Consider the following 123,310-nt stretch of genomic DNA (forward strand, 5'->3'; position numbering starts at 1 on the left):
TTAATGGGGGAAAGAAAACAACCACCCACACATTTTGAACAATCTCTATATACTGGTGAGGGGAAAATGGGCTTCAGCTTGGTTTTCGTGGGGGAGTTCTGCCCTTTGCAGCAAAGCCAATGCCCATCCAGCAGACAGTGCACAGGGATACTGCTGTCTTCCAAGCTACAATGCACAGGAAGGAATATTTTTCTTGGCTAACTCTGAGCAGTTTTCCCTGAAGGTCAACACACAGCACGCTCTCTTGACCCCATGGCAGCCCTGACAATGTTCAAAGTGCCTCTGCAAACAATGGGGGAATGAGAACTTTTCATCAAAAGAGCACTTGGACAAAGGGAGTCATTAGGCAACCTTCACAGGTAGCTGCTCCTTTCTTATTAATGGATTGCCTTTTCCAAGTGATAGCTGAATCTGTGTACTTTTCAATTGCCTCCCATGCTTTACAGTGTCATTGAGTTTTCTTCTCGCCTCCGGCTTTCCAACAGTTCCTGGTTGCTGTCCCGTTGGGCAAACCCTCCTTGACATCTTCTTTACCACACAGTTTTCAGTTCCTGGTGCTATATTCTGCTTTCTGCAGTCTTCTAGCCATCTCTATGCTACATTTCACCTGCATTTCAAGACTGCACAGATAAAGGCCCACCAGTGCTTTTACATATGCAGACAAGTAGCATTTTTTCTTCGAGAAAACACAGTGCTTGTGCACTATAAAAGTCTGACCCTGAGATTTTAATTCAGAGACCTTGCTTTCCTAATATGTCCTTTCTACGGTTGTTTTTGCATTCTTAAGACTTATCCTTGTTAGCTTGTGGCCAGTTGCAGCGCTCCTGCATATTCAAATATTTTAAATTATTCCTATAAACATCTTTGCAGTTGTCTAAATCATTAAACTTATGGCTGAGGCAAGTTAGGACTAGGTAGGAACTCTCCTGGAGACTTTCTCCCCATGTAACTGTTATTTCATGAAACAAGATGTAACTGATTTAGGAAACTACAGTGTTGGTGACTAAGCAACACATTACTGAGAAACTGGTCAATCTATCAAGTAATCAATATACTGATTATCAAACAAACACACCACTAGCGCTAATCTGTAATTATACAATTTTCTACCCTATAACACTCAGTTATAAAGCTGTTAATCTAACACTCTTGGGTTTTATGAATCATACACATCTGCTATTCCCTTACAAATCCACCACCTTTCCCTCCCTACATGACCTACCACCAGGGTGGAAACCTATCCCACTGCAGCCCACCCTCTTACACTGAGTTTTGCAGACACAGACCTGATAGAAAGCCCCACAGGGAATCCCACCAGCTCATGTTTGCAAGTGAGCATCACTGTCATCTGTAAGCACTTGCGCTCCTCCTTCCAGAATATTCCCCCATCCTCTGTTCTTTACCTGATTTTCTACCGTATTCATTGTTGTTTCTATTTCTGGAACAACGTTTTTGCTACCCTTGTACCTCCCTTTCTCTGCCCAAGCGCCTCCCTAAGACATGTCCCTTGTTACTTTTTCCTTCCTGGCCCAATTCAGCAAGCTCTGTACCAAAGTCTGGTGCTTCCAAAGTTGTTACTGGGGCAATCTCAGCCTTATACACTACTACTGATACACCCTGCCTGGGTACAGGGGGCCAAAACCTCCCCACAAATGTCCAGTTCATAATAGCAACACATTACCTTACACATTCTCTGAGGCAAATCAGTCTACTTAGCCTTGATTCCTCCACCTCTCCCCAGCTAAGCTCCTTGTCTTTGCATCTTGTTGTCAAGAGCAGAAAAAACAAAGACCCACATCATCTGTGTACCTGATCCACCCAAAAACTAGCTGTGGAATGGAACCAGAAGAGATGTCCTAAAATGAACATGACCATGACAGCAAACCTGGCATGGTGTAGTAGTTTGTGTTCTCTAGGGCGGCCCTTTTTCTGGGAGAAATGGCTAGTATAGCAGTTGGCATAGTTTCTTCTGAGAAACATCAGTTTAGCACCAAACATGGAAAGAGTTGGAACATGCAATGGCATGACAGACAAAACCTGGGTCATCATTATATCATTCCCCTTCAAACTCCACCTTAAAAGCTACTGGGTATTTTTTGCCCTTTCCTTGCTGTTTAAGAGGCTGCTGTAGTACATCGGTGCTCTGCTGGGTAAGAACTTTCTTTCCATTTCTAATCTAGAGATACCCATAACAATTTCAGACCAAGTTGTGCTTTACTTTTGGGCTAAGCCACTCTCTCATGCTACATTATTTATAAATAGCCAAAGAGATGTGTTGCTTCCGTGACTGAGGAGGTTTCACCTGCATACACAAGCTAGCCCTTTCAGGCTCCCTTGATAATTGTATTCTGTACTTGGAAACTTGAACTGAAAATGGACAATGAAGAGAATATAAATGCATCTGTCTTTCACTTTTCACCTGTTCTGTCATTCTGTTCTAGTTTAATACATTGTGAGCAACGTGACACAACTGATGATTTTAGGCAGAAAGGGATCACCAGAAAATGCTCAGCATTGACTTTGTCAGCTAGGAAGACAAAATAGGAAAAGATGTGGTGAGTGGCACTGATGTGAACATTCAGACGCAGTTAAAACATTCATTTGGCTTAGAGGCATTCAATACATCTTTCTAAAATACTCCCACAGGTCCTCACCACTACTTTGTTTAGTCTTTTCATAAAAGACATACTAATCCAGGACCATGCATTGGAACAAAAAACCCTGAGTGCTTTGAAGTAACCAGGATGGAACAGCAATGGAAAAATCTGACATCCCATGGCACAGTGTGAAAATAAAAAAAGTGTATAACTATCTCAAGTGCTGGAAATCTTGCCATTCATCTAAAGGCAACATGCAGAGTCTCTAGGAGGAAAAAAATACAAAGAAACAATCATCTCAATATGGTCAAACATTCACAGATATCTTGATATGAAAAAACACATCTCCAAATACAAGCTCCCATCTCTGTTGTAAAGCTACTCCCTGCCCCACCACGTATTGGACATGTCCTCATTTGCCCTGTTACTCACTCTCCACAGTGTCCTATCTTCCCACGTCAAGCCATGTCCAACCCAAGAACTGCAAGCACAAGGCTGTTTGCTTTCTGTGTGTTGTATAGCTTGTTTCCTCTCATTCTGGATAGCCCACTCCCACCCCTGTCTTTCTCCACTCCCCTTTTTTTAATGTCCAACTTTTCTGCCTCTCATGGGTCCTTGCTTCCCATCCACCAGGCCAACAGCAATTCCCAACCTTGACAGTGCCCTCAAACAAAATACCTCATACAAATTTGAGGTCAACTCCCAATCTTTTCTGAACAGCTGTTTGCTGTAGCCTCCCTCTTCCAACCCATGTGCTGGCAAACACATTTTTAATCAGTTAATTCTCTTCTTGGCATCTCTTCACAGCTAAGTGGTGGTAACTCTGCAGGCTACACACCCTGTCTCAGCCAGAGGAGAAGCCACCTCTTGCAGATGTGCAAAAGGAAGACAGACATGCTCCAGCTGCCCTCACACAGGACTAGTGTGCATGCAGTACCACTGGCTCCATTGGTCACCCCAATCACACAGCTCCTCCTGCTTCCTTCAGTAAGGAGCTTTTGCTATATATTTGTGTGGGACCGCACTGACCTGTGCCCTGGCAGAGGTATTCAGGTCCAGACTGTGTTTCTGTAAGGCAGACAGTACATGCACCCTCCAGCTCAGGAAACCTTGAAACTGCAGACTGCCAGAAGTCAGAAGGGCTGGGTTCACTGGGGAAAGGGCTGCACCAGCTAATCTGTATCTTCCCTGAGCAGGACAGCCAGATGCTGCTGTATGAGCTGGTAAAGCCACCTGCATGTTCTTACTCATAGGAAGCAATGGTAAGGTCTCAAATAAAAAACATTCAACTGCAGAAGATGAAATACATTTGGTTTATTTCTTTCTAAAGTTTGTACATATACATATATCATTATACATATGTGAGATCCTTCACTAGGGTTGCTCGATTTCAATAACATAAAAATTATTGGGAAGCTTGCAGGCTTTCTGTTGCCCGTAAGCAACATATAGTCCAACTTATAAAAACACAGAGGAACAGAGTTATAGTCAGGAACATGGACACAAGAGAGGAGTCTACTTTATATCTCACAGTTTCAATACATCAAAGGCAAATTATTTGTCTGTATACCGTAGGCTTACTTTATCAGCAATGATAAAATAGAGGAAAATATTTATATACAGTCACCTCAAGTGAAAAATAAAGCAATGTAAACTTAAATTCCAAAATATTATTTTAAATGATATAACAATATCCCCAAAAGTCCTTCTTCCAAGGGGAAGAGGACTGATTAAGTGCCTTCATTTATCAGGAAATGATCATTCTAGTACCAGTTACATGAAGCAGAATAAGGGAGGGCATCCTGTGGTACCTGTAGAAAAGAGTGACAAATCTGCTTCAGGAAAGCATCTCTATGTAAGCAAGTATATGTTTGAGTCCATATGGACATCAGCAGCACGTGGAAACACCTCCCATGGTCCAGGACTTGACTTAAGCCTGCACAGTTCTGACTCTGACCTCTGAGGGGTATGCTGTTCTGGCCATGCATGCTCCCAGGGACAAAACAGGGTGCCCTAGTGGTAGGACAGCCTCAAACCTGAGACAATGACCGCCCCAAGAGTCAGAGCAGCAAATTTCACGCTGCTGGAAAAGATTTAGTGATTACCTCAATGCTGCTTCGCAGCAGACTAGGAAGTTACCACAAAGCAGTGAGACCAGGACTGTGTCTCTATTGTGTTGCATGAAAAACACTTCAACGATTCGATGATGAGAAGAAACTGAGCTCAAAGTTATCAGAAAGAAGGTTCCTACACTTGGCAAAACGGATAGGAGGCCACCCAGAGGAAAGGTCTTGCAAGGACTGCTGTCACGCTCTGTAAGATTAAGTCTGCACACAAGAGATGCACAGGGCGTGCATACATGCATGTGCAAAATGTTTTTCTGCACTGCCACTACTAAGAGTTACTCTTCCCATATAGGTACCACACAACGATAACTTAAAATTCAGACCCCTTTCTCAGCCTAAGGGAAAACTCCTCTGCAACAGCTCAGGTGGAGGGCAAATGACGCTTCCTAACTGTGACTCTCAGTGCAACAGTGCTTACCCTCATCTTCCCACTACATCACCATGGGAGGCAGGTAACCCAGCAGAGAAGCTTAGCGCCTGGAAAAGGATTACAGCTCACCCAAAGCAAGGTGATGGGGATGTCCCTCTTCATTTCATCCTGATCCACAGTCTACTCTCATCTCAGTCCTGCAAGACATGATAAACTCTGGCCATGGTCCAGTGAAGCACAAAGGCATGGCTTCACTGAGGTTGCTCAAGTGCTTCCAGGTAACTGCATGATAAGAGTTTTATGACTCCAGGTAAGAATCCCACCCTCAGGCTTTGCTCCCCCTTTCCAGGGATAATGCAGATAATGCTAGTGTTGCCCTGACTAGAGTGCAATAGGAAAACCCACGGGGTTTCCATATGTCTTTTTTACTTAGACCAGCAACTTGTTAAAAGTTTGTTTAAACCTCCCAAGGGAAACCTCTGGGAGGCATATGAGATGCCCGAGAGAGAGATTTCAGCCCTGCTGCTTTTCTTTTCCCTGCTGATGAGCCAGACATTCTTCTGGAAATCTGTACAGTTGCAGAAAGAAACCCTCACTACTGCTGCACGGCTGTATCTACAGAAGACATCACAGGCACCTGTCCTGCTTGGACACTTTTGGACATGATGTCCCCTTGCTGAATTTTCACAGAGCGAGGTCAACATTTTCAGAAGTAAAGCTGTGTATTAGATCCCCAGAGTGTGATTTTCAGAAGTCAGCATGGATGCTCCCAGTTCAGGCATCGACTGACATCAACAGAGACTTAGCCCACTGTTGAGCTAGCAGAAAATCCCACTCAGTAATCCTTGCTTAGACTCTCAAATATGTATGCCTTTGCTTTCAACATGCAGAACAACAGACAGCCACTGGTGGACAAACACATGGAGATCAAGGCAGCTCAAGGGATACCCTAAATCTGCGAAAGCCCTGATGACTGTTTAATCTAATTTGAGAACAACTAGAACAACAAGCATCCTAACAAAGTTTGCAGCTGCTTAAGTGCTTTGACCAAAATAAGCCTCAGAAAAGAACAGCAGGCTTTGGAGTGCTGAGCCACAGAAGCCATACTATACCTATGAAATACATACACACATCTAAAGGCATCACTTAAACACGTTCACCAAGTAATGTAAGCCTCAGATTGTACCTCAGGCAAAGAGTAGTGATTTTGAAGTTTTCAAACTGCCAAAAAACTCTGTTTTTTTAGTCAAGTTATAATCCCAGCCTCAAGTAAGAGGACATAGTTGTCATGAATATGTACAAATTAAAAAAACCCACACAACCCACCCCTGTTCTCATCCTACAGTCTTTCAGAATTTGACAGCACTGAGCATGAGGTTTTCATAAGCGTGTAAGTGATTTAAGACTTATATCACTGATCGAGTTTGCCCTGTGCAGTGACACAGACTGGATATCATCAATATCCCTTCTTCTGTCAAGAGGCGCAGGGGAGTCAGAGGATTTTGCATCAAACAAGTCTCCACGGCAGCTTGGCTAGCTGCTCTGTCATTACACCAGGATATTCACTTGGCCCAAGGCAAAGCTGAAACCTTGCCTGCTTAGACAGAAAGTATCTTGCTGTGCTGGTCTCATTTAGGTGAGTTACATACAGGACCACTGCTAGAGAGTGGCTACTAATTATAATGGTTTATGTCAGAGGAAAATCCTGCCCTTGTACTTTGTATCACTTTCAAACCTTGCATTGCTATGTGATGTACTACTTCTCAGTCCAAATAAACCTCTGGCCTGTACCCAAGCTGACTCTTGGCACAGATTTAACAGCAGATGCCATGGGAAGTCCTTCATTGTTTAAACATTTATAATTTTATAGAGTAGTTCATTGTTCAAAGGGGAGGGCAGAGGACACTTTGGGCTGGCCTAAATTTGCTCCTTCTTACCACAGGAGCAAAGTTAGGTGAATGGTGTGGCTTTTGGGAAAGCGTTGCTTGCACTTGCTAAGGGAAGTGCTCTAATAAATAATTAAAATACAGCCTCAATGCAGCTAACAATACAGGCAAGCAAGGCACCTTCTCTCAGGCAGGGCTGAGCCTGCCTCCTTTCACTCTTCAACTGGATGTTGCCAACAGGAGGGCAGACACTCCCAGAGGGCATACCAGACACATTTCCCTGGGACCTGTCCTCTTTGCTCTTGTTTAAACCAGCCTCCTAACAACAGGACTGTGGCACCCCTGGATGAGGATGCTGCTGTCACAAGGGAGGAAAGCAGCAGGTGGTAGGGACAGTTCATCAAGCAGCACAGTGTAGGTGGAAAAGGAAGCCAGCATTTCCTCATTAGCCCCAGCTCTGAGGGTAGCACTTGAGCACACAGTCCCCAGCAGGTGACCAACCATGGAGGATGGCACTGGCTTTCTGACTGTCTTCTTACATTATTGTTGTCCTGTACACTGGTACTCGGCTTAGGTGATATCATTTCTCTGGAGGGTGACAGAGCCTCTTCTTGCTGGAGCAAGTCTTCAGGCCCCACATGGTGTAGCAGCTCACTGTACTACACCTATGCTGCTGGGAGAGCTCTAGGAGAGAGGAGGGAAGAGGCCAGACATACTGCTTCTATATGCACTAAAAATATCCTTTAAAAAGCACAAGCTGGAGTCCAGCTCTTTCAAAGAAATTTCTGAGACAGCTTCTTTGGCTCGCCCCTCTAGGCAACCCAGATATTGGATGCTGGGAAGACACACTGGGGAGCTCTGGGGAGAAATGTGGACTTCGTAACTGCCCTCTCAGAGCAGACATGATGTCCCAGAGCCTGGGAAGAGCAATACTGGGGAAAGTTTAAACAAGTAGCAAGCTGGAAGATTGCTTGAGATAAGATGCATATACTGCCTTTGCCTCTAAAAAAGCAGCTGGTGTTTCCGACAACCTGGATACCATCTCTCTGTGCTTGGCGGGGCACTGGTTGAAAATGGCTTTTTTTTTTTTTTTTTTTAAAACACAGCTCCCCAAAAAGCTGCAAAATGTATGGCCTGATTTGGAAAGTACCCAACTCCTTGCAAAACAGCATTTCAAAGTTTCCCCACAGCATGGGTTGCCTCTGCCTCCAAGACTTTTGGAAAGGAGACTAGGAATGTCACAAGTGTCTGGTCTGAGTGTGGGAGGGGGGACCTTGCGTCCCTGCAGCATAACAGTAGAGGATCATGGCAGTCTGAAACTCTGTCTCGCACCTCCCAGCTATAACTGTGGCTGGAAACATAGGCTACCAACAAGCAGAATGAAAAAGCTGTTCACAGGGTTATCCATTCAACACAGCGCTGCTTCAGAGCAGGTTTTCTCAAGGCAAGATGGGACAGTCAAATTTTCCGGATTTCTGCAAGCATGGAAGGAAGGAGACCTGTTATACAGAAGCAGCTGAGGTGCTAAGATGACAGGCAGGAGCAGCTTGACAGAAAAGGAGGAGGAGCTGTCAGACTAACTGCGATAAGGCCAAAATTGATTTAGGGATGGAGAATGCAGACATTGTAAGTGGTATGTCTTCTGCAGAGAAAAGCCTTGCCCGCTTTCAAGAACGACATTGCCATGCAATACCTCCAGAAGCCCAGTGATAACCCTGCCACCTTCGACTTTCTTCATTGCCACAATGACCTCCTCACTGAAGGGGCTGCTCAAGAGAGAACGTCATACCCCAACTGGAGAAGGTCAAAATTACTGACCATTTCAAGCCAGAGGAACAGCCTTGTTACCAGAAGGCACTAGAACTGTGAAAAGTCACCAAACAATTCTGGTCTCTGGAGGTCTGCTAGTCCAAGCTCCTGCTCAAAGCAGGGCTGCTCTGAGCACCGCTCTCCAGGAGAGCCCCCAAACATGGACAGATTGAACCCTGGGAGCAGGTGGGATCAGAGGGAAAGCACTTAAGGGATGAGCTGTTAAAAGCCCTTAGAAAGCTTCTGGTAACCATTTACAAGTGGCTGGCTATAGACGAAAAACTGTCTTGAGTCGGCGTTGCAGCTGAACAGCGTTCCCTCCCAGCAACACTGCATTAATCACTCTGCTGGCTGACTTATCTCTCTACATCAATTAAAGACACAACATAAATACTGGATTAAAAAGCTGCGGTGATGTTCACTGGTCCATGCGTGATTTATGTGCAAGACACACATAAACACACAGCCTGCCCAGAGAGTCTCTTTTGCAGCTGCTGCTGAATGAAAACCATCTCAACCAGACCTCTCCATCCTGCTGGCTTACAGAGGAGAGTATTGTTTTGGCTTTGGGAAAGTATCTCACCTGCTATGGTTGCTGAGGGAGAAGAGGGGAAGGCAATTTTGTCCTCCCTTGCCTCTCTGCTGTCAGGTGCAGATGCAGTGAGGTCCTCTCCTGCTCCTTCTCCCCAAGTTGGGGGGAGGAGATAGTCCAGCCCATGGAGGGGGAGCAACCAGCAATGCTTCAGAGCAGGATGGGTCTCTCCAGGACCTCTGTCTGCATCTTGAGAGGGGGGGATGCAAGGACCCATTGCCCCCATCCTACTTCCCGCCTTTTATCTCCCCTCTCAACACACAGGCAGAGGCTTTGGTGAGTGACGGTTGCACGCTGCAGCAGGGAGGATAACAAGGAAGGATGACACCTCCCTGCAGCACCAATGCAAAGGCTGGCTTGCACGCTCACGGGCTTGTGGTGGTCTGCCAGTAACTCCTGCTTGCACTGAGCACCCCCAGAAAGCTGCAGGCTGCTCCACTGATACCAAGGTCAGGAGCAGAGCGGGTCCCAGAGGAGGGCTGGATGCACTGCTGAGACAGCATCAGAACCTGCCCTCACCCTTTACAATAGCAGCAGGGGGAAGAAAAGCAAATTGCAGTACTGCTTAGTAGATGATCCTATTCCCAAGGGAGTCCAGGAGCTTTAAGCATTCACAACAGGATCACCTTTTTTCTTGGCCTCCGAAATGTGCATTTTCACATGGGTGTCTGGGATACCTAGAATTTGTAAAGCAACAGAGCAAAATGGTGTTAATTAAAACTTGAGCAGAACCTAACAAAGTCTCAGTAAACTAACGTGCACACCTCAGCAGTCTTACCAAGAGTGCAGCAAGCTCAACAAATGTTTAATGGGTAAAAAATGCAGTTAAAAACTGCATTTGCTAAGCCCAGATGATACTTCAAATATATACCCTAATCCGTTTACAAGTATACATGGAAATAGAGAATAAATAATGAAAAATGGGAAAAAAATCACTTTTGCAGTTCACTTTTTGACTTTCCTATTGCTTCAAATCATCTCCTGCGATGACTTTGGAGAGGAATTATCCAGTTTCTGTATCAAAGCTGGGAAATGCATTTTACAGGAATGATTTCTTTTCGAGCTTAGCAATTTAACTGCAGTCTACAGCAACCAGAATATTTTAAAAGCCAGGGGAAAAAAGTTAAATGTCACCTCTTTGCCTTTTAAAGCACTGCACTCCATAATCACAAGAGGTTTGCTGGGCATGTTCCAGAGCCTGCCTTCAAAAAACGCATCTACACAACCCCACCCTGACAGCCAAGCAAGGCCCATTTACAAATCTATACATTTTAGTTGTTTCTGCTGCATGCTTCCTAACACTTTATCTCAGACAGTACAAGTTTTCTTCTCAAATGTGCATTCGGCATTACCCGAATGAATTTATTCTTCTGTCTCTTCTGCTTGTTTGTTTTAAACCACCAGAGCATGATCAACAGCTGCAGGGATCTCCTGGTTTTGTTTCCCCTCCATGAGCTGTTGATCTACCACACTTGATCAATTCAAACAGTCCCTCCCAATGAGCACTACCATGCACCTGCCTACACCGAGTGTCCCAATACAGCATGCTGCACCACATCATTTTGACTCCAGCAGCAAAAGGCATCTCCCTTCTTGAGGAATAGGACTGAACATTTGCTCCACTCTTAAGCATGCACAACTCCTAAAGCCCCAGCACTTGGGAAGTGCTGATCGTTTCTGTTCAGGACTCTGCATTGCAGTTTTTAGCAATGTTGCCAGGGTTAGGGGCTGTCCGCCTTACTTCTAGCATGGGGCGGCCACTCTTGGTGGCAGATGCCAGATGTGTGTGTATCCCAACATCACATGTGGAAACAGTCCCATCTGGTTTTGCTGCCGGGCTGCAGCTGCAAGGATCGATTTGCTCCAACACTTCCCAGGATCGGAAAGTGCAACATCTATGTTACAGCCAACAGCGAGCACAACACCGGGAAAGCTGTTGCATGCTGGTCCTCAGTAGTGGAGGTAAGTCATGAGGTGCCTATTAAGGCCCTTCTCTCTTTGATCACTCCCTGTCCTGCCCACTGAACTGACAGTTCAACAAGCTGTATTAACTGACTTGGACCCTTCATGAAGTCTGGCAGAGCACAAATCCACTCAGGTGGTAATTTTTTTGATGTGTGGCCCTTCGACTACTTAGGCTAGAAACACCAGCTCACTTCTAAACAGTCCTTGCATTGATCTTGACATTTCTTTATGAATTAAGAATTATATCCGTCAGGAAGGCTGCCCTGTGCTAGGCACAACAAAAATAACAGCAACAAACAAATTTCAACTGGCCCTCAACATTACCTCCCAAGGTGCTCTGCGGGAAAAGCCAGTTTGGTTGTAGTACTCCGCATAGGGGAACGGCAAGGCAAAATGGGAGACGCCTGTCTGAGACACCTGGCCAGTGGGCCAGTATTAACCTCGAGATTAAAACCCAGGGTGTTAAGTAACAGGTGAGCCAGAACTATCTGCAGAGCCATGATGCCACCCAGGTGACAGGACCTGGGAAGCAGGAAAATGATTTCTATATCATCTTTCAACTCCCTGTGCCTAAAGACTGCTGGCCACCCCAGGGACCTGTGGCACAAACAGGGGCTTTCAGGTACGGAAAGCTCTACCTACGGTGGTCTCTCCCTGTCCTGCACTACCCTCTGAAAGCCTGGTGCAGGGTACACAGGAGCTGCAAGGTGGGCTGATTCCCTGAGGGTAGAGGGTAGGATCTGCCAAACCTGGAGCTGCCTTGTGCTGGCCTCCAGGCACAGAGGAGCCAGGACGGCATCAAACCCTGGCCTGCAGTGGGGACAGGTCTGTCCCTTTCTCCAGTCTGCATCAGCCTCTTCCACCTATATGGGAGCTAAAGCAGGAAAACAGAGAGCTGTGGAGAATCCCTTCCTGAAGAGAAAAGGCAAAGTGCTTTGTCACTAGCAGAGAAATTGCAAACACCTATCTGTGCACACCAACAAGGGAACTCCTGAAAGGGGGAGCATCGGGGCACAATATATCATAAGGCTTTATATAGCAGCTAAGTGAGAGCGTATAGTTAAAAACTACACAGAGGCCCTTTGTCTTTAAAATACAATGCTAATGGCTGACACCTACAGCAGCCTCCTCTGCAAATAAATTTAAAGCCCAGGTTCATTCTGACTGGGTAATCCCTAATCTCCCTGACCACAGAGACAGCACGGGTTTGGATACCCCCCAGCCTGCTAACTCAGAAGACTCTCTGCTTGGAAAGAAGCAAACAAATTATTCCAATGCTGTCATCCCAGCATTGCCAGAGGTTTCCAGGTTTCACTCCTTCGCGCTCATGGGTCCGCAAAATAACAATAAGCAGCAGTGACTATTCGCTGTAGCACCTGCTGCTAAGTACCAGTACCCACATGCTCTGCATTGTGAGGAAACCAGTGTTCCCAGCACCCTAGGCTCTAGCCAACCTTCTGCAGCTGCCCATTTGCACAGCTCTTCTCACAGCTACAGCTCACATTCACAGCACTGCAGCATTTGTCCAGTTACTTTCCCACCCACCACGTAAATAAAGTGACAAGTGACTTGAGAGATGAAAGCCACGTGCCGATGGGAGGAGATAAATGGGGAAGAGACAGAATATACGTCACAGCGCTCTACCCCTCCCCCAGCTCCTTTAGAAACAGAACAACACAAAAAAGTCCCGATGCTTCAATTGCTAAATGATAAATTAACAAAGCAAAGCAAAGCAGGAGCAAAGACATCTCCCACAATCTGCACAGAAACAGCAAAATATACAATAGAAAATGTCACTAACACCCCATTCAGGCAGATGCACTTATTTCTTGTGAATGACAGGTTATTAAATGAAAAAATTTTGACCACCGGTACTTTGCTGCATGGCTGTTCCCCTAGTTGTCATTTCCACCCTAAGTGACCTTCTGCTTAATGCTGGGTGTTTCTGGCCTGTAGTCCTTCCTCTCCGAGACATTGCGTTTCACCTTGGCACTAACTGGAGACTCCTGATTCAACGAGGGACTCGAGTGGGATTTCTTCAGTCCTGGCGCGTCGTTTTCTCCTCCACTCAGCAGCTCCTTCACCCCTTCTTTCAGGAGGCCCACGTAAATCTCATAGCGATTTTTCTGGGAAATGAAAAGAAAGCCCCGAATGAGTCTGGAAGAAATTCTGCAGAAGCACTTGAGAGACTGTCTGGGTAACTTAATGGTTTCTGCTGGCCTTGAAAGCCAGGAGCCTAATATGGATGCGAACAATGGTGCCTGATGTGGACATGAACAATGGTGGCTAATGTAAATTACACTGTACAAAAAGGATTTCAGGCAGGCTGAGCCTCGGGCTGCTGTGCAATTAGAGGCACTCAGTTCTGCAGCACACAAATCCTGGTGCTCTGCTGAAGAGTGGCTCCCAGCTAGCTGGAGTGCATGGTGATTTCCGAGTAACAACACTAAGCGAGAGCTTGCTGACCTTAGTCACGCTGAGTCACATTCTGTGCTCACACATATTGAAATGTTATGTGCCCCACGCAGGCACGGAGATAAAGTGCAGCAAACTAAGAGACAACAAAAACCCTTCTCTGGTTGGCTACAGCTCACCCCTGTGACCCTCCACTCCTGCCAGCAGGTCCTGCTTCCCTTGCCTCAGCCCAGAGGGGAGAAACAAAAGCAGGGTCCTGCTAAGCTTAGACTGTACCAGCTTGGCCACCACTGAGCCTGTGAGAGGAGCAGATGAGAAGAGGGCTATGACAGCAGCATGGCATGTTCCCCTGATAGGGCCACTCATGGTGAATGATTAAGGTTGCTCTCTGTCCAGACACTTGTATTTTTCAACTGGAAAAAGATCGCTTTACTGTGCCCCATGCCCACTTGTTCTGTTCCTTGTCTGGAGCAGAGCTTTCCCTCTCCTACAGGAAGATTTTGCTCTGTGTGCCACAACAACATCTTTTCTGCACAGAACATCTCAGCAATCAACAAAATGAGGGTACATTAACAGAAGATCCCTGCAGAGCCTCAAAAACAGAAGCTGGGGCAGGAGGCCCTGAGAGCAGAGCAACCCACCTCCCAGGATTTGTTTAATAACCTCCCCCTGACATATCCACTAAAGACTGGGTGCAGGCTTTGTAATTAAGGTCATCTCAGTGGGCTGGGGGCCAAGGAAGGAGGACATAAACACTCATACTGATTGTTAATTTAGATTTCAAAGCGGGAAAACACTTGCCAAACTATTATGTTCCTGACAGAGGAAAAAGTGTTTAAGAAATATTCTTCCAATTTATAATAAAATAATAAAGTTCAGGTAATAGCACTTATTCAAGGGCAGGAAGTCAAAAAGCTTGGTAACGGCTTTGAAGTGTGGAATATAAAGGATAAAAAAGGAGAGAACGTGACTGGGTTTCCAAAGAGTCCTTTGAATAAACAAAACCTCATAGGGGAAGATCATAAAAGAATCCACCTAAAAATTAAATAAAGAAGCATTATCATCAATTCCATATCTGAAGCTCCAGCTCCACAATGTAAGAGACAAACACATGAAGCAGGTAAGATGTGTCATTCAATAAAAAAGGAAATGGAGAAACAGCAAGCAGAACCCTGATGATGATGCACCGGGCTGATGAATGACTCATCACACAACGAACGGGACACCTCTGCAAAAGTGAAGGCAAGCCAGTGCTCTACGCCTGGGATCAGCATAATATTCATCAGGGAAGAGAGTGACTTGTCTGCCATATTGACTTCTGCTTTTTGTTGGTCCAGTAAACACCACCAGCGTCACAAGACCCACCAATCAGAATGGAAATCCGGGACCAGTTTCTGCCCTGCATGTCTGCCAATGGCCATTTTGCCCTGGACTTTGTGGGCCTGTGATTTCTACTGCAATTAAGCAACACATTTGGAAGTTTCTATTTTAATTTCAGGCGCAACAAACTTTCTCTTTTAGTGATCTGACATTTGAAGCTAGGTATTGAAGTTGGTAGAAATTTTTCCTTAAAAGAAATTAGCCTGGAAAATTCTGTCAAGAAAGCAAAACCACAAAAGTTAAAAACCATTCAAAAGCTTCTGCAACAATATTATCTCTGAAGACTGAATGCATATAATAAACAGGAGATGAGGTAGCCATCCTCTCACCTGACAGCACTCAAAAGACCTCTCTCAAACCATAAATTTGCTGCAATGAGCAACGATCACCTGGAGCAGTACTTCCTCAGACAGCAAGCAAAGAGGAAACATTACTTCCTTGGTGCCCACAAGCAAAAACACCAGCAAGAAGAAATGCTCCTGGCTGCATTCCTGAACAAGGACCAGGCACCTCCTGGTTCACCTCCCCTCACATGGAAACATCATCTCACTTGTCTTTCATCAGGAACAAGAATGAAGGGAACGCCTGTGGGTAAACAAAAAGGAATTACAAGGGCCTATGTAAAAGGAATCTGGTTTCTTCCTTCATAATGGGACTATGCTGCTTCCTTTGGGACCCGCAGGCCCTTTTGGTGTGCTTCTGGAGATGTGTCAGCATGGCCCTTTATACACAGATGCAAGGTCTGGTCTGCAGTCTCACCGTGAAAGAGCCAAGTACAAAATGCAGCCTCACCTGCCTCTTGCCCTTTTGCTTTGACCCCACGCAGCAAGGTCTGTCACCAGCTCTTGCCTGATTGCCTGACCCTGACAGGACTTTCTTCTGAAGGGAAGGTGAGGAAACCCCAAAACTGGGAGAAAGTTTCTGTTCAGGATTTTCATACAGCACACTATTTTTTTTTTTAGTACCTATTGATAGTTCAACACAACCTGCAAAATCTGTGCCAAGTGGGAATTGTGCTCAGCAGCACCTTGAATCACCATCTCTCACACACAACTGAAGTTGGTGCCACCACTTGTCTGCCTCGGCAAGCATTCTTGCAGTGCTGATCACATATCTGAAATGCACAGTTCAATTGCTGTTCAAGGGTCTCACTAGGGAAGAAGACATCTTTTGTTTCCTGGTTCTGCTTTGTACTGAGATACCTGAGGAATATTCCTCTAAAGACTGCCATGATGAAATTGACAGAAAATAGAAAAAACACAGTACAATCTCCCTCTCCATCAATCTTTCTAAAATCATCTAACACTCCAGCCTACATTTCATCCTAACTTATCATGCTTCTGAAGTGATAGAAAATAAACTTTGTATCAAGGACCCAAAGCCAAGAAACTCAGCTCTCCCAAGTTGCACAAGACCCCTTACAGAGTGAAGAATGTGGCTTGCTCTGTACTTCCAGGTGTGGTATTGAAAACTAACTAGTACCATTCACCAGAACCCTTTGATCTCGATTGTTCAGCCAGCTTCCAAACCACCTTACTGTCGATTTCCTAGTCCACACTTTATCAGCTTGTCTACGACGATGTTAGAGGAGACAATGTCACAATCCTTGTTAAAGTCAAGAACAAACAACATCCACAGCTCTCCCCTCATCCATCACGCCAGAATCTCATTGTAAAACGCTATCACATTAGTCATGACGATTACTCAAAATCACCTTCTTGTCTTTAATGTGTTTGGAAGTGATTTCCAGGAGAATTTGCTCCATCACCTTCCCATGGATGAAGAACCTGCTGACCAGCCTGTAGTTCCCTGGACCTTCCTCCTTGCCTTTCTTGAAGACAGGAATGACATTTGCTTTCCTCCAGTCCTCAGGAATCTCCCCTGATCACCATGACCTTTCAAAGTTAATGAAGAGTGGCCTTGCAGTGACATCATCCAGCTCCCTCAGCACTCATGGGTGCATCCTATCAGATCCCACGGACTTGTGTATGTCCAGTTTAAATATTCCCTAACTTTATCATCCTTCACTAAGCATAAGTGTTCCTTGCTCCAGATTTTCCCACTGGGCTCATGTACTTGTGACTGCTGAAGGCTTGTCTTACCAGTGGAGACCCAGACAAAGAAGACATTGAGTACCCTGGCCTTTCCCTCTTCTTTGTGACCAGGTCTCCTGCCCCACTAAGGCCCCCAGCTAGGGTCCATATTTTCCCCACCTGTCCTGTTAACATACCTGTAGCAACCCTTCATCTTGCCTTTCCCATCTTCTGCCAGATTGAACTCCACATGGGCTTTGGCTTTCCCAAATGCAATCCTACATGCTTGGACTGTGTCTCTATTCCTCCTGCCACTGCTTCTACCTCCTGCACACTTCCTTTTTATGTTGGAGTTTTGCCAGGAGCAATGTGTTCATCCATGAAGGCCTTCAGCCATCTTTGCCTAGTTTCCTGTTTGTCAGGGTGAGCCACTCTTGAGCTTAAAGGAGGTGATCCTTGAAAAGTGACCAGCTCTCCCAAAGCTCTCTTCCGCCCAAGTCCATATCTAATGCAATTCTTCCAAGCTGTGCCCTGAACAGGCCAAAGTCAGCTCTCCTGAAGTCCAGGGTTGTGATTGTACTTCTTACTTTGACCTCTTCTTTCAGGATCATGAAGTCCAATATCTCGTGATCACTGCTGCCATGGTTGCCCCTGACCTTCGTGTCCCCAACCAGTTCTTCCTAGTTTATAAGTTAGAGGTACAGCAAAACGCCTCTCCTTGGTCACCTGTGTTAGTAAATTGTTGTCAATGCACTCCAGAATTGCTTGTGCCCTGCTGTATTGCCCCTCCAGCAGATATAGGGGTGGTTGAAGTTCCCCATGAGGACCAGGGCCTGTAAACACAAGGTTTGTTCCAGTTTTTTTTGAAAAAGGCCAAGCAGACAGCCATCACAACATCACCCATCTTGGTATGCCCACTAATCCTGACCCACAAGGTCTCAGCTGGCTCATCACCCTTCCTTAGGCAAAGTTTGATTTGTGCCTGCTACTCACTCACATAGAGGCTGACTTCCTCCCTCCTTGTCATCCCTGTCTGTTCTTTCCTAAAAGCCTGTATCCATTCATGGCAGCACTCCAGTCATGTGAGCTATCCCATCATCTCACTTCAGCCCTGCTATTGATTATGCAGTCTGTCCTGTTCACATCACTGTGTACCCTTTACTTGCCAGCTCTGTCCACCACTTTCTTATTCGTCTGTTGGTCAGATCATTTCAGGTATGTGGGATGTGGAAGAACAAACTGGCCAACTGTGTTCCCTACACAAAACAGTAGCAAAACATCTATGCAAAACATCTCAAGATGACTGTATGCAATGCAGCCCAGAACTACAGCAAAGTCAAACCCAACACAGCTGTTACAACCTTCTGCAGAAGCAAAAGTGCACAACCAGTCAAGCACAGGAGTAAAAAGAGGTCCTCCAAAAGAAACTCTTATAATACATGGCAGGAGGCTTACTTCAGTTCTAGAGGCATGTGTTGCCTCCAGCATCTCCTCTGGTGGTCTCTCTGACTTTTGTGTTATCTGCTTTTTCTCTTCTTCAGACTATGGATCTTCCTTGCCAGGTAGCGCCTATCTAGAGTAGGATCCTTTCAGACCCAAGGCAACATTGACTCACAGTTCTGGGGGGAAAAAACTCAAAGGTGAAAAATACCAGGCATCTGCTGGTTTGCCGACCACCTCCCACATAGCCCTACAATGTGGCAGACACCATGATGGATGAAAGCTGCTGTCAGATACTCAGAACAATCTCCTCATGCAGCTGCCTAAGTTGCATCACTCAATCCTGTGATCTTTAATTCTGCCTTTTTCCTGCTCGTCCTGACGTCCAGCTCACTGATACACAACACAGATGGCTCTGATGAGGCATGCCTATCACAGTAATTTTAGAAGAGCAGTTCCTTCTGAACACACCACTGGAAGACAATTATCATGAACACATTACTGTAGAATGCAGTCATTCCATAAAGATTGAGATGCCAACACACTAGGCAACACATAGTCTTACATCACAAGAGAGTTCCTGCCTGAAGACTTTATCATCTCTTCAAACAGATACATCAGGCAAGGACAGACTGTCACATTTTCATCCTCCATTTTATAGATGAGGAGCGAAATTCATGGCTAAGGTCGCAGGAAGTCCTTATCAGAAAGAAGAGTCACATCACTGCTTCTGGGATTACTGTGACATGTCTGTCTAATGAAAACATACTCCTTTGTGAAGGAAGGTAAAAAATGCAGAACTTTAGGACTGTATCCAAGTATAAAAATAGCTACCCCATCCACACCCAAAAAGTAAAAATAATAATGTTTCCCATACATACCTCAAACTCCAGATAGTGGTCCTTCAGTTTGTAATCATCTACTTCCTTGCCTTTGAGCTTCTTGTCAGGAGGATAGGAGCGATGTTCAGCAAGCTCAGTGGAGATCTGCTTCAGCTTAGCTTCATGCGACTTCAGCTGCTCATCCTTCAGAAACACATTAGGCACTTAAGTGACAGAATCTAAAACATTCCGTAAGCAAAGGAAAATAGAGAGACCCCTGTACAATAATACCAAATAATTACTTTTTCTCTTTCTTTCTCTCCTTCTTTCCTTTAACTAATTTTAATCAGATTGATAAGGTCTGTTATTCCAGAGCTCTGTCCTCAACAGCTCTATTAAAGGCACCCAAGCAAAGTGGCCAAGTTTGCAGAAAAACTCATCAGCTAGCAGATGCCACTGGGAAGGATAGCAAACCTGTCATCCCTTGTCTTGCTGAGAGCAACGGAAGCAGCTTGCTGCAGAGCATTACTGACAACATGACACTTCTGCTCTAATACATTTTTTGGCAAATTAATTAAGGCTGTTGTGTATGTAGTCAGACAAAGGGCAGAATGAGAGAGGTGGAGACCCTGCCTCAGGTCTTTGCGATGTAAAAGTAGTTCCTTCCAGGACAAAAAGGACATGGAATCAGGGCCCATCCTTCCTTTTCTGCACTACAAAACGCTTGCTGGTCTGTGGATTTCATTTGTTCAGAACAATACAATGCATCCAGGAGAGGAAGGGCTGTCCAGTCCCCAAAAGGTATCTCGTTTTGCTAAGCTGCTACCAGCTTTTATCCCACTGTGCAGTTGGAGAAAGTGATTGAGCTGCTACTCCTCCTTTCTAGGCAATTTCCTTTATCATAATCCCAGGCCTGCTCACTTCCTCCAGTCCATCTGTCAGCTAACCTTCCCTTGACTCAGAAGGTTTCCAGCTCCTGCAGCATGGCCTTCTGGCCATTTCTAGGCTTGGATCTGAAATTCTGTTTGAATTAGGTAAGTCCAAAATATAGACATGATCACGCAGATCTCAGTGACTTAGCCAGATCCAGTAACAGCAGGTGGTACCCAGCTCAGCTCCTGCGCATGTAGCTAGCCTCAGAGGAGGGGATATCTGCCAGTAGCTGTCCTCCAGTGGTGTGGGTGCACAGCTTGAAGCTTCAAGCCTAGCTTGGACATACCTGCACTGAAATGTGGGTCACACCAGAGGCTGAGCCTCTCAGCTCCCTGAGCTGGAGCTGTGGAAAAGAGCAGAAAGGGAGAAAACTTCTACAGAGGATGATAGTTAAGCCCCAGCTAATCTTGTGTTTCAACTCTTTTGCAAGAGAACTGAAGAAAGAAACGTGGGATAATTTGCCTCGCCTAAACATGGTAGGGCTCAAACCACTTGCTATTGGCTGCCGAAAATTCTTGTTGCTGTTAACTAACTACCCTGGATCTGCTTGCTCTCTCTATTAGTGCCCAATCACTCTTTAGGATTTTCTGAATCTCTGGTCCCAGTGACAGCTTGTTGCAGTGAGTTCTACAGCCTGGTGACAGGAGGTCTTGAAGCAGCCATTAATTTGGCACTTGTAATTTCCAGGGCAGCAGTCCTTTGGAGCTTTTCTGTGTGCATGCACATTCTCAGAAAAAAGGAAAAAAAAAAACCCTAGTAGATCTTTTCTAGACAGGTTGTTCCTTTATATATAGCTTTGTCACATCCCTCTTTGGTTGGACTAACCTAGATCAGACACTGATCTGCTTTTGAAAGCAAACTTGGTACGATGATCTTGCACAACCTGTCATGTGCAACCTCCGTCCCTCACTCACGTTAGGTTCTCACCGCATCCTAACTTCTGCCTGACCAGGAACAGGCTCTTTGAAGAAGTACTGTCCATCATGATTCAGCCCACGACATCCTGAACAGCAACCATAGAGATTTGACAATTCATATTTTTTTGTCTGCCAAATGAGAAGCAGCCTGCTGGCAGCTTTTCCACACTGACAGATAAAAGCAGACATGTTTCTGCTTGCCTTTGAATTTATCTGCTTTGAACATTTAACATTCTTCTGCCTTTAGCTAAAACAGCTTATTCCACTTTTCATGTCTCCCCTTCTTCAAGACACAAACCATGGGCTGTGTTCTTTTTTTTTTTTCCTTTCCAGATTAAGCAGAAACAATGAAACTAGGAAACAACATGCTAAATGGAACAATCACATGGAACAACGATGAGTAAAAAAAGCTTTTTTTTTGGTGACTGGGCGTAAATTATTGAAGCTCCACACAGTATTTTATAAAAGGTATGCATGAGTGAAAGGTAGAGTCACAAGGATGAGACAAGTTAGTATTAACCTGTACAAGACATGTTTTAAATTTTAACCTAGAATAGAAGATAGAAATTCGGTCACCACATTGTAAGAAGAAATGCTACTGCCATGGAGAGGGAAAAAGCAGGGGCGATATAAAAAACCCACCCCCTTAGAGAAATGCAGATTATGAGATAGTGGTTTCTAAGGAGTGTTGCTAAGCTATGAAGATGGCAAAAAATGCATTTAAGAAGCAATCCAGCATGGGCAGAGAACTTTAAAAGCTACAGGAGGTTACTCATAAAGTACACAGCTAGGATTGGGATCTGTCACCTCTGCCACTCTGTCAACCTGATCAACGCTATCAATATCATGTTCCTGCAAGTGCAGGAGGAATTGCAGGCATGCATCACAGCTCCCAAAGTACAAAGAGCTATGGGCACAAGCATCAGACACAGAGTAGTAGAGCTGTGAAACTCCCTGCCACAGGATGTTGTAGAGGTAAAATCTTGTGTGATCACAAGGGGAGACAGAAGACATTAATGTAAGAGACAGTTTATAAATATACATTAAACAGGAAATCCCTGAGCTGAGAAGGGTTGGAGTCTGGAAAAGTACTGTGGGAGAAATATAACTGAAGCTTGCCTGATGCATCAGCTATCACCTTTTATCACCCCAATAAGCCAAAGACTAGGAATATGTCAATTTCTTCTGAAATGAGTGGCAATAAACACTCAAATTCAAAAAAACACCAGTCAGACATTATTTGAAATGTCCTCTGCAGAGCCATAACCACGGGATGAAAATTCTGTATCTGGTACTAGGAACTCTGGTGTTTGTTTCTTTTCTGCAAAAATATAAAACAATTATATTCAAGTCTGCTCCTTCTCTCCCTGCACTTCACATCTTGCATCAGGAAATGAGCAGAGATTTATCATGCAAGCCTCCTTCTCCTAGGAATGCTAGTGGTGACAGCCACCAAACAAAGCCAAGGACCAACGTCCAGTCTCCAGCCAACCAGAGTAATCTCCATCACCTACCCTCTATATAAGAGCAGCTCACCTGAGATAGCTTTGTAGTGGTGGCTGGCAGGAGTGGGCGACTGAACTTCTTCTGGGAGCCAATTGCTGCTGGAAATGGCGGTGCAGAGAAGACGGCAGCCACACAGTTAATCTTGTTGATCCAGGTCTGCATTTCTTCTTGGCTCCTGGGGAAAAAAACCACATATTAAGCACCTGTTGACTCAGCTTCCTCTACCTCTTTCCCACCCCTTCAATGGCATTTTAAAAATCAAAACAACCAGAACTAGGCAAGTCTTAGACTTGTTCAGTTTTCTGGTCTGTCATTGGAAGTGGTTAGTGTCAGGTATCTCAGTCACAGGCTGGCTCATGATTAGGTCCCTAACTCATCCTAGCATGCACCTTTTCCTAATCCAATCCAGATGACACAGGTGACAGAGCATCCAATGCCCTGATTCAGACATATGTTCTAAGGTCTCAGCTGTGCTGGACACTACAGATCTCTAGGAGGTTTCACATGGATCTCAGTAGAAAAGGGCCCATGCATAAGACTTCTGCACAGGTTTTTAATGTCAGAAGCAAAAGGCAGGTCATCTGTTCTGTCTGGATATCACAGCCTGAAGAACTTAATCAAATTATTCTTGTATTAAGTAGTAACTTTGTTTCTGACCAAAGCGTATCTTCTAGAAATACATCCAGCTAGGACCTGATGACATCAGGAGACAGACAATCCAAGACTGCCTTTGGTCATTTGCTTCAATGATTAATCACCCTGACTGTTAAAAGTTTGTGCCTTGTTTCCAAATTGAATTTCCTGAGGCTTCAGCTTCTAGCTGCTGTATCTTGTTACGCCTTTCTCAGCTAGATTAAAAAGCCTCTTAAAACCTGATGTTTCTTTCTCATGAACTACTTGTGTACTCTAATCAAATCACTACTTAATCTTATTTCTGATCAAATAAACAGATTGAACCTCTTAAGCCTCTGCTTTAACCTGTCCAGGCATGAATTTACCCACCCTTCAGCACTGCTTTCTTTCCTCAACGACTGGGACAAATCAGAAGAAAGCACTTACTGGGCTTGGAAAAGCAGGACCCTCCAATCTGCTGTTTTAAGCTTGAGGACATTGGGTTTCTTCTCATAGTCTGTTGCCTTGGATGCCAGCGCATGATGCACACTAACTGCATTCTTCAGATCTTCCTCCGACAAAGCTTTTTCTGGCTTATATTCATCCTGCAGGAGTTAAGGGGGAAACTGGCATCTTATTTCTCCATGTGCTACTCCTTTTTCTCTAACCTAGGGAAAAACCTTGTTCCATAGTCATGAATAGTATTAAAGCATATGAACTGAATGCAACCTGACTTGAGCACTTGCGGTTTCCACTGCCTTTAACATCTTTTCCGTTCTCTTTCTTTCTCTTTTTTAATCTCTTTGCAAGGGAGAGAAGTAGCTCCACTATCTGCTTGGAAGGAAGAGGGGTAAACAGGAAGTACTTGACTATAATCACAGCTGTGGACTGTTTGTCTTCATTTCAGGAATCCTTCATGGCTAGCTCCCCACCTCCACTGCTCAGGTGCTGGTTCCTGCTTGGGTTCTCAATCTCCATTGCTCAATTTTTATTTTTCTCAAATAAAGTATGTACTCAGAGTATGTACTCCTAGGCAGGCCCTCACACAGTGGAGAAGCCTCCTTATCAATCTCCACAAAGCAAATATAAAAACCTCCTTTAAACCTCTGTGCTTAGGGTCTGCAAATGGCAAGCACAGCACCATCTAGGTTTTTGACACAACAACAGTATCACCAAATGACAGAAGCACAGAGTCAAACTCCTTTGTGCTGCAAGAGCGAGCCTGGGAGCCTTTGATCTCCTGAGTGACAGAAGATGGATGAGGATGCAATTGTGCTGCGGCCACAAGTTCAGTTTAAAGAACACCTACTACAAATGGCTTGGGAAAGCCAGGAGCTTTTTCAAGAAAATGTCACTTGCCAGCAATGCTGCATACGCAAAGTTTCTGAAGGAGAGGCCAAAGCAGTCTAAATTAACTCTATTTCTTCCCTTTAGTACATCATAGAAATCAGTCTCATCTGGAACACCCACCAAGGATAAGGGTGTGATGGATCCAAAACAGAGTAATAATTCCCTGCAGGCATGATAACTATTGATGCCTCCACTTGAACACAAGAGTTACGAGATGGGGTTTAGCAGGCAACAGGGTGCAGGACACAGCATGTGCAGGGTCAGCACTAGCTTAAAAACCAGAGAGGCACCCACCCCAGAGAAGAGCTGGTTAACGTGCATTAGTTGGTTTACAGGGCTTATCTTGCAGCACACAGACCAGGTGTGCAGGCACAGGCAGCTGCACCACTGCCGAAGGCATCTGTGCTCTGGGCTACGCTGGGTTTCATCAGGGGTCTCCAGGATGAGTTTCAGTGGATTGGGAGTCACCAGCTGTGGAGACTCTCCCAGAAGGGAAGACAAAGCATCCTGCTCCTCTGCCACATCTCATCCTTCCTCACAGAGGTCCAGCTAGTGCACGCCCAGAACTTGCTGCTGCTGCAGACACTACACCACAGGAGATGCAGCTAACTAGCAATACTGTCGCAGCACCACCTCTACCTGGGGCCAGACAAAGGCATAACTCACCACAGATCTGGCAGGCCTAGCAGAAAGGCAGAGAACTGCTGCACAGACGGCCAAAGGGCCATCTTCAACCTTAACATCTGTGACATAAAGGGCTTTTGATGTCTGGTAGTGAGCAAAACCAAATGTCCTTCCTCTCTCATAGCTTGAGGCCCAGCAAAGTTTAGAGGGATCTCCATACCATGATGGACTTTGCCTACTCCTGCTTAGGGCACACTTCTTCAAGGAAGATTTGGAAAAATCCCTAGCTGAAGGACAAGACCTGGAAGGGCTGTCCAATGTCTGACCCAGCCCCATCCTGAAAATGGAGGAAGCAAGACTCCAGGGTCAAGCTTCTTCCTTCACAGGTTCAAAAGGGGATTTATTTGGTGATAGTTTTGGGGGGAATGACTAGCTCCGTTATCCAGGGAGACAGGTAAAACTTCAGGGCCAAGAAATGAACTTAGGCAAGGCTCAGAAACATGATATTCTGGCTTCCCTCAAGTTACTCCTGAGAGACAGTGTCAGCTATCGCCTTGCCTGTTGCCTCCCAGCTTCCTCTGTAAGATGCATCCAATGTCCACAACCCACTCTGGTGTCTAAACCTTTTCCAGAAGAACTCTACATTTGGGCAGTCCCAGAAGCAGTCTGGGCTGAGAACCCTTCCTTACCGACAGAGAGCATTCATGATAATCCTCGCTAATCCCACTGGATCAACTGGCTGCAATCTACATTGACAGCTGGGGCTCTGCCAGCTTCTCCAAAGGCACTGATCAGCATACCGGAAATGTCCCCACATAGTTGGCCAGCCTCAGAGAAAGCTGAAAGGATGTGAATGTGCTGTCAAAATTCCTCCTCTAAGGCCTCCAACTCTTTTCAACTAGCAGGGAATGTTAGGGGAGTCGAATATCCATATCTCCTATGCCATCAAGGACAGCACATGCTCTGATGTGCTAGTTTCAGCATGGAGGTTGAGCTGAAATGGAAGGCAGCTTACTAAACTTAGACCAAGACAGTGGCAAGAAATATATGAGGAGCCAAAAAGGAACTGTGACCTCTCTGTCAACTGAAGGCTGATGTGAGTGCTGCACACAACACAATGACATGCCGAATTCATCTTTCTCAGACTTCTGGAGAATGACTTTCCCACATCCTGCTGACCTGGAGTCAGCATATTTCTAAATCCATTTTTGATAGACCAGAGAATGGCATTTGGCTTTTTATCAGCCAGTGTACCATGGGTGGATCTCTCCACTCAGTTCCACGTGACGGCTGCAAAATTCTCTTTCAGAAAGCCTCATCACAAACTCTTTACATCATTCTGGCCTTTCTCTCTTTTTTTATATTTTAAGAAAGGAAACACATTTGAGGAAAGTCATATAGAAATACCTGAAAGCCTGCAAGATTATAAAGTTCCACATCAAAGAGTGAAGACGTTGCAAACGTCACAGAAGAGTCCAAACAAAACACAAAGGTACATGTACTGCACTGCTTGCTCAGAAGCAATTTCTAGCAAGGAAGTGAGGTCAGCCTTATGTCCTCTCCTTATAAACCTCTCTTCTGTATGCACATCACATCTCATGTCAGCCTAGTGAACAGACATTCTGTCAAGCTCCTACTTTGCAATTTCCTCTTGCTATGAACAGAGGGCAGGAAATTAACCTTGGCCTGAGGATGCTCAGAGACAGGGCCAACATGCCAAGCATGTCAAACCTCTCATTTTATATAATACTGTGTGGGCATGTTTAGTTGGCTAATTGTGAACACTTCCACTAAGCCCCTCCAGTGGCCTCTGTGCTCACTACTTCAGAAACCATCTCTCTTAAATAACTCATTTAAAAATAAAACAATATGCAGCACAAGAATTAGCACTGGAAAAGTTCCAATGGAAAAAAAAACCAAAACCAACCATAAAATGTGGGCACAGAGACATGACCACCCAGATAAACTCCCCAGTAAATCTCAAGTGACCACCATTTTCAAGCCACTCTCATACATGGACTTTGATGTCATAACAAGTAGAATTGGACTGGTATGCAAACAGAATGACAACAGAATTGGGATCCCACTGCCTGCTGGGGGAATCACAGCTGCTACAAATAATATTTATATTACAGTAGTGTCTTGAGGGAACAGCTGAGTTACAGATAAACACAGAAAGCAATAGTGCAGAGGTTTGTACATGTGTTTGTGTGTATATGGCACCTAGAATGGTGAGATTTCTCTCTTCCCTCCTTGAATAACACTCAGTGCAATGAAACCATCATCACAGATGTTACCTCCACAGATATATAGATAATATACAGATAATGAGAGAGGAAAGAAAAATGTGTGTCTGCGTGCGCGTATGTGAATGCACCCTGCCCTATAGCACTCCATAACCAGGAGAGAAGGCAAACAGAGGCAAGGAAATCCTTTGCCCATGACTACTGCCAGAGCTATGCATTTCTATAAAGAAGTAAAGCAGTTCTAAAATGCTGCTGAACTTTCTGAAATTAGGTTAATTTCAGTCTCCTAGTACACTGCAAAGGGAAACAACAGCTCAGCAACTTTCACTATAACAGCTTGTTCTAGCTGTGTGTTATAAAACTCTGGCAACCTCAACTTTTGTGATACCATGTCCCTAACAGAGCAAAGTTTATTTCAGGGCTGAAGCAAAGCCCTGCTGGACCTTCTGGGACTGAAAAGAAATCAATGTTTCACAGCTGCAGCATGAGGCACTATGGCTGAGCAGGGGCCGGAGGCACCCTGGGGAGGCTCACAGCTGCCCCATCACTCTGGGAATGAGTCACTTCTCATCAGGACCCTCTGTCAACCTTTTACTGCACTAAAGTAAAAGTCTTGATTGTCATGGTGCTACAGTATGATGGCTTCAGTGCAAATGTCTTCAGGACCAAGTGGGAGAGTGCAGCTTTGCAGAGTAACCACCCTGTAATCACTGAATTCATGTGCTGTGACAAGTGCAAGAGACGCAAATAACGAACAAATAAGAACAAGAACTTCAGCAATGCATTCCATTCCTCAAAGATGCAGTCACATGTTAAATTACTCTCTTGCTTCCAAAGGGTGGAGGGTGAGAGTGGGAAGAGCAACATTGTGTAGAAAATTTGCATGCTACATCAGCAACTCTACATTTTGTCAAATAGAAAGTGTTTTAAACTAATATGCTAGTGACACTCATACACATATTTAATTAAGACTCTAAAATATACAGCGTCTCCATTTCGTCCCTTGAAAGCTTATTTATCCCTCCTCTAAGATCAAATAAGAAATTAAGTAATGTGTTATGGACAAGGAGCCTCCTTACTTCTTAGGGAACTATGCAGTCTTTTCGGATGAACACTAAAGATAACTTATTTCAGGAGTCAAAGCAGGTGACTCCATTTCAGCCAGGAAAGGGCAAGTACAAACCTGCCATGAAGGCCACTTTAGTAAAACTTGAACCTGCTGCCAGCAAAAGGACCAAAAGGAAGGCTCAGCTACAATTCAGCAGACTTGGTTCTAGTCTCTTGCACTGGCTTTGAGCACATCACATCCAACTTTCAGCCCAAATCGTCCCTCCTGACAGCAGACTGTTTTGTCTGTTTCAGGATTTCAGCCCACTCAAAAAGGTACTGCATCCAGAGTATCCACCTTGTAAACCTCATGCTGTAAGAATTTGATCCAGACCACTCAGTCTCTTCTCAGAGACTATCCAGGTTGGCTCCAGTGAAACCAACAACTTCAGAAAGCCCCAGCAGGGGAGGAGGAAACAGCAGTATGCACTTGAACCTGCACTCCTGATAGGTGCAAAACACAGTGAAAATGTAAAAGGGCTTTCAAAGGAGCATACTTATACAATACAGGGCAGTCTGGACACATACCACCTCTTCCATGAATATTTCACCTCTGATGGGGGGGCCTTAACAATCTACTCGGTTGCTACTATTTATTTGATTTTGACAGTTGTCACTCATATGTTGTGATACTGTGAAATGTTGCATTTCACATTCCAAAAGAATAGTTAACACTGTACTATAATCTCTTTAAGCTTGCACCAAAAGACTTGAAAGTTAGCTGAAACCTTTTTTTTTTTTTTTTTTTAGACTTCTTGTTGGCAGGAGCAAAGTTTGTTAGAAACAACAGCCTCATCTTGCTTTGGGGGCAGGGGGGGTGTTGGACTGGGGGCAGGGGGTGGCAGGCTGAAGTATCCCTCTATCCTTCAGTTGTGCTATGGAACAGAAGCTGCATATTCATACCAAGGCCAAGCTGCAACTGTTTTGCAGCTGGTCCTGCAGGCATCGCAGAAAATATACCATGAAAAGATGGGAAAACGAGGACAGCCTTACAGGAGGGGTGGTCATATGCATGAAATACAATGTTAAAAGTAGCCTAAACGAAGCTCTGCAAGACACAGAGATGATACTGTGTTTTCTGGTAATCTAGCTATTTTTATAGCCACGAGTGACAGCAATGGTATGAACTGGAATTGATAGGGTGCACATGTGGATGGGGACAATGGAACTGAGCTTGAAAGTGTGAAAATGGGCAGGCAGTCAATGAAAGGATTCATGCCTGAATGTGTGTGTAAACAGGGTGGGGGGCAGAAAGAGTGCAGCTACACTGTGTGTCATAGGGAAAGAGCCTGGAGGTGGGCTGTGAGAGCGGAGAGGACTCCTGCTGCTTTATCCCTCTTTAATTTTTTTCCAAAAGACCGTGATTTCTCCTACCTTCTGCAAGTACAGGACTGTTCCCTTCAGCACGGCATAAAAGGTTTTCCAGCCTCGCTTTCCCCGGGGAGCTGCAAAGAAAACAAATGAAAACCCATTTAACTCGGATCCATTTTTACACTTTGTCTAGGCAACAGGAGAGCTACATTAGTCCTGTGTTAAACCTCCTTTGTACTCTCCTTTTCAAAGGACAATGCAACTCAGCACAGTGCCTACACATACCTGCTGTGTGAGAGAGTAATAAAACAACCCTGACAACAGCCCTGGACTGGATCAGAAGAGAACAGCAGCAATGCAGAAAGCAGGCCAGAGAGATCCAATCTTTATGTTCTTGTAGGTAGGTGAACACTGCCCCTACCACAGCTAGGTCTGAGCTCTGTGCTGTGGCAAAGTTTTCAGAGGGAAACACCCTTCCTTCATGCCATAGCAGGCTGGCAGGCACTGCTCAACACCAACAGGACACTGCTTAGAAAGCAGTGCCTCTCAAGAGCATCCTTCCCCCTTGCCACTGCTGCACACCCAAGTTGGCACTGAGTAGTCATGTGGCTTCTTGGTCCCCTTCCCTCCTCCTGCAGCCACAGGGGAAGCTGAAGAAGAGAAAGCAGAGGGGAGTGAAACAAAATCCTTTAAAAAAAAAAAAATCACCTCTGAAGAGACCTAAAGTCAGAGGTTGAAGAACCTAACAGAGACAACGCAACAGCCCACAAGTTCCTAGAAATAGGGGGTGGGGAAGGGAGGGAGGATTCAGCATAAAGGCTCCAGTTTGAAATTCAGCTGCAATAGAGGGACAGAAGGCACTGGCTGTACAGTTAGAGTGCCAGAGACCAGAAGCCTGCATCTAAGCTCACTCTTCACCAAGCACACACCACTGACCAAAATCTACTTGCCTCTATACCGAAATTAATAACCCATACATGACTAAAGCATCACCCTCAGAAGGGCATTCCATTCTGATCTGAAGACAGCCAGTGATGGTGAAGAGGTTATCAGTCCCTTGCTCCAGAGGTTAATCATTCTCACCTCACATGACTGGCCTTATTACTAACCAGCATTTGTTCAGGTCATCTTCCATCCATTGGCCCCTTTTACATCCTTCTCCTCTAGACTGCCTAATTGCTTTAGCCCTCAGTACTCTTTTTCTGAGAAAATACTTATAACATGCTGGCACATCATCATTAGCAATCCCACACAAGCCGATCTCTGCCTTGCCACAACTCCATTAGGAAATGAAACATGGAAAGGTCTAAATAACTTTTAAAAAAATGAGTTTCATTTTATTTGCAACTGGAAAGTCGGAATGTAACTTTTTCAAGAGCTGCATGACAATGAGAGACAGACCTCTAAGATGTACAGAAAATTCTGAAAACATGGCCCTAATTATATTACCCATAAAAAGATTATCCTCAAAATGCCAGCATCCAATGTACTGAATAATGAGAAATTTTGATTACTTATAATTAAAGAAATAATTTAATAAAGGCAACTAGATACAATTATTTATTAAGGTTAAATAAACAGAAGTTTAATAAAGAGGAACCTATTCGAATATCCAGTCATCACAAAGAATGAGGTCAGTTTGATTTCAACATGTCTGTTTTGATTTAGTTGTCCAGCTGTCAGCCTCCAGCTCAAAAACACCAACCTCCAACTGTACCTTCTAAAATATACCAGCAAAACATGCAAACACCAAAGAGCTTAGCCCAGCTACGAGAGAGATGCAGTTACTAGAAACCCATCACAAAGTCAGACCTTGCCTTCAGGATTCAGCCCAATAGTGTGAACCATGAGTAGGTGATCATCAGCAATGATCAGGGAAAATGCAGATGCTCTGAGTAGCCTCTGGTTTTTCCAAGAACATCAACAGAAAACAAAGATGTCCAAACAACAAAACACACACACACAAGTCAGAAGCCTTCGATAATTAGTGCAACAGAAACAGAAGCAGGACAAGAAGGAAAGAGGGTAATTAAAGTAAGAGACACAGCAGGATTATTACAAAGAAGTGGCAGGGAGGAACTGCATGGCATAAATCTGGCTGTTACCTTACCAAAAGTTGCTGAACTTCACTGAGTATGTGACCCAAGGCTGGGAAAGTAGGGAGAGGAATGGTTACAGCATCTTCCAAGTAGAGCTAAAGAACAGCCTTTCTTTAAAGACAGACCCAGAAGGGAGGGGAGATTTGAAACAATCCAGTGTCACATAAGGAAAAGGAGAATTACCAAACTACTACAGAACAGCTACTGTAATTCACTTGATATTGTTCTCTGTTCTGTAAACCATGAGATTCATTTTCTTTTGGCACAAACAAGTCACATTGCTTTGCTGTATCACATTACTCATTATGCTCATGCACTAGAGCCGCTGCAAATGGGACTGAACACTGCAAATCCTGGCCTAATAGCGAGAGTGTGATAATCCAATTGCTACATTGTTTGTTATTGCTGCAATTTCCCCTAATGAAGCAGTGCTATTTGCCTTGAGAAGCACATGGGCTCATTGTAAGTGGCATTGCGCACAGATAACAAGAAAACGAGATGTTAAGAGTGAAAGATACTCACTTTTCTTTCCATCCATATCTGCATGGCTTTTCCGAGCCAGAAATCCAGTTTTATACACAGCAGCATTGGGGTCATGAGGGATTTCCAGGAATGGGTTATTTAAGTTGCCAATTCGACTGACAGCCTTCGTCTGGCTCCCATTATCCTTTTCATCTGTACCATCTGAGTGAGACTTCTTTTTCTCTTCTTCATCCCTTAAAAAGCAGTGAAAACCAAACATGAACAAGGAACTGACCAGCAAAGTATCATTTCAGTAATTCTTACACACTCCTTGTCAAAATATACCTCTCTGTTTATAGGGGACCCTATTTAGAGGGAAACATAGATATGTACCAAAATATAGAGGGATTATAGGAAAGCTTCAGTTCACCTACTTCACCAGCACAGGACATAGGAGCTGGATTTAAAAAAAAGCCCAGATTTCCCTCTTACAGTCTCAAAAGGCAGGATTTCACATATTCTGTGTCCTCCAACTTCACCTATTTTTAATTCTACTTACTTTAGTGCTAAAATGGGAAATATTTGCCTGCTGGGCTCTCCTGAAAAATCTCAAATTTCTTCATGAGTTCACATGTAGATGAAAAGAATTAGATTACTACAGATCACTGTGGCTTACCCCTTAACTTAGCATATAAAACACAGACTCTACCTCCCTTTCTTTATTTTCCTCTGCAGACTAGTATAAAAGTAGTAATTTAAAAATAAAAACTACACTAGGTGAATTATGTTATCTGTATTTTAGAAACAAAATGCTGCTCAAAATGTTGCTTATTAGGGCAATGTATTCAACACAGCTCTTGTGGACAATAATGCAACCCACTTCAGCACGTCACAAGCATTGCCTGACTAATAAATGCCTTTTTGCTCATCACAGCCACAGGCAAAAAGGACCAGGCAACCTAGAAAACAAAGGGTGTCCATCACAAGAGTAGGAGGATGGTTTTCAGAGAACAACAGGTCACTGAATCTGTGTGGATGGTGTAACTGAAGGAACCACAGCTAGTGTCAGATTACAGAGCAGCCCTGCATCCTTTGAAGTCCCCACACATTCCCCTCCAGGTGACTGGCAAAGGTGTGTCAGGGAGGATGAAGTCACTTGAAAGTCATGGTAGCAATGCATCTAAGACCAGCACCTGATTAAAAAAAGAAAAAATCATCGTCACTTGAGTGTAATAATGGCTAATGGGGGGTGGACTTCAAGCTGCAGCACCTCACTGGACCCAGATGATCACAGGCAGAGCAAGCTCAGGCAGGCCTTCCGATGACCTGCATACGTTCAAAGGCATGTATCAGATGAGGGTTGGCAAGGCATGTGTCAGTCAAAAAGCTCCTTTTGGGACACACTGCAACCATGTCTGCTTATGAGAATGACCATGCAAAGAAATGTCCTCCAAGAACTGCAGGCTAGGGCGACAATCTGCATTATCCTGATCTCTGCTGAAATGGTCCTCTGGGGAATAACTCAGTCTGAGAAGATACAAAGCTAAACTGGTTTGACAACAAGGAAACCATATCCAGAGACACAGAGGCTATATTAGTGAAGTCAGAAGCGCGAAGTAATGTTCCCAGCTATCTGACTTTGATCACCTCATATGACTTTGTGCTTGGCATAGTCTCAGCCCAGCACAATCCCAAACAATTTCCAGACACCGTTTAGGAATCAGCATAGTCAAGGACCACCCCAAAAGGCAGTATAGAGGCAAGAATCTTCTTTTAGAGAATAAGACTTTTCAACAGCACGGATATGGACACTACACATCGACATTCGACCTGACAGTCACACAAATGTGCCAGTCATTTGATTTACTTGTAGACATATAGCCAGGGTGGTGCACCATACCATCATAGTGTTGTCTTGCAAGGTCTCCTGATTAAGAGGAAAAAAGCTTTTACCTAAAGACCCAATTACTGCAAGGGAGAGCAGTCCATGCATCTTTCAGCCTATTGATACGTGTTTTCCCACTGCAGAACAGAGATCTGCAAAAAAACTTTTTGTTGGTCAAAGCAATAAGGATTTCTTCATGCATGCTTTGGTTGAAAATGTGTAGAAATTTCTGACAATTTTTGCTGACCTCACCCTTCCAGTGCCTACCACACTTACTAGCTGCTGCCAAGTCTGGACCATTGTGTGACATGTTTCTTAGATATGTGTCCAATCCAGGAGCAAATTCTCTCAACAGCAGTCTGTGGTATGTAATCCAGACTAAAATCTCTCAAAGGGCACAAGCACTCGGGCTGATTTGTCACAGAGAAGTGCCTTGTGAATTCTGGGATCTCAGCCAAGGACAGCATGGATTTCTCCTTGTCAGCAGAGACCTACTGCAGTAAATGGCTTAGCATTTTTTTTTTTTTTTTGGAATATGCTATCTCCTTTGGAGCTTTGGGAGTGAATTATCTTATACTGATCAACTGTCCTGCAGGAATGTGCCAGTGCCCTTATCGAAGCAGCCACAGGTGTTGTGATGAGCAGTCCTGAGGATCCTGGACACACTAGTGCTGGGGGCAGTGCTCTTAAACTCAGCATCTCTGGGGCAGCTATTAAACAGGAACTCTTCAAAAGAAAAATGCAGACAGGGTAGACAAGGACAAAATGGCATCTGCTGTCATGACTACTGGTAGCACTGAACAAACCTTTAATTGGTCCTTTAATCTGTCATTGAAAATGGGACATCCTTGACACTCAGAAGCCTCAGGCACTTGTGAGAGCTGAGTGCTCTGACAAGATGCATGAGGTCAAGATGCACAAGCCAGTCTAAGATGCATTGAAGGGAACCAGAGAGGCAAAGGGAACTCATTACAGAGAACAAAAAACGGATAAACAGCTGAGAAAATAGAACTAGAAGGAGCTTCTATCTCCCTTTGATCTTGAATATGAAACACCAGTGGAAATGAAACTAGGGGGTCTGGGACCCATTTCTTTAGATACTCCATGTTGTTTCAGTGGTCAAGCATAAACAAGAAAGCAGGATGACTAGATGGAGTTCCAAAGTAGCAAAACAGTTCAGGTATTAGACTTTGCTTACATACCCTCCAAAGTTGGCTGAATAGATAGGTCCTGGATAGGCTTTATCAAGGATATAACTATTTGAGCTTATTCCTCATCAGCCTTTAGGAGGAGAAGCTGCAGAAAATTCAGCTGGCCTCTGGATAGATACACCTGACAACTGATCTTTGTTTGAAACCCTAGCGCGTGGGGGGTGCGAATGCTTCCTCATCCTCAGAGGGCTCTCACAGATGATTCAAGTTCTTTTACATCCCCAGCATGAAGGCCTCCAGTGATGCAGAGGTAAAAGTCAGTGGGTGGTGTCTCTGCAGGTATGTTCAGAGTCACGGATCTAGTGTCACACAGGCAAAGCTCAGGTCCTTGTCAGGGGCAGGCTTGGTGTCTCTCCTTTTTTTGGTACAGGAAACAATACAGTCCTTGTGCGTTTGGGGAAAAAACCCCATGTTGGTTCCAACTCACGTTTCACTAGCAAAGCATCATCACTTAGGTCCACTTAGGTCTGCAGAACTCTTAAGAAGTTTTCTGTCTTTGATAAGCAGAGTGAGATCATTCCTGGCTCTGGGTTTGGAAGTGAATCCTATGGTGACTCCTCTCTGACGACTGAAAGGGGCCGATGTCCGTGAACCCTCTTGCAGGTCCCACTTTCCATCCACAGAAAGAGGGATCTACTGGAGTCTCTGCTCTGCAGGGTACTGGTGATACCAAAAGGCTGCCACCTGTAGAGGTTCTCCAAGATGCTGCTTACGGCACCTGATATTTGCAAGGTTTCCCAAAACAAGCAGCTTGAGTTCAGCCTCCCTTAGCTTGTCCCTTTGAAAGAGAACCTGCAGACAGACCAGTAACCTGGGCACTGCCTGCCCATAAGAACAAGCACACCAAAGTTAGAATCTGCTTGCCCTATCACTTGAAGACATAGCATTGAAACAGCAATGTTTTCTTTCACAAATGCATCATCACTGACAACCAGAAAGAGTCTGTCTCATATTCTTAAACATTTGAAACACATGCAAAAATGCAGGTGTTGCCATTTTGATGAAGAAATACATTTTTGCCTCTCCCCAAAAAGACCCTATACAAGAAAGTCGCATTCTTGTCTTCTGGGAGAAAACCACCATCTGGTTCTCTCAGTAACAAAAACATTTCTGTACACTCTACAGCAAGATTTGAGGCTCTGACTTGGAAAACTTCGAAGACAATAAACTGGAAAGACAGGGTCAAGCCCTTCATTTTTAAAAGTCTGCTTCATCTCTGCATTTGTTCAAATAGAAAACTTCCATGACATGGCAAAAGGTTGGGTTTGTCCATTTAAAAATTGGCATTTAAAAAAAAAATTCTGATTTGTAGCATATAATTATATTAATCTGTGGAACCGATAGCATCTGTATTAGGAAATTCATTTGAGAAACCAGTGGAGAGGAGTTTTGGCATCTTTCCCAAAGGGAGGAGAGAAGAAAGGAGAGCCAGGTGATTACCACCTGACCCCTCTCTAAAACCAATCATGAAGTTACAAACAGGAAACATCCTAGAACGTGGGAGATGAAGACTTAATTATAACAGGGAGAGATTCCTGGGTTTGACCTAGAAAAAGGTAAGCTTCGGCACAGATGTCTTTATAACAACCCTGGCTTCAGCATCACAGTTTGCCACAGGAAACAGAAAGGGTCTGGCAGCAGCTTTTTCCCACCATCACTGTCTCAAAGACTATTTCAGTTTGGGTGGAAAGAGGATTTTTCAGTGCAGTCCAGAAAAACAAAAAATAATATACTGTGTCCATGTCTAAACTTCTCTGGAAAGAAAACTGTATCATCAATTAGTCAAAACCACATGATTCTCCTGAAAACTACACTGTTCTTCTGAGAGAAAGCTTTCAGGATACAACTGGCTCAAATGCAACCATTTGTTTTTTGCAATTTTGTAAGCAGCACTTTGGCATTTCATATGTTAATTTTACATCATCTTTCAGCCTATTTTAAGATGACGATTTTATTATTCCTATCACCTTTAATAGGAATTAGACATAATATTATAAACAATGGAGAACAATAATATTCACCACCACATTTCCATGTGGACATCATACAAACAAAACATATTTAGCTCTGGTGCCTTTGAAATCAAATTAATTTTTCTTCTTCAGCTTAAGGCTGATGATGTTCAGTGCAAAAGCCAAAGGATGAGAAACATTTACAAAACCTGGGCCGTAACATTATGGACAGTGGGACTAAAGGGATGTTAAGAATAACAAAAAAAAAAAAAAACCCAAAAAATTAAAGTAACCAAAAAATTTGGGGGCTGCAGTTCCAAGTAGGAGTGTGCATTCAGGATCCCACAGTCACCAATTCAGGGTAAATTTCAGGTCAGATCTGTTTATTTTACAGATCATGGTATGTGATTTTCTTTTAACCTATTGGAAAACTTGAACCTGGAACTACTGCAGAACAAGAACTGTAATGCAATTCTCTCTTCCCGAGTGGTACTTGTGCTTCCCTGTTCATAAAGGATAAGTGAATACTCCTACTGAAAGTCTCTGGAGCACATCTGCCGATTAAGGTGCCACTCCTCTTGACTACAAAATTGGAATCAATGGTAGCCTTTCCTTTCTGTGAGCTCTGGATCAGACTGTAATTCTACTGGAAATAAGACAGCAAACTATTTAGGATGATGACACACCTAGCTCGCAACTAGTAAGATAAAAATCATGTAGCAGTCTTCCCCATCTGACATATCACCATTACCCTCCCCTGCCTATGGAATTATTGACAGTCATTAATCCACCACATAAAGTACTGCCAGAGAAGCTCTTAAAATGTTGCTTAGCTCCTAAAAGAGAGTCTTAGATCCTCAAAGGGATTCTGGATGGAGGAAAGACCTCCTTCAACTTGCCAGCATAGCAAGGGAGATTATGCTGGGTTTTGCAGTCGTATTTCCACCTTTGCCTTACCTCCCACTTCTTCCCCTGCCAACTGCATCAGGGAAGCAAAGGGGTATTCTCTGGAAATGAGAAAGGATCTTCCTCAAACCCATCACAGCAAAACTGACCATCCACATTTCCCTGCATGTCCCTTCCTATCCACATTTCTCTGTAGATCACGACAGCAGAGCAAAAGAGTGATGTGCCTCCTCCCTGTAGCTCAGGCAGTCCTGGGGCTCCTTGGGGTGATTACACCAACCACATGCCTCTGTAAAAGTGAGGAAAGACATCTTCATGCTCCCTCTTCCAGCTAGCCCTAAAGGTAAAGGTACAACCTCTTTGACTACGCCCAGAATGAGCTTATTTCACAGCACGGAAAGTAATTGTCACATCAGTCCCAGATATCTGTCTGAGTTTCAGATTGGAAAGGACCATTGACCACTTTGAGCATTCTGCTGGGAGAAGGTGGCTTTATGCCACATCCCAGCCTTATTTAAGGAGGATTCTGATTTCTCCCGTTTCCAGGCTGCTCCCATTTTCCCCCAAACAGTTCATTAGCAAGAGATAAGGACTGGACTATGTAAATGTTGAGGCAGTCACTACCTATACAGGAGCAACCTATCTCATAAATCACCTTGACTGAAGCTCATGGGAGCAGAGCCAGGCATGAGCCAGTTCCCACCTGGAGGCTGCCCAAGTGTATTAGACACAGTATGGTCTCTTGCCAAGAGCTGGATGAAAATTCTGACATCAAGAAAGTCACATAATGGATTCTGCTGGGTCGAAAGTACCTGTGAGAGTGTCTTCAAAACAGCTCTGGTGTAGTGACCTGTAAGATTCACACAGCATATTCCAGGTCCAAGACACAGTCTGGGAAAATGTCTCCCACCATGCTTCTTATGAGGCTCATCAGAGATGGCACTTCTTGGTGATTCCCCTTACCACCACACCCTCCTCACTACTCTGACATTATCTAACACACTTCTGAATAGGGGCTGCAATCCCAGTTGGGACCAGCAGCCCTTGTAAGTGAGGATGTGCACACTAACAAGAAATTCATTTGGAGGTGATTAACTTAAAACAAGCAAGATCAGAAGCCAATGGGCCTGCAAGACCTATGGCACTTGTTAGGACTTCTAGCGCAAAAGGTGCACGAGCAAGCAGCCCAGACACACATTGTTCTCACAAAGGTGAGGTTTCAGATATGAAAATGCATGCAGGTAAACACCTTGTAGTGCCAAAATAGATAAAAGACATCATTCTTTTATTTTACACCAAAATCAACTGTTCTGCAAGCAACAAAATCTAAAGCAGACTGTTCTGCTATTTGCTGGCATACCTAGACTACATAAAACCTAAGCACAGAGAAATGTCAATTTAACACAGTCAGAAATTGAAGCTCCTTCTTGTCTGCAGTATTTCCGTAGTTAACAAGTGTTAGCCTGTTGAAAGCAGCTAAGGACAAGGAATATCAGACTTTGTCCAATTTATCATCTTTCATATTAGGTTGTTGTCAAGTTATCCATAATTAATCAGGAGACAAACCAAGACAATAAACCAACAGAAGGAAACTCAATCCACGACGTGTGTTCCTATTCAGTGGTCCTGACACAATGTACCAAAAGATAACGGCAGAAGTCAACTTCTGTTTTATTTATGTAGTCATAGAACAATAGAGGATTTAATTTCTCTCTTTTCAGGCTGAAGTTTCCTACTAAATGAAACATCCTCTTTCCTTACAAATGCAGTTGGCTTCTACCATTAACAACTCCCCTTGCTGGAGAAACAGATGAGGCAGTGTTGCCAGGTCATTCATTAACAGAAAAGCAAACTCATTACATACACTGGCTATCTTCTATAGGCTTTGGAGCCCACTCAGATGGTGACACAGGATGTATAAACAGTTTATGACACAGGTACTATATTTAAACTCCTAATTTCTATGCAGTATACTTACACTGCCCATTCCAGCTTCTCATTCTTGATTGAATTGTAGAGGGCCTGCAAAGGGAGAGAAATGAGATGGGATTATTGTTTGACCCCTGCTGCACATACATTAATATGCTGAGGAAAATTACCTAACTAATACCAGCAAGCGAGCTGTCGCTGATCAAGGAAGTATCATGTCTGCTCATGGTAATGAAAAAGTCTTGAGCAGAAATCTCATTTAAGAAAAAAAAAAAACCAAAATGCAGGGTTTGACATTACAGCCATTTTCTCATGCAGGTTTTTGGGGTTTGTGGTTTGGGTTTGGTTTTTTTTTTTTTTTGTAAATAACCCTGTTAAGTTTGCAAAAGCCACACGACTACAGCCTTGAAATTCAAGGTCCAATTTAATTCCTGATAATCAGTGAGATTTTTTTTTGTCACTGACTTTAATGGGGCCAAGATTTCACAATATAGGCTTAACTGTAAAACTATGCCAGAATAGCTATTCAGAGCTACTGAGCCTCACAGACACCTGAATGCTTCACCAGTCACACACCCAAACATAAACACATTCCATTTCTAAGTGCAAAACAGAAAATTAACAGTAACCAGCTTTCATGCTTGATGATCAATGTCTTGGACTGCTGCCTGCTAAGATCATTACTCTTGCAATTCATAGGAAAGATGCCAGTATGTTTGACACCAAAGGTCACAATTCTGTTGTTGATACCAGCCTGCAAATAAAAAGGGTCTGGAGGCTGACTTAAGCCTGCGTGTATATCAGACAGTTGGGATGGATTTGTTCTGAGGAAGTAAGGTACATCACTTGGGTAAGTGTATCTGATTTCAGCCCTCCAGTAGCTGATGAATACAATGGATAAATGCCTGGTATTACTACAAGCTAATGGAGTTCTTCAAATAGGCCACTTGACTCAAGTGAAGTATTTTGGTATGGAATGTCCCTGATTCTCACACTTATAATCCACATTTGTAATTTACCTTATATACATAGCTAGATTTACTCCCACTGGCACATAACTCCTACACAGCCTCAAAATATGTTAACGTGTAGAAGAACTGTTGATGCACATGATTACCAAAAAGTAGCACGTCAAGTATGAACAAGCCTGAAAATCACATACTATAATAGCTATGACACGCTCAGCAGAAACATTAGCATTTAAATAGCCTTAACTCTGACCCAAAACAAAAATAATTTGGAAAACTGAAGAATTGAAACTAGTTTTGTGCATATGCCACAGCTGAACTTGCAACAAGAATCCCATGAGCATATCCCACTGCTCATCCTGTGATCCACTGGTTCCTTTCCAAATCTTGCACAGTCTATTTGAAGATCTTAATATTCAGCTCTGTGAAAATCTGGCTCAACTGAACCATACACAAGCAGGTCAAACATACCGGTACAAATTGCCTCACGCTGATGGTACACATGCAGCAACTTTTAGTCACAGTGTACCATAGAAGTAGGTTTCTCAGAGCAACAGAACAGATATGACCACCAGGAGAAATCATCCCACATCCTACTTACATTGAGCCACCAAACAGAGGTCCCCACCACTAACAGGTCTTTGCTGCGCTACTTATAGCAATATCATGAAATATTTCCAATGCTGGGGTTTTCACTGTCTATTGCTATTTATCCTCTCTTCTCTAAACTTGTATAAGAAGCTCTGATCCAAAGGCAAACCGCCAGACAAAGGCAAAGGAAAGGGCATTGCTGGCAGTTTGTAGGCACTTTGCTTAATTTTCAGGTGAGAGCTATCAAGAGATTTTAAGACCACCCTGCAGGAAGAAAGCAAAAGAAAGGGCTAACATTTCTCCTACCATGCAGCCAGCAGAATTAGATGCCCCTCAATTCTTCTTCACAAGCCGATGCTGACACTGATTCCCTGGGGTTACCCATTATTTTCTATTAGGAGCCACTATGTTTCTAACGATTTGGCCAAAGCCCGCCTCTTATTCTTTGTTTTGTCTTCTTCTTCCTACTATGATTAAAATTTCCTCTTACATTTGGGGCTAGAAAATTAATTCCACACATAAGGCAAAGAGACTGCATTTTTTCCCCAGTTGCCTCCCCATTTTTTCAGAAGCAGCATTTTTTTCCCAGCTGGTTGGATGAGTTTTTGAAACATAGCAAAAGCCTGGCCTGGGGTATCAGAAATGCTTTTTGCTGCCCTCTGGCCCAAATGCCTACAAGATTGGTTCACAACCTCTGAAAACAAACACCTGCCCTGTGCAGTACTGCTTTATATGCAATTTTGCTGCTATGGAAGTCTCTTGGGATCACTACAGCCAAAGAGCAGGACATACAAAAGCAGTACTCCAGATTGGTGCGGGAACAACAAATGCCCCAGGGTTTTGCCTTGTGGGGTGACATGTGTTCATCCCTATCTTTACTAATAAGCCAGACTCAATCTTCCTTCTTTAGGGAGTAACAGACAGCAAACCAGTCATATGGCATGCATCTGACGAAGGACACAGTATCCCCCACAGAGCATCAAATATAGCCTCTCAGAAAGCCTCTGCTGTTTACAAAGATGAAAGACAAAACCCTAGAGAGTATCCACAGCGCGGGCAGCTGTATACAGGGCAGGTTTGGTGTGTCTACCAGACGTGTTCAGTGAGACCTCAGTGAGCACACCTCTCAAGGGATGGAGATACACGAGTTCTCCTGCCTGCTCTGTGACCCACCTCTCTAGCAGAGGCTGCTGCCAGGCTGTGCACTCACCGCTGTACTCACCAGCCTTTTAGAGCTGCTTTACATTCCTTCTCCAAAGCAATTTACACTTTAACATTCTCCCGATGTCTACTGGGTTCTTGCATGATCTAGAGAAGAAAAATTTCCTCCTCTCATGTTTTGCAACCAGTAGCAGACATGTACAGCCCAGCACCTGCTCTATCATTTATTTCATGGCTGTTTCCCAAGGCCCTGATTCAGACAGCAGCTCTTTTCAGTAGACATTTTTCCGGAGTGTTATTAAATCAAACAAACTTGGAGACAAGCACTTAAATGCCTCACTAAATAGCAACAAAATTGATCAGAGATTATGGTAGGGACATGACTTTCACCATACTTAACTAGCTGCAGGACAGGTTTTATTAACTCATGTTTTCTCTCTGGGAAATGGAAAAAAAAAAAAAACAAACCACAAAAAAACCCTCTGATTTAAAGCACTCTTACAGTTTGACAACAATCACAGCTTCTTACCTGCTAGCCTGGGAAGTGCTTGGGAAATTTGCTATCTAAGCCAGAAAACTGGAGGCTGGACCACAGCAGGGAATGACAGAATGAGTACTGCACGGCTCTCACCTTCCAAGCTGCACCGATACCACTTGGAAAGGGGAGAGACTTTCAACCTCTTTTGGCACCCAAGGCTACCATAGGCAGGATCCATACCCCCAGCTACCAACCACTCAGCAGTATCCAACTTCACTGCTTCGGCTCTTAAGCTCTATTATCCAGACCGCAAAAACCTACTCCTTACAAGCTTTGCCTTTTCTGAGAATTGCCGATCTCTGGGTGTACCACACCTGAGGCCTGGCGCTGCTCTAAGCTCCCTGGAGAAACAAATGCAGTTTTGAAGGAAGAATAGAAGAAATTAACTGCTGCATAAAACAAGATAGAAGGCAACATCCCAGACACCTTCCTTATTTTAATTCCAATGCTCTTCCTACAGCTCCAATTTGATCCTTAGCAGGCTGCAGTATAAAAAAAATTATATATTTGTGGGATTTGTTTGTTCATAAACTGGGCAAGAAACTTACACTGTCTTTTTTAAGCGGAAGCCTGTAGCTCTGTAAGAAGCTGTTGAATTCCTTCCCCATCTTCCCTTTGGTAAGCACGTAGGTCAACTAAAAATCCAGACTTTCACAAGCTCTCACCAGTTGGTGCTTTTATTCCAATTGGAAAGCGAAGCAAAACTATGCAGCGATTGCTTCTGAAAACTCCTGTTTATTCTACAAAGCTGCCAAGAAGAAAAAGGTCATTCACCATCCTCACCTCCCTCAAAACCTTGTCACATGCACAAACCATTGGACCCATTTAAACAGGCTGCTCTCAGCACCTGCCGGCTGCCAGCTATGCTGTGACTCAGCCTCTGCATGCAGAAGCCGTGAACAAAAGAAAGGCACAACCAGGTGTGCACATGGGGAAAAAGATGTAACGGATTACCCAGATACTCATCTCAGCAAATAATCTAGGGAACAAGTAGGCACAGGGTCCCCAAAGCCCAGCCAGCAGAATGCAAAAGGAACTGGTGCACGCTGTGAGCCCTTCGCTCAAAAGGGAACGTAGCGCTGGCTCTTGAAGCAGACTACTGACTTTCTGTACACAGTAGCCTATACAGAACAGCCTGCCAAGGGGGAAAGGAATACACTGCAGGAACTTCTTATACCTGCTCCATGCACAAAAGAGAAGGAGCCAGAAATGCCTGCCATAAGCAGCTAAAAAGGCAAAACCAAAAGCAAGTTCAGAGAGCCAGAAGGGATGACCCAGACTGTCTTCACCAGTTTTTGTTTCCCAGGCTCTCTGCTCACATGCAGTTGTACCCCAGTTTCTGGAGTCATTGTTGGGGAATGACCATCTGATCACTACAGGAGATGCCGCAGGTGGCTTTTGCAGTCCCCAGGACAGGGATGCACTTGTGCTCTCTGACCCAAGCCCCTGCCACCCTCCCCTGCAACCACTGTCAGAAGAAGCCCTGCCTGGGGAAATTCCTTCTTCACCTCCAGCTGGTAGTGGCACAGTTGACCCCAGGCAGCCAAGGAAGCCCCAGTCAAAACTCTGGGCAAAGCCATACACAGGCTTTGAAGTCAGAAGTGCTCAGTCAGAAGTTCAGCATCTCCCCCAGTCACTCAGCACCGGTCCATCAGCTCTGCCCCGGGACCACAGCAGTCAGCCAGGCACCAGCCCTGGCCTGCACCAAAAATGGTTTATTGGAGGGAGGAAAAACAAAAGTACCAGAAGCCTACAAAAATAGAACAGGTTGCAGAGGCAACAGATACCAGACACCACAGGTGTCTGCACGCAGTCCTGATAGGTGTTAATGTGCCCATCCTTTGCAGCTGGGTATGCCTCTGTGTCATGGCCTTCTGCCAGGTTTGGATGAGGTGCAACCCTTTGCTATGTACCACTCCCAGTCTGCTATTTAGATGATTACCTGAAGGATTGACCCTCCCCTAGAACTGCTGCTTGCATACAGATCTACAGTACTTCTCCATCTCCTATTTGCCACCCTCCCTCAAAATCCAGATCTGGAAATTTTCGTCTCCTCACGCACAGATCTGTAACACCTGGCGAGGCGAGGATAAGGACTCTGATCACTGAGTGCCTGTAGCTCCTTGCCAGGCTCAAAGCCCACATGCCCTCGATGTCTCACGCATTTTACCCCTTCTGACGAGGATGCAGCAAGGATGCCAGAGTAGTACCCCAGGAAGCCCGTGGGTTAGTGCACAGCATGGCATGTCTGCTGATATCACTCTCAATTTCAAATTCCACTGGTTTGTACAACAAACGTTCTTCTAACAAGCCGGCATACATTATTCATAAAACAGCACAGAGCTGTTCAGCAGCATATGGAACCGATGAATGTTGTTTTGGTGTGGGTGGAGATAGGGTTGATAGGAATGTTTTAGGGGGAAGGAAAGGAGATCATTTCACCCAGGGAATTTCAAGTGCGTCACCAACTGGAGGAGAACATTTCTAAGAGAAACTCCTCTGTTGAAAATCTGGTTTGTATGGAGAAGAGGGGGGAGGGGGAGAAAGAAAAAAGGAAGGAAAGATTGTGCCAGATATATTATTACAAAACAGAAAAGGATGGTTAGCTGAGGCTTCTAAGAGCCAAGAAATTAATGCCACACAAGAAACGCATCCTCTATAAAACTGATACATGGGGATTGCTAGAAAAGATTTGTCCTGTACTTGCTGGAGTGTTTCATCAATGTTACTGGTAAAGGCAGCATACTGAATTATAGGTGAACAGAGAAAAGGCTAGAGAAGTGTTTCTTGATAGTGGAGCACCTACACAGCCTATTTCAGAAATTGTTTTATTGGCCCTGTGCATTTGCAGGCAGGACAGGCAGAGGCACTCTGCAATTCAGTCCATGGCTGCAGGAAAACAGAGTCTGTCGGAAGGAGAGACTGCTGAGCACGCTGGGTCACAGAGACAATCCTAAGGTCCTCTGACTCACCTTGCATGCAGCCTGGCTTTGAGCCTACTCTCTCAAGAACAACACTACATCAATTCACAATATCCTTTTTGCAGGTTCTCCTACTGGCCTGAGGCCATGATACCTGCCGATAATACACACCCGGAGGCATCACCTAGTGGAGCCTGTATACGTGTGTGTATATGTGTATATATGTGCGCACAGAAGCACTACTTGATGTTTTTCAGGGAGATGATGGGTCCTTGGGCTACCTAGCTTCTTTGACACTGGCAGCAGGCAGAGCTCATACGCAAGCACCATGTTGATGCCTTGTTCATACTGGCTAGAGCATAAGCATATGTAATACTCTCTAGCTCAGCAAAATAGGCTGAGTCACATAAGTGCAAAGTATCAGAGGGGTATGTTTCTGAGGCACAAATGGGTTAAATGTGTCTCCTGCCCTAAGTCAGCTGAAGCAGTCACAGAAGCAGGACTTGAGCATTGCAATTACTTTGTATGGGGAGCAGATAAAATACAGGGCAGTCCAGAGACAAAAGGGGAAACACCCACAGAAATATGGAAGAGGATAAGTCTACAAATCAAGGCCTACTCAAGACTCAGGGTATCTACACAGCACCATTGGCCAGAAAGCACAGCCTGGAACTGAAGACATTTCATGAGAGGTGATGTACAAGCACATACTCAGAGACTTACACTGATAAGAAGACCTCCTTTGCAACACTACTCATTGGCAACAACTTCCAGGTCTCTTCTTCCAACACAACAGAAGAGCTAAAGCTCAAATATAAATCAGTTCTCTAAATCAATGATATCTTAGCAGAATAGATGGGCAGACAAAGAACAGAAGGGGGAACAGACATATGGAAACAACAGAGCTGCCCAAAATCACAAGACCAATCAGTGGCAGAGCCACTTGTCATCTTGTCTATTGGGCAGGCGTCACTGATGGGCATCTAGGTATCTTCTCAGCCCTCCACAACACAGCTCTTACAGATCTTAGATGCTCCACAGACACAAATACATTTGTACGAAATAAGGACACTCTACTACAATAAAAACAAAGCTGCTGTATGCTTCCCAACTTACTGAGCTAGGAAGGAGGAGAAGTGGATATCTCTCACACAATAACCTACAGCACTCAGGAGGCAGAAATGTGAATTCCACAGAGGGACGAACATAGAGCATTCATTACTACAGTAGCTGACTGTGTCAGACACCATCCCCGGGAGAAATCTCTGCCCTGAGGACATTACACCATGCATACACAGCAGACACAAAGCCTGGGAGAGGGAACAGAGGTACAGAGATTAAGCAATTCACCCAATGACAGAAGACCCAAGTTTCTGCCATATGCAGACGCTTTTAATACATAAATCTTCCCACTGATACCATGCAATTATCCCCACGCCTCGGGTGAAAGCGATCATAAGAGCAGGGTCCCAGAGCACCTGCAAGATGCAGCTTTTACTTTGGCATTTGCTGGAGTAGCAACAGCCCAGAATGATGCCCATGCTATTTCTCTACCTCAACCTTAGAAGTACACTATTTCTTAGTTATGGTCAGTAAGACCCTCAAAACAGAGGTTCCTGAAACGGGACTGAATACAATACTTCATTTATTTCTATTTGCATTACTCTGATTAAAGCTCTGCAGCTGAGGCTCTGAAATACCATACAACCTGTAAACTGGCGGAGAGTGATCTGCTAGGAACTACTGTGCACCATTGGGATCATTTCACCATAGCAGAGGAGGTTTCTCTTAGGACACATACAAGATTTAGAAAACAGACAGGACGGGAAGATCCTTGTATGTGCCTGCTTGTTGGCATGCACGTGGACCCAAGACATGGTTAAATGTCTTTGGCTGATGCTCTGAGGTATCTCTGCCTTGTTCAACACACCTTTGCAAATGGTTATATCTTCTAATCCCAAGGCAGAATCAATTTGCAACAGGAATTAAATTAGAGGCATATTCAGTCACTGCATAAAGTTCATCCAACCCTTGGAGACACAGGGCACCTTTGGGAGGGAGACGTCTATGAAAGCTCTTGCCAGGGGTTCCCAGGTGCCCCTCCGTTATTGAGCGGGAACAGGGAATGAGGAAAGAAGTGATACTGCATGGGGTGGGGGTTGCTTGCCCACGAACAGAACAACTGGGCTGGGCGAGGAGACGCTGCACACAGCCAGTGAAGCAGCTGGGCATAGCCTGGGCTACCAACCATTACAATACACTAATGTATTCCTATAAATGCATAAGTGACACCTTCCTAATAAATACTTGATGGCAATATTTAATCATGCATGCAAGTGAGATGATATTTTTACAGCACCCACACTTACTAAACCACAGAGCTAGAGAGAAGGAACAAAAACTATTTTTCTATGGAAAATAATTGTCATTAAACAGATAATCCCAAGGACATCACTTGCCAACTCCGGCACCTTTCCTGAGAGCAGAGCTCCGATTAGCATTCTCACTAGCAAGTTTCCACTGTTTACTATTGCAGCAAGCTCAGTGACAGGGCATTCCTCTAAGACCCAATCACTATCACACACCAGACCTTTTTCACCTTCAAGTCTCTCCTCAAGCATAGACATGTTTTTTTCTGATCTGACAAAAATTCTATGATCACTGCAGATCATCCAGAGCCCTTAATTCCTGCAGAGCATAACCTTTTCAACAACACAACCTCCACTCCTAGCAAAGAGAAACACTATGAATATTTAGTTATTTACCTTGCTTTCCTTAGTAGAAAACTCAGAGGAGTTGGAGATTTTCATAGATTTTGACCGATGGGACTGCCGCCAGAGAGATTCTTCCCGGGAATATTTCACCGAACCTGTGGCTCTCACCCGGACTTTGCTGGTGCTCTGAACACTGTTAACTCCGATCATTTCCAAAAGTGAGTGTATGGGATGCGGGAGAAGAAAGCTAATGGCACTTCCCAATCCCCTACAAAGGAACTGGAAAATGATATGTCTAGAGAGCCCAGGCTCAAGCAATCAGTGTTTGCTTAAAGCGCACTAGGCTGTTTTCTCCAGCATCTTCAGGCACACTGTTTGGAGCCAGCCTGATTGTTCCAGGCATTGCTCACGTCACTGGACAGGAGAAAAAAAAAAAAAAAAAAAAAAAAAGAGGCTGACAGAAACTCCTCCCCTGCTCCACTCCCCTCTAGCATCAACTCCCCCTTCATACACACACCGACAGCAAAAGGGAGAGAGGTGGAGAGAAAGATGCTGGAACAAATGCCAGCAGATCAAGCAAGAGATTCATTTTCAGTTCACACGGCCACACTTCCCTGCCTGCAACAGTCTGCCATACTCATTACTGCCTGCAATAACAAAGGACACCGTGAAAAGAGTCTTCAATCATCTGCCAGCTACAGGCTTCTGGATGTGAGAAATACTGATGGATTCCCAAAGCACTGGCGAAAGAAGTGAAAACCCACAGCACTATAACGAAGTTCTGGCAAGCCCCAGAGAGATGCCCCAGCAAATTTCCACAACTCTAAGCATTTGCAATCATTAGCCAGATCCCTTGGGGTGGCTTCCCAGGGAGCAAGGGAGAGCAAGGCCACCTTCACGCACTAAGAGGGGTTTAGGGGAAAAGAGGTGACTTTCCCAAGGTGACCAGTGCAAACCAATGGCAGAGCTGTGAGCAAGCAGCTGGGGACCTATCTCCCTCCATCAGCATCCAGGAGAGCTGTAGCTGTACCCCTCCGTGAGGAAACCACACGCTCCAGCGGCTGACCCCACCAGCATGCTGCTCTCGAGCGGTACCCTGTTCCTCCCTAGTGGGAAACCCACACCACCCAGCAGTGGGAGGGCCACTGCCATGGCTCACGTGTGCTGGAAGCACTGCTCCAACCCACTCGAGCCAGCTCCAAGGGTCAGGCACGCTCCTGGCGCCTGGAGCCACTCTCCCCCTCGCAGAGGGCGAAGGGAGGCCGGCGCCAATGGCAGCCGGCACTCTTACCAGAGGTGGATGCTTCATATAAGGGGAGAGAGAGATGTTTACCTCAATGTTGCAAAACCACCATCATTTCTGGCTCCTGGAGACCCAGAGCACCGCAGACTGCATTGCCATGGCAACTTGTTCCGATGAGAGAGAGCTCTGCTCTGCTCAGCACCGGGTCATGGCAGCTACCGGCACATGCTGGGGCAGAAGTGGACAATGGGGACATCATCCTGAACCCTGAAGAGGCAAACAGCTTGTGCAGAGGGAGCACGAGGAGCTGGAACACTGTGTGGCACAGGGACCTCACTGCAGGCGAACACCAGGTTCAGCAACCTGCCCCATGCCGCCAGCCCACCAGGCAGGGCACGGCCAGCAGCAGCAGGGTCACAGTCTGCGAGGACAACAGAGCCTCCTGTCCCACTTGCACTGTGACGCACAGGGAACAGCAAATCTGCACATGTGGCCAGGCACGAGGGGTCGTTGCCCTGGCACACTAGCACGAACGTCCCACACTGCAACCCATCAGGCAGCCAAAGGCTGGGTGAAGGGGCTCCAGCCCCCATTCACACATGACTCCCATTCAGTGTCAGCTGAGCCATGTTAAGGCAGAGCGAGAGTTTGCTCACCCAATATCACATGTGTGACAGCACCCTGGAATAGATAAGCAGCAGATTAATTGAGTGGGCTTTTCCCCTGGTTACACCTTCCCAGCCTCTTGCGATCAGGGATTTACATCCTTAGTGGGCAAATGACTAGAGAGCCACATAATCAGTCTAGTACATTTTTACTCATCAAAGACATTGCTGCCTCCCCAGTATGCAGCAGCTCTTCAGCCAGCAGTCACCCGTCGCTAGTGTTACCCCCACGTATGCTACAGATATAAACCCTGCCCACAGATTGCAATCGTTGTGGACCATGCTGAAGTAAAAGGGTCAGCAGAACAGGGAACAAGGGACCTAAGTATCAATATAAAAACCGTTCCTGGGGTGACAAACTTCTGATTCCCCAGAGGTCCTGCCTCTGCCCTGCCTGAGGTACAGACCTCTTTCCACCTGGCAGACAAGCAAAATGCATTCTCACTTCCATGACGGTCAGGTCTAGCAAGCCCACCCCAATCTCACACATTAAGATCAAATCCCTGACATGTTCCAGCCTTTTTACACAAACCTGTCATTGCTAGGTAGTACCTGAAGGAACAGAGGACTTTTTTTCTCTGGCAACAAGAAATTGCACGCTCTAAGTTACTTGTGCCACTTCCCAGAAAAGGTTTTATGTTACTTAACCCATCTGAAATTATCCGCTGCTAGTGGAAAAGCTTTTCAAAGAAACTCTCTTCTTAGAGGAAATTTTCAATGCAATCAAACAGCTCCAGATGAGCTAAGCAGCAGGTCCCGACAGGTGCTACGTAAATGGCCACAAATCATTCCCTATCCTACCAGTCCCCTGCCTAGCAGATTATTCTTGCTCTGGATTTATAAGGCCACCTCCCCCAGCACCCTCAACACATCTGAAATAATTATATTCCCTAAATATCACACACAGACCTAGGTCAATGTGAATTACGCAGAGCAATTTCATTATTGAACACAAGCTGGACTGAATCACAGCAACATTTCTCTTCTGTTGCCCACAGCACAGCACCATCGCTGCTGCCTAAGTGCAGCAGTTCTCCACCTAGCATCCTCTGAGCTGAGGTTAGCAGATCCTCAGGCAGGACAGGAATCTTAATTCATGAGGGAACAGGTTGGGTCCAGCTGTAACCAAGCGGCAGTCCAAAACGCCAAAGGTGACAGGCTGCATCTTGTTCAATTTTTTTTCCAGTGGAGTATGGAAAACACTTCTCTCTCAGCTCACACTCTCCAAAAGAGAGAGCCTCCTGAGATCATGCCTTAAATGTCTTCAGCTCAAGGATTCAGCTCAGATTTCATCAGTGCCCCTGATTTTCATCTACAAGTGATAATACAATCTTGTGCCAGTAGCCCTGTATACACAGTAACTGTCTTCTTCTGGAGAAAGATCACTCTTCAACATTAGAGAAATCCCACCATTTTAGAAATTAGCATGCACACAGGACTGATTTCTGTCTGTAACTGAGCAACAGGGATTTCTGAGGGAGAAGTGGGTTGTTAACATAAATAGAGGGATAGAAGGGATTTTTTGAAAGAGGGGCTGATATAGCTGTGCAATATCAGAAAAATCAAAGCTGTCCACACCCAGGGGACTTTCCAGGTGTGTCAAGAAGCCATGATCTTCCCTTTGATCAGAGGCTAGCAAAGAGGTGGGGGTGAAGGGGCAGAATGCAGATATTCAGTCAGTCAGTATTTAGTCTGAGCAGTGCAGTGACACCACTGGGGTGACCAAAAGGACGGCGACCCATAAACCAGCAGGAGAATTTGAAACTTTGGGAAAACAGATGCAGGAGGAGAAAACCAGAGTCTCTACTATTCCTTCCACCTCACCTTTTTAAAGCAATCAAAAAACTTTTCACCTGTCACATGCACTAATACCAGCCACAGAGGAAACAGGCAGCCATTCCAACTTGTTGTGCAATAAGGTCCTTCTCTTCCTCCCACTGGTCGTTTCCCCACGAGGCCAAACATACTCAGTCCTTGCTTGGTCCTCCTAACATCATTCAGCAAATCAACAACAAAAGAAGAAAAGCTGTGGAATTCAAAGTGAAATCAATACTGGCTTTTAGGGACCAAACCCAAGGACCATGTTGTTGTGTTTGAAGAACTCCAATGTCCTCACACAAAGCCACAAGAATCCATTAGCGTCATTCAAGCCTGATCCTAGTGACAAAAATACCAACAACAAAAGCCAACAAAATACATAAACACCACCACCACCCCCAATTACCTGAAATATACTCTCAAGAGCCAGTAACATATTTGTGTAGCACAGAAAAGCCGCACTATTTAACGCTGGTATTAAATACTATTCGTTAAATAAACAACATTAAATGTTTCGTAAGATTGCTTTCCGTCTTCCTTCGTCCTTGTTTTTTTCTTCTCCCCAAAACAGACAAGTAGGGGAAAGTTAATTCTGCTGGATAAGCTACTCATACACGTCGGCTACAGAGCTAGAGCTCAACAACTGATCAACAGTAACATTATTGAACTGACATTCCTGTGATATTAAGATAATAATTTCTGAGGTCTGCTGACCAGGGGAAGTTGACAATCAAGATTAAATCTAAATGCCTCCAACTGCCATCCCTGTAAACAGCAGAAATACCAGAGGAACCACTTCATTTTTACATGCATAAGCAACCAGGTCAACAGGACCCTACCAGGGTAACATCAGGTATAGTGGGAGAATGATGGATATTGGCAGAAAATTTCAAAATTATTAACCAAATTTATCCACCTAGCTTTCCCCATGAGAGACTCCCATTCACCACCAACCACAATACATTATTACCAGACATTTACAGAGATGCTGGGTTTTATCCCAATCTGAATTTACCAGCAAAAAAACCACCTGTTGATGTCTTTGAGAAAGACTCTTTCATTTTCTTGTGGTTTATATTGTAGTACGTACACCTGTGCTATAGGCTCTGAAGGAATCTCTGGGGATCACTCTGATTTCCCTTACAATATGGAAAGTAATCCTTACAATGGAAAATGGTCAAATTACTACAGCCCAAAGCTATCCCATGTCAATTAGGCTATTGTAGCTGCATAAGCATGTGCTTTTATACCACCTCAACCATGAAGCAAAGCACATCAACTCATAGCACTAGGAAAACATGAGCATTGCTCCTATGACCCCACGAGGGCAACTGAAGTCTGTTTTATTTTACGTGAGAAGCAGGCTAAAAGCACATGCACAACCAGCTGGCTTGTGGTCAGACACAAATCTTCGCTACTGGCTTTTTCAGGGGATGTAAATCTGCCCCTAAAAGTGAGCAGAGTCACAAACCATATTGGCTGGTGGAAGACCAAATCAATCCTGATATCTCTGTACCTCTCTGGGATCCATGCTGCATGTTGAGCCAGAAGAACCCACTCCTAAGTGCCCTGCTGAGAATGGTGGGAGACTATAGGTTTAATGAAAACAAGCTCTTTGATAACAACAGGGATGCAAAGAAACCATGCCTCCTTTATTCTGATCAGCATTGCAAGTGCAGAGATGCCATTACCCATCTTCATTTTCTTGCACATGTTGTGTTTCCTGGCAAAGCGCTATAGTCTCCAGGGGAAAAAGTTTCTCCCCTTGCATTCCTCCTTTTGGGAACTATCATCTACTACCAACAGGGCTGACAGAAATTAATTGAGTCACATAGTAGGCACCAACTAACACAGACCACCAAGTTCCTTAAGTTAAACCTGCCAAATGTAGCTACAGAAAACGGCAGCACCTTGAACAAATCCATAAAAGCACCAAAAACCTACAATTCTGCACAGCTGTGATAGAACCCCACAGGGAGATGAACCAAGCACTGGTGCAAAGCCTACCACTCTCTCAGATCAGCTGCAAACAACCCCTGCCTCTGTCCCTTCAGTGAGCGTGCTTAGAGTCAACAGCACCAAAATAAACCCCGCATGCCACCCAGCACTCCCCCAGAGATGTGCATAAAAAAAGAAAAACAACCACCCTTCAATGCTTCCCTCTGATTCAGACACCAAACACTAACAACAACAGAAAGGAAAAAGGGAGGAAAAGGAAAAAGGAAAAAGGGAGGAAACAAAAAAAATCCAAGCTGAGAGCCACACATGTTTCTCGTGGGTGTCACCTGCAGTTGCAAGCATTGCACCAAGGAAGGAGCAGCTCCATGGGGGGAACAGGCATAACCTTTGATATCCCTTTCCTCCACAAATATAGGTACCTGTGTAGTGATGGCCAGCTGTCTTGCCCCAAAAGCAGGAGAAATCCTTCCTAACCCTCACGACTACTGCCAGAAGCTGTCTGCAGCAGGGCAGAAAATCAGTGGCTTGGATTTGCCACCTATTTGCAGTGTTTCTACCAGGATCTTACGTATACTTCATCACCCAAGGAAGCATGACCTCAGAAGGAAACTGAATGTTCCGTTTTACATCACAGGAAAGGAAGAAGAAAAAATAAATCACAATTTAAGGAGCAACGTAGCTGTCTTTCTTGAAAGAAAACACTGTAAGTGGGTCAGAGAGAGAATAGACCAATGTCATTTGAAAAGTGTGATGACAAACAGAAGGAAGGAATACCAAAGATTTATATAGCAATAATTCTAAAACTGGTAGAAGTAATGTTTTCTCCTCTTCTCTCTTTTTTTTTTTTTTTAAATATGGTATAAATTATATTCCTACTCCTCCTTCCCTCGAGTTGCAGCACAGAACTTAAATTTCAAGCAGATCAGTGGGTGGAAGATCAAAGAATGTTTTTCAGAATTTGTTTTCTACCTACATAGAGGTGGGAGTAATATGTCATAGGGACCAAAATGTATGTGTGACATTGTATTAGAGATTTCCCAGCTTGAAAAGAGCCCCAAATTCCTCTTTTAAAGTGTCAGAGTGCATCATTCCTGGAGACTACCAGTCTGACAGCACAAAAAATGGGAAGCTCTGAACAGTGACAATCATCCTCAGGAGCTGCTAAGCAAATTCCATTAAACCAGGGGACTACTGACAGCCTTGGCTATCTGACAGGCTCTAGAAGCGAAACATCAAATGATTTGCTTGCCTGATCAACCTGGACAAGACACTATGGAGATCTTGCCTCCACAGATAAAAATTAAACCCCCAAACATTCATTAGGAGCCTGGTATTGAGCCACATAATTGCAGCTAGTAGTAATGGAAATTCTTAGCTGACTCTGCTTGGGTTTCACTCCTATCTGACACAAAAGCCTGGTGGGCTAGGTGAGATCTTTTGAATAACAATCAGAAAGCAAAGAGATGAAAGGTTGGAGGAGCAAAAATAACTCGGAGAAATGCAGATCATGAAAGCAGAAACAGGCCTGTCCTGTAATGGCTGCTTCCTAGCAAGATAAGCAATCCCTACTACCACCCCTAGACCACACAGACTATTCCTGCATCACCATTACAAAATTTTATGTTTTAAGCCTTTTCTAAAGTTCTACTTTCTCTGCTTAGGGACAGAGAGTTGGTAGAGAGCATCAGGCTTTTGCTACTATCTTATGTTGCTTTTCTTGACAAAATACCTGGGCTTATTTGACTTGAGAAAAGTGCACAGATTTCAGATTTTTCCCTTTATAGGGACTGAAGCAAGTTCCTGGAACACAAAAAGAAAATGCATTTGCATTGCAACAGAGCAGGGGGATGTCAGGATTTCCGTTACTCATGGGACCCAAAGCAATGGATCTACCATCATAACCTGGTTTAATTAACAGTTCTGCATGGGCATGCTTTGTTTGGCTGGTTATTACTCTTAGACAGGACAAATGACAACACCCAAAAAATCGCAAGCCAAAGGAAACAAAGGTTATCGCAGCAGGAAGGTTCACCCTGAGGATGGAGAGGAGTGAAGACAAGCCAGGTGTTCCCTTCAGTCACTATGGCTCTGTGGCCCTTTGGAGAGCAAAAGGAAAGTATGCTTTTGCAAACAACTGTTTAAGACAAGGAATAATGGTTTTATCCTGCATTCCCTGATTTTTATACTGCCAGATTAACTCTGTTGTCTCCTAGCAGCTGAAAGGGGCCTTCAGTAACAGATCTTTCATTTTAAACAGATAAGAAATGGCTGTCCCAGAAACATTATCCCAACAGAAATATTTTTAACAGGAAAAACTTCATTTTGGGGGAGAAACAAGGAGGCAAACCCTCTTCCTGCTGAGCAAAGCTCTGGCTTCTTTAGTGGATCACAGACACTTGGTCCCCTCCACCCCCCTCCTCTGCCCGCAGCCGCAGGGTGCTCCAGCAGTCAACGCTGTCCTCCTGGGGCCCTTCTACCATGCTGCCGCATGCTCCCGTCTCCCCGAATTCATCAGGCTCCCACCTCCATTCAGCAGTACCAGGAAGGTGGGAATTTCTTGCCAAAGAGCCTCAGCCGTGAAATGGAGGAAGCGTAGATGGTGCAGATGAGAACAATGAGGGTGTACACAGCAGCGTGATTAGTGTGATTTCCTCTGTGTAAATGGGGCAGGGGGAAGTTAGCCACCTGATGCTCACTCCCTTCTCTCTGCTAAATACCTGAAATGATTCGAATGGGTGAAGCAAGGTGCCAGTAATGCTCTTTAAACAGAGTGCTTACTTTGAAGGGCTTTTAAAGAGAAAAAGACTAAAAAAAAAAGACAGGAGGTAGAAAGATAGTGGCAAAAAAAAAATATCCTTAATTAAAGTGCAGGGAACTGACAGCAAAATGAGATAAACCCTACCTTGCATCTTCTATAGGAAATGACATATCCCAGCAATCCTGATCAAGAATTCAGATCATTTAGTAAATTAAGGGGGATTGGTCCTTCAGAAGAGTTCAGCACCAGCAACTCCCACTTAATTTGGTCACTTCATTACAGTGCTTCTCCAGGACATAAGGCCTAGCCAAAAAACAGCCTTTAAGAAAACAGATCTTTTACACAGGACAGACATCTTACCTCCATCAGCAGCCCCTGCCGTCCCAGGTCCTTCATCATGATGGATAGGGTCCCCAACAGCATGATGGATCAGAAAAGAGCTACCACCTCCTACCAGAAGACACACAGCCAGCTACAAACCCCTCACATGAGCACTGTGTTCATGTCATGGGGAACACACCCACCAGTGTTAGCCCACGTCATAGGTTAGGTGATGCCCTTGAGTCCATGGATGAGGTACCTCGGACACTGCAGATACAGAGGACATTTACTTATGCAGGACAATATGGGCAGGTGGTACGTAGCACACTGCCTAACAACACAGTACCCTTCCCGAGACACTGCCTAACCAAAGCAGGGATCCATTTCCTCAGATGCCACTCCTTGAAGGCTCTGTGGGCCAGGGCAGACATTTTCTCTCCTTGAGTGAGGCAGGCCGCATCACTGCCACTTTACTTGAGTGGAGTCTTGTACACCTTGCCACAAGGTGACAAGAGGAAGACACAGTGGCCAGCACTTCATTCATGGGGACTGCACTGCCTACAGGAAATTAAGCCAGCGTGCACAGCCAAAATTAGGCTCTTTCCAAGCCATTCTCCTCCTCTTCTCATTCCAGACAATCTCATTAAGCTCAGCTTTGAAGAGAGCTATGGTCATGTAATGCAAACCCAGAGCATCATCAGTGAAGATGGTATCACTGCACCAAATTAAAGCTGGCATAAGCACAGGAAGAAGGAACCAGCCTGCAGATAAACTGCTCCTACGCTGTAGTCATGAGTTTCCTGACATTGCCCCAGACTGATTTCATTTCCCTTCCAAGCAGGGAGACCCTAGCCATGGCCTCCCTTTCTATAGGAATAAACAATGGTCTCTGGTCATGACTCTCTTAGGCTAACAACCCACAGATTGGACTTAGTTGTTTTAACTGTTTCTGATGTGTTCGGCTCTCACTCATGGTGGTGCTGCATCTCTCCTCCAGCTTCCCTCACCATCTGCAGCAGCACCTGTGGAAGCTAATCCAGGATGTCAGGCACATTCACTCTGAGGAGATGAGTGCTGCAACTGGGTCTCTTTGTCTCTTTCAGTCCTGGTAAACCTGTCACTCATCTCCACCTGTAAATGCTGGTAACTGCGTGATTCATCATCAACCTTAGGAGCAAGCACTGAGCCCATCCACAGCAGAGTACTGCTTTGCTAACTAGAACATGGGCAGTCATAACTCTTGGTATTTAGCACTCTTTCCAGGGCTTCAACTCACCAGGACAAAAGGACCTTTGCTACAGGAAAGTATAAGTTCAAAGCTGAAACTCAGATCACCTTGCCTGATCACAGCTTGACACAACACAAAATTATTTGTGTGCTTGGAGTTTGACAGCTCAAAGTCAAAGGACAGGAGTTTCAGAAAGTTTTCTTGCCTTTGAAAAATATCACTTTCATCACCATTAATCTGCCTGGATTTAACAGACCTCACTCACCTTCTACACCAGCTAGACCCACAGAGATAGATGCTCCTGATTTACACCAGCAACGAGAATCACAGCTTGGGATGCTGGTTCTCATTTACAAGGAATTTGCCCCACAAAATCACAAAATGGCAGGGGTTGGAAGGCACCTCTGGAGGTCCTCTCATCCAACCCCCCTACTTGAGCAGGTACACCCACAGCAGGAGGCACAGGAGCACGTCCAGGCTGGTTTTGAATATTTCCAGAGAAGGAGACTCCACAACCTCTCTGGGCAGCCTGTTCCACTGCTCTGTCACCCTCAAAATAAAGACGTTTTTTCTCACGTTTAGGTGGAACTTCCTGTGTTCCCATTTGTGCCCATTGCCCCTTGGCCTGTCATTGGGCACTACTGAAGAGAGTCTGGCCCCATCCTCTTGACACCCACCCTTTAGAAATTTATAAGCATTGATAAGATCCCCCTTCAGTCTTCTCTTCTCCAGGCTGAACAAACCCAGGTCTCTCAGCCTTTCCTCATAAGAGAGATGCTCCAGACCCCTGATGATCTTGGCAGCTCTCTGCTGGACTCTCTCCAGTAGTTCCCTGTCTTTCTTGAACTGGGGAGCCCAGAACTGGATGCCGTTTGAAGTATGCCCAGTTTGAAGACATACAGGAACCCTGAAGTAAACTACCACTCTCAGGTCAGCATGTACTGACAGTACATAACTGGAAATCAGGCTACTGTCTCCACATCTAGTTTTTACTAGCAGCCGATGGCAGATTAATGGGATGTGTGATAGATGGTCGAATCAGAGCTAAGATGGAATAAAAGGGAAGGTATATATATCTGCCTTCCTGGCAAAGTACTGAATATATGAATACTACATGCAGATCCCATGGGAAAACCCACGCTTTTTAGTCAGTTTGGCATTTTTGCCTTTATGGGACCCAACTTTCAAAGCAACCTCAGATTTGACAAAAGGAACAAGGAAGAAGAAAAAGAGATTAATCTTTGTGCAGATGGGTGTACAAAAGCAAAAGTCTTTTCAGCATTAATGAACAGACAGAAAGACATAAGGTGAGCAAGATCATATTAGATTTTCTCATTTAATTCTCTAGCCAGAGTAAAATCTCTGTTCTCAAAGCATTATCAGTGACACACCAATAATCACGCCCTGAAGGACTTATGGTGTTTACCAAAGGATCCTTATTGTTGGGGAAAAACTTCATAGAACAAAGAGATAGCTCCCTCATGAGAGTGGAAAGGAGCAATCAGATCTCATGTTGGAGGTCTTCTAAGGCTGATAACACAGAACACAAAACTATCCCTTCTCACATGTTGATGTTTGCCCCTTGAAGGGCTGTTTTCCCATCCAGACAAAACAAACGCTCAGGGCCACGCTCTGCGCTCAGTAGCACTAAGGGTAATGGGATTGACTGAAGGCAACATTTAATCTCTGCCTGTCTGCTGATTGCCCTGGATAGCACAAGCAGTATTTGCACCCCTGACTCTGCCAATTGGGTCCACAGTAAATGCTGCAGAGAGCTTCCCAAACCCTGGATGAACATCACCTGCTAAGGTGTAAGCACTTGCTAATATCTCCCCCCATCTTCTTTCGCCTCCAGCACCACTCAGCTTTCCTCCGGGGCTTGGCAGAGTTGCAGAGCTTTATACAGGGGGGCAGCAGAGCCACGAGGGGAAAGCAGAAAGACCGGAGAGGCAGAAGAACCCACTACCTTCCCCACGGGTCTGCGCTATTCACCAGTGGGCGCTCAGGACGTCACTCCCACAGGGGCACACTGCCACCCTGTGGAAGCGGTCCTTCCTCTCCCAGGCAGCTGGGGAAGGACGCGGGGAGATGGCTCGCAGCCTCACCGGGGCTCATTACTTACACTCCTAATGCACTGGCAAGCCGTATGCACTTTGGCGCCGTGCTGTAGGAGGGCTCTGTGAATTTAATTTATTGAGACTAATGCAAATTTAATTTCTGCTAAGTCTTTGTAATCACATATCTAGTGGCAGGGTGGCGGCTGCAGACACAGCGATGTAGCTATTGGAATGCACAGTTACTGCCACTCACTCCACTCCCCTCCACTGATAAATTAAAACAAGGGGCAGATCACCAGCAAATCTTCAGACAAGCCAGATGAGAGACTGAGGCTGGGTGCCACCTTTGTCCCCAAGACATCAGGACAGCACGCAGAAAAGGGCAGAAAGCCTCAAATGATGAAGGACATTGACACAGGTTTCTCTGTCCTGCTACATCCAAAAAATCCCAAGCCCCAGTCCTTGCTTTGGGTGGGCTGGCAAAGAGTCAGGCAGACTTAGCAGGTCAGGACTAAACACCAAGATACAGACCCAACTGTGTAATTTTGTCAGCAGGAAAATAAACAGCAGGTGAGTACCAGTGGAAGTCTCTCATCAGTACACTCAGAAGGTTATTTAAACACAGTCTGGAGACCTATTTATTCAATATGGGTTGTAATTAGCTGGCAAATTAATCTCAACACATCTCTCTATGGCAGAGTGAGAAATCAGATTCCTTGGGAAAAAAAAAAAAGGTGTCGCTGCTGTCAGATGAATACTCTTTACCCCTATTCAAAAAAATAAAGCCATTAAATCTAAAAAAAGGGGGATTTAGTTTATATTCCTAAGTCCTTAGTAAGAACTGAGGCAGGAGGGCCCAACAAAAAGCTCCTCAAAGAGGCTGGAGAATCTGAAGACACTACCAATACTAGAAGTCTGATACTTGTAACTATGCAGGCACATCCACATTTCACAATGGGCCTGCCACAAAACCCACAAAAGAGACAGTAATTCTTTTGATTTACTTTGGTAGGCTTTGGGTCAGCTCTCAGATGCAGCAACCTCTCATTTTTATTTCCATTACCAAAAAAAAATTATGAACTCTAGTGTATGCGCTTCTCTCTTCATTCAAACAGCCTGCTGTTTCATGCCAGCAATCAAACAAAAGAGAAATGAAACATTCTCATTACTATTGACAATGAAACAAGATTCATCCTGCTCAGCCTCTTTCCCCGTTCTTCAGATTTAACTCCTGGCACAAACTTAATGAACAAAATCTGAAGCAAAGCAGCCTGTGGCAGACAACCCATTCTAATCTGAAATTACATCTCCTGCTCTAATGTGAAAACCCCAAAGCACCTTTGATGAAAAAACACACACGCCTTCCAGATACACCAAGCTCAGGATTAGCTCCTACGTATTCAACAGCCAGAACCAACTGGCTGCTTCTGTCTGCTTTAACCAGGAGACAGTACTCTGGGACAGCATGACCACATGAGTTTACAAGGCACACGGCTCTGGAGCTGGCCCCCCTGGAGTTCGGTCTCGCCTCTCCATGCTGCAGAGTCTCGATCACAATCAAGTGAAGGCAAGAGGGAAAACAAAAGAATAAACACCCTATATATTATATATGTTCTGGGAGGAGAAACGTGACTGTCTCTTGCCCTGTTTGACAATTAAGATTCAGAAAATGCAAGCAGGGTTTTCTATTTTGAACCATCTCTCCCTAAAAACAAAACCCATGTTCCACAGTTCATTCCTTACCTTCAACAGCCCTTTCGGAAAGTCTTTGCCATCGTTCATCCCCTGGAGGTTAGTAATGAACTCTTGACAGCTCATCTTTTTCCCAATGTTCTGGAAGGGATAGCAGAGAAACACAGCATCATATTCATGCTGCTTTCCAAAATGATGTAAATAAGCAACATCAGCGACCTCTCCCTGCTCTCCTTTAAGCCCAAGGCAGGCAGCACTAAGAAGGCATTCCCAACATTACTCAGAGACAAGCATCCTTGTGTGAATACAGTTAGAAAAAGGAAGGTGCATTTGAACCCCAAGTCCCATACCCCGATCTGAAAAGAAAAACAGATAAACCCTAGAGGGTAATGAAGAGGGTGATAATGAAGCTTCCTGGTATCTGCACGGTGCCTTACACCCCCATGTCTCCAGAGGTTCCACCAGCCTCTGATGGAAGAGCTCTAGTTGATCCTGCTGTAGGGCATAAGGAAACAGCTGACTGGGGCCCTTTCCAGACCTTTCTCTTATGATTTCCAATGCTCCCTTCCAGCAGCAACTGCCCTGAGTTGAAGATGCCCAGGAGCAGCCATTACCTTTTCTGATTCACAGGCTGAGGCTACCTTGACATATCCATATGATTGCTCTCATTTCTTTCTCTCTGTTTAATTTTCAGAGTGGGAGTTGTTCAACTGAGCCACAAACAGGAAAGGAACAGCTATGTTCATGTAGGACCCAAACTGCTCCATTTGGAAGCTTGAGGCTGCCCTAAACTGTTTTTGGATCCCAGTCTTCAGCACACCTCAGAGAAGGTGTCTGTACTTGGTCCCCTGGGTGCTAGAAGTTCCAGGCTTGGCAGGTGGGGAGCCTTGTGAGTGGGCAGCAATGACAACACTGACTTGGTGAAAAAGGAGCCAGGAGAAATCTGAGGGAAGTGAAGCAGCCTAGGATGAGCTGTGAGACATGGTAAAGGCAGAGGGAAAACAGGGCCCTGTGATGACCAAGGTATCTTTGGGGATGCCACTGCTTCCAGGCAGAAGAAGGGAGTGAAGACAACTTTCTCCATGGCCAGGGTATGTTGTAGCTGCAGAAATACAGTGGAAAAGCTTTGTGTACAGACAGTGACTTGGGTTAGGAGCAAGAGCCCAACTTAGCAGTGGAGCCCAAAGAAGGGCACCAGTCAGTAATACAGGTCATTCAATGTTAGTTACATGACAGCTTAGGCTGCACATCCTCTACTTCCCTTCCATAAGGTATAATCAGGGAGAGATGGAACACCAGCAAACACCTTAAAAGTCTCGAGCATCACTGTCTGGGTGATGACCTCCCTGCAGAGAAGCAAGCATGCATCTCCAAGACACAGCTAGCAAAAATCATTTAGTTACAAAGAGAATGAAATGTGGCAAAACAAGGATAAGTAAAGGGATAAGTAAGAGTTTCTCTACAAGGTTAAGGGAAAGCATGAACTGAAGGCAGAGCAGCTGAACTACAGCCCTACAAGCAGTTGAGCTTATTGTGAAATAAAAGAGTCTGCACTTATAGTCAGTATGTCAGCAACAAATGGAGCTCAGTGTAGACAAGCCCTGTGACTCATTTGCTTCCTGCTCTAGCAGAACCATGCTAAGGATGGGTCAGAGCATTATCTTTGTTCGGAAACAGGCAATTAGTGTATATCTGCAAGGGGCTGCATTCCAAGTCAAAAATGCACAACTTACCACCTATGTGGAAAAATGTAAAGCAGTAAGAGGAAGACCAAAATTACAGGAAAACACAGAGAGAGGGAGAGAGAGAGAAAAGACACATGCAGGGGTCTGGCAAACATTACAGCTGCACACATATAACAACACACTAATGACTGCCAGAGTCATCCTAGCTTCAGCTGCAAACCATCAGCAGCAACGATAGGTCAGAGCCAAATCATTTACTCAAGTACCTAATGAAGACAGTAGGGCCCACTAAAGCATCACAGGGAGGGACCGGAAATGCTGTCAGGCTGACGCACAACCGTTTACTCTCCCTTCCTGGACTGCAACGCCAGGCAGGCTGGAGAGTAGGTGCCCCTGGCTGCTCATCACTCTGGGGTGTGGGATACCGACGCCAGCGGCCTCAGGTGTACTCAGGAGAAGTGGTGTATGCTAAGAGGCACACCAGGGCACATTCCTGTACCTCTACTCACCTCTCCTGCACGACTGACACTCTCCGCAGTCGGGGAAGGCTCAGCCTCCAGAGAAAAAAAAATTGTTGCCACTCCCTTCTCCCTCACACTTTTACAATTTTCAGACAAAGGTGTGCAATTAACAGGAGGTGGGTGTCAAAACCTCTGAGGAAGCACACACAAGTCTCAACTTCATTACCTGCACCCACCACAGAGATGCACCCACAGGGGCTGAGCAGCCCTTGGAGACAGGCACAGGGTGCCTCCATCCCCTGCTGCCCAATCCACCACCCTTGCTGTGTAAGCATTCCCAGCTGAGGCCATCCTAGAAAAGCCCTTGGCAGTGCAGTGGAGGGTCTCAGCCAGATAGAAGCCCCAAAGCCACCTGGCTGAAGCTACCATTCCTGCATCCTATCATGCCATGATCCCTGTGTTTTTCCCTCTCCCTCCTGACTCTAAGACAGAGGAAGCCTCCCATCAGCAAGAGAATACAATGCATAGCAAGCATATTGTACCATGGGTGCTGAAATACATGTCCTAGGGCTGCTGGCACCCTGTACCAGTGTGACTAAGATGACTCAAACTGGAATACTATTTCCTCTGGGGAAGGCAGTGGAGAGAGATATGCAGTGGGGGAACACAGTGTTCCTACTCAGGATGCCCACATCCCCAGTCCACCCTCTTGGCTCTGATCTGTCCCCTGCAAACATCACCTTCCCCTCATGACCCTTCTAGCACCTCTTCACCTCCCTTCTTTATTCTGCCTTCCCAAATAGTTTTACATACTGGAAAGGGGAAGCCAATCCCAACCACAGCTTCCCAGCCAGGGCCAGCTGCTGTAACCAGGGAAGGATGGGAAGCACACCACAAAGACAGGGGCCTGAGGACAAGGAGCATCCTCACACATGACAAAGCTAGGCACAATGCCAGGCTTACACGTGACTGATCTGGGCATGCTGGAAAGCCCTGCCCAGGACCACAGCCTGGGATTGCAGCCTTCTCACTGTTCACAGTCTGCAGGGGTGCTTTAGGAGAAGGCCACCAGCCAGGGGACACTGCTGATGGGAAGACCACTCCCTCCAAGCACAGTGTCAATGGGAGCAGTCTACACAAAGCTGTGCATACTCACATGGCCATGCAGGTCTGTGTTCAGCAGCATCATAGCACACGTGAGACAGTGAACTCCATCTGCAGAAAGAGACATAACCAGAGTCACATGCAAGCACACAACTGGACCTTTAAGAACAGCTGAAACTGAGCCTCATAGCCTAATAGAGTCTGTTCCCTTAATGAGAATCTGTTTTATCAAGAAATACACATAATTAAATAAATGAACCGTGAGGTCATCCCACAGCTGCCAAGCCAGAACAGCCTTTCTTTCATCTTTTAATGACTGTCAAAACTATCTTGCAGCACCCATGGATGAGGCAAACTAGGCAGAAAACCACACTGTCACCCTTTGCTTGCTAATACCAATACCACAGCCTGAATCAGCTCCCTCTTCTTCATTCTTCTCAGTGCAGAAAGAGAAGAATAAAATACACCCATCCTTGTGTGAATAGTAGATATAGCAAAGTATCCTGTTTTCCTCCCCCTCTGGCCCCCTCCCTCATTCAGGGCTCAATTAGACTAAATTTTGGAGAACTTCGGTCAGTTATTTATGCTGCCTTGGCTCCATATTGGGTAGAGAGAGCTCCAGAAATTACTAAAGTGATCCTGTAGCAAAGGCCTTCAACAATGAGCCAGAAGACACAGATTGTATCCCTAGCTCCATCCCCAGAGTTACTGTGGCAGACTTGGGAAGGTCAGTGTAGACTGTCATTTGCAACAGTGGACACCAATTTCATACTTCTCATTTTCCAGGCACCCCTTTCAAAACCCAAAATGTATCGGCTGCGCAGAAATCCAGACGAAGATGACAGTGCCCATGGTGCCATTCATCACCTCTGAAAATCCAGATGCCTCTAGCCAGTTTCCAAACTTTAGGAACATATTAGGAAAAACATTTTCTCCATTCTCTTGTTCATAAACACATTGTGCCACCTTCCCTTATCTCACAGGGGTGTCATAAGGACACAGTGTCATTTATGAGACATGCACACACTACAGGGGGATGTACGTAAAAATCTTTGTACCAAAGTCCAAATAATGACCATGCACAAGTCCCTCTGTGCTGTGAAAGAAGAGAAACGGGGGATGAGGATATATTTCACACTCAGTGTGACCATCACAAGCTTAAACCTGTGCAAGATTAAGCCATTACAAAGAAGATGTTCCCCAAGGTAAAGACCATGTTTTCTTACGACATTTGTACAGGCCCTAGCACCCAAGCAACGCGGCTGAACTGTAGCACAGCATGAAATGAGGCAAGAACCACTATCACTAGCAGTAGTAAGTCTGAAGCACCTTGAACCTGGGGCTGTGGTGCTCCAGTTCAGGTCTATGCATTTTTCTAGAGCAGCCTGCCCTCTCATTTCCAAACTGCAAATGCATGCAGGGGAGGGAAAAGGGAAAGGGTGAAAAAGAAAGGCAAATGCAGTCCTGGATTTGCACCGAAATGAACAACCACCAGATTTCTGCAGTGTAGCACTTGACTACTGACAGTAGAAATACAGCGTCAAAATTATGTAGAATCCTGGCCAAAGTCTGCAGGACTTTCTTTAATCTAAATGCTTACTCAGGCTTAGAAGTGGCAATGTACCTCCTGCACCCTGGACTAGAGTAAAACTGCCACATCAACGTGCAAGCCATTATTTCCGTCTGGACATCACACACCTATTCTACCTGACTGCCTGTGGTGTCTTGAAACAAGAAAAGCATTAGGAAGGGGACAGAGATAGCACGGTAGCAGATTCTGTCTTACTGCTACCTATTCCCCTCCCCAGCATGTCAGCCAGTGAAGCTGAGCAGGCTCAAAGTGGACAAACATCACCTCACTGCAGTGGGGGCAGGTCACACTGCTAGGGGTAAGGAAGTGTGGCAGTACCTCCATGTGTAGCAGTTCCTTCTCACTCAGACTTGAGACTAAAGGAACAGCTAAGCCCATGCTTGTTTTCTTTCTCAGCCTTCCTCCCTTTCTCAGCGTATGATCAGCCCATGCTGTAATCACAGGGCCACATGCCTCCACTGGCATGGCTGGCTGAATGCAGGAGCTATGCCAGCGGACAGTTCATCCTCTTCTCCATGCCAGCTTCCTCAGGTTTGATTCATGTGCTTGTTTGTTTCCCCCTTCCATTTCCAAAATAACTGAAAACATTGGCAAGGAGGCAGCACTCCAACTGATGTTAGCTAGTCAAGATGAAACCATGCCAGGGCCTGGATACAGCACCCAAAATTCACCCCCCACAGCTGGCAAGAACTGGCATGCCTGCTGCCAGTGCATGCAGGGACACTACTCTGAGTGGAGCATGGAAAGCGAACAGCTTCTCTTCCTCCTGAGAAGGGACCTGTTCTTGTCCACGTGCATGGCGCTAGAGTACAGGTACCCACACACGCTAGAAGTCAGTGAGACTAGAAACCACAGCTGAGGACACTAAAATCTGGAGATGCTACAACTGAGGATTTACACTGAGGAGGCCTAAACATCTTTCCTGACTGGGAATAAATATTGATTTTTCACCGCTTTACCACGATTACCTGTGGAGAACATGGAAGGTTCTGATGCTCACCACAGGCAGTCTCTAAAGTATCGCATGGCAACTACACACCTTCAGTTCCCAGGCACACACCATGCATACTACTGAAGGCAAGAAAGAAGGAAGAAGGAGAAAACCAAAGACCTTCACATCAGAAACAAAGTTACCTTGAGAAGAAATGGTGTTTGGGTTGCACTGGTAGTATCTGCTGGAGAAGTGGATTAAAACTCTCTCTCGTTCCTGAGTTTCTCCAATAAGTGAAAAGGCTTTAAAGAAACTCCTAAAAGAAGAGCAGAAAAGGTGAAATTAAAGTCATAAATATCTTTTTTGCCTCACAGAGTGCACAGAACAAAGCACACTTCACAGCAAGAAGTACATAAGCACATGCCAGACATTTGGTTCCAAGAAGCCTTTCTAGGAAAACGGGCTATTATCCTGTGTGCAGTTAATCCCAACGTAACAGTAAATGAAGCAGGAGTTAAATTACCACTGGCCTCAGCCACAGAATATACAAACTAAAAAGCAGTTACATCATTTGAAAGAGCTGTTCTTATTTTTAATATTTTTCTTTGGGAAGTAACTAGAGTGGGTGTTCTTTATACATGACAGACATCCAGGGTGTTCCCTGTCCTTTTCTAATTGTCTGTCACCCCTGCACCTTTTAAGTTTGCACTCACTACTTCCATCCAAATCACAGGAGCTACTCCAGGTGGTGAAGGCAAGCAGGTGCACTGAAGACTCAGAGCCCACACCAAATGTGCAGTCCTCCTTCTGGAGGACCATCTATCAGGGTGGCCAGGACCACACCAGTCAAGTCACCTTGCAGAGGGCAGCGTGACTATCTGACCTGCAGAAAACATCTGGGGAAGAGGGCAGAAGAGTCGCAAAATCTCCCAATGAGCTTCAACCGTAGGAGGAGCAACCTGGCCCTCCTGAGTTCTTGTTTATGACAGTCCAGGGCGCAGGGCTGGTGCACACCTGGGCACATTCACTACGAACAGTCAGTGAGCCTGTGCAAAGAGGTGGGACACACACACACATCTTCCACTCTTCATCTGAAACTTAACCACCCCACCTCTTAACCACGCCGCTATTCCTCCTGCTAGAAAAGCTTGCCTCACAGCCAAAGAACTTCTGCACTTCCCAAAATCCCCACATCTGGAGCCAAGAGATGACCTCAATGGTATCAGCCTACACTCACTTGTCAGGATGCTTCTAAGAAAAGCCTGAAAACAAAAACCTTCTGGGTCGGAAGCAAGACAGCATACAAAATTGAGTGCCTAATAGACAATTTTTAAATAGCCCATGAGACTGAAACTAACACCAGATCTGAGAGGCATGGAATATGTTGCTGGAACATTCACATCTATCTAGCCTGGACAAATAAAAGTTAATTTTTTCTTTTTGATTTAAGGTCAGATACAGGCTGTACTTGCAATGATCTCACACCCATACAGCGTGTGATCTGCCTGGCAATAACTTAATTTCACATGTAATGTATTGCAAATAACCCAATTCACAAGTAGATACAACTGAGCCCTCACAGGGTTTCTCTTCCCTTCCTAGCTCATGCCCCCATGGGACACTTTGACAACCAGACATCTTCCCTCCTCCAGCTCGGGCTCTTTCCTATGACACCCTCTGCCCATGCCAGGCACCACCAACCTACACCTCTCCCCCTCTCCAGCATCTTTACCGCCCTGGAAGCCAGCTTGGAGAGGCAACTGATGAAACCACATTTGGTAAATAAACAAGGCAGGTCCCTCGCTCTCAGAGCATGATGCTGTGGCCAAGGGCCATGGGGATGAGCTTCTGCCCACAAGGAGGACCAGGATGGACTCTGAGAGGGACTGGAATAGCAGTCCCACCTTCTCCCCTCCTGTGGTCTGGCAGAGGACATGAAAGATGCACTCAGGAGATGCGTGGGCAACATGGTTCCAATGTGTGGAAGCAGAGCAGGATGATGAGGGAACAACCCTCTCCATGTCCCAGAGTTGCCACTGACAGTGATGTGCACTGCACAGTGGCCTCCCATAGCCTGGGGGTAGCATTGGGTCTGGGCTGCCGCCATAGGCTCCAAAATGCTTAACAAACCACAGCTTGTCAGTGAGCCAGCAGCAACAGGGCGGTTACCTCTCGCCCTCTGCAAGCATGAGGTAGCACGCCTTGGCTCCCCCAGGCTTTGGGACAATGCTCTGACCCCAGCCTCTGCTGCACACTCAGGCGTGCAGCTGGCAGTTGCTGCGGCTACCCCTGAAACCTCAGCAAACCCCTGGCATGTCTTAAGTCCCACACAAGCCAGGGCATATTTTAGAGGTCATGACTATTAATATTAACAGAAGATCTACCGGGAGCAGAGACCTCCTAAATATGTGCCACAAAGCAATTAGGTGTTGGAGTTCACAATTCAAAAGATGGGTATATTTAGCATTGTGCTTCAGGGCTACTAAAACCTGGAACAAGCAGCAGAGCTCCCTCCACCCCGGCTGCTCCCACCCTGTGCTGAGCGAGTGCTCTGTCTGGGCTCCCATCCCCCTGCTGCAGGAGCAGGCGATCCACTCCTCCGCAGGCGCATTTCCTTTCCACCGCCTTTGGCAGGCAGAACTCTGGGCTTTTCTTGGGGTCTGCCATGGTCTCCTGGAGTCAGCAACCTGGAAATGCATTTGCAAGGGGACTGGCAAGTGCCTGTGAACCTCCTGGTTTCGCATCATTAGAAGAAAAACAATAACACACTTGAGTAACCTCAGCCAAATGATTTAAACTCACTTTAAAACCCTTTAAATACCAGAACACCAGCAACCACGCTAACAGGCCACTGCTACACAAACTTGGTGTTTTGCCTCCTCAGAAAAAAAAAATACTGAAAACAAACATTGTTGAGGCCTAATTGCAGTGTAAAAAGGAAGGAAAATTGAAGGGCTGGGTTTTCAGACACCCACGCTGGCAGTTACCAAACTCTCAACTCCATTTTCCATGTGGAAGCTTTTGCTGTTCTGCACATTTTTGGGTGCCTCAGAGGGATGCATCAAGGGGGGCTTGCCCAGCCACATCAGACCCTGACCCTGGCTTTGTGCACTGCAGTCGGGCAGAGTAAGCGCCGAAAGGCATCAGCCAAAAAGTCCGTGTGGCTCAGCTATGAGCAACACCTTCATTCCCCAGCAGCACGCGGCAGACTAAAAGTCCCCTGTTTACCAAGTGACTGGCCATTTTTCTCCATCTCCTCTGCATCAAGGACCATCTCTAAGCAGGTCCACCCAAAGACTTCTCTCTCCAGGAAATGCCACCACTCCAATAACACTCTGGACTACAGCAGCACACCAAGCCAAACAGAACAGAAAAGCTCCATCCTAGAAACATGTCACATCCCGCTCTTCACCCCCTTAAGCCCCCACAGGGTAACCACTTCAATCAGGACAACACAGCAAACAGCACTGTTACTAAAACAAGAATGTAAAGGTCTGCAAATGGGCATGTACCTGAGCGAGCAGTCCAGCGTCATGCCTGTGAAGTCAAAAAACTTAAGGTATTCTTCGGCCACAAGCTTGCTGAATTCGTTGCTTTAAACAAACAAATAAGTAAAGGTTATCATTCGAGAGTGAACCCCTCCAGAATCAGTAAGAAGAACACGGCCAAAGGATTCATGTCAGCACATACTTTTTACCCAAATGCTTTGCCACATCGGAGCGTTTGAATCTGTCCAGATGGTAGAGGCGCCTAGCCAGGCGCCTGGCTGCTTCCAAATTGGTGCTGCTGCCATTGCTGAGATCATGGCCAAAGGACCCGGTGCCATCTTTCTCCTGAAGTTCATTGCTCCCCATGGCAGTGCTGGAGTCTAACACCACACTCTGCCGTTCAGCATTGCTATGAGATGGAAAGAATATGGAAAGAAGAAAAATAAGATGACATTACAGTTTCAAGAAGGATTTAATTCCTCTTAGAATAGAAGGCAATTAATGGTACAGAGACAAGATTACACAATATAGCAAATTGCACTTAATTGAAGGAGCTGTGTAGAACAGGGACATTTATTTAGCACTCATCAGAGGTTAAGAGACTTAAAACACCAAATATGACCCAAATATGGGCTTTCTAGCCCAGAAACATTCTGCTCTGCACTAACCTTCTGAGTGCTGAGTGTCCACAACTTGTGCTCACTTCAGAGAGCTGTTTGTTATTTCCAGCCTACAACTGCACCTGACAACATGTGCTTCTCATTTGCTTCTTGCACTAGTATTTTTTTAACCCAATCACTTGCTTGGCTTGAAGGTTCACTGTAAAAGTAGGCCATTAGCCATTTTCCAGGGGAAAATGCAGCAAGCAAGCCAGGGTGTTCAGTAGCTCCAGGCTGACTCGGCAGAAGTCCCTTCCTCATTCTTCCCCAGTTGTCCTGGAAACAATACAACTCCCCAAATCTAAAATAACATCCGCAGAAGTCTCAGCGGCTTCTGTGCCGCCCATAAGCAGCAGGCATCCCACAGGGAGACACTGTTAGAAAAGGCAGGACTCAGAGCAAAGAACCCAATTTGGGGAACGGGAGAGAGACACAAGCCACCCAAGCCAGCCTGGAGAACTGCTTGCTTTCCTCCTGCTCCCTTGGGGTGGCAATAGTTTTCCTCACTGGCTGCTCAAAGTCAGGATGTTCAGCACGGCAATCCCAGGGCATTTAACATAAATCATGCATTTATAGATTCCTCCTACCTCTACTACAGAAGGAAAGCTCTGGCTGAGCTGTGTGCCTATTTTGCTTTTCCCCTCAAAGAGGCAAGGGCCCTCCACACCAGAAATGTACCCCCACATACACACCCATGCACACAGGCAGGCTTTTAACTTTGGAAAAGCTTTTCTCTGACACCGGCATGAAAATTCTTGCAAAATCTCAGCTCTCAGTGTGTGTGTGTGTGTCTCTGTGTGTGCATGACAGCATTTATATTAAAAAAAAATTATACAGAAATTCTTTCCACTAAATCCTCATTTACACAAGGCTAATGAACGATCAGCAGGGGTCATGCACAGGGCAGATATGAGTGGAATGAGTTAACAATTATTTTAAAGACAACACTTCAACATACCACAGTTTCATATACCACTGTAATCTTCGGGCTTGACAGGCCAAGGTTAGAACAACTGATAGCTGTGCTCCAGTAACAATCGTCTAGCCATTTACTGAAAAGTCTACTAGCCACTTGTTAACCCTTTAAAGATGAGATTTTCATATAATGTGAAGTTAAAACAAAAATCTTTGCTATTCTGCATGCCTCCTTCCACACAAATCATCACCTGTGCCCTACCTCTCTTCCCATGCACGATTTAAGAGAATGTGTGCAGTGCTCCTACAGGAAGGATAATTGCCCATTTCATCTTTGTTTCCAACCTCCTAGTGCTGCTATAACATCAAAAGTATCACATCCACACTGAGGTTACAACTTTTTTTATCAAGTATCTGGGGGAAACAGACATCTAAACCATTCCTACAAAGACTGGGGATTTGACTTTGCATTTATTTCATTGTAAATAATAAAGTGCTATAATAAAAGGGCCTCAGTCTCAGTGCTCTAGTAGGGAATTAATAATGTAAATGCAGTTACAACAGCATGAACATCACTGACCACCAGCTATCCTAGAAAACAAAAAAGCCCCTCCTGATACCGTTGTTGTGGGAAATGCCTCCTCAGCCTTTCCAAAAGCACTAGCCAATGTCACAAACTCTCCAAATTCGGTCTACTCCAAACTTGTGTAGAAAGAAAATTCCAGAGTCCTCTGACACATGCCCCAAACAACACTGTGTCCATTCAAATCAGGCACAACTGTTTTCAAACTCCCAGCTCTAACAACCGACAAGAGCAAAGGATAACCAGGTGAGCTAACACATCTATGGAGCCTTCCACATACAAATGCTGCTTTGAAAGCCATGCCAACTTGCAGAGCCTCGCTCATAAATCATAGCCCTGTTTCACCACTGCTCTTTATTAAAGGCAATATTTATAGCCCTGAAAGATGGCCAAAGCTGACAAGAAACATTTGCACCCTGCTAGGAACCAGCACACTACGAGAATCAATGTTACCGCAAACCACCATAAGTTTAGAAAGAAAGGAAGTGTCAGCATCTACCACTTAGTGAAATAAACAGTACGGCAGCTCCCAGCTTCTGTTTTGCCTCTCAGAGCAGCGACTGGGATGTGAAGGAGGAACACCCAGCAAGAAGCTCTTTCCCCGGCTCACCAAAACTAGCTGACGGGGCTGCATAAGAACCTCTTCCATTTAAAACTTCAGCTTGATGGGGGGTCCCTATACACATAACAGGTCAAAGAATAGGGATGCTTCCTTCAGTTATTCCGACAGTTAATTACTTATTACTTATGAAGTACAAGAAGGCAATCAAATCAATGATACAGATTGTCTGTAACATAAGTTTCCTGTTCAGGGAAAATGTCAGATTGTTAACATTAAAGTGAGACTTCAGTTCTCAAGTTTTTTAGGTGGTGAGCCCACATCACTGAAAGCCCAGGAAATACAGATACCCTGTGCACACCTGCTGCAAGCTGCCTTCTGGACAGGTCATTTTAGCAGGGTCCGGGGACTGTTACTCAGGGGAAAGGCTGACACCTCTTCTCACCTCCCAGTCTCTCTGGGTGCACCATTTTCTGTCTGTGCCTCAGTTTCCCCAGCTGCTGAACACAGATAGTAATACTTGCCTCCCTCTGTAAAGTGCTTATAATGGACTCTAATCAAGGACTAGAAACAACCAAGGCTGCAAAGAGGTCTGTCTTCTGCAGCCTACAGTTTCTACACATAAAGAGTCCACAGCAGCATTACCAGCTAAACAGAGCCAAGAAAGGGCTTTGTGATGTAGAGCAAGACTGGACACAGATTTCTCAAGCAGCTTTACTCTTTATCACACAAAAATGAGAAACCTCCACTGATGAAAGTAGGCTGAAAATGTAATAGATTATATTACCCCTAATCCTGGATTCAAGGCCAAAAGGGACAGTAACGATACTACTGGTAATTGCCTGTACAGCAACGGCTGCTGATTTTCATCCAGAGACTCTTACATTAATCTCCGCTATCAGAAAACACAAGCTACAAGAAAACAGAGTTCCTTGGTCTCACAGTGCATGAGCTGCGGCCAGAAACCAGGTCCTTAGACCTACTTATTTCTGTCCCCAGCTACGCACTCCGGACACATCCTCCCTCCTTCTACCAAAGCATCCCCTGGTTCACACAGTGAATGCAGAGAGGATGTGACCACCATATCCAGCAGAAATTACAGCAATTCCATAAAGAGCTGCTATGGTAAATTCAATACCTTCTAACAGCAGCAGCCACCCCTTCACACTCACGGACGAAACACAGGCAGACAGTAACATCTGTAAAGCTGGTTTCCCATAACACACCGTAACAGCTAGGCAGAGCCTGAAACATTTTATACTGTTTTCTTCATTTATTCCATTATCAACTTAGAGGCCTACAGTGATTCAGGTCCCAATGCCAAGGTATCTCAATTGTGTCATGGTCAGCACTTAGCACACTTGATCTGTTTAAGAATATTCTAGATTCACTTATTCCCTGCCCTCGCCATCCTAGGTTTCACCAAAATTGAAACCCTCCACAGCAACGTGTATGGCTGCAGAATGGCTGCAACTTCCACACAAAAATAGAGCAAAGCCAGTAACATAATGGTAACAATACCAGCACCTCAGGACCACTGAGAAGTGGTCCACTCTCTCAGTCTACTAGGCTGCAACTGCAAACCTCAGCATGGGTACCTGCAGTTTCAGGTGCCTTAAACTGTGGGATGCTCTTCATTTTATAGCAAATCCATGGGGAAAAAATCCTCTGTTTTGTCCCAAAGAAAAAAAGCATGTTAGCATTTTTTTTTAATGGGAGAAGAGCTCAGATCTAGCATGGACCGATTGCCCCGGCTGCTAACAAAGAGAAGATGTTTGGGGTTGACGCTGACAGGGTGTGACAACTCAGCCTAAGTGCTGTCCTCAGCCCAGCCATGTCAGCAATCCCAGCTTGCCAGTGCCTGCAGCTCTTGCTGGACTGAAGCGTAGCATATGCTCTGTAGCACACTGTCTCCCCTGGATGCACATCATCCCCTTCCCCAAGAAATGCTAATCCATTCAGCGTGCACAGCTAGAAGGAGCGCACTGGATGCACCAATTTCAGGGGGAGCTTGCATGAGACAGGGCTGGGACCTTCCCAGGTCTTTTTGGAAAAAGAGGAGGAGGAAACAGGAGGAATACCAACTTTTTCTCACAAATAAATCTGCAACCCTTTAACATAAGCTTTACTTCAAGGCAGGCTAAGTCAGGCAGTTGCCAGCGAAGTCCATCAGAGCAAAATGCAGCAATGTTAAAAATAAGGAAGGGTGGAGAGGCATTCTGGCTTGCTGAAGCTAGGGCCAGAACAAATGTTGTTTTTAGCAGGGGTACAGCATCCGCCGGGGAGCCATGCTGGGGCTGATAATCACCCTCTGCATCACTGTGCTGGCCCTGTTTTTTATTAAAGGCCTTCACTCCAAGCCTCCTCCTCCTCCTGCTTCCAAAACAGAGGACACCATCCCCTCAAGCATAACCATCAACTCTGGCTGTGAAGAGCACGCTATTTCTAATTCAACAGCCCCTCAGCAGCAGCTCTCACCTTGCACCGTGGCAGGGACATCAGAAAGGAAGAAGCACTGGGTCGCCCCTGACACCAGCCCAGACTGCAGCAGGGAGCAGGGAGCAGACTTCACTCTGTGAAAAGTCCTGCCCTGAGGGAACAAATCCCTGCCCTACAACCTTTCAGAGAGACATGGATGCTCAGCCAGTGACACCCTTCCACATTTCAGAGCTGACCAGAAACAATCGCAGCACAGGCTGAATTTTGTTTCGCGGGAGCTGAAAAGCTGTGCTGGAACAGCCTGACTCTGAAAGGAGTACCTCCACCAGAGAAAGCAAAGAAAACCCAGCAGCAGTGGGACGTTATGAGTCAGTTCCTGCTACAAATGACCGACCACACAGATGGGCTGGGAACAGCTCTGCTGCAGCTTTGCTGCAGCTCTGAACCAGCTACTTCAGGGCCAAGAGATAGCAAGCACAAAATCACATCAAGCAACAATTTACCTTGCCAGTTACTTCCACCTCCAGGGCTCTTCCAAGATACAACTGTAGGAAGGGGAGAAAGGAAGGGGAGAAAAATAATAAAAATAAAAATAATGCCCTTTCCTAGCAGATGACTCACTGTGCTGTTTTACTCCAAATGGTTCAATCAGCTTTGAAGTCCTACGTATGGATTCCCTTCAAAGACACACTTTGAAGTAGATCCCTCTTTGAGGACTGACACAGCTGTACTTTGCTGCAGCTCGGTTCAGTGGGTGTCTCAAGCACAGCATCAGCCAGGACACACGAAGGGAGGACAGTTTCTACAACCCAGAGTATCCACTGAGGATCCATTAAAAGTACCTCAGCCTTGTCACATCACACAGAGAGGAGCAAAGTAAAAAATAAACAAACAAGCCCTGCAACCTTCTATTGGTTATCAATAAAATGCATAAGCAAAGTCAATTTCAGAGGCTGAAATGCATGCTGCTGCTTAAAAATAACCTCTTGCTCCCTGTAATCACCTGCCTTTTTCTTTGATTAAAAGAATTCCCACTGACCATAAGTAGAGTACTAACAGCTAACACGTTCAGAAAATGCCGTATCTGTTAGACTTGCAATACAGCAAATGCAAACAGTATCGTTACAGGATCACAGCATTAGGACAAGAAGTCCTGCCACACAGAGGGACAGGATTGCAGCCCTTCCGAGAGACAGCGTGTCCTTTATTACACAGACACACTGGCCCTTTGCCACCTGAAGTACAAATGTTTTACTAAAAATACTTCAGGTTTGATTCCCTTTTGACCTCAGGCTCCTTACATTGCTGTGGCAGGGGTCAGTGATCACAAAGGGACTCTTGCCACATTAATGCCCCCATGCCTAGAGAGTGAAAACCTGGCCTCTGCCAGAGGGTGTCCAAGGGCTCCCCCCCACCAATAGTTATTTCTGACAGATGCACTGACATGTAGACCGGTCTCTTGTATATATCAGGATAGTCCCACACTCAGGATCCAGCCCACTTGCCCCCAGACATGAGCAAAAACCAGACCCGAAGAATGCATTGCACACCCGTAACCTTGTTCAGAAAACACTCAGCCCCTGAGCATTTCGGGAGCCCTTGGGCTCTCTTCCGAGCCCACCCACACCAGCGTGCTGTGAGTGCCAAGAGCCATCCCTGTGCTCAGCTCCAGTGTGACTTTTCCCCACGCAGCTCCTGCAGGGTCCTCCAGGACAGCAGCAAAACTGGGAAGCCAGCTGAGTACTTCCCCCTTTGCTTGGGCTCAGTTTAACTGTTTGGAGACTGTCCCAGGGAGTGCATATTAACAGGGCCACTGGTCCAGCTGGTCTTCCTTACAGGGAGCAAAAAGATGCATAAAAATATGGGTGTTTACGCCTTTTGGTTAAGGCTCCCCTGCAGATGTGCGGATGGAGCGTTTCAGTGCTGGCAGTAGCATCGCCCAGTAGCTTTACATTGCAACCATGCAGCGAAATGTCCTCAAAAAGAATAGTCAATAATAATAAAAGACAGATTTCCACAATAAAGGAAAAACAACCACCAACCAACCCACAGCTCAGCCAGCTGTGCTAGCAAGGAGTCTGCACGCTACGTGCCCTGCTCTTCTCCACCGGTGCTGCCGCGTCACATCCAAAGCTACAAATGCCTCTATGCTTCCCTGCCAGCCGCCAGGCTCTGCCTCTCTCTATCCCGACAGACAGACAGACAAAGAGAGTTAACCAGCAACAATGTGGAGAGAGGCTTGACTGACAGCCAGTCGTGGCTAATGGATGAGACAGCAGGCTGAACTTCAGGACTGAATCGGAGCTGGCAGAGATGCCTCGATTTTGGTGAATGAAGGCTTCCTGACCTAAATGGCTTTGACTTTAATGGAGATATGCCAACAGATGCCAGCTTAGAAGCTGAGCTGCTGACAGCTTTATACTGAGACGCTTTGTGCAGCGAACCGATCAGCTGCTCCACTTTTTTTTCTTCTTCTTTTTTTCATTTTCTTTTCTGTCCCTGTCAGCTCCTGGATTTTTGTTTTGTTTGTTTTATTTTCAGAGGAGGCTGGAAACTGAAGAGGCGAAAAGTCAGCAGCCCTTTTTTCCCTAAAACAATGGTTTATTTAGGAACTAGAATCAGTTTTACAAACTCTCACTAAACTCATGTTGCAAGCACCTTGTCAGCCAGAGCAAAAGCAAACTCGCACACTGTATTTCCAGAACCTTGATAAAGTGATGCCACCTTCCTGCAGGGAGTACCAAGGTGATCAGAGCGGCCTAACATTTTTTAAGTTACTAAACTGTGCAACAAAGGGGCAAATCCTCAGCTGCCAAAATGCCACCGGTTTCAGAAATTTACCCCTGCAGATTGTGCCACTTCATGTTTACCTGGATTTAACATACCTGTGTCAGCATGTTGTGCTTAGCTGTGGCTCAACCACTGACAGGTGCAGTAGCCCATGTGCAGGCAAATGGGCTCCAGCACACATCTGCCTGCTCACTGGCTGCAGATGCATTTGACACATTCACTCTTCTAGGAAAACCAGTGGTATTCCTCTGAATAACTCTCCTTATCCTGGGCATATCTATAGCAGCAAATATGAAGTGCCACCTTCTGACAGCCCTAGCTCTCCAAGGTCCCAGAGTTTGTCATGAGCTGTGACATGTCCAAAGGCCAAAACAAAGTCAGCCTAGGAACACAGGGATCTTGGCAGATTTCACATTAAACAAAAAAATCCAACCAGGTCACAAGTTGAGTCTTCAAAGCGGAAAAAAGTTCTAGCAGGTTGCTGTTGGAGAGACTAATAAAATCAATGAATAAAGCTTATGTGTTAGGTATGCAAGTACCGAGTCTCACATCTACACTGAAAATCAAATACAAGCTACCCTGGACAAAAATACCAGAGTGCAAACTGAAAACCAGAAGTGCAACTGGCATGCAAAGCTAGTGATACACTGGGAGGAGACTTAGAGAATCAACCTGGAGAAGAGGGTCAAAACTGGGTTTATCTGTCAACAAAGTTTATCGTCTCAAAGAAGGAATAAGCAGAGCGCCAGCTAAGAAAGTGGTGGAAATGACCCATATGCAGAAGAAAGAAAACAATTATGGGAATTACTAGGAGAGGCCCTGACCGTTAAGAGTAACCTGGCAGCCATTTGGAACTGCAGTCTATGTTCTTGTGCATTTATTCTGACAACCACCACACTGCTTTAGGGATTTTGTTTTCTTCCCACCTTAAATTACAAAAGAATACATATGTGACTAAATTTGTGTTCGCATCTGTAGGAAAAGAAAGAAAAAAACCCCAACAAAACAGGATTTACGGAATTTGCTGAGCACCAGCAATTCTTTGAAGATGATGGCCGGTGGCAAATATTTAGCATTTTTGAGGATCAGGAGCTGCAATACAGATTTTTTTTCTTTTCTCTCCAGATTTAGAAAAATCTTGGGCGATGCCCTACCAACAAAGACCACACCTTCCAAGACAACTCAGGAAAAAAAATGCCAGAAGTTTCGGGGTTTTTTTTCATTTGTTGTTCTGACTGAAGCATACAAGGGAAGAGGGAATGGGAAGTCTGATATAAAGAATGCACAAAAAAGAAAGATTAAAAGAAATTCTGTCTTTGAAGTCTGAAAGTAGAAAAGAAACCTGGGGATCATCACTGAGAAAACTTAATACTTTGCTTTTAGACAATATGATGCTCTGTTGCTCACTGTATACATAGCAAAGATAACTCACTTTCCCCTCAGGTATATCTTACTGCTTTGGAAATACAACTCCTTCCTCCCACTCTGATTTGGTGTAAATGATTACACCTAGTTCAGGCAATGCAAACTCAGGCTCGATGTCTGGGTAGCACCTTGCAAACTCTTCCTTATTGCCTCTGCAAATAAGACTAACCTTCCATATACCAAGGCTGAGTCTTGCTCCATCTCAACACAACCCACCGGCGTGAGAATGGAGGAGTGCAGTAGCTGGGGCACGGGTGCAACAACAGGGACAGTACACTTCTACAGGGATCACAGGGAGGCAAGGGGACCAAATACAGCCCAAATGTAAGCTCCTTATTACTACTGCAGAGTTTCATTATACTGGCAACCTGTGGCTCAGCACATTTCACAGGGACCCCATGGTGCCCTGATACACCTGAGGCTGTCCCTCAGCTCTGAAACCTCACATATCCCCCTTCCTCCCCCAGGTCTCCCACACCCATCTTCAGCTCCAGAAATTTGCTTTTTCCCCAGAGGGATGATCATTACATACCTGGAAAAAGATTTAACTCCCCAAAAGGCACCAAGAGCTGGAACCCTTCCTGAAGGAAGGCAAGTTGCATGCCCTTCTCCCCAAGCATCCCTCCTCCACTGACCAGACACCACAAAGGGCACCTAAACTCTGCCAGGAAAGGACTACCTGCAAAAGCAAGCCAACTTTTCCTGCAGAAAAACCCAGGAGCCAGCTGACGTCCCCCTGCCCTAAGGAAGCGCAGCAGTGGCTGTCAGAGCAGGCACGGTCACACAGCTCTCAGCTCTCACCAGGACTTACTGTGTTTAGCCACGGCCAGCAGCTGATAGGGAAGACGGCAGGGAAGAAACATGCAGACACCCAGGAGCCCATAGGAACTTGCAGCCTGCAAACCTCTGATCATTTTTTTTCCTCACTTTTTTTTTTTAAATTCTGAAGGCATGTGACTGGCCTTCACATACCAGAGCTGACCCCTCCCAGAGCCAATGATTTCCTAAGAGGAGAAGGATGTTACCCTCCTGCTTATTACAAGACTAGGTTTCCTTGTGTTTTGCATTAAAACCTCACGCCATCTAGGGTCCACGTACCAGTTACGCTCAGGATCCCTCCAGAGATATGCAAAAGGTTCTGCACTGCTCAGCTACCTGCTATCAGGAGGATATGGCCATGGTGAGCACCTGCTCCTCAGTTCCTAATTGGCACACAGCTTTCAATTTCCAGGTGTAAACCATTAACTCTTTGCTGTCACATCTGCCCTCCCCGTCTGTACAGGGTGGTGAAGAACTGCCAGTATTTCACACATTGTCCCCCATAAATTAGTGCTGGTACTTGGAAGTGTACTCTCTCCCCATGCATGTTCCCGTGCATTTTTTTATGTCACTGAAATACCACAGCACAGGGAGCTACTGAGGTTTTGGGTTTTGTTCACTTGGGTTGGCATCACCGTTCCTGGAAAAGGGGGGTTATGCTTCTTGTTGTGCCACGCTGCCAGATTGCATTGCTTTGCTCCCAAGCCCCCCGCATCCCAAATTCCCCCACTTCGCTTCGCATTTGCCACTATTCACATGCTGAGACCCCACACCTACCTCCATCCCAACAGGATGGGATCCTCCAGCTGCTCTCCTGCCTGCACCCCCTCTCCCGCCTTCACCCACCCTCCCGTGACTTCACACCACAGGTGGGCAGAGCGAGCGGGGGAGCCCGTGGCTGCAGCGAGAGCCGGCAGCTCCGCAGAGGGCACAGAGACCTCCGGTGGCTCTGCGATATATCGCAGGCAAGCCGCTGCCTGCGAACTCCTGCCGGTGGCTGCGGGACGCAGGGCCAGGGAGCGCGGCCTGGGTCTGGCAGGGCAGTGGGCTTCCCCTCCCCACCTCGTTCTCCGGGAGAGCTGGACCACTTCAGCTGGCGCCCCGTGACGTTCTGCAGCACCAGCCAGGCGCTACGCAGGGCAAACTACAGCCCCAACGCAACCACAGGTTTGCAGCACCGTAGGAAACAACACACGTATCATGCACATGGACTTTCAGTGGAAAAAACAAGCCTGGGATTCCTTCAGGCACCACAACCACACATGCAAACTCTTAGAAATAGTACCCACAGCTCAGGCAGCTATTTCTGGACCACCTGAGCATCAGAGTGACACACCATTTTGTCCCCTCTGCGACTAAATCTCATGCAGTCCCCAGCATGCACACAGTGCTCCTCACCCACACATGATAACACCATGATCCATCACTGGCTCCAACAATACAGCACGCACAATCTGTCAGTCACCTGTACCCTGGTGCAATAAAACATGATATTAGAATATAACGGGGTGGGGGATGGTTAATAAGGTTACTGTCTGGAGGATTACCCTGTTGGGCGCATCTGCAGCTGGCTTTACTACTACAACTACAGCTTATCAGCACCTGCCACAACAGAGCGAGCCTTTGGGGCTCATCCCTAACAGGGCCCTGCGGACTGCCACAGCAGAGCTTCCTAACAAACCTGCTGTTAGGGACACTTCTTTCTCCTTTTTTTATTAAGGAGGAAAAAAGAAGAATCTTTAAATCCTCTGTGGGTTTATTACTATGGCTGTTAAACTAGAATTAACTTAATTCCTAATGAAATCCACACTAGGCAGGCACCTAATGTGTCTCTAAGCTTCATCTAAGCTCACCTTGCTTCGTGATAACTTTTATCTTGATGAGCTGATGTGAGCCTTACTTGACAGTATATTTTAGATACTAGATGCTGCAGCTACAGGGTAACAGGAGGGTCTGTATGTGCTGCTTGTCCTCCACCACCCAGTCTTACGGCAATCTCTAGTTTCAGTACATGTAGGGAGCTGCAAATGTCAGGACTGACCTCAGTTTCTGATCCCACACCGGTTGTAGCAGATTAGCAGTCACTTACTGGCACCAAGCAGCTCAGGGTTTAAGATTTAAACACCTTTCTTCCAGTAGGATTGATGAAAAAAACATTTTAGACTGCTAAGTCCTCCTGCCTGTTCTTTTAAGGGCAAACTGTATCTTAACCCATAAAGTTGGCAAAACTACTTCTGCTCAAAGAACTTCTTTCACACTAGCATAAAAGGAACAAAACAGATAGAAGACCTGCCATCACTGACTCCCAAGAAAGCTCTGGCTAGACTAGCCCCATCTAAGCGAATAGTTTAAGGACTTTTAGATAAAGTCCTGTGTCTGGAGTATGGAGACCCTAGCCATCTTTGTCACTCACAAGGTCCCTCACCCCTCCACAGATTACTGCTTTTGACTCAAGCCCCCACTTTGCCTGTTGCTGCCTTTCACTCTCCCCATCCTCTTTGACAACACACAATGAGGAAAGTTTGATCATAGAGTTTCTACAATTACACAGTATTTTCTGACCACGTAGTCTAGTTTGCTTCTCATGTGACTCTTCTCTTAACAGGTTTTCTTATCTCTCCCTTTACCTAAACAGAAGTTAACATTTTTGCAGTGCTCCATCCTCTCTCAATCAGTAACTAGTGCACAAATGAAAGAAGCAGCTAACAGTCCCTAATCCCATGAAGGAGGTGGGAGCAAAACCCAGTCCCAGCTGAAGTACCAGCAAAAATCCCACTGACCTCAAGAGCTATTCCCAGAGACATATCCTTCCCATCCAAATCACAAACTGCATTTGGACAACTCGTCCATATGCACAGGGTGTCATTGTTCCTAAAATTGCTTCTAAAACTTTCAGGTATAACTGGAGCTGAACACGGTTTGACTGTAACTCGTAACTAACTCCTCCAGGAACAGGTCCCAGAGATGCAACAATACCAGCCAGCCTTTTATTGACAGAAGTATCACCTACAAGTATTACCTTTGTAAACTTGCACTTTTCTAATGAACGGCAGGTTTGGACAGCTCACTTCTCTCCTGCAGCTCACTCTACTACTCTGGAAATTATTCTGTGTAGAAAACCTGCAGTGTTGAAAGAGGCAAAACTACACTCTGCAACAGTCCACTGAAGTAATCAGACATTGGGGAAAAATCAGCAGGCACACAGAAAGCTCACCCACTGCTTTTACCTTTCCGAACGACGGATTTCCGTGACGTCTCCTCTGAAGAGTGTTTCGCTTACGTCCCTTAAGCCATTGGCGATGCCTTCACCACAGCCCTTCACCTCCCCATCATGGGGAAGCTGCAGGACATCTGGCTGCCCCGAGGCTGATGTCCGATCTAAAAACTGGCCGCCCTCCTTCATGCGCTGCTGGATCATGGGAGTAAGTGGCATCTCAAAGCTGAAATAGCTGTCAGGCTCCGAGTACAACGTCTCCAGCGACTCCGCACTGTAGTATAAAGATGCATTGTCTAGGATGTTTTCAAACTGTGAGCTGTACAGATCAGTGGAGACATCGGAGTGCCTCTGCCCGAGGACATCTTCATATCCTCCCATGGCTGCTTCCCCCTCTTCCATTATCCTGGAAATTAATCAGAAACAGCTCATTTCAGCTTGAGGGCAAGGTTTAGACCTCTGGGTGAACGTCCTGGCCTTCCACCTTTGCCAACAGAAAGGCCAATGAGGCTTCGTGCAGGAGAGGACACTGCAGGTAAAATGCTAATTTCTCCTTGCACCACCTCTGTTCATGACTGGCACCATCTCCCTCCCTGGGGACATAAAAGGAAACAATCTTCTGAGTAAAAGAGAGGGGCAGGTGGGGAGCCTACCTAGCTGATAACATCAGCTGCTTATGGGCAAAGGAGAAGAGCACTCACAAATGCACAAGGTCTCCGCTAGCACCACTGTCAAGCCAGAGGCTGCACAGGCTGGAGATGCGCACCCAGATGGGGCCTCTGCCTGCAGAGGACAGTTTGCTGGCTCTGCAGTTGTAGGGCTGCAGTCTTCAGCAAAAGGCTGGAGGAAATCCCTCCAAAACGCAAAGAGAAACACATGCAATTAAAAACCCAGAGCCAGGAGAAACAGATCTGAAAGGGGAAGACTTGGCCTGCTTGCAGATGCACAGGGGAAGATACAGCATCCCCCTGTGGAGAGCCTTCTTTCCTGCACCAAATACTGCAGGGCTTCTCAAGGCACGTGCCAGGCATCAGTGCTGCCCACCTGAGCGATCCCACACACTAGCCAAAGTAAAACCTCACGGATCCTGAGGTGTAGAGGTTGGAGCACCTTCCTTGCTGAGATCTTGTGGTTTCAGCAGCAAACACCCCACCAGGCCAGAGCAGGCACAGTTTGCTCAAAGCACACCAGTGGGACCCCTTGCTTTGTAACAGATGCGCATCAGGAAAGAAAACTGAGCAAACTGGGATGGTCTTATAAAAAGCAGTATATTTTTGCAATATATTTATAGATAAAATTATATAAACACGGATAGGTAATATAGAAAGCACATCACAGCATTTACCCTCATATAACATAGAAGGCCCTTCGTAAAACGTCTTTATTATCCGACCTCTCAGAGGTGCTCACAACATTCTTGCATAAACTCTGCCTGAAACCAGAAAAATTTGGCTAGGCACATATGGCCAGGCCTGCATGCTGCCTGTATTTAATCATATGCTATGTCCAGACCCCAACTACACTTGCTTTGTCACACAGCCATTACTCTGCAAAGAGCAAGACACATCTTTACGTTTCCAAACCTGAGGCGGACTTCAAACTTCAGCAAGGTGGTGTGGACGGGGTTCAGTTGCAACTTCAGGCACTAGCCACCACCAGGCATTAACTGCTAGCATTGCCACCACGCTGCAGGCAGCAGACAAACATCTGTTGTTTGTCATTAGCTCCTCCAGGAGTAGCCATAAGCCACATGCTTGGGATGAGAGAGTCTGCCCCCTGCACCTCCCGCAAGCGCCATCTCACCTGCCCTGGCCCCTCGCTAGCACAGCCATCTCCTCCTCGCCACGGTTCTTCTCGTCCTTCACAAAAACTTCATCCTCCCCGCTTTCACTGAGCAGTGCCAGAGGACTGGCTCCAGAGACAGTCAGTCCCAGCCTTGGGTCCTCACAGACCTCGGTCCAAATGCTGTCTGGCGAGGAGACCAAGCCCGGGGAGACCATTGGTCGCACAAGGTGGCTGGACGTTTTGGGGAACGCCTTCCTCTCCAAGGACACAGTCTCCAGCAGCGAGTGCTTCTTTCTTCTCTGCTCCTCAGCTTTTTGCAGCCATAAAATCTCCACCCCTTGAAATTCTACATGTTTGCTCACAGCTGCCTCTTTAGAGAGCCTCCTCTCAGGACCCATTTGCATTTTGCCTCGACTGTACACTGAAGACTCCTCAAAATGCGCCCACCCCTCCACTCTGCTGGCTGCTTCCAGGTTTTTCACAGATGGTCTGTGACAGCTTGTCTCCTGCGCTGTGTGGACCTCCTCAGCTTTATTACTGATGGTTTGCAAGGATTCGGACTGCTTTTCTCCAGTCCATATTGCAGCCAGATCTTTCCCTACGATCAAATGCATTTTTTCCTCAGCTGTTCGTTCAGATGGAAGAGGCATGTCTGAGGGTTTTTCTTGGCCTGCTGGAACTGGTTCTCTGGCTGCCTGCACATTTTGGCTGCCAGTAACGCTCTTTTTTTCCATTTGCGTCTCTGAATCAGGAGAAGTATTTGCTCTCTCTTGCACCTTTGTTGCTTCCAGCCGTCGAGAGATTTTCATAATCTCTGGCCGGTTACCCGCAGGTTGCAAGCCTTCTTCTGGAGTGTGCAGCTGCGCTGCCCCAGCATCAGGACTCAAATCATCTGCAGGAACCGCATGCTGAGGAAGGGGCCTGCCAGGTACCCGGTGGTGGCCGTCCTGTCTTTCTGCACTGTGTGTCAAAGGCTCTGCCTGGCGTGGTGATGAAGTCCTCGGCCCATCTCTGCTTGGTTCTACAGTGCCATATTCTGGAAATTCATTGATGATGGTATGAGGGAGCAAAGTGCTGCTTCCATGGCCACTACCTGCACAGAAAAAAAAGACAACGTGGGTTTATCATCTACCGCATCATAAGCAAAAAGCCTGACCTCCCTTCCCAGCCCTCTCCTAACAGAAGAGCTACATTCTCCCCTGCAGGGAAAATACCGTTCAGTTTAGCTCACTTTTGCACGCTCTCACACTGCAGTTATCCAGAGCTGGTCCTTTTACATAGGAGTTTTTGGTCAGCCCTACTTTGGGAGCATGCTCTGCCAAGGAAGGAATGCCAGAAATGTCTGCTACACTTCGGAAAGGGTCCCAGTGGCCCACGAATAGTCTGAGGCCGCAGGCCAGGCGCAAAGGCTGAAGCAAGTAGATATTCAGAGTTCTGACATCCATCTACAGCATGTACCATACATGTTGCTTTTATTTAAAAAAAAGTTTTTAGGTCATTTTCACTTTTAAAGATGAAACACTAGGAAGATAATCAGCCACACCCTGTATATTCCACGGCCTTGACAAAACCAATTAGCTAAATTACAGAGCAATTAATGAGCAATTCAACTTTCTGCCAGCACTACCCTTTTCCTTTAATAACTCAGGTAACTGAAGGTTGTGTTGCAGTGATGTACACATACCGAGCACTTCACATTTTCTGTTGCAGCAAACTCACCCTGTGCAAAAAGCTTGCTGACCCTCCCCTCCTTGTGCTGCTTTTCCAACTGATGTAAACAAAGCAGGAGCAAAAAGAGATAGTTTCATTTTCCAAGCGCCGAGCACCCAGTGGCTCCCATTGTTGTGGGGTAACAGAGAACCAGCTGTCCTCAGAGGAACGTCATGGATGACACAATGACAGATACTTGGACACCTTATATTATGGCCCAAGTTGGAACTGAGCTTTTGAAACAAAAAAAAACCAACCCAGCAACAGCTGCATTTGCTGCACCCTTCTGGAAAAAACTGCCCTGGAGTGTAAAAGTGCTTTAAAACAACAGGGGGACCAGATCCAAACACCTACTCTGAAAAACGTCAGGGGTGACAGCTCTGAAACCAGACACCAACTTGCACTTGGACACTTTGCCCCGCTCAGGGTGCATCTCTAGGTGCTGCATTGCAAACTGACGCCCATCTCCACTCTGAGCAGGCTGGCCACTGGCCACAAGCCATTTCTGAGGAGGAAGCCATGTAACTATGGTTAATGATAGGCTGAGTTCAAGGTGAAAGGGAGGATAATTTAATGCAAGCTCAGCACCGCACTAATGTGGCTATCTATCTGCCAGTGGTTTGTAAAGAGGAGCAGCAGTTCACACCTGGCAGCTCACTATCCAGCATACCTAGCCACAGGGTAAATACCGCACATTGTGTGTGCTGCAGGATCAAAGGGACAGACAGGGACCATGCCAAACCACAGCCTCTTCCCCAGCAGGTTCTCCAGATATCTCCGTGCTGTTTATGTAATCGTTCCATAATAAAACTTCAGTGGGTCAGGTTTCATCTAGATGACTTGTTTGCTGTTGAGGACAGCGACTGGACAAAGCAGGGACCTATTCTCTGCTGCAAAGTCTCAGGGAGCTGTGAGGAGCATGGATACCCTGTCCGCTTCTGCATCACCTGCCTGCCATCATGGCAAGGTTTCCAACACACAGGTGGGGGTGCACTGGGACAGTCCAAAGAAAAAAGTGAGGTCCTTCTCCCCACCTGAGCGTTTCCAGGCATGGTGCTTTTTCTAAGTGCTCAAAGCCCTCTTTGCACACAACTCAGCCATGCAGTGCATGGGTGCATCCCAAGCCCACCCACTTTATGGCACAGGGACCAGGTTGCCATTGGGACACACCTCCACCAGGACAGACTGGTGGCTGAGAACAACGCTGTGTGGCTGCAACTTCCCTACACCTGCACCAGGACTAGCCCAAGCCAGCAAAAGGCCCTGGCTCCCCAACCCACAGCCCTGCTCTGCTCTAATGCAGTGCATTAGTGCTTGCTGCTCTCCCAGCATGCGTCCAGAGATGGGACTTTTTAAGAGGGAAGAACTGCTGACAGGGAGTCCATCACTATAGATGCTAACATAAACCCTTCCCAGCAGATACAATTCTACCTACAGCAACTCTCAGCTTGCAGACCTGCAAGTGGGAGGTGGCTCAGCTCAGATCACCTCATGCCTCCAGCACCGCAGGGCAGCACTTGGCCATGCCACTGCCTTGGCCACACACTCTGGCCACATCCCAAAGCAAGGCAATGCATAGTGCCCCAGGAGCTGGACCCCCTGTACTTCCCTCCAACCCACATTGTTGGAAGGAAGCCCAGAGCATCACCCTGCCGGCCCCCCATGGGGCTGGGATGCAGCCAACATGCGCTGAAGGCCAAGCCCTGACAAGGCACTGCACACAGACCCGGCCAAGGGGCCAGGCTTCTCTCTGCTAATTGCTATCTTAGCTTCTGAACTGACATGAAGGAAACAGAGGCAGCCTTATTCCTGGCAGTGAATGCTAAATGCACGGCCGCACGTCCCCATCTGCCACCGACAGCTGCTGCTGAGGGTGGTAAGCAATCCCGAGCAAGTTTCTGATTTACTTCTCCTGAACTTCATCCCAAGCAAACTTTACCCTCTGACAAGTCCAGCAGACTCCAGTAGAGGTACAGCTATAAGGGATATACACATATATACAGGGACAGAGAGACATGCAGGAGGAGGGAGCATGCACACAGGTATTCCTCTCTGCCATGCTTGCAAGCCATGTTTCACCTGGGCAAGAGAGGAGCACTTTCACAGCAGAAATTTAGTGCCCTTCCTACAGTGAGGTGCCAGCAGCCCTGCTCTGGAAGGACTGCTGCTGCTACTATGTGCGAGCACAAGTCAGTGGGATTCTTGCCCTCACAGCATCCTGCAGGAACATTGCCCAATTTGCTGCCTGATTAGAAAAACCCACATATGACACCAAAGCAGCAGCCTGTCCCCCTTACAGCAGGTACCACCATGCACATGACTGCTGAGGTCTCCAGTCCTGGCGGCAAACCACCACCAATTGCTTCCCACTCCTGAAAGGTGCAAAGTCTTCAGAGAGCTACTTCAGGTGCCACAGCTTTGAGGAGCTTGAGCTCTTTAAGGGAAACTCCTCCCTTATTCCCATCCACCACCACAGCATCATGTCTTGCTGCAGCTACTGGCATATCCTGTCCAACCCCATCCCCCAATATGACTGCATTACAAACAAGGCTAGAAAGGCAACAACAAAATTTAAGGACCGCACTGAAGATGAGCAGGGAAAAAAATACCCATCACCAAACAAACAAAGAAAGGACACACACTCTCAGGTAACACCAATTTCTACTTTGCATTGAAGGTGGCTTCTTTCAACAAAGAAAAAAAAAAGAAAGAAAAAAGAATTAAACAGAGAGAGAAAAAGCTAAGATAGAAAGGGGGTGAGTGGCTAGAATCTGAGTCTGGGCAAATATAACCTAACAGCAGTTGGCAGCCTTTAGGATGACTAGACGTTGAAAGAATTCATGACTTAAATCAGGCATAGATATGATATTTCATAGGTAAATAACCATTCCATGTCAAGCAAGCTTGTCTACAGCATAATAAAAGGAAATTCTAGGAAGCAAAACACAAGTTACAAGCATAGACAGACATTTTGTTTACAGGTACATTTTACAAAAGAATGGTGTGAGTGTCTCTATATAGTATATATATATATATAAGCTAGCTCGAGAAATTAGATAGATTTGCTTGAACAGTCTCCTTACTCACAGAGGTTACTGTAGCTCCAGCAGTTACCCATTGGTCAAAGAAATAAAATGCACAGATCATCAGTTTATCTATAGCGATACCAGCTAATTCAATTGCTGCTGTTCTAGTCAACTGGAATCAAAATAGTTTCAAATTTCCTGGCAGCTGCTGCCCTGCACTGCACACAATGATGTAAATGGATGCTTTCTGAGTATTATGAAACTGATGGGGGAACTGCAGTCTCATTCAGTCTATCGCAGGAGCTAAGGAGTCCACCTTGGCAGCTTGCAGGGGGGGGAAAAAATTTCCCCCAGCAAGGCTGCCTGACGGTATGCCAGGGAGACGACTGTGCTTAGCTGCCGTTTATTATAACCATGTCCATAATGGAAGAAACGGGCAGAATGGCGATGCTGAGTCGTGTGCTGCTTTCAGAGCACAGGGCGCCTGACGGCATTTTGGCATTACTGAGCTGAAAGGTTTCACAAAGCAGCCCAGTCACCTTGCATTTTATTTCTCTGCAGCTCCTTGTGCCGATCACAAGCAGCACGTGGGTGCGTCTGCATGCAGCATCACACTGGTTATGGCTTCTTGGTACTGGCATTTCTTGCCATTATTTGTACAAGACAAATTAGGGCAAGTAAAAACAATGCATGTGTTAAGAGGAAACAAATCTCTAGGTGACAGCACTTAATGAACAAATTGCAGGATTTATGGCATTATGTCATTATTGCAGCCTGCCAGAGAGGGGGGATCACACGTGTGTCCTTGTCCTGCACCCCCTCGAGTTACAACTTCTGTGGTCACTAAAACTATTCCAACTTATAAAGCTGTGCCTGCGTACGCTGAGAAAGAGCGGCTTCCCCCTAAGAGAGGGGAGGGATGCTGCACAATCACTGGCAGCCTTGTGCAGCAGCTCTTATTCCAAATGATGTCATTCTCCGTGCGGCAATAGCTCCTGCCTGGCTGGTGGAGGTCCTTCATTAGCCAAAGCCGGGGGATTAGCATAATGCAAGAACCATGCTTTTGAACTGGACTGCAAACGACTGTGCTGGAGTGGGCAGAGGGTTTTCTGCAGCTTGCAGCCACTCCAGGCTTTTGGGCAGCTTGCTTCCCCCAGGGAATGAAGCCAGGCCTTCATCCCTGCAGAGTTGCACTGGCATTATGTAAAAACAAGCTGGTGGAAATGGGGAAGCTGAGTGAAGGCAGGGAGGAGGGAGCGAGAGGGAAGAGGTAGGAGAGAGTTGCATAGAAAATAAGCCCTGGTTATGTGCCTCTGCTGCCTTAGCAAACACAGGGAAGATGGAGAGGACAAGAGATAAGGCAGAGCCTATGCAGAAAAAGTTTCTGTGTTGGCTGAGATCCTTCAACCCAAAAAGAGATGACTGGATGAGGCCCCTGCTTCTGTCAGCAGGAGGTTTCACACAGTCCCAGTAGTGTGCAGAGGCAGCGTGCACCTTGCAGTCACTGTGCTTGAACAGCCAGGCAATGGTGCAGCAGCCAGCAGCTCAGAGTTACCCAGAAATTCAATTGACCAGTTCAGGGAAAAAAATAATCCCCCTCGAGCACCCAGGGGCAGTGTGTCACTCAGGAAATCCCGTACCCACGGCTTGCTGCACACTGGAAGAGGTTAACAGAGAAGTACTGCTCGCTGCTACTCTTGCATAATTCCCTAAATTCTGAGGTTTTTGGGCAACCAGAGGCTGTGTTAGGTGAACCATCAGTCTGCCACAGGACAGTCATGCCCACACCAGGTAAACTCATCACGAATCTCTCCGCTAGCCAAGTCCCAGTGCCTGGAGTCAGGTGATGATGTGATGCCTGAGTCGTCATGGCTTAAAAAAAAGAGTCAAACTGCAAGGTTAAGAAAGTAAATCCTGTCCATTAAGAAAGCAAAATACTGGGGACACTGTGTGTCTGTGAGGTTTTTACAATTGCAAACCTTCTAACTCTGTTCTTGATGGAATGCCTTAGGTAAGTGATGCTGTGACTCGGCTGCATATTTTTTTCCCCACAGATTTTAACCATTTCCCAGTAGTAAACCAGGTTTAGGAGCACTTGCATAGCCCCAGCCACACTGAATTAAGAGTCCTCCAGGGACACCTGCACCTTTCTCCCGGCTGCAGGGAGGATGGCACCTCGCTGCAGCAGCTCAAAGGCCTACAGTGAGCTCAGAACATGACCAAGTCCAAAACTAACATGCAGCACGTGCTGGGGAGGGTTTAGTGTGAGGGATTACCCACTGCAAATTGCTGTATGGGCCACAGATGGTCAATGAGATAGCTCAGTCCCAAGAGTCATTACCCTGGAAAGCAAAAGAGTAGAGCGAAACAGCTGCTAGGATGAGTAAGAACAGGAGAGAATACAAAGGGAGTATCTGGGCTCCTTCTCCTGATGTAAAAGTGTGTGGGAGTCTTAACTATGTTTAACGCACTTTTCTTCTTTAAAGCCCCACCCCCTGGAGTGACATGGCTGCAAGAATCTCAAGTTCTGGTTGAAGACTTATGTTTGGAAAAGTTATAAACCCAGAATTCAAAAGAGAGATCCAGAAAGAATCCAAAATTTTCTATTTTTCTACTGCTGTGATTTAGAAAGGAAGCAGCTAAGTCTAGATACACACAGTGATAGCTGTAAGAGCCTTCAGCTGAAAGAGCAAACCTCTGGAGCAGTGAGAGCCCACAACTGCTTTGACACTTGCAGCGTCTACGACGACTTTACAGCCTCTCTGAATCCACTTGTACTTAATGGTACATATTTAAAATATTGTCTTTTTAAAGAATCTTTTTAAAAGACATGCATCTCCCAGGCTGAGTATTTGCTGCTAAAGGCTCAGCTGATCATTGCACGGTAACTTTTCAGCAAGCTCACAGAGTGAATGAGATTCCCTTCCTCAGGAAGCTGGACAGAGTTAAACAAACATTGCAGGGGTCTAGAGCAGAAGGCACTTGTTAAAGTGGTGCACTGCGAACAGGAAAAACACTTGCTGTATCCTGTGTTACACTTTTTCAGTGCAATACCAGACCAGAACTGGATCTATCCATGTAATTTTAATTAAATGCTTTCACCATATTCATTATCAAGCCATCTCCAGCAGCAGGATAACATGCATCTTTTCCTTCAGAAAGCTTCAGAGATGAATCAAGGCTACAACACAATGGAGGGCTTGAGTTGGTATGCTGCCTATCTCACCAGGTGATGGGGCTGAAGTCCAGGAGAGGAGAGGAGCCCACAGTGACAAGCAAAAATGCAGCTGTGCCCCACTGTACCTGCCTACAGCCAGCCAAGTCAGCTGGCTGAGCCTCTCCTGTTGTGCCCACTGACCTGGATGCATCATTTTCCATCTGTCCAACAGAAGGGAAGGGCCCGACCGCCCCCAGGAAGGTATTTCTGAGCCCTGCCAGCTTCAGCCAAGCTTAGCCTACACCACGTGTGCTCAGAGCATCTGAAGGGGTCGGGCACCACCAACAGGCTGCCAGCATCACCAGGCCTCCAAATATTTGCACGCTCAAGTCAGCATGGCTCTCGCTTCAGCTGACAGCCCACAGACAGGGAGGTAATTACTGCCTTAACTCTGACATTTCCTAACTTCTGAGTGCTTAATTCTGCACCTTTAAAAAACAATAAACAAACAGCCCATGTTTTAATGATTAATTGTACTAAACCCTTGGCCTTCAAACAACTCTGTTGTTTACCAAGTTGAGGATGTGGTAATCTCCTCCCTGCAGCTGTAGGTTATGATAACTTGAACTATCTAGCTTTCAAGTGCAGGTCACAAGACATCCAGTTTCCTCCTGCAGAGCAAGGGACTTAGCATAATGCCTCATGCCTCTTTAGCTTTTCTTTCCCTGGGACTGGAAACCCAGACATCCATCACACCACACCTGACAGCTCCGGCGCGTGCCCCAGCTTTGCCCAGCCCAGGGAAGTGGGACTCAGAAATTAAAAGGGGGAGACAGCAAGACAGCTCCACCTCATGCAGCCGAGACACAGAGCACGGTGCATACTGTACTTCACCAGCATAAATTTTTCCATGTCAGTCAGATGTGCTCTTCTGACAGCACTGTAAGAGCTTGCTGCTCTTCAGAGCAACCAAGCAGTAGCTCAAAATCACCTGGTTTACTCTGCGTTGTAGTGAAAGAAGAGCACTCAGCATGGCCAGTCAATGTGCTGGTGCTGGAGAGGTGATCTTGGAGTGCACAAACTCAACCAGAAAAGTACCTTTTAATACAGTACTGCTGGAGACTTAAATTTTAAAAATTAATCTTCTCTTTGCATCATTGCCAACCAATCAGTGCCAACACCAAACATCAGGGATATCGACAAGAAAACATATTGGTTACACACTATTATTTAAAAACTTCTGTAGGACTTCAGTGTGTCAGAAAATGCAGTGGGACACTAGAAACAAAGAAAATGCAGAGTCAACTACACACAACAGGATGATGGAATTTTAATTAAGGGGGGAGGGAGGGACCACAGGTCTGAGCCTTCTGGATTCCAGTCTTGCATGTATCCCTGGTAAATGTTGCAGGACATACCCTTAAATGAACATAACATGCAGGACATGTTCCTAAACGATGACCCATCCTCACAAGCTCTGTCCACCCTAATTAAGCAACATGAATGTGAAAATCAGGCAGTCCTTCAACCCTCAGAAAGTCCAGTTTTTCACCTTTTCAGGAAAGCAGAGCTGCGGAGGAAGATACCAGACCAGGGAGCTCATACTTCCCGGATTGCCTGGAAATGAAAGGACCAAGAGATGAAAACATGACAGGGTGGTGCATCAAAATGGAAAGTGAAGCACTGGGTGAAACTAGAGTCAGCAATCTGGGCTAGTGTGAGAACGATGCAACGTGTGAGTGATTGTGGTCTAAGGGCAGTTTTCAGAGTGAGGATCAGGAAGGTGCCACATCCATGCAATGCAAGGAGGATGCAGTGGAGCTGGACATGCATGACTTGAACTGACACAAAGAAAGCAAGCGAAGACAGAAAGCAAGACAGAATAGCAAAGGACAAGTTAGCGATACTCATTTTACAGGAAGTTACTGGGGCAATTTTCTCAAGGCTGTTTACATCAGCATCATAAGGCCATGAAAAGGCTTTGCTTGTAACAAAAAAATATCAACCATTGTGTGCTTCCTTTGTCCTTGTCGTGGTTCAGCCCCAGTCAGCAGCTGAGCACCACGCAGCCGCTCGCTCACTCCCCCTCTGGTGGGATGGAGGAGAGAATCGGAAGAGTGGAAGTGGGGCAACTCATGGGTCGAGATAAAGACAGTTTAATAGGTAAAGCAAAAGCTGCGCGCGGAAGCAAAGCAAAACAAGGAATTCATTCACTGCTTCCCATGGGCAGGCAGGTTGAGCCATCTCCAGGAAAGCAGGGCTCCATCAAGCGCAACAGTGACTTGGGAAGACAAACGCCATCACTCCAAATGTCCCCCCTTCCTCCTTCTTCCCCCAGCTTTATATATACTGAGCATGACGTCATATGGTATGGACTATCCCTTGGCTCAGCTGGGGTCAGCTGTCCTGGCCGTGCCCCCTCCCAGCTTCTTGTGCACCCGGCAGAGCACGGGGAGCTGGAAAAGTCCTTGACCAGTGTAAGTGCTGCTTAGCAACAACTAAAACATCTCCACATTGTCAACACTGTTTCCAGCACAAATCCAAAACATAGTCCCATACTAGCTACTACAAAGAAATTTAACTCTACCCAAGCTAAACCAGGACACTCCTGAAGCAAGGTAACAAAATTCTACAGCAAACACAATCATTTCCATGATTCAGGTTCAGGAATGGGTATGTTGCACAGGTTAAAGCATGCATTTTGTTTTCTTTCATGTGTCAGCTCTGGTTGACCCCTTGCAGAGGTGATTCAGCACACGTTGCCAGGAGAAAGTAAACCTTTTTTGAGCTTGCTAAGAAAACAGACGAGCACAAGACTAGCAGCGTGCAGCTGGGACCATCTCTTTTGGCAGAAGCAAGCTATTAAATGAGCTCAGATGCCTCATTACACTTCACTGTACACAAAACGGCAAGTGACAGGCTTTCCAAAAAGCTATTTGTTTCACCAGGAATTCAAAAACAAGCTTCTTCAAGCAGCTGTTGGGAAGGACCAGATTTGCGTAGCAACCCAGGGACAATTTGTACAGGGCTTTTTTGTGAATGATGAGATTAAACCCTCTGTTACACAGGCAGGGTGAAAGCTTTCTCCTCCTAGAAACATCAGAGAAAAGACTGGTTATGAGTCTTCATAAGCTATTTTCTTCCTGACAACTGTCCTGGATTTATTTTCTCATATAACAGGAATTATGGGGTACTTGGCTCTCATGTTTACTTAAGCAATTATTTTGTAGCATCCCCCACTTTTTTTCCCGAGGAAGCACTTTTAAGGACTAAGTCACATTGTCCGGACTTTTTTTTTCTTTTTGGTATTTAAATGTATTAACTGCAAATTCAAACAAATCAGTACTCTGTAGCATGCCGAAGCATAAAGAGAAGTCTGCTCAATAGAGATCACTGTTCCACAGCTGGTTCCAGAGGAGGCTATGTTTCCATATACAAGCACCCTTTATGTCAACAAGGCTGTCTTGTCCAACCCAGCCAAATTCAGTTTTCAAAAAAACATTTTCTTTTGCTGGAAGGCAGAACGCTGGGGTTTCATTGAGAAAGGCAGCCAGGCAGCACAGAGGCGCGTGGCTGCACATGGTGCATCCTCCCCACTCTTACAGTGGCGAGGAGCAGCCCCATGAGCAGGGGCCTGCAGGGAGACATATGGCCCCGAGCCATCCCGCAATGCAATGAGGGTCCCGGGGGCCTGGACCTGCTTCTGCTCTGAGTGATGTATCCCAGGCAGGAGGATGGGCAACAGACGAGAGAGAAGAGGAGCCAGACAAGAGGCATCACCCAGTAAAGACAAGAGCACATGAGTACATCAGGAATCACAAATATCCCAGATAAAACCAGACTGCGGGCAGCAAAAGAGAAAATTGACAATGAATTGTTTTTAATGTAGCAGCTTTATTAGCATTTTATTATCATTGGGAAAGCACTTCTTCTACAGGCATCTCATTTTTTTTAACCTCCTCTCACCTGTGAAAATGACCACAAACTTCAACCTCAAAGGTAAAAATCAATACAGCTGCTTATTAACAAAGTCTGCCATCTCCCATCTAGGCAAACAGAAGGGTTTGCTACAGTCACCCCCAATTATTCTTCTGTCTTTGTGAATTGGCTTGTCCAATGCAAGTATTTCAGTATCTAATTAAAATATTTGTACCCTCAACAGCATCCAGCAGGGCTTTAGTAATACAGTTGTGACAGAAAGGGAAAGGATAAACAGGGATGCAGCCCCTGTTTATTAAGCCGTTCAGTAGCTTACGTGTTAAATTCTCAGTTTCTGAGGCCAGCTAAGGCACGCATGAAACTGTTTTGGGTTAGATAAATTAAAGTTCAACTTTACTGCTCACAGTGACAAGTCATTCTCCTGATCAAGTTTAAACACCAGTACATCTGGCCCAGTCCCCGTCACTCATTTGCTTGAAATCTTCCATACTTTGGCCCACAAAAACATGTCTTTTTTCTTTTAAAGGCAATTTTGGAAAGTAGTAGGTTGGTTTGGATTTTTGGTGGTGTTTTTCCCCTCCCCGCCTAGCACAGAGAAGGACAGAGAGAATTTCAGGCATAGCTGCGTATTCAGCGTATGTCAAATCAAAGGAAGCCAGGATTTGGTGCATAGAACCCTGACCTCCTTTATCTCCAGTTAAGAAGCAGTTAAAACCTGCTCACTTGAAGAAAAAAAAGCAGAAGGGGCAGCACCACTCTCATTTATCCATTGCGGTCAAACATCTTCCTGGAGGAGGATGCATCTATCTGTGTCAGCATGAAGCCAGTCTGGGTAGGCACAATATCACCCCGTTTTCAGGTACAACTCACAAATATTATATGTTAACCACTGTTACATATTTGGAAGCTCTCCCCTGAAGTCACTCACATTTCACTGTGTGTTAGCCCCTGATGGTAGTTTCTGATTCATAAAGGAAGAGAGGGAGGTTCAGAAACAAGGCAAGAAGTAGCACAGGAAAAATACAGGAAAGTACACACATAAGCCAATATATCTGGCTTTATTTCAGGACTCAGTAACCAGTCAGCTCAGAATACCCATCACATTTGATAATTGTTTTGGTTAGTAATTACAATACATTCACTTGGATTTATTAGACACAGCATACTTTATTTAATGCCAATCTCCGGAAATGTACTAACGCCTGCTGACAGTGCTCTCACACTGTGTCTCTCCAAACAAGGAATGAGGTCATCGTGATTCATGTAATAACCTGATACACATTTTGTGGCAATTTGGAAAAGTTTTTAGAATTCCTAAATGAGGACATGCTGGTTGGTTTGGGTTTTTTCCCCTCCACACTGCAATTAGGATTTCCCAAGTGGAAGACCAAATCTTAGAAAATCCAGGGAGAAACTATTTACTTACTTTTCAGACTTCAGTTCTGCCTTATGGAAGTGGAAGAGGCTACACAGCTTGTTTCTGTATAAAGTGCTGCCCTTCTCTGGCAAGAAAAGACTCTTCTTTAATTAAAAGTGACATTCCAGAAAGTGTACAATTAGGAAGGATCAAGGCTCAAAGAGAACAGCCTGAGGAAATACTTTTGCAAAGAGGGCAGGGATTCTTGATAATTACAACAAGGCAAGAGAAATAGGTATAGTAACTACATTTCTTTTCTTCTAAGCTTGGGCTGCGAAAAGGTAGAAAATACCCTGTATTTACAAGAAAAGAACTGAAACAAGACTGATCCTTAGGCATAACATTAGATACTGCACCTGGATTTCTTGAATTACTAACTACAGAAGACAGAGCAGTTCAGCTACTACCTCAAGTATCTAAATTAAAATCTTATCTACCTCTAGCTGTAGGAAGAGCAGCAGGTAGACCACGAAGGGCATTCCTGAAAGGACCTCCAGGCAGAGACAGCCATGTCTTAGCACGTGCAATTGCAGAACATGTGGCTGAAACGACTCTGCTGCAGAGAAGTGCTCAGACTCCCTCCGCCAACGTGTCTCCAGCACATGAGTCCCCACTGTCACATCGAGATGCCCCGGGTGAGCCAAAGAGAAAGGTGGGGATGTAAGACAGGGAACTGCTGTCATCTTCTGGGACCAAACCAGTGGGCTCCTTTGGTCCGGACCTTACACTGTGGTCTGGTGAGGGGCAGCGTAGCACAGTGAACAAGCCCCTGTGCGATCATTAGCGGGAAGATTCTGCAAATCAGACCCTGAATGGCTTAAGACATTTGGGTTTTGGGGTGGTTTTTTAAATTTTTTTCTTTTTTTTTTTTTTTGCACACAATAGTAATAAATAGCACTTACCCATTTCTGAAGGCTTCTCTTCTTCCAAGCCAAATAAAAACTCATATTTGGCCTTGGCAACAGTCTGGGCGTGAGCCGATACATCATTATCCCACGCAAGTGCTTCTGCCTGTAGAGTCAAAATAAACAAAGCTTATCTACTTTTTAGTGAACCCAGCAGCAGGAACATGAAATCCCTTCAGGTGGGCTGTCAAGTAGGATTTTCAAAGCATTCATTTAACTCTGTCACGACCAAGATCAACCAAAGCAGACATGGGGCCACTCAGACTGCTTTTGAAGAGCTCACCTCTCGTCCTTCGAACCGAAGCATTTCAGTATTAATCAGTGATGTTAGAGCACCTGACCCCTCACAACTTTAGCTGGCATACCCACAAGACCAGCAGCACTGGGCAACCATCTCAGTAATACCAGTTATGGTTAAAAATGGCTAGACAATAGTAGCAGAAATAGCAAATTTGAGTATGGTTGTCGCAAAACCGGGACCCAGGCAAAGCCATAAAACTGAGCAGGCTGTTTCTTTGGGAAGTGACTGAGGCAGAGAAAGGGAGGAGCAAGGGCTACAACGAGGATGATTAAAATGGGAAAAAGAACAAGGTATGCAAATGTGTGGCGAATGCTGTCTGATGGTCCCTGTTTGGCCCATGCCTGACCACTGCTGTCTAGACCAGGACAATAGCCAAACCTGTTTTTACAACCATACCACACAAGTCAAACCTGCTTCCATAGCCAGGAGGCAGGGAGGGAGCACAGGGTGGTCTTCCTGGCTAGCAGGAGAGCACCTTGGGGTACAGCTAGAGACAGATTGAGCATCCTGGTGCCACCAGCACCTTCGCACCACTTCCTACTCATACGAAGCAGTTTGACACAGTAAAGGTCCAGCTTCTCAGAGGACAGAATGGCTGCAGGACTAAGATAAAAATTAGTTTTCTGAACAGGTGGGGACAAATCAAATCTCCAAGATAAGGCACAAACCAGCACCAAACTGTAGTGAAAAACTGTCTGCAGTCAGCATTGAGTTTCTTCCCAGCTGGGTAAGATACAGCCTGTAATTCTTCTGTCTGAAGTGACAGACTAAATAAATCATTAACTCTATAAATTCTTCAGTGACCTTTATATTTATACACTATGTTTGAGGCAGTCAATTGTTACAGCATAGCAAGTCATTACATGGTTCACATTGGCAAAGGCCTTGGCTTACAAAGATACTCTTTAAAAAAAAGCCAGATGGAACTTTCTGCCTCCCTGGACAATAACTTTTATGCAGTTCCACCAAACACCTTAGGGTAAGCGTCAGCTACAAACATATATTCAAAGTACAGGAGACACATAATTCACAGGAACACAGAGTCAAGGCCCTTTAATCAGAGATGGATGGAATCACAAATCCATACATTCCTCCAAGGCCAGCTCTCTAACAATTACGTTTTCTTCCAAGAGCATATTGACAAATAACTATCTTGCCTCATGCCCTAGAACTGTTTTGTTCCAGGTTTTCCTGGCCTTTTACTCCCATTTCTTCTCCCACCTTTCTGCATTGCACCAGTTCTGCAGGATTTAGTCCAACACTCTGTAATACATGGGCAGTAGATGTTACGTGGGGGTCTTGGATATATTTATTGACTGTTCACTGGTCCAGCTATTCATCACTAGGACTCCAACAGGTACTTTTGATGGACCTGCTAACACTAGCCTACCAAATATGTTGGGAAAAACATGATGAACAGATGAAGGGCTTTCTAGAGCAAAGATGACTATCACAAGCATGATGAAATGAGCTTGGGAGAAGCCTTCATGTCTCCCCTGCTTTTACAGGGCTGGATTCCTTTGCAGGAAGGACTAGAAAAGAAACAACTGGACCCAGAGCACACAGGAAAAGGCTCTCAGTCTGCAGTAGCCTGGTCAGCAGTAGTTTACAGACCCAGAAAAAAATTCAGCCTACCCAGATGGGATGCGAAGGGGTGGGCTGGCTAAAAAACTAGCTGGTGCCAAATCCCACTCACAGATTAAAAAAAATGGAAAGTAAAATGGACAGAGCAGTCCAGTTCCTGAGCAGTCAGGAATTTCTGATCTACACACCTCTGGGACACAGTACCTCCTTCCCTGAGCCCTGCTCTTCGAGGCTTCACAGACATCTGCTACACTGAGCTTCCCTGCCAGAAAACACATTTTCCAAGGGTCTTTATTTGCCTGTACCTTACCATAAAGCAATGAAGAAGAGTCCAGGTCACAGCACGCTCTGCATCATCAAATAACAGGCAGAAATTAATGGTTAAATTAATGTTTTTTTCAGTGTACAGGGCAGAATTTATCAGAGTTAGGTGCCTAAGTGGAGACTGCAAGACCTTTGTCTTGGTGTCTGAAGGGGATAACTTCATTTTCAGAAGTGCTCAGCACTGCTGATGAGAATTACAGATACTGGCTTGTGCATAGGAACATCTGAACCTAACATCTATTTAGGTTGTCAGAGCACTATAAGAATGTGTAAAGGTAAAGCAGTTCAGAGCCTCCCAATCCAGGCTTAAGGATAGATTTATGATATTTCATCCAAACAAGAGATTTTAAAAAGAGAAAGCAACAGGGGGAGAGAATGAGAATGCTATGAGGTCAGAGCTGGGTTTTAAGACTATTGTTTTACTGTTGTCCTTCCTTAGAGACATAAAAAGAAGAAAAAACCCAAAACACAGAAGAAGAACACAAAAACAGAAAATTGAGAGAAAACATCTGCTCTCTTTTTCTTCTTTCAATCTGCCACTCACCCAAACCTTGCAGAAGTCATCACGCCCTGAAACAGGGAGCCCAGAGAAGGGCTGGACAAATGTTCACAGTGCTGTCCAAGCTGCATTAGCAAGGATTAAGTACAAGCAAGATTGGAAGGAATATGAAACTCCTGCTTAAGCCTTCTCCCTCAGCTCAAGGGCAAAGAGATCTGCATCCAGGTCAGCTCATTTCATAATTGCTTCCCTCAGAGGGCTTTAACCACCACCTTTGATGTATCTGGTGTTTGTCACTGCTAGAGCGGGTGATGCTCACTCACAGCATCAATCCCCTTAGATCAGCCCAGCTGTACATACATTCCTCATGAGCCACATACACACTGTTCTTCAGCCCGATGACGCTGTGGGCAAAGTGGCAGCCGGGTTCCTGCCCATTTGTTCACCACCTTGCAGTGCTTTCTGCCTGTTTGAACATGTTTGATCAAGCCTACTTCTCTGGGTCATATATCTTGGTCAGGAGCTGGGGAGGCTGCATTTGTCTCTTGGGTGAATTTTGTATAACATTCATGAGGCTGTGTTAGCTCAGACATGGCAGTCCTCACCCTTCAGACCTCCTGCCAACACACTGGACCAGATTCTGTTGACCTCACACAAGGCATTGACATGGATCAATAGAGATCCCACTTTGCTGGGCTCTTGTCCCTTGCTGAAGGAGCAGAGGTTGTTTAGGATGTGCCCACAGCACTCTTGGTGGTTTCAGGCTAGCACAGGAAGTGACACTGCTGAATCCGTCTCTCAGCACTGAACTGAGCCAGCAGTAGGATGCTAAGACCTCAGAGATCCTGCTCCTCCAGCGGGAGTCGCCAAGGACAGATAAGTCAGCTTGGCATGAAGCACACATGCTTCCTCTGCTCCTCTCTGCTGTCTGAGTGTGCGAACTGGAGCAGAGGGTCTGTAGCTGCAAGGAGAAACCACTGCCACAATTCACCCTGAGAGGTAGCTTTAGGCAGGCCCCTGATGAGAGCTGGCTGCTGCCTTTCCTGAAGCCTAATGTCTCTCTCTGGATGAATTTGGTTTTGACTCCAGTCACGAACTCCCCTCAAACTGCTCCCCAAAAATCCCAGTGGTTTTTAGATAGGCATGGTGAAATCACACAAGCCTGATGAAAATGCTTCTCGTTTCTCCATGAAAGGAAAGGAAAGCACCGAAGCATCCTCTTCTGATTCTGGTTGGAGCCTATTTTGGGACAGACTGTTTTCTTCTTGGGGCCTTTCTTTTTGTTTTTTTTTAATACCTACATCTCAGAGACCATTAATTGAGGAATACCAAAGTCTTGTTCTCTCACCACCATTTGCAGCTGAGCTGACAGGAGAGCTGGACTCCATCTCTGTGGGTAGCAGTGGAAGGAGATGACATTCTCCACGGCTGCTGGGATAAGGAATGGGTCAGTCTGAGCATAAAGAGCCAGCATGAACCCATGCCTCCTGAATCATTCACACTTAAGGTCATGTGTTTTCTTTGAAAACAGCTAACAAGGAGGAAGTGTTCAAAGGCGCAGATAATTAACTGGCAAATGTCAGTCTGGAGTTTCTCAGACCCCCTGAGAGGACAGATGCTGTTAGACAGACTGACTCCTCTCGGGAGACCTGGGAAAATGGTGCTTAGGAAAAAGCAGAATGGGACAGGTGCCCAAGCTTGAGCCTTCATGGAGCAAGAGTCAGTTGAAATGCTGGACAGCAGGAGACCAGTCATGCTAATGGAAAACATTAGCAGGAAGGGGTCTGAGGACCTTTCATGAAGGGCTGTGAGCCAGGACAGAGAGGTCAAAGCATCCCCACAGGGACCCCTGTAAGCTTAATAAAATCCAACCATTCTACCCCCAGAAACAAATGTTACTCCAGTACTTCTAGGCTTACTGGAAAACCTGGAGGGAGCTGGCTAGTTGGGGTGAGGGTTTCCACAGCTAAGCCACATCGTGAGCCAGCCTGAGAGGAGCCCCGGTTTTGCACACTTCGGCATGTGCACAGCTCCTTTTCCCAGAGCTGACCTCCTTCCCCCTCAGCCATGCAGCTGACGGGTGTCAGCTCTCTGCCAGCCAGCGACAGCCCCTGCACCAGCAGTTTCACAGAGGCTGGTGGGGAAATGCCACAGCAGCCGCAATGGAGCTGTCAGCACTACTACAAGGCAGATGGAAAAAGCTCTGCAAGATGCCTGTAGAGCACAGCGAACTACGGAGGACTTCACAGCCACTCCTGGGCCATTTCTAATCCCAGGCTGTGCTTCTTCCATTCTCATTGCTTCACCAACAAATTCAGCAGCACAAAATCCAAATGCCCCTAGGCAGCCTATCATATACCCTGATACAGTGAGTTTATGCTCTCAGGAGGAGTTTAAACATCTACCTTCGTCTTGTCTTCTGCACCCCAGGAGTTTCCCCAGAGACTGCCAGAAATACAGTAACTGGCAATGGAGTTAGCTTCAAACAAATAAATAAAAGAAAGGCAGGAATGATAGGTTTCCACAGATTTACCACCTTCTCCAGCAAGTTAGCAGCAGAGCAAAAGGACCACGTGAGTCAAGCTGCAACACAGTGGTCAAGCCTTTAAAGTCACACGTTGAGAGCTCTGCCTCTGCTGTCAGGGGAGGACAACCTCCCCAACAGCCTGGCACAACTAGTGGCCAGCCCTTGTTTTTAAGCACTGTTACCATTCCTGTGTGGGCGTGAGCTTAGGAAGCCTCACTGCTTTTTGACAGGTCATACTAATTGTTCTGAAAAGGCTATTTCCACTGAGCTTTTCTTCAGCCACTTTCTAAGTAACTGGCTGAAATGCAGAAAACTGGAGTTAAAACAACCCTGCTAGCTGGTGAAAGCTAGTGCACTGGCAGCACAGAGAGAGCAGAGAGAGTGCTAGTGCTCACAAAAAGACCACTATCAAGTTTTATAGTTTTTACTTCTGTGTGATCTCATACTCCATGTTTGTGTTTTCCTCACACACATGCTAATATACATATTTGCAATTCTTAAATTAAAGCATTAGTAAAATAGATTAAGACTCAAAAGAACAGTTTTGCATGGCTAAATCTCACCAGCAGCTGCCAAAAGTTAATGCTAACAAAGATTTTGGAAGAGAAGAAATCTCAGCTTGGGTTTTAAACTAATTCCTCTCAGGAGTTGCAGGGAGACGTGTGGAGAACCGGGAGGTGGGGGAGGAAGGAAAGGGCTTGCGCAAGGGCATTGGATATAGCTGTTGTCCAGCAGAGAAGTTTGGACTATTGAAGGGGATAATCAAGTCAGCTAGGACTTTCGGCTGAACGAAAGAGGCAGCTGAGATACACGTGGCAGAGATGCATGCAGTCACAAGGGGTCTGGAAAAGGCGAAGAGCAATCAGTAATTCACCACCTCTTTTAATACAATAGCCAGAGGACATCAAAAGAAGTTATTAGGAGGCAGCATCACACCAAACAGGAGATGGTTCCTCACTTAGTTTGTAGTCAAAACACAGACCTCCCTGCAAGGCAATGTCATGGAAACCAAAATCCTACAGGAGCAGAGAAAGAGGGTGAACAAGCTCAGGGAATATAAATCTACAACATACGTACAAATCACAGCCTTCTCATGAAGTTCCAGGCTGAACTCTTCCCAGGCATCTGCTGATATCCATGACCACATACATGATCCTGGGCTAAACTGACTTTGGGTCCAAACCGGTGCAGCCAGCCACTCTTACCTGCTCAACGGGCTTTGGCATGGCCCCGGACTGGTCAGACCTCAGGCTCAGTACCGTCCAGCCAGCTCCACTCCTCAGTCCTCACAGCAATGCACTCCACACCTTCACCCCAGGAATTCACCAAAAGGCACCGGGGCACCGCAGGCTTCCCCTGCCGCTCCCAGCGCTGCAGGATGTGTTTACCAGGAGCTGCCTCCTAGGAAGCAGTCAGGCTGCAGAGAGCAAAACTGAAAGGCCACAGATACCATCAGAGCTCCTCTCCCCGCTCAAAGGCAGACTTCACAAAAGTTCAGTGTCTGACGAGAAGCTCAATTCAGAAACAAAGCAAAAGAGTCACTTCTTAGAAAAAGGCACGGGAACAGTGGCAAAAAATGGATGCCTTAGCAGCAGTATCAAGCAGTTGCAGGTAAAATTTGTTTTCAGTCTGGTTGTCTTGTTTTACACCTGCACTTGAGATTTTCTCCCCTTAAAGAAATGTTTGCTTCGTTGCTTGGTTGAAGTTGTTAGGAAGCAGTCAGCTGTTATACTGAATTAAATGCTTTTTATTATGCAAAGGCTGACACTGTCTGAGCTGTAACTGCATGAATGTGAACAGCATATTAATTCAAAGTCTGTATGATTACACTTTACCTTTAAAGGTCACTCAGCATTTTCTGTTTGCCAAGTCAGTGATTTCTGATGTGTGCTGTACGGACTTCTGGATGTCTATGCATTATTTCTAAGGTATGTGCAAGAATCAAAGCAAGCCAAGTAAGAGGTAGGCTTCAGCTCACTGCATGAACTGCCATGTTCTTAGGTATAAAATATAAAGATAGTAGAAAAGATCCAAAACATTAAAAGCCACGGTGCAAGTATTTTCCCTGAGTTATATGGAACACCATTGGGATGGGGGCCTGATTAAAGAAAAAGTGCATGAAGACAGCATCTTTTATTCAGAGAATTCAGTGGTGCATGTACTAGACATCTTGCATTTACTTTTTTTGTTCAGTCTGTTCCAAGTATATTTAGCAAACTGACAGACTGCTTCTTTTCAGCAGGTAGTGTGCTTCTTTCATCTTTAGGTATCTCAGAACAACATTTAGACAGGCTACAGGTCTGCCCCACATGGATTTCAATGCCATGGAAGCTAAAATTTGGATATACCTCAGAAGTGCCTCATGGGCCTACCAGAAGTTACATCTGTATCTTTAAGCAACTAAATTCCTTCTAAAATCCAAGCCAACATCTGCTGAGCCTTGAGACCTTGCAGGGTGCATCCTTTCCCATGTGCTGTACACCTCTACATCCAGCTAAATAAGTTTAAGATAGTATCCCAATGTGATTAAAATATTCTTTGCACCTCAAGTTCAGTGAACAGTAAAAAAAAAAGGCAAAGAAAAAAAACCACACCCAAAACCAAACCACTCTACACAACAGCAACTGGAAGAATTACATTTGTAAATGAGTAAAAACCTGCATGTCCTCATTAAGGGCAAACTGTAGAGCTCCAGCATAGCGACAGAGCATGCAAAAAGGGGTATATATCTCCCTCTAACTTAGACATAGCTCATTGAACCTGCATTATTATTTCATATCACCTATTTAAATTAATATTACAGCTTTGACCTAAATTGTTCTTTCTGAGTCTTAACTAGATTTAGCAGAAGTTATTAGGATCAGAAATTTGACTGAAATTTGATCTGAGCCGTCTTTTCCCCAGCACAAATGAGGCAGAAGCTAGAAGACACATCAACAAATTTCACATAAGCCGCCTGCTGTGCAAGCACTGGGGGCCTAAAAGGCGTTGTTGCAAGAGCAGACTGTTTGCTTGCTAAGAAAGCGTGAGCTAAATCCGCACCAGCATCCTTGGGCAGCTGTGGCTCTGCGCACGGTCAGGAGCCACCAGGCAGTTTCTGCTGAGGCAGGAAGGCAGAAGACACCAAAAGTGATACATCCACCACAAGCAGCACAACATAGGCCAGCTGGCACTAGTGCCCCACTGGTGAAGAAGTCAATACTTCTTCTTTTTTCCCCGGTAGGCCACAGCAAGCCTACAGACCAGAAAGCTGATGAAAATCAGAACTCGCTGGTACTAGAATTTGCTTTCTTTTGAGAAAAAGGCTTTCCTGGTAAGGGTTCTTTCTTTAATGCTGAAATGCAGCCATATCCCAAGCTTAAGTGCATCCTGCCACCAAACTTGGCATTTGTTCAGCCTGGGAGATGCAGTTATTACCCCAATGACACTTCCTGTTTGAAAACTGTTGTGAAAACATAATGAGCACAGTTTGGAGATAAGCCACCTCTTCCACTGTGCCATTTCATGCTAAGAAGCGAAAGCAAGCCCCATTCATCACTTTTGCAAAAAGGATGTACTTGTACTTGTACTGTGTAATCTGTGCCATTGGGGTTGCTTTCTTACTGTTCCCAAACTACTGTATCACAGACTCAAGACTACGCCCTCTTGTTCAGACCTTTCATGAGGTGTCAAAAAAATTGCTGTGGCTGTGACATGAAGCGATTGGCAAGCGTGACAGTGACCAGTGTACTTCTGCCTTGGCAGCCCATCCTCAAAAGCCAGCTCCAGCCTGGTCTCCTTAGGCTTAGCTCAGTGGTTGCGGCACTGAAAATCTTTTCGTACAGTTATCAAAGGAAGCCACAGCAAACACCACACACTTCCTGCAGCCAGAGCTGGTGGCTGAGGCACTTGTTGGCAGTGGAAATGCAGAGCTCCTGCTCTGATGGACAGCTTGATCCGGGTGCCCCGGCAGGTTTGCTTGCTTACAGCATCCAGGAAGTGTAGTCAGTTCAGGAGCAATTCAAGCTTCAAGGGCTAGATAATACCTGAGCTCCTCTGACTCCTGGTTCAACCTTGTAGCAACCTAGCCCACACCCAGAGAGCTAGCCCTCACCCCACCCTGCTTTTAAGCCCCATCCACGACCAGCCTTGCTTATCTTTGTAATGCAGAGAATAAAAACACAGATACATTAGCATCCTAGGAACCTGTGGCCTCCAACAGGAGCTGGTGCAAGAGCAAGAGGCATCTCAGAGCAAGGAGTGGCTGTGCTCAGAAAAAGCACCTGGAAACACAGTACAGAAGCATACTTCAAACAGTGCTATTCCTGAGAGAAATGGGATACATACAGCCAGACTGGAAGTGTTGGGCAGACACTTAGAGCAGGTCTCAAATAGCTTTTTCGTCCCATGGAAGCGTACAATTTCTACCCCCCACAACCTCATCTCAGTACAAACAGGAAAAGAGCCTTCAGAAAGAGATTCAGATGTTTAAGACACAAAGTTGTCCATCTGCAGCCCCCACTCATCTGCATAGCGATGATCCAGAGAAGCTCTCTATCGCACATACCCCCTCTCAGCCAGACTTCCAAAGGGAAGGACCCCCACATCCCACCGGGGTGTGACAAACCCCCCAGACCGCGTGCTGGTCTGGGTGGGAGAGCCAGACCATGAAATCCCTGCTCTGACAGGGGCCAGCTTTCCATCAGGAACCAGCTGCGAGGAAACATCCCTTCAAGGAGAACAGGCTGCACGTGTTGCTGAGCCCAGAGACGCTGCTCCCACCTCCTCTGGCCCAGCCTGCAAACCTCTTACCAACCAACTCCACCAGCTGCTGCACCCCAGGGATCTCCAGCACCCACATCGCAGAGCTGACGTGGAGCAGGATACTCTGGCTGGTGGCTGACTGCCCCGATCTTCGAGTTTTGGCAGCACTTCACAGGTTTGCCCAGCCTCTGCTGGAGCACAGCCGCTTGGCAGATGGCTCTCCGGTACCCTGGGGACCTGCCTAATCTTACTCTTCAGACGCTTCCCCCTCCCTCCCTTCCCTGGGCTCCCTTCCCTAAGCCACTACACTGAGCTACCTCTAAATGCTCTTTAAACCAGCACCCAGCAGTACCCCAGGCTCTTCCTCTCTCTCAGAACCCTTGCAACTACACAGAGGAACTCCAAAAGGAAACACATGTAACACCTCAGAAAAAATCACACCAGCTCCCAGGTCTGCCAGTCAGTCTCTCCATGGAGCAGGGATTGTTTCAAGCAATCAGCTCTGCTGCATGTGCAACCACAGTTTATCAGCCACGGCCAACGCATCCTTCCCCTGCACTGACAGCTGCATATGGGGTGTCACTTGTGCCACCTCAACCACCAGCCCCAGTGCTGAAGCTCCCAGCACTGGCCTCAAAGCATGACCATGGAGACAACCACTTGCCTGCAGAGATGCTCCGTGGCACTGGTCCGCAGTACTCCCACAGACAGACTGCCTCTTCATCCCACAGGAATCAAACCCCAAACCATCTCTTAAATCAAAGCTGCACAAAAAAATGCCAAACTTTCCTGGTAAGATGGGCAAGAATAGAAAGGACCATTCCGGGGGGGAAAGATGGGGAGGGGAAATACTCTGAGCAACATCCAGGTCTTTCAGCTATGGACCTTGGCAACAGCGAAGAAGTTCTTGTGGAAAAAAACAAAAACAAAAACAAAACCTAGCATGTTCATTAGGATCCTCACTGCTCTTTTCCTTCTCAATCTGATGGCATAGAAGGGCAGTAGTAAATCACATAATCTGCTCAAGTACCAATGGCATGAGAGGACCCCTTTCACACAGGTAATTTGTGCAGGAATTTTCTTGATGTATCAAGAAGTCCTAACTTTTTTGTTTTGTCAAGTTTTGAAGAGAGCAGCACGTAAGTTTCTTGGAATTGTTTTTAACATCACCGCTACCACAAAGGATTTTCTTTTACTGTGCTGCAGTGAACCAAGGCCATAACTGAAGGGGAGCGTTTGCACAAGGATTCCTGCATGGTTTAACCTCACATTCTCTCCTACCAAAGGTATACCCCCAAACCAATATCTCTATAGCCAAACTCTCAGTCTGTGTAAATCAACAGAGCTAAGTCAGATTCAGGGCTAGGATTAAACTGGTAACATCTGCTGAAACACATCAACTAAGGATATGACTGATGAAAAAGCCTTTGGAGTAGAAAGAGGTTTCTTTCTGCTAGCTAAACCAGAAGGGCTTGGATGATTCTCAGCAGCCTATTACAATTGCTTCAAACGCTGGGTGTGCAGCCACCAGTTTCATTAGAAATACTGCATTTGACTTTCTCTCTCTGTTTTAATGGCCCTACACACAGACAGAATTAAAGCGTGACTGAATCTGCAAAAGCCGTAGTAATTGCAGTTGCCTGTTACACACCCAATCACTTCAATAGCACATAGATGCATTCTGCCTGACAGTGTACTAACTGGCACCATGTGGGAGCCAGGTAATTGTTGTTTATGGCACCGAAATACTGCGTCTGTATGGGAAGTTAGCATCTTCGGTGAGTTTATGTGAAGTTCAAGCTCGTTACAACTCCTACGTTTACGTTCCCATTGAGAAGCGTAGCTCCAGTGCCGGTATCAAGAATCAAGATAACACCACAACTGCACAGCAGCATCCCTGTGTATGTTTAATGTTATAAAACTTTACACCTTTGGGGAATTCATCTCAGTCCCACTCGTCCCCAGAAAGTACAATGCTACTTCTTAGCCAAAGACTCTGGCTTTTTCACATCATCTCATTTAATTTGAGAATTTGGTACGATTGAGAGGGCTTGACAGTGCAGCAACAGTGCTGATTTGTTACACAGGCAAGTTACAGTGAGACAGAAGGAAAACCAACTGTACGGGATGCAGGCTGGGGGTCCCAGCACTGGGGTGGGGGTCCCAGTGCAGCCGGTGCCTCTGGGGACCAAGCAGTAGGAGCTGCAGAAGTGGGCTCTGAGCTCTTTTTCCCTTAGGGAAGTGTGAAAAGGAGAAAAAAAGGAAGCAGAAAAAAAAAAAGAAAAAAGGAAGGAATTAAAAAAGGAAAAGGGGAAAAGGAAAAGGGAAAAGACAAGAAGGAAAAGGCAAAAGACAAGAAGGAAAGGGAAAAGGAAACAGAAAGGGAATGGAAATAAGGAAAAAAGAAAGGAAAAAGAAGAGGGGGAAAAGGAAAAGGGAGGGAAAAAAAAGAAAAAGAAAATAAAGGAAAGGAAAGGAAGAAAAAGGTGAAAGTAAACGAAGGGAAGAAAAAAGTGCCGGCGCTGAGCGCCCCCGCCCCGCCCCACCCCGCCCCGCCCCGGCCGGGCGCCCGCCACCCCTTACCGCACCGCCGGCTCCTTCCATCGCCCATCGCCGGCCGCGGCGGGTCGCAGCCGCCCTCCCGCAAGGCCGAGCCCAGCCGCGCCGCAGCCAGCCGCGCCGGGCTCTGCCGGGCTCTGCCCTGCCCTGGCCAGCCGCGCCGCACCGGGCCGGCCCGCAGCCCCGGCGGCAGAGCCGAGCAGCGCGGCGGCGGCAGCGGCGGGCGCCCCCAGCGCGGCGGGAGCGGGAGCGGGAGCGGGAGCGGCGGGGCCCGGAGCGGCGGGGCCGGGGCGGGCCCGGCGGCCTGGGCGGGGCCCGGGGGCGGAGCGGGGCCCCGGGGGCGGGGGGCTGCCCGGGAGGGGAGACGGGGGACGGGGCGGGGGGAGCGGTGTAGGGAAAGGGTGCGGAGTGCACCACGTGCTCCTCAAAAAGATGGGGGGGGGAGGGGGGGGGAGGGATGAAAAAAAGAGGGATAGAGGGATTATTTCAGGATTAGCAAAGCAACGGAGAGACCAACGTAACCCAGACCGCGTGCCCACAGCTGCGGCCCTGGGGAGGGACGCGTCCAAATCCCGCGGGAGCCAGGACGTGCCGGACTGTGCTCTGCGCCTAAATCCCGCCCGTGTGGCTCGCAGCCGCTGAAAAAAGAAAAATAAAAAGAAAACACCCAAACGCAAAGCCAAAGCCTTTTGCAGCCCTGGGGCTTTCCTTCACAGCTTGACTTCAAAAGGCGAAAGAGCACAGATGTCTTTGGAGTAACCCCATCTGAACGTTCAAAACTGATCTTTCATCTCTATTTGTTTCACAGTTCACTGGAAGTTCTCTTGCATCATCAGGTTTCTGAGCACGCAGTCACATTGTTAGGATTTCTCTAACCAGGAACTCTGCAAGTTGTCCTTTTTAATGAAAGTGGGGCTTCCACATCAGCAGCTGCACCTTAGAAAATACCCCCAAATCTCAAGGGCTCAGTTACAGCAGGTAACTACACAACTAGCTGACAGGCGGGAGAAAGAAGGATGTTAGTTTCTGTAGTTTCAGTGTATTTGCGTTTTGTTCAGTAACAGCTGAAAGCTTTATTTTTTTTAGCCCACCAAAATTGAGGATAGGCTTCTGGAGCAAGTCACAAGGACTAGCTAAACACTTTACGTTTGCTCCTTCCCCTGGACTGGAAAACAAAGCTGCGTGTCATGTGGAAGGCAAGGTTGTGCCAGGTGCTTTGCTGTTATGAAGGGCTCTGGAGAGTCCTGGTGGCAGAAGTGCATCACCATGAAATCACTGACATAAGTGTGCCACACCCGGACACAGCAGCATCCCTGCAGCTGAGGGGAAAGCGTAGCCCTGCCTTGTTCCTCATCGGCCTCCTGGCTCACTGCCGGAGCTACGCGCCTGCCAGCACAGGGCAACCTCAGCCTTTCAGTTCTCCAGCACAAGAGAAAAAGAAAAAATCAATTTCTGGCAGGATAGAAGTAAGTCCAGGCATAAAGTGTGATGCACCCTAGCCTGGAGCTTTCCCTGTCTGGCAGTGAGACAAGGGGTGGCAGCCCCATCCCTGGGGTCTTTCATGCTCGTCTCCATCCAGCAGCATCTCCCCATGCCCCTCCCAACAGGGCCGCAGCATGCAGAGCTCACGTTGCCCCTCCTAATCCGAAGCCCCTCTTTCTCACCATCTCCAGCTCCGTACTTACCCAAGCAGCGCTGCTCCTGCTTTCCACCTGTGCCACCCTGCAGGAGGCTGCGCCGCTTGTGTCGCCTGGGTGCCTCAGCCTGGCGTACCCTGTATCTCAGAAGGCATCCCACTTTTCCCCTACAACTTCCCCTCTCCCCATCCCAAGCCTCTTGCTGGCTCCCTGGCACTGCAAGCTGTGCTTATCCACGCATCCCAGGAGCAGCGCAGGATCTGCCTCCTGCCCTGCTCTGTAGCCCTCCAATCCAGTCCTTACTGTCCTCTGGGAACAGTCGGATGACAACCTGGCTTTCCATCCCCTGAGATGGCTGGCATGGGTCCTGAAGAGGTCCCTGCATGGGCCCGCAGGCACCGCCTCATCCACCTCTGCGTCGTGTACCGGTGCTGAGCCTGGCACCCATGGGAGCAGCATGTCCCTGTGATGCAGCCCTGTGCCCATCCATCTGTGGCCAGCGCGCCATGAACTGCAGTGCCCCGGTGGGGCAGGGTGACATGCTGGAGGGCTTCACCTCTCTCCCCCACCCAGAGATGAGATGCCAAGCACATTTTGGACCCAGCAGGGTTTTGTCCCATCTGTTTCAGGTGTCTCTTGAGGCCCAAGGCCTGTGTGGGGGCACAGGCTGCAGATTGCCCATCTGTGCAACATCTGAACTGGCTAATGCCATGGAAGAAGAAACCACCCAGCACCTGGGTCTCTGAGGAGATGACGTGCTCTACCTCCTTCTTCTCCAGCAGAGCTGAGGTAATGTCGCTGCGGGCCAGGAGGCAGCTGGGAGTGAAAGCTGGGTTTGAGGGGAGGGCTGGTGCTGCCCCTTGCAAGACAGCTGCTCATCACTCAGCCCTGGGCACTCAGGTGGCAGCTGCGGCCACTGTGCTCCAATCTGGGGCTTTTTTATTCCCCTATTTGTGTTCAGTTGAGAAGAATTTGACCTTTTCTCTCTGATCTGGCCTGAGTCACCCAGACATTTAGGCTGCCGGGAATATGTTCTGTGCCCTAGGACCAGGAAAGGAGAGAATTTGCTAGCCTGGGGGAGGATGATCCTGTAAGCCTCTGCCAAGCTGGCATCAATTTGTTGGTTTGCTTCACTGCAAAGGAGGGTGATGGGGTTTGGCATCACCCACCCTGAGATTTCCACAAGGGAAGGTGCTGCTTCTTACACCATCAATCATTGCTTTCTGCACGAGGGATGCGTTAAATCCCAAAACATTACTGTAACTGGCAACCAGCAGAGAAATGGGGTGTTTCTAGGCCATTTATAAGGAAATCTGTATTTTTTTGTCCAAAGGCTTGATTTAAGCTTCCAGTTAGTTATATCAAAAAGATGATTACAGCAAAAACTGACACAAAAACTGGCTGCTTGCTAAGTAGTTATGAGGGCTTGCCACATCTCCAGAGTGCAACCAATTGCTTAAGGATTTAAGTTCAAGCATACAGCATGTATTTTGACACAGCCCAACCTAGAATAAAAACAAATAAGACAGAGGCAGGCATCCACCAGCCAGCCTCTGTAAAGATGGCAGTCAACACCGCAGGAATGTCCAGCCTGGTTCAGTGGCTAAGGCACTGCAAATCACCCAGTCAAGGGCAGTGATGGGGAGCAGGAAGCCAACACCAGGCAGGCAACCCAGCTGTGGCCTGGGCACTGGGCTGAGGTTCGGCTGTAGGCAAACAGGTCATGGGAAACTGGAGGTGACATCAGAAGTTGCTGGTCGCGGCAGATAGCTGTGTGAAAGCACCACGAGGGACAGCTGCTTAGAGGGGAGCCATGTGAGAAGTGGCCAAACTGCACTGGAAGTTGCTGGTGATTTTGAGGGGAGCAGTACCTTGCAAGACCAGTGGTGCTCTGGTAATCCTAACAGCTGAGGTTGCCGAGGTAAAGGTATTGAAAATACGAAGTTTGGGTATGCCATGTAGCGGAACTGGGGCCCAAGGCAAAAAAGTGATTATGGTGGATTGCTTATTTGCAGGGAGTCTTGGGTGGAAAACGGGAGGTCAAGAAACAAGAAAATGGGTAAGTTATATAGTGTCAAGGGGCTGCCAAGGTGGGCCCATCTAGGAGCCCCACACTTGATCACCAGAGTGGGAGCAGGGCAGCAAACCAAACCCGTTTTTCTGACCATACCACATAGATCAAACCTGCCTAGGACCACAGGGTGCTTTCCCTTGCCAGCAGGGGGTCACCTGGGTGGATGCATGGGTTGAGAATCACGGCATTGCTGTGGCAGTGCCTGTTCCAGGCAGCTGGCACCAGCCTCTTCCTACCACTTCCTAAGACAAACATTAATTATCTGGGTCAAAAATTCATGGCTGAAAATACCTTTTTTCACCACCACCCCCTCAGAACAAAAAAAAAGAGTTTCTTGTGTTCAGTGGTCTGTAAAGAAAAACAAATGCATACACTCTGTAATCTTTTCCCTATAAAGGTGCTCCCTTGATTGTTATTCTCCTCTCACAGGGAGATGAGAGGAATACAGGAAACTAACTTCTAATTTATTCTTCCTCAGTCAAAAGGCAGAAAACCACATGTAAGCCATCATTGAGGTACTTGCCAGAAAATGGCTCAGGACATTGCATTTCAAATCAAATAGACATTCTCTCTTTCCATGAGGGAGATGAAGGCTAGCAATAAAAAATTGTAATAATAATAAAAAAAAACCCAACTAGAAATACTATTATCTGCAGATGGAAAGACTGAGTTAATAATTTATTGGATTTTCCTCTGTGTGTCTGGATTTTTCTGGACACAACTGGGAAAACAATTTTTTTTTCTTGTTTTACTCAGAAAAACAGTCACCATCACAACCCTTTCCTTCTGAACTAAGGGTGGAAAAGCAGCTGCAACAGCACAAGGGGAACAGCAGATTTGGAGGTAAGCTGCAGGCTAAGAAAGAACTGGATGTGTGTAAAGGGGTAACCTTTCTATTATTAAGAAGAGTCAGATAGCACTAAGAAATCGTTATAAAATGCCTGGGTTGATAGCCATGGCACGGAATGGGTTAATACACACACAGGCTAGTTAGCTGGCATTGCTGTGAGGAGGGGTACACTGCAAGCCCTGCCAGTATCATCGTTCTTCACATGGCTCTTTCCTTGCAGATTGCCAGGCTGGGTTGGCCTCCCACCCAAGGCCTCTGCAAACTTCCCTTTTAGGGGTTAACTGAGTCTTGTCTTGTTCCTTCCCCTGGTGACAAGTCTCTAGAGTCTTGCTATGCCCAGGACTCCAGGAAACATAATTTTTCCATCTCTTGTCTCCAGAGATTTCACTTCACTGCCTCCTCCATCTGACATGTTCCTCAGGAGGAAAGGAACTGACAGACATTCCCTGCCTGGGGAGCCCTGTAACTGGCCAAAATTAGAGCATTTGATTGGAAATCACAGAGGCTTGTTATTCCACCTATCAGACTTTGGGGATCCCCAATCTGACATCTCCAAAAAACAGGGACTTCACAGCACAGGTACCTCCCCTGCTGGACAAGTCTTTAGAAGTCTCCTTATTAACCCAAACCAACCTGAAGGACACAGAAAACCCTGCTGAAAGTTCCTGCTTTGGCAGGTTCACGGTTACCTCCAGCGTCTCTGCTGTTACCTCCTCTCTTAATCTTAACATTTGCCCTTCCCCATCTCCAGCAAATATCTCTTTTTGGTCTTCTCTTTAGCAAAGGGCTTCAGGGTCCTGAAATTAGCCCGACTCCAGTTGGTCTGTACCTTCTGAGCAGGCCACCAGTGACAGCCAAGAGCACCATCCCCTCTCCAGCAAACAGCCACAGCTCTTGGGAGTTTGTGCGGGACTGATAAGCCCACAGCAGGGACAGGTCATTAAATCTTTTCCTTGCTGGCTTCCTCCAAAAGTGGCAGTCCCATGCAGTATTCATGGTGTCACCTTGGGGCCCTACTAAAAGCTCTCTTGGGTGAAGAACCCAAGGAAGTGTCCTGGTCAGATTGGGGCTGGCCATGTTCTTCCTAAGGGCCTCCAAAAGTCATGGAGGAATAATCCATTACCCCTGGGTTGCCACATCCTACTGAGTTCAGCTCCTGCTGTTCCCCAGCACTAAAGGTGCAACGCAGCCATCCCTCCAGGTAGGGGAAAGCCCACCATCCTGCTTCTGACAGGGAAACAAGAGGCTAGGTCTAGGAGTCCAGGATTCTCCCAGCAACAGGAACGCCAACAGCGGAAGCAAGGAGAAGCAAATCTGAGCCAGTTCCCAGGAACTCTGTGTTGTTTCTGTGCTTCAATCTGTGTTAATGAGGGAGGTTTCTAGGGATCAAATCACCAAGACTCCTTCCCTTCCCCCAACTTGCCATATAAAGGGTAAAGGAGAAAATCACAGGTTGGTTTATTTGCAATGTCATCCTTATGACAAGGGGGAATTTGGCCTTTGGGAGGATATGAAGGAAGGGGCTTTTCCTTCCTTCTAGCACAGAGCATGTATCACACCACCATTATCAGCCCACAAGTCAATCGGGCACACACAGCTCCTCAGCTCTGTCCCAGAGGAAACAGTGCCTGGCAGAAAAGCAAAGGAAGAATATAAGGAAACAGAGACCTTCCTTTCTCAGAGTGAAGCACATGGCCCTGTGTTCATCAAGTCAACAGTGCTTTGCTGAATCAGATTAATCAATCAAATGTCATCTCAGAATAAGTCTGCAAAACCTCTGCCTAAGCATGGTTACACTGAGGGGTCTTCCCCTCAGAAACGCATCTGCCCTAGACTCAGTGATTCCTCTGTTGTCCCTGCCTTGTGCCTGGGTATGGTAACCAGACAGCAAAGTAGCCCGTCTAGACTAGCAACCACAAGGAGAGTGTTTTGGATGAACATCAGCAGGGGTGTTCAAAAATGCACGTCAATCAAACACACAGGTGAGGGCAGTACGCTGTATTTGAGCAGAACAGAAATGCTCCAGGTGGTCTTTTCCCCTCCTGAATGATATATGCGATTCTACAGAATGGTATTCTTTCTAGGGAAACCTTAGCCAGTCTGATTCTCATCAGTCATTCTGGTCTTGACCTTCCAAAGGAGGTGCCAAATACTGCAACTGTCTAGTATGCTATGATCAAGGGAAGCATACATTTCAAGCCAAGATACCGTGGCTTTGTGTTTTTGGCTTCCTTTGACACGGGCATCCTTCTGTAAAGTCCCACTGTACAGTTTTCATGTGTGTCTTCTTTCTCTTGCTACAAATGGTTCAGACTGGACCAAGACTGCACACCAGATACCAAGCCAGTCAGAGGTGAGGGGAAGCAAATATTTATTCAATGGCTTTTTTTTGTTTGGTTTTTTTTGGTAGGGTGAATAGCAGCTTTTTACAGCACTACCGGTATCTGGAAAACCCAAGTCAAAGCAGGACTGCTGCAGCCAAAACTATGACTGCACTGACATGCAACAAGCAGCCTTCAGAGTCAGGCACATCACTCCACTGTCCTCCCCAAAATGAGATCATTATGGTCCACAACTCTGGGACATTCGTACAGCAGCCACTGCCTGAAATGCTGCAGCCAAAGAGGGAATCCACACTGCTGAGAAGAAAAGTCCTAACAAGATCTGCTTCCATTGCTTAAACAAAGCAGGTGTGGACAACAAACAGCTGGCAACGGCCAGGCACATCCATATCCCTCCCCAGCTCTCCCCAGCTCTCCCCAGGCGGTGAGCACACAGCAGTTGCAAACGGCAGGTGGAAGGTTAAATGGCGACAATTAAGCACGTTTCATTGGGACAGAGCAAGCCCAACCAACGTGAACAGATTGAGACCGACTTTGGTCAGAAGTGGAAAGTGTCTGCAGGCAGGTCTCTTGGCAGATTTTCTAAACAAAGGAAGACACTGTTCGTTCCCACAACAGAAAACAGGAGCCAAAGCTGAAAAAGACTCCAGCTGGAGGTATCGTCTGGCTGGCTGGATGGTGACACCAGAGACACCCACTCTCCCAGTGCAGCACCATGGTAACAGCTGCTGTTTGCAGTGCAGAGAGCTGTATCACCAGCCATGGTGGGGTATGGTGTTTTCTCCTTCTGTAGCTGGTTTCCTGGGGCAGCCTGCCACAGAAGGTGGCTGTGCAGCCTCCTGGGCTAACATCAGCCTTGAAGGGTCATCTGATGAGATGGAAAGCCTTAGGAGAGCAAGAGCCCCAAGGTACCTGGGAGGGCAGAGAGAGAAGGGAGGCATGGCTTTGCATCAGGTGACAGGGAATGTATGCCTGGTGTTACTCACTGAAGCTGTGGGTAGAAGATGAGCTACTAGGGGAAGACTCCTGTCCTCTCTTCTCATGTAAATGTCCTACAGTTTCCTGCTCCCCTCTAAAGCAGGACCCCAGACCTTCTTTCAAACTCTTCCTCTCTCTCTTCCCTCCCCAAGTGTGAACCTCAGCATGCCCCCTCTAAATTTCCACCCTCTTATGTACCACCCCACTTCCTCACAACCAGCCCCACCTCTTGCTCCTCACAGCCCTAGGCTCCTATAGCACTCAAACACAGGCCCCAGCACAGGAGCTCTCAATCCCGCTGCCCTCCTGCTAAATGCCACTGCTGCCCCCTCAGGGAAGGGTCCCGGCTCCACCACCATACATCCCCTGTCTCATGCTCCCTACCTCCCCAGCAATCACTTATCTTCTTATGACTGCTCTTTCTTCAGCTAATTTTTCATTCCCAACCTGCCGTGGCCAGAGATCAACCCTCTGTCAGTGATACGGGCACTGACTCCACACTCAACATTACTTGAAGCAGCAGGAAAGCTGTAGGAAGTTCCCACCCAACCCACTCTCGTTCTTGCCCACCATCTGGAAGTTGTGCCAAATGCCACATCTAGCCAGGCCCACCCTATGCAGACAGAATGCTCTATCCGAGAAGCATCGTTTTCCATTTGAGCTTTTTTTATACATTTTTCCCCCAAATGAATTGCTGCACGTTTGCTCCTCCCACCCTTTACCTCAGCCTTACTTTTCCATCAGCAACTGGATACAACAGCTCCTGCCTGCTCCTGTGCGATAGCCTTTAGCATTAGTTTTCACCATTTCCATACATCTTCCTCTGCACCCCAGATAACTGTACTAAAAGCTAGGCTAGCAGGCTATACAGCATCTGTGTCTTTTCTTCCCCTTACTTCCAGGAAATCTGCACCAGGAATGCAGAAGGCATGAAATGAATGATACAATGTCATGATTGACATGCGACAATGACAATAGTCTAGCACGGAGATCTAATCTCCTGCAAAGCAGGTTTTACCTAAGCAAATGTGGGCATTTTGGGGCATTGCCTGTTATTTCCTACTCCCTATCACTTACCATCTCAATGTGGATCCAGTGCCTACAGGTGAAACAGATGTGCTGCTCTTGGCTCCGTCAAATCCAAAAATCCTTCTTTATTCTGTTTCCGAAGC

The 123,310-nt window shown here is 46.2% G+C and overlaps 1 protein-coding gene across 3 annotated transcripts; it reads right to left on the reverse strand.

Annotated features, from left to right (window-relative positions):
- Nucleotides 1-3,896: 3,896 nt before the first annotated feature.
- Nucleotides 3,897-114,555, reverse strand: PSD3 (pleckstrin and Sec7 domain containing 3). 3 transcript variants are annotated; one of them, XM_075079953.1, is made up of 17 exons: nucleotides 114,282-114,555; nucleotides 101,718-101,826; nucleotides 87,585-88,659; nucleotides 85,795-86,187; nucleotides 72,581-72,787; nucleotides 72,403-72,483; nucleotides 69,094-69,206; nucleotides 66,421-66,479; nucleotides 63,170-63,259; nucleotides 40,534-40,577; nucleotides 32,662-32,855; nucleotides 30,104-30,174; nucleotides 23,850-24,007; nucleotides 22,821-22,965; nucleotides 19,495-19,638; nucleotides 13,331-13,471; nucleotides 3,897-10,057 (listed from the first exon to the last, which is right to left on the reverse strand). In XM_075079953.1, the coding sequence occupies exons 1-17, from the start codon at nucleotides 114,300-114,302 to the stop codon at nucleotides 10,037-10,039; spliced, it is 3,066 nt and encodes a 1,021-aa protein (XP_074936054.1). In that variant the 5' UTR covers nucleotides 114,303-114,555; the 3' UTR covers nucleotides 3,897-10,036. The 3 variants fall into 3 exon arrangements, with proteins under 3 accessions (XP_074936054.1, XP_074936053.1, XP_074936055.1); XM_075079952.1 differs by having other exon boundaries at nucleotides 3,897-13,471; nucleotides 114,282-114,554; XM_075079954.1 differs by lacking the exons at nucleotides 63,170-63,259; nucleotides 66,421-66,479; nucleotides 69,094-69,206; ... (4 more) ...; nucleotides 101,718-101,826; nucleotides 114,282-114,555 and adding an exon at nucleotides 49,429-49,970 and having other exon boundaries at nucleotides 3,897-13,471.
- Between the last annotated feature and the right edge of the window lie 8,755 nt (nucleotides 114,556-123,310).

The sequence above is a fragment of the Phalacrocorax aristotelis genome, chromosome Z (assembly GCF_949628215.1).
Source record: "Phalacrocorax aristotelis chromosome Z, bGulAri2.1, whole genome shotgun sequence".
Taxonomy (NCBI): Eukaryota; Metazoa; Chordata; class Aves; order Suliformes; family Phalacrocoracidae; genus Phalacrocorax; species Phalacrocorax aristotelis.

What these genes read in the sequence shown, in the direction of transcription:
- PSD3 (XM_075079952.1), bottom strand. Translation starts at nt 114,302, where the DNA reads ATGGAAGGAGCCGGCGGTGCG. An exon ending in CTAGCGAGGGGCCAGGGCAG is followed by an intron (nt 86,188 to 87,584) that starts GTGAGATGGCGC and finishes ATTAATTTCCAG; the next exon opens with GATAATGGAAGAGGGGGAAG. An exon ending in ACACAGACCTGCATGGCCAT is followed by an intron (nt 63,260 to 66,420) that starts GTGAGTATGCAC and finishes TATCCCTTCCAG; the next exon opens with AACATTGGGAAAAAGATGAG.